Here is a 144,179-nt window from a genome sequence, read left to right as displayed (position 1 = left end):
GAAGAAGGAGGACATGTCAGAGGAGCTGTTTTTGAAGGTAGCGTCATCAGAACAGATGCGACGGAGGCGAAGGAACTGAGAGAATGGGATGGAGTCTTTACAGGAAGCGGGGTGTGAGGAGCTGTAGTCGAGGTAGCTGTGGGAGTCGGTAGGCTTGTAATGGATATTGGTGGACAGTCTATCATCAGAAATTGAGACAGAGAGGTCAAGGAAGGGAAGAGAAGTGTCAGAGATGGACCATGTGAAGATGATGGAGGGGTGGAGATTGGAAGCAAAATTAATAAATTTTTCCAGGTCCCGACGAGAGCATGAAGCAGCACCGAAGTAATCATCGATGTACCGGAGAAAGAGTTGTGGGAGGGGGCCGGAGTAGGACTGGAACAAGGAATGTTCCACATACCCCATAAAGAGACAGGCATAGCTGGGGCCCATGCGGGTACCCATAGCCACACCTTTTATTTGGAGGAAGTGAGAGGAGTTGGCTATGGGTACCCGCATGGGCCCCAGCTATGCCTGTCTCTTTATGGGGTATGTGGAACATTCCTTGTTCCAGTCCTACTCCGGCCCCCTCCCACAACTCTTTCTCCGGTACATCGATGATTACTTCGGTGCTGCTTCATGCTCTCGTCGGGACCTGGAAAAATTTATTAATTTTGCTTCCAATCTCCACCCCTCCATCATCTTCACATGGTCCATCTCTGACACTTCTCTTCCCTTCCTTGACCTCTCTGTCTCAATTTCTGATGATAGACTGTCCACCAATATCCATTACAAGCCTACCGACTCCCACAGCTACCTCGACTACAGCTCCTCACACCCCGCTTCCTGTAAAGACTCCATCCCATTCTCTCAGTTCCTTCGCCTCCGTCGCATCTGTTCTGATGACGCTACCTTCAAAAACAGCTCCTCTGACATGTCCTCCTTCTTCCTTAACCGAGGTTTTCCATCCACGGTCGTTGACAGGGCCCTCAACCGTGTCCGGCCCATATCCCGCGCATCCTCCCTCACGCCTTCTCCTCCTTCCCAGAAACATGATAGGGTCCCCCTTGTCCTCACTTATCACCCCACCAGCCTCCGCATTCAAAGGATCATCCTCCGCCATTTCCGCCAACTCCAGCATGATGCCACCACCAAACACATCTTCCCTTCACCCCCCTTGACGGCATTCCGTAGGGATCGTTCCCTCCGGGACACCCTGGTCCACTCCTCCATCACCCCCTACTCCTCAACCCCCACTTATGGCACCTCCCCATGCCCACGCAGAAGATGCAACACCTGCCCCTTCACTTCCTCTCTCCTCACCGTCCAAGGGCCCAAACACTCCTTTCAAGTGAAGCAGCATTTCACTTGCATTTCCCCTAACTTAGTCTACTGCATTCGTTGCTCCCAATGCGGTCTCCTCTACATTGGAGAGACCAAACGCAAACTGGGCGACCGTTTTGCGGAACACCTGCGGTCTGTCCGCAAAAAAGACCCAAACCTCCCTGTCGCTTGCCATTTTAACACTCCACCCTGTTCTCTTGCCCACATGTCTGTCCTTGGCTTGCTGCATTGTTCCAGTGAAGCCCAACGCAAACTGGAGGAACAGCACCTCATCTTCCGACTAGGCACTTTACAGCCTTCTGGGCTGAATATTGAATTCAACAACTTTAGATCTTAAACCCCCCTCCCCCCATCCCCACCCCGTTTCTTTTTCCCCCCCCACCCGCCTTTTTTTTCAATAATTTATATAGATTCTTCTTTCCCCACCTATTTCCATTATTTTTAAATCTAAAACTAAAACCTTTAGTCTTTCCACCCCACCCCCACTAGAGCTGTACTTTGAATATCCTGTCTTGCATTCTTAATTAGCACTTTTCTCAGACAAAGACCGCCACCTTCAACACCTCTTTGACCCTTTTGTCTCTGACATCTTTTGATTATCTGCTCACACCACACCCTCAATGTGTCTCTTCCCCCCCACCCACCTTAAACCAATTTATATTTCTCCCTTGTTGAAACTATGCTTCAGTTCTGCTGAAGGGCCATGAGGGCTCGAAACGTTGACTGATTTCTTCTCCGCCGATGCTGCCAGACTTGCTGAGTTTTTCCAGGTAATTCTGTTTTTATTTTGTTTTGGATTTCCAGCATCCGCAGTAGCTTTTAGCTTTTTGTTTTTATCTTTGTGTTATCTGTGTGTGTGTATGTACAAATACTTGCATTATCTACACTGTCAAGGCTGAACTCTGGGCAGCACAGGCTGTTCATCATTCTTTCAGGAAAGTAGGTATGGCCAGCAGTTGATTCTGATCAGGAAAACAAAGTGTTGACAGCCATTATCTCTCTAGGGGCCACGTTCACTTAGCAGCGTAACTCTAAAAACATTCAGTATTCTGTTTTATTTTCGAAATAAATTAACATTACATTTCTAAATACTTCTCCTTTCAAAATATCTGACAGCCACAAAGAATTTTAACATAAAGGCCCCAGATTTTCTGTGCCCGCTGGCGTCGGGCGTGTTCGGTGGTGTGAGCGGACAATATGACGTGATCGATTTCACGACAGCGTGAAACCAGCTCGTGATCGTCTGCTCAGCCCACCGACAACGGGCCGCGTTCTCCACCATCGGACGTTGGGAACCACATTGTAATACATCAGCAAATCATTATAAGGCCAGCGCGCCGGACGCATCCCTCCTCGTTGAATCATCTGACCACGTCGGCGGCAAAGCACTCCGACATGTTTCACAACAGCACATAAGCGACATGCACCTGGTGAGCTGCACTTCACTCAGGACTTCGAGGTTCGTTTGCCTACCTTGCTTCGGGCAGCACTCGCAGTCATCAGTGCCAGGCTTCACAGGCAGCACCACATCACTTTTAGGGGGTACTCACAGGTAGATTTCTACCCACCAGATCTGCCATAAGTGGGAGGCTTTTCAAAGGCTACAGGGCTCGGTCTCGCTTGGGGAAGGGGGAGAAGTGGCCTCAGGCAAGGGAAGAGACTGCAGGGTGAGGGCTGTACTGGGGAAGGGGGGTATCCCAGGGTGTGTGTGGGGGCAAATGTTGATTTGTGCAAGTGGCCTCAAGAGGGTGAGGGTTGAGGAGGCAGTCTCCAGAGGAGATGAGGCCAGATGGAGATGTGAGGGTGTGTTTGAGAGAGTGAGTGGTGATGTCCCTTGAGCTGGCAGTGAGTGAGTGAGATGCCAGTGAATGTGTGATGGCCTTGTGTGTGTGTGAGTTTAGAGCGATGAGATGGTTGCCTTACCCTGGCTGCACGGATGAGATCATTCACCCTCTTTCTGCACTGGATGGCCAACCTCTTCTGTGCAGCTTTGGCACTGACCACCACTGCCATCGCTAACAAGCCGGAGCGGTAATGTTGCTACCCCTCCTGCAGCCAGAGCGGGGGTAGGGGACGTCACAGCAGGCCTCCACGGTGTCCAAAAGGCTGCATTGTTCTTGCCTTTCGGGGTCATCCTGTCTTCTGTGCAGCAGTCGTGGGCTGGAAGCACTGAGATGTGTGCTTACCGCTGGACTTTAAATTTGGCGCCTGGCGTGATGAAGCGACGAGGTGATGATGGGTGGGCGAATGAGGGCCTGCCCACCATAGAAGCAGTGTGTCTCCTGGGAATGCATCAATAATGTGGCAGGTTTGGGATGATACGGCGTGAGAAGCCGCCATTGCGGCTGGCGGGTAGAAGGTTGTTTTTCCCGCCCGCTACCGCACTTAGTGCGAATCTGGGACGATTCCGCCCAAAGTGTCATTTAGCAATAGGGAGTATGTTCAATACTTAGTCAGGAAGGTGGCACAATTTACAACTAATATTATTGAAAGTATGGATGGCTCTGCTGTGTCTTCCACTCTGCCAGTTCCTTCCGCGTTCCTTTCTTACACTCCCCTCTCTGAGGTGGTGATATCAGCAACAGCTACTCGGCAACAACTGGTTGCCTGAAGGAAGATGTAGAACTGTCATGCTCTTCATTTCATCTTTGCCTGAGAGTAGTCTCCCACTCAAAGACGTAGAACAGGACTTTTCTTGTTAAAACCTCCTTTTTGGGATGTGGGCATCTCTGGCACTTATTGCCCACCTCCAGTTACCGCCATTTTGAGTTCTTTGCCAGGCCACGTTAGTGGTGTGGCCACTTTGATGTGGGGATTGGAGTCACATATCGGCCAGACAGGGAAAGGAGGGCAGGTTTCCTTCCCTAAAGGGCATTCATGAACCATTTTAATGACAATCCAGCAGCTTCTTGTTCACTTTTACTGTCACCAACATTTTATTTGCTTAGTTTTAAAATAAAGTTCACTTTAAATTCTCAACTTCGTTCTCTGGGCTATTAACCCAGGCCTCTACCTAATTGTTGCATGGGTAAATCATTCACAAATGACAAAATAATGCTTGTTCTATTTTACATTAATTTAACCTTTTGGTGATCAAAGGGAACATGCAAATGTCATTAATCATGCCAGCCATTGCTTGAATATTCTACTTAATTTCATTGTAACATCTCTAGTCAGACACCCCTGTTCCAGTTCATTCGCAAAATACTAGGCTTTACCCCACAGAGGAACATTATTTACATAAATGAATTTGGTTGTTTGATCTCAAAGCTTTGGTCAGTACATTTCCCAAAACATTTTTAAACATTTGGTCTTGGGATCTGAGCATCGCTGGCTAGGTCAGCATTTATTGCCCATCACTAATTGTCATTGAGAAGATGGTGGTGAGCCACCTTCTTGAAACGCTGCAGTCCAAATGGTGTAGGTACACCCACAGTGCTGTTAGGGAGGGAGTTCCATGTTTTTGGCCCAGTGACAGTGGAGGAACGGCGATATATTTCCAAGTCAGGATGGTGAGTAACTTGGAGGGGAATTTGCGGTTGGTAGTTTTCCCATGTACCTGCTGCTCTTGTCCTTCAAGGTAGTAGAGGTTGTGGGTTTGGAAGGTGCTGTTGAAGTAACCTTGGCGAGTTGCTGCAGTGCATCTTATGTGCATCGGTGGTGGAGGGAGTGAATGTTCAAGGTGGTGGATGAGGTGCAATGCAGGCTGCTTTGTCTTGGATGGTGTTGAGTTTTATCAGTATTGTTAGATCTGCACTAATTTGGGCAAGTGGAGAGTATTCCATCACACTCCTGACTTGTGCCTTGTAGATGATGGACAGGCTTTGGGGAGTCAGAAGGTGAGTTACTCTCTGCAGAATTCCCAGGGTCTGACCTACCCTTGTAGCCACAGTATTTATATGGTTGGTCCAGTTAAGATTCTAGTCAATAATGTTGTTAGCTGAATTTCCTGTGGCTGGAAACTCCTTATTTGAAAAACAAACCCCAACTTAATCAAGCGAATGGATGAGAAAACAAAAACTGGTCTTGAATCATTTTACCACTCTACTGGCTGATTCAATCTACCATTTCTTGGGTGTCAAATGAATTATTCCACAAACATGGTCATTAACAATATCTGAAGTAATTAATTGTTTCAGCAATGCTGTGATCATAAAAGGAGAAATCTATCTCATTGAGATTGTGATAAACAAGCTATATTGAGAACAAGCTACGCTTATAGTCAAATTAAAATGCCTTAGGAGCCAAAACTAATGAGAATGTGAACGATACAAGGAGGCTAACTATGAAAATGCAATCAGCCCTTGTTTGTGAGCGTCATGGAGGCAATCGGTAAAGCACATTTCTAATAGATGCCAGCTTTGAAGGAGGTTAAAAAAAGTTTTAAAAGGCCGGAGGATGCAGACTTTGGTAAACTGTGTTATCCAAATCTTCCAGGAGAATGCTTTAGTGCGTGACATCATATGTTCAAGAAAAAGCAAATTGGGTACAAAAGGCTTTACAAAGAAAAATGTGTATGTCACACGCAAGATGCATGAGAACTTGAGGGTTGGCAGTATCCATTCTTTCAGTCAACACTGTGCAACACTGTGTTTAGTGTAAAATCCTTGGCTGCTCAGGGGAAAAGAAAATCACACTCTAAATCTGGCTTGGGCAGAATAGGGTCCTTTATTCATCCAAGTATATCCTTTCATTCCCCTGCACAACCTGGGAAGAAGGCAGCCTGAACTGGTCAAATCCAGCCTCCGAGCTAGACAACAGAACAGCAAGTCTGAGGTAGCTACAACGGTCTTGTCAAATGTGTACCTTCTATTAATCTCAGGTACAAGGTTAGAATCAATCTTAAAAAACCAAATCATAACGGATTGATAGGTTATAAAGATGTTAATGAGCCAAATGTTGCTCAGTGCAGCAAACAAATGGTGTCAGACATTCATTAAGATTTGCACTTGCCCCTTAGACTTCCTGCAGACTTTTGCATGGCAAGTTGCTGTCAGCCAACCATCCCAAAAAGCACAATTCCCTTAACAGGTCATCTGAAACCTGGGTCAACAGGGAAAGCAACTGTGCATCTCCTCAGCCATCGGATTGAAGAATGCTTAATTAGCAACCCAGAGACTCAACCAGGAAGTGCCAGTTGGAATAGTGCAGGAAGGAAAATCGAGATCGGGAAAGAAAGATTTGATTAAGAGAAGGGTCAAAGAGGCAGAAAGAAAAAGCAAAAGAACTAACATTGTGTATCCATAGATATTAAAAAATCTCCAACAATAATTAAAACCTGAATGAATGAAACACCACATTTGAATAAGTTAATTTTCAGTGCCAGAGAGGTTGTTTGACATCATTAAGACTTACCATGCTGTTAAAAGTGGTGCTTAGATTGGAATGGACAGTGCCTAACTTTTTTTTTTGGTGGGTTTATATCTATGAGGTAATATGTCATTGAATGTAATTGAATAGTAAGTCAGTTAGCAAGATGCTATTCTCAAGCCTCTTTTGGAGGAGCAGGGCATCTTGGACAGCAACATCTAGATTTTTTCATTTAACTGCATATTCGCACTCACTAGAGGTGGCTGTCCAATGTGCACATGAATAAAGTGAGTGCTGTTAGCCTCAATGTTATTTTTACAGTACCATCCAGCCCATTATTTCGAAATTGGTGTTGTAAATGTGTACCACACAAATTACATGATTTAAAAAAAATGATTAATTGACTGTCCTGTGCTACTGTGCAAGTGCTAAGGCAAAACAACACTTGTATTCTAGTTAAGTGCCTGGAACTGTACCCGAATATAGTGAAACGTGTGTTTGTCTGAGGCTGCTTGTGACTTTTCAAGGGATGATATTGAATTGGTTGTATTGCATTGACCACTTAGCCATTTTTACTTTATAATAATTAATAAATATTTGAACAGGTACCTTTATTCATAAATAACATTTAAATGCCATCAATAAGCTGAACAAAGTTCATGCATAATGAGACAATATAGCTGTGGAGGCATAATGAATGACAATGGGCTGCATATTACAGGGGTGGGGGTGGGTGTCGGCGGACAACTTGCCCCCAGCCAACCCCCCAAGAAGCAAAGTGTCCACACCAGCCCGGCCTGCAGCCGCAGCATGCTACAGATGGGCTAAACAGGCTGCCATTGGGAATTCAGCCCCTCAATGGGGAGGAAGCACCACCTTCTGGCGCTGGCAGCCAATCACTGCCGGGGCTGTGATGAAGAAGAAGTCCCATGGATCCCAGAGCCAGGTAAGCTCAGCGTATTGGGCGGGGAGGATTTGGACAGGTTAGGGAGGAGGGGTGGCGGCAAAAGGGGGTCATGGGTTTTGGCAAGCAGGGAGGTAGGAAGAAAGGGGGGGGCTACTATCTTAAGGGGGGGATGAACCCCAAAGCGCAAAGGACAACCCCCACCGAAGATAGTATCCCCTGCCTTCCCACCCATTTAAAGTGTTTTTTAAAAATGCTACTTGCCCCACTCCCACACCCCCTCCCGCACCCCCCCCCCCACCCCCACCCCCGCCAAATGCCCACGCCAACAGCGTAACGGTCAGTTGGCTTGTTAACAAACTCAATTAACCCTTGACTATTTATTTAAATGTGGCGGGTGGGCTGCCGATTTCGTTGCCCACCCACCTACTGCGTTATGGGGCTGAGCTCGGGGGTAGTCGGGAATGTGGTGTGGTTGGCACCCACCCTATTTTATGTGTCCCCCTGCCAAAAACACACCTGGCAGTGACATGTAAAATCGAGCCCAATATCAAGGATGTCTAATTCTCAACAAAATATTGTTGCTTCCCTTACCTTTCCCCCCCCATGTGTAAAATATAAGATTTTTCCGACGTGTATCCTTGTGTTTTGCCCGTATGGTTTATGGGGGATGCGGACAGGAAAACGGGGGTGAGGCCACAGTCAGATCAGCTATGATCTTATAGAATGGAAGACCAGGCTCAAGGGGCTGAATGGCCCACTCCTGCTCCTAATTCTTGTGTTCTTGTGCCCTTCTTCAAGAAGAGAGAGAAGAAAGCTTTTCCATCTATCTCAATGTAGGCTGCCAGCGTCCCCTGTTAGTTAATTAGAAACAGAAAATGACATTGTCCATTTTGTTATTGCAAATTACTGACAGGGCACTATCTTGAGGTGTCCTCTCTCACTGTCTTACCTGAACTGCAGACCCCTGTTCCTTCTGAACTGGCGAGCCTCCTATTGACCCTCCAGTTTTGAGAGACCTCCCGCCATCCTTAATCGGATGGTGAGCCTGCCCTCTGGCCACTAATTGGCCACTGAGGAGAAAATCACTATCAGGTGACTATTTCCCACATGGCATGGGTTTGTGACCCCCTATTTGACCCCAACCCCTGAAACAAAACCCAAATCCTATCCAAGGTCTTTGAACAGGAATTCTTGGCTCTATGCGAGATTTTTGAATATAAAACAAAATATCTATGTAAAATATTTGTTTATCACGAGGCAAAATTTTTCATCTTTGGAACATTGCAGAGCAAGTGTGCCACAAATGCCAGAAATGTATTTTTGAAATATATGTGACTTACATTAATGCTTATGTTTGCGTAGGTTAAGAAAGGACACTCAGATTCACATATGTGCCCATTCTACCAAACATAAATCATTTGGAGTGTTGTTTGTGGAAATGTGCAAGGCTGCTTTTTTTAATGTAATTATAACAATATTTAGTCCACAAATCTTATATAACATGCTTGCATTTTCAGTATAAGATACCCGCAAACTGCTCCCACCCAAGTTACCCCTATACAACCACAGAATCACAGAATTGTTACAACTGTTGGGCTCTCCAAATGAACAATTCACCTAGGGCTATTCCCTTGCCTTCTCCTCGTAACCTTTTCGGTTAATTATCCAATTCCCTCTTGAATGCCTCAATTGAGCCTACCACCACCACAATCTCAGGCAGTGCATTCCAGTTCTTAACCACTCAACGTGTGAAAAGATTTCTCCTCATGTCTCCATTGCTTCTTTTGCCAATTACCTTAAGTCTGTGAGTGCCCTCTCATTCTCAATCCTTGCACCAGTGGGAACAGTTTTGCCCCCATCAACTCTGTCCAGACCCCTCATGATTTTGAACACCTCTATCAAATTTCCTCTCAACCTTCTCTTCTCCAAGGAAAACAAAACCCAACTTTTCCAATCTATCTACATAACTGAAGTTCCTCATCCCTGGAACCATTCTTGTGAATCTTATCTGCACTCTCTCGAATGCCTTCACATCTTGCCTAGAATGTGGCACCCAGAACTGAATGCAATTCTCCAGCTGAGGCCCAATCAGTGTTTTATACAAGTTTAAAATAACCTCCTTAACCAGATCACTTCAGGACATGAACAAAGGTGTGACTTATATATAGAAGACATCTTTTTGAAATGCGGTATGTAAAGAGCAGAAACTATGCACAGCATACAGGACAGTAACACTATTTTAAATAATTGTACTATTTATACATAGTAATTACTGACACAAATAGTCGTTTGGTAGTACAGAACTTGAGTATTGCTGAGAAAAGAGACAAGCTGTCCAAGTTTTTTGTCTTGATGTCTTCAGGATAGCTCGCAAGAATTTTCCAACCATAACAACAATTTATACCGCATGATAAGAGAGTTTTGCTATCAATACCTTGACCAATCAAGAGTCGACCTGCCCGGTTTGAATGCGAACAAAGCTGGGAGGTTAACTGTTCCATGCTGCATTCTCTATGGCAATGCCTCCCCCAATCAGAGTCCACTTGGCAGCCAATCAGCACTCTCTTCTCGTGCCTTATAAATTGTTGTTCCCTTGTTATGGTTGGAAAATTCCTGATGAGTGCAAGGTGAAAAGCTTGACAGCATGTCTCTTTTTTCAAAAATTACTGATACAGTTGAGAAAAGAAGAACTCATATTTATACTGTGTCTTTCAGACCATCCCAAAGCATTTGGCAGCCAATAAATTATTTTTAAAGAGTATCTACTATTGTAATGTAGGAAATAGCTGATTTTTGGCCAGGTCTTTTGAACAGCAATGAGGTAATGATCTGTTTTAGTTAAGTCGTTTTTGGGATAAATATTGGCACTGAGAAAGCTCCCCTGTTCTTCTTCAAGTTGGGTTGCTGTTGAATCTTTTACATACACATTAAAGGGCAGTCAGAGCCTCAGTCTGAAGTCTCATCTGGAAGATGGCACCTCCAATACTGCAGCTTTCTCAGGACTGCACTGAAGTGTCGGCTTAGATTAATGTGCTCAAGATGAAGCCTTCTAAGCTCAGGGACAAGAGTGCTACCATTGAGGCAAGGCTGACACCTTGAGGATACACTGGAAACCTGCTATCTATACCTTTGTGAGAATATTTGATTTCAAAGAAAGAGTACTGGCACACGTAATTTCAATTTCAACATGTGGACTGTTGTAAGGGACACTAAGATTGATCAGCAAGGGACACTAAGATTGATCAGCATGTGGTGAAAGTCAAAATGTACCACAGGAACTATTTTGCATATAGCCCTGTGAAAGCATTGATATTCCAAAATTAATGTAACGTTGAATGAATGTTGGCCTTTATTTCAAAAGGAATGGACCATTAAAATAGGGAAATCTTGCTAAAACTATACAAGGCACTAGTTAGACCACACCTAGAATACCGTGAACAGTTTTGGTCCCCTTATCTAAGGAAAGATATACTGGCATTGGAGGCAGTCCAGAGAAGGTTCACTAGGTTAATCCTGGGTATGGATGAGGAGAGGTTGATCAGGTTGGGCCTGTACTCATTGGAGTTTAGAAGAATGAGAGGCGACCTTATTGAAACATATAAGATTCTTAAGGGGCTTGACAGGGTAGATGCTGAGAGGTTGTTTCCCCTTGTGGGAGAGTCTAGGGCCAAAGGGCATAATCTCAGTGTAAGGGGTCACCCACTTCAGACAGAGATGAGGAGGAATTTCTTCTCTCAGAGAGCAGTGGATCTGTGGAATTCTTTATCTCAGAGGGCTGTAGAGGCTGGGCCATTGAGTATATTTAAGGCTGAGATAGACAGGTTTTTAATCAGTAAGGGAATGAAGGGTTATGGGGAAAAGGCAGGAAAGTGGAGTTGAGGATTGTCAGGTCAGCCATGATCTCATTGAATGGCAGAGCAGACTCGATGGGCCGAATGGCCTACTTCTGCTCCTATGTCTTATGGTCTAATGGTCCCAAGCTATGGAAAAGCTACTTTTCTTGAGTGTTAAGTAAATGAGAAAAGACCAGAGAGATGAGACAGGAATCCATGACTTATAAAAGCATGTATCAGGTATATTTTGTGTATTTTGTTCTGTGATGCTATTGAAGTCACACTAGATCCTTGTAAACAGTTTCTGCCATGCCTTAATGTTGCCACTTTTGGATGTGCTGGTACAGAATTAGTCCCACAGAACACAACATAAAGATGGCGCCTAATATTTTGTACATTAAAAGGGGAGAATGTTTTATTTTTTTAAATCGACCCTGCAACTTTAGTATATCTGATCCATTGTTTATGTACATGTTATAGTATGTAAACATTTAAGTAGCTGTTTTAATTTCTTAGAAATAAAAAGAAATTGAACGTTACTTAATTCCTCCACAAAGCACTGAGTGGCTTTGATTTTTTAAAAGTGTGCTATATGTTGACACCTGGGTGTCAGATTAAACATGCATTGTCTTCACTAAATAAGATTTTTAAAATGAAGGGACAGAAAATCGTAAGATTAGGCAGGCATCATTTTATCACGTGGATATCACTTAAGTATGCCTTTTGGGTTTCAAAGCAATGAAAAAATATATTTCTATTTTTAAAATTGCAAACTTTTCCATGAAGTTAGTACCTCTTTAAAATTGTCTCACCCCCAACCTCCAATGTGACACAGATAAAGTAAATCTGCATTAGGCAGGCGGACTAAGATCATTTGTTTGTATCTATGTCAAATAGGACAACACTGCAAAATGTGTGACAAACATAATTTACCATAGCAGAGTCGAATCAGATTTGGCTCCTGTCGTTTAACAGATTCTAAATTGCAATCCAAGGGAGAGGGTTGCAAATTCCCAGTGCCTGCTTCAGCATTGAGAGGGAATTGTTTTATTAAAGGAATCTAAGCGCACAACGGATTGAAAAGAAAAGCTGAGTTATTACCTAAAATATTGGTATGGCTTATGAAAAAAAAGGCTCTTTGTAAATGTAATTAGGCTCAACAGAGCAGATTTACAAGAACCTGTAAATCTTGTAGGGCTTGAAAATTGGAGCTATGAAGAAAGATTGGATAGGCTGGGGTTGTTTTCCTTAGACTAGAGGAGGCTGAGGGGTGACTTGATTGAGGTGTACAAGATTATAAGGGGCCTGGATAGAGAAGACGGGGTTGCTCTAGCAGAGAGGTCAATTACCAGGGGCCAAGATTTAAGGTGATTGGTAGCAGGATTAGAGGGGACATGAGGGAAAACTTCTTCACCCAGAGGGTGGTGGGTGTTTGAAATTCACTGCCCTGTTTGGTGGTGGAGGTAGAAACCCTCAGCTCATTTAAAAGGCACCTGGATCTGCACCTGAGGTGCTGTAACCTGCAAGGCTATGGACCAAGTGCTGGAAGGTGGGATTAAAATGGGCGGCAAGTTTTTTTTATTTTTTCTTTCTCGGCTGGTGCAGACAAGATGAGCTGAATGGCCTCTTTCTGAGCTGTAACTTTCCTATGGTTCTTCTATGGTTCATAACAAAGGTCTTATACTGCCACCATGTGGTTACAGGCTCAATAGCAACCGTATCATTCGTCATTACCCAGAATATTGTGAATATTCACCCTGAAGTCCTTAGGCTACAATGGGTGTTGCAGGGTTGGTAATGACTTTGCCACCTGAATCAGCAAGATGCCGGTATGGCGTTGGTCCTCTGCAAGACTGTGGCTGAAGCAGTACCGTAATAGTCACTGGTGTGTCAAAGCTGTAACTCCTATTTTATATCAATAAAATATAAACGCTTTACTTCATAAAATACCTTTTTAGGGCAAAATTTCTTAGGATTCATACAATTTGTGGAAGTTGGAGCTGATAATTATGATTACAAAGCTGGCTGACTATAAAGTAATTTGACTGCTTACAGTATTCTGGGATTGGCTCATTTGTTATTAGGGATGGGCAATAAAAATGCCGGCCTAGCCAGTGAAGCCCATGTCCTGTGAAAAGAGTAGGAAAATAATTTACATTATTAATCACAGTTCTTTAGGAAGCATCGATTTTGGATAGGGAGTGTGGCTAATTGGGGTGGAGGAATGCAAAGTTATATTTCAGCTGACATTTAAAGGGATTTTTTGTTTTTATCTCTGTGTTTAATTGACTGCCACTCCTCTTCAAGAAATGCCTACCTTGAAGAAGTATTGCTCTACACTCCGACAGGATTTTCGTATCTCTCTTCTGCCTTGTTCACTTTCATTGCTTTCCATTTCTCTCCTGGTGTTTGACAAGGTGTTGACTAAAACCCAATTTCATAGCCATATTTCCTTTCTCAGTGACTGTCTCCGTCTCCGACTTACCCCACGGGGATTTCAACTGAAATTCTATCCCTCTTGTTTCAAACCCACCCAGGATTACAGGTATCTCCGGAACATAAAACGTTTCTCGGACTGCTGTTCCCGTCGCATTCTGAGATCCACACTCAGTGCCATGCGCCGCCATATGAACACACTCGACCTCTCCCTCCAGCAGCACCGCCGCACCCTTTTTCAAAGCTGCGCGTGCCCCCAGTTTCATTTTATTCTTCGTCTCATCCGACGCCTCAACAAGAAACTTTTTCTCTTTCTCTCAAGTGCTAAGGAACGCAAGCTCCAACAACTCATCGACACCAACACCCATCTAGGACCCTCCTGCTTGTCCCTCCGTCCCCACCCCATCTTCCAATCCCAGCCCTGGCCGTGTATTCACTATACACCCTGACCTTCCCCTCTCCGATGCTGAATGTTCAGTGCTCAGCAAAGGACTTAGCTTCATACCCTTACTCCCTCATCTCAATGAATTTCGGGCTCGGCACGATGCTGAACTCTTCTTCTGCCGTCTTTGTCTCCATGCTCACTTCTTTGGGCAGGAGTCCTCTCCCCGTTCAACGGATCCTTTTACCCACCTCCAATATTCTCCCTCCACCTGGACCCCTCCCTCTGGATTCTTACCTTCTCTTGATCTTTTCATTGAGAACTGTCGGCGTGACATTAGTCGTCTCAATTTCTCTGCTCCTCTCACCCACTCTAACCTGTCTCTCTCTGAACTTACTGCACTCCGTTCTCTCAGGTCCAACCCCAACATTGTCATCAAACCCGCTGACAAGGGTGGTACTGTTGTTGTCTGGCGCACTGACATCTACCTCACGGAGGGTGAGCGTCAACTCGCAGACACTTCCTCCTACCTCACCCTGGACCATGACCCCACCACTGAACATCAAGCCATTGTTTCCAGGACTGTCACTGACCTCATCTCCTCTGGAGATCTTCCTCCCACAACTTCCAACCTGATAGTCGCCCAACCTCGGACGGCCCGCTTCTACCTCCTACCCAAAATCCACAAACAGACCTGTCCCGGCAGACCAATCGTGTCAGCCTGTTCCTGCCCCACGGAACTCATTTCTCGTTATCTTGACTCCCTTCTCTCTCCCCTTGTCCAGTCCCTTCCCACCTATATCCATGATTCCTCTGACACCTTACGTCACATCAACAATTTCCAGTTCCCTGGCCCCAACCACTTCCTCTTCACCATGGACGTCCAATCCCTCAACACCTCCATCCCCCACCAGGATGGTCTGAGGGCCCTTAGCTTCTTCCTTGAACAGAGGACTGAACAATCCCCATCCACCACTACTCTCCTCCGTCTGGCTGCACTTGTTCTCACACTGAACAATTTCTCCTTTTACTCCTCTCACTTCCTCCAAATAAAAGGTGTGGCTATGGGTACCCACATGGGCCCCAGCTATGCCTGTCTCTTTATGGGGTATGTGGAACATTCCTTGTTCCAGTCCTACTCCGGCCCCGTCCCACAACTCTTTTTCCGGTACATCGATGATTACTTCGGTGCTGCTTCATGCTCTCGTCGGGACCTGGAAAAATTTATTAATTTTGCTTCCAATCTCCACCCCTCCATCATTTTCACATGGTCCATCTCTGACACTTCCCTTCCCTTCCTTGACCTCTCTGTCTCAATTTCTGGTGATAGACTGTCCACCAATATCCATTACAAGCCTACCGACTCCCACAGCTACCTCGACTACAGCTCCTCACACCCCGCTTCCTGTAAGGATTCCATCCCATTCTCTCAGTTCCTTCGCCTCCGTTGCATCTGTTCTGATGATGCTACCTTCAAAAACAGTTCCTCTGACATGTCCTCCTTCTTCCTTAACCGAGGTTTTCCACCCATTGTCGTTGACAGGGCCCTCAACTGTGTCCGGCCCATCTCCCGCACATCCGCCCTCATGCCTTCTCCTCCCTCCCAGAGACATGATAGGGTCCCCCTTGTCCTCATTTATCACCCCACCAGCCTCCGCATTCAAAGGATCATCCTCCGCCATTTCCGCCAACTCCAGCATGATGCCACCACCAAACACATCTTCCCTTCACTCTCCCTGGCGGCATTCCGTAGGGATCGTTCCCTCCGGGACACCCTGGTCCACTCCTCCATCACCCCCTACTCCTCAACCCCCACCTATGGCACCTCCCCATGCCCTCGCAGAAGATGCAACACCTGCCCCTTCATTTCCTCTTTCCTCACTGTCCAAGGGCACAAACACTCCTTTCAAGTGAAGCAGCATTTCACTTGCATTTCCCCTAACTTAGTCTACTGCATTCATTGCTCCCAATGCGGTCGCCTCTACATTGGAGAGACCAAATGTAAACTGGGCGACCGCTTTGCAGAACACCTGCAGTCTGTCTGCAAGAAAGACCCAAACCTCCCTGTCGCTTGCCATTTTAACACTCCACCCTGCTCTCTTGCCCACATGTCTGTCCTTGGCTTGCTGCATTGTTCCAGTGAAGCCCAACGCAAACTGGAGGAACAGCACCTCATCTTCCAACTAGGCATTTTACAGCCTTCCGGACTGAATATTGAATTCAACAACTTTAGATCTTGAACTCCCTCCTCCATCCCCACCCCCTTTCCGTTTCTTCCCCCTCCCTTTTGTTTTTTCCAATAATTTATATAGATTTTTCTTTTCCCACCTATTTCCATTATTTTTAAATCTATACCTGTAATGCCCTGTCAGTCTTTCCACCCCACCCCCACTAGAGCTGTACCTTGAGTGTCCTGCCATCCATTCTTAATTAGCATATTCTCTTAGATAATATCACCACCTTTAACACCCCTTTGTTCCTTTGTCTGTGACATCTTTTGTTTATCTGCTCCTATCACTGCTTGCTTGTCCCTACAACCACCTCCCCCCCCCAACCTCTCTCCCCACCCACCCTCCCCCCCACCTTAAACCAGCTTATATTTTACCCCTCTCCTAACTTTACTCAGTTCTGCTGAAGGGTCATGAGGACTGGAAACGTCGACTCTTTTCTTCTCCACCGATGCTGCCAAACCTGCTGAGTTTTTCCAGGTAATTCTGTTTTTATTTTAAAGGGATTGGATCACTTCAGGGTGAGTTGTAATATTGAGAGGTGGGGTGGGTGGCTGGGATGGAGAGGAGAAACACTCTTCGAAGCTTTGAGGAAGACCCCAGCCTCACTTTTCAGGCTTTAGGAAGGATGAAGAGTGGAGAAAGACGTGCCAAGTGAAAATGAAGTGAGAGGATCCCCAATGTGGGGGCGTGAAATGGAGTGAATCTATGGGCGATTGCTCACATTGCAGCATCTAGCCACTAGTTCCATGGTTAGCAAAGTGGGCAGGCTGGTGAGTGAGGGATGGGTTGACCTGCTTGACATTTCAGGGTATCATAAGGCATGGCAATGCAGCATGCCTGACAGGAGATGGTGGGCAGATTCAATGCTGTGTGGACTACCTGCAAGATCCACAAGTAGACTAAAGCAAAGATGTCACCCTTTGAAGAATCAGGCAAGGTAAGACTATGGAACATTACCATGTATTTCTATTTAACGTTCTGCACGCCAACCTGATTCACCTTCGTTCGTCCTCCAGCTAAAGACAAGTTACAGCTCTTTGCCATACCTTGTGCACACCAAACCATATGAGGGCACACATTCGAGATGTAGCATGCAATTGAAAGCTTTGCAGCACTTACATCTGTTGCAGGAGAATACAATGAATACAAATGTTTGGATAAGGATTAAGTACTTGAGGGGATGAAAAGTTTTGAATGGGCTTTCATGAATGAGAATGTTTTTTTAACACAGTGAAGCCTGTAATAGGTATGTAGAACTTTGTTTTATTTCATCTCAGGATGTGTCCTGAGGTCTGCTCATGGTGGATACTGGGTGAGTTGGCCTGAAGGGTGTAAGGGAAAATGGTGGTGAGTAGGGGACATGGGTTGGCATGCATTGGCACTTAGTTGGCATAGGAACCATAAGGAGCCATGGGAGTAGTGGGGGCATGTGTTGGCATGTATGAACATGGGAAGTGGATGGGGATGGGTGAGGGGTGAGGCCTAGGGGACCTAATATTTAAAAAAACAACTAGCACAAAGTCCCAGGGAACCAAGGAAGGCCCTTTAACCGCCTGCCTTGGCATTTTCTGCCCCTCTGGCTGCCTCCAATCTACATCTGGGGAGTGGCGGACCCAAATCTATCCCACACCCACAACCTTGGAACAATGATCCCACTATTTGAGCGCTTTTTCCCAGGGAAAGTTGACAATAACCCGAAAGCCTCATTAATGTTCAACATTCCAAGTTATTGAACTTTTTCCTGTATTCACCACACCCGAAATATCTCAGGTTGTACTCACACAGTAAAACCTGGCAGCTCACCGCCACCTTCTCAAGGCCAGTTAGGCCTGGGCAGTAAATGCCGGCCTTGACATCGACATCCTGTCAATGAAAATATAGTAAATATGCTTCAGATCTCAGGAGGTTTGCTCTAAAGGGAAGGATGTTTGATTAGCTTTGTACTCACATGCAGCACTGAGGATTATTTTGCAGCAACTGAAACAGATGGAAGGACCATAGTGAAGTCCAATGTCATACCTCAGTGCCAACTGGCAAAAAAAGCATTTGACACATTTCAGCATTAACCCTCTCTCTCTCTCTCTGGTAGTTGCTCAAAGAGAGGAGGACAGCCCATAGCAAGCACCGTTTAATATGGGGAGACTGTTGCGCTGCAGATGTCACACAGTTCCGGCTGACCGGGAGACTCTTGGGAATTAACTGAGCTGGTGTTGACCCCTGAGACATCTGCACCCACGTCCACCACTCTGACGGGGGAGACCTCCTGACCAGGCATTGCGGATGCTTCGACTATTAACCTTCAGGCTTTTGGGGAGCGTTTGGAGAGAGAGTTGGAAAGCGGCTCCTGAGAACGTCAAAGGTAACACTTTCGGGGCATGCTGGATCAGACGGATAGTGTCATGCCTACCCTCCAGCTATTCAGTGGGCACTCAGATCCCAGGACACAGTACAAGCAACATGTTAGAAATCTGCCTTCACGAGGACATCCTCTTTCCTGGTGGCAGCGCGTTTAACCCGTCAGTCCCCTCAGCTACCTGCTCATGCAGAGGTCAAGGGACGTGCTCATGTGAGAGGTGACAGCACCTGCTAAGAGTCTTCCCAGATTCAAGGGCTTTGCAGGACTACCTCGTCTTCAAGTGGGTAATGATGCCACACGGTAATAGAGCATCTCTGGCTGTTAGGTTTTCATCACAGCACAATCCCTGGAGAGCTTTAAGAACAACACAGGGAGGCACCAGGGTAGGCATCCTGATGATAGGAAGCGCTCACTGGAAGGATATGATCGAGATGATAGCGTCGCTCTTCAGGCTCTTTTGGCCACCGGAGATGTCAAATTGCCATTGTGGAGCTTCAAGCAACACAATTGTGGACCTTCACAGATTCTGTGAACATTTTTCATTGTAGGTTTCTTCACCTTGACCACCGCGCGCGATTCTCTCCTGCTCAATCTTTCAAAGGTGCTTTTGAAAAAAGCCAATTTTCACTGTTTTGGGATATAGTAGACGGGGCCTCTAACCAGGCACCTCCTAATTAGCTCAATAGATAGATTTAAAAAGTCATGTTAGAAAAGTAAATGAGACTGACTTGATTATTGCTCGTAGCAGTTTAGCCTTTAAAAAAAATATATATTGTCAGCGTGATGGTAGAGTTTCTAGCAGCATCGATGTGTGCTTGTGGCGTGGGGCTAAGAGACAGCTTAGCTCAGGCACTTTGTTAAGTTCCAGGGGCAGAATTTTCAGCCTGTCGGGCGGGCGGAGCGGGAGTGGGAGCGGGTGCAGACCCGATTGCTGCCCGCGATCGAATCCACGCCGCCATTTTACGCTGACGGGACAATTAAGGCCCTCCGAGTGTGAATCGCGGCTCCCGAGGACAGCGGGAGTGGGCGGGCGGTGGTGGTACTGCAGTGACCACTGGGTCCAATGGTGACCCGGCCGCCTGTTTAAAAAGCTGCTGCAGCCTTTCCAAGGCTGTGAATCCCGGTCAGTGGAAGCCCAGGGCGCGGGGGGCAGGAGGTGGGGGGGGCAGGAGGCGGGGGCAGGGGGACAGGAGGGTGGGGCAGGGGGCAGGAGGGTGGGGCAAGGGGGCAGGAGGGTGGGGCAGGGGGGGCAGGCCAGGCAGGAGGGTGGGGCAGGGGAGCAGGAGGGGGGGGCAGGGGAGCAGGAGGGGGGGGCAGGGGAGCAGGAAGGGGGGGCAGGGGGGCAGGAGGGGGGTGCAGGGGGGCAGGAGGGTGGGGCAGGGGGGCAGGAGGGGGGGGGCAGGGGGCAGGAGGGGGGGAAGGGGGGGCAGGAGGGGGGGCAGGGGGGGCAGGAGTGTGGGGCAGGGGGGGCAGGGGGGCAGGAGGGTGGGGGCAGGCCAGGCAGGAGGGGGGGGCGGGGGTGCAGGAGGGGGGGGCAGGGGGCAGGAGGGTGGGGCAGGGGGCAGGAGGGTGGGGCAGGGGGAGGACTGTGCCCCTTGTTTTTCTGAGGATTGCCTTGCTGCCCTCGAGGAGGTGGCAGCACGGGGTGAGGTGTTGGTTCCCCAGGACGGGAGGAAGAGGCCCCTCCACATGACCAAACCTGCCTGGGAGGAGGTGGTGGGGGTGGTGAGCTCCCGCGATGTGGTGCGATGCACCTGGATCCAGTGTCGCAAGCGCTTCAATGACCTGTTGCACTCGGGAAGGGTGAGGACCATGTTGGCATTGGACATTTAACCCAGCAGGTCGGTTTTCCCCCCTGGTGCCCCCCACCCCCCCCAAGTCTGAGTGTAGTGACTGCATTGGATCATTGACGGGATGTGTCCTTTGCTGGGTGGGCCAGCAGATATTGCCCATGCCGAGGTCACCCTGAGAGGGTGGTGAAGAGATGGGTTCTGCCCCCACAGCATGTGGTACACTGAGACCCACATGACTGTTTTTGGGGGTAACCTGGAGGAGCTGCCCCCAGGCGCAGAGCTGGAACTCCAGGACATGTCAAAGTCAGGGCGATGAGATGCTGGGAGGGGAGCTTCAAGGTGGCGTTGGCACCGATCGATCTGCTGCCCTCTGCGCTCCACGTGCTTGTGCCTCCTGGCTATGGAATGTTAGACCGTGTGGTGCCTAATGTGATGTAGGCAGCATTTGGCCAAGGGGGTGGGGGTGGTGGTGGAGACAGGCCTGGCATCTTTGTGTGAGTGTTGGGCAGCAGCGGGGTGAGGAGGCACTGGAGCCCTGCAATGTCCCACTCTGGTTGGGCTGGGCCGTCCATGAAGAGAGTCCAGGTACAAGTTGCACTAATCAATGCTCTTCTCTCCTTTCCAGGAGAAGAATGCCCATAATGCCGCCGAGCGGGTGAGGACTGGCAGAGGGCCGGCACAGTTGGCGATTCTCAGCCGCTTCTGAAATAACAACAAAAAATGTTGGAAAAACTCAGCAGGTCTGGCAGCATCTGTGGAAAGAGAGACTCTGAAGAGGAGTCACACGGACTCGAAACTTTAACTCTGTTTCTCTCTCCAAAGATGCTGCCAGACCTGCTGAGTTGCTCCAGCATTTTCTGTGGATCTGCAGCACTTGGTTAATATACAAGTATATTTTTTCCCTTTACTAATGTCCTTTAGATAAGGAAATCTGCCATCCTTACCCAGACTGGCCTGTGACTTCAGACCCACAGCACTGTGGTTGACTCTTAAATACCCCCTGAACAAGGATAAATAGGGATGGGCAGCAAATCGCTGGTCTAGCCAGCGACGCCCACGCCCCATGAATGAGTGAAAAAAAATTACTTCAAAATCAAAATATTGCAGATGCTGGAAATCAGAAATAAAAAGCAGAAAATGCTGGAAATACTGAGCGGGTCAGGCATTATCTGTGAGGAGAGAAACAAGGGTTGATTTTCAGGTCTGTGACCCTTCATCTAGAACTGGGGGAGTTTAGAAATTGAACAGCCTTTAAGCAAGTGCATGCAGGTCAATTTTGTCAAGACAGCACTGTTTCTGTGTACACGTCACACACAAATTCACTCCCGTTTTAGCAGCAGTAATACTGACCACACAGTTTTAGAAACATTAGTCTTTAATTGAAAAATCATTACGCGTACGCCACAATATTTAATTGGATAAGATGGAATTTGCCTTCACCATCCATGACTTCATGTTGATCTGTTTATTGACATCCTGGGACTCATTAAAATCTGCCTCATGACAGGTGATTGCTTTCACACTACCAAAGCCACCGCACAGTTTGCATCTTCCACCAGACAGCCGCTTAAAAGGCCACAGCTGCCAGCGAGGTTCTCATCGTCGTGAAGTTAAGATAATATTGGTGATGTGAAGCACTAAAAATTCCTCATAGGCCTATCTGGTACAAACTGAACTGTTGCTATGTTTGATTTCAAATGTGGGGTTTGCAAAGGCTGGGTGTGGCAACACGGTACAATGAGGTGATTCTTTCTGCTGTCTGCCGGCACAATTGTGTTCAGAGAGCTGCAGAGATGTGATAGTGAAGGGGGGAGGGGTGAGGCAGGGGATAAGAAGACACAGAGAGCGGATATTTGTAGTTGCAATCTACTATTGACAGATGCGTCACTGCCTCACATCCGCACTGCACCTTTTACATTCTGGTGTCTTTCTAGCATTTATTCTCCCTCTTTCCCCAGCTTTCTTGACTCTCTATCTTTGGTGATTTGATATTTTCTCCTGATCCACCTCTCGTCTCTCTTGTCCCACTCCTTTGGCGCAAGGAACCTGGGGGAAGTCCTGTGTGTCACTTGTCATGAAGCCATGAACACATTTTATAAAAAGCTCAATTGCTTTTTCTTCTTCTTGTAGTCCCTCAAAGCGAGGAGGATGCTTGTCACAGAGTGCGGCCTGTGGCAAAAACAAGCACATGGGATCTTTTAAAGGCCTATCCTGTTCCTAATTCATATGTTTGTACCAAGGGTGTCAAAGGTTATCAGTAGGTGGGAATGTGGAGTTGAGGCTAATGAATGGCAAGCAGGCCCAAGGGGCTGAATGGCCTACTCCTAGCCCTGATTTGTATGTGTGGAGGCTGTTGTGCTACAGCTACCACAAGGTTCCTACTGACTCTCTCTCTTAATGCCTGCCATGGGAGCATTAGAAGAATTTACAGGTTGATAATCAACCTATTTGGCCATGCAATGAGTGCACCTTCTGTGGCCATAAAGTCCCAGAGTGGGACTTGAACCCAGAGCATCTGGATCAGATGTAGGGATACTACCCACTGTGCCATAAGACCTCTCTCAAACTCAATTGTGATTGTGCAAACAAATAAGTGAAGAGTGTAAAAATTTCACCTCCTCCTCCCCCGGAGAGGCATGAGGGCTGAGAAACACAATGAAATCTCGGTGGAGAATAGCCCCTGCTACATATGTTGGAAGGAGGAAACACTTTTTCATATGGGCCATTGTGAATAACTGAGACACTGAAGTGGTGCCATAGTGGTATCATCACTGGATTAGTATTCCAGAGACCCAGTGTAATGCTCTGGGGACCAGGGTTCAAATCCCACCATGGCAGGTGGTGAAATTTGAATTCAATAAAAATCTGGAATTAAAAGTCTTAAAATTAATTAATGAGCTTCCAAGTGTGAAATTGGGTGTGATCACTCTGCTTAGTGGCAAATGCTCTGCAAAACCCACCTGCCACTGCACTTAGTCTCTGGGAATGGAAAATTCTGCCCCCCTGGCACCTCTTCATCGAGCAAGATGATAAAACACTGGCAATTTTACCACCACCCCACACCCCCAAAAAAAAAGTTCATCTAAAAATAAATTTAATCTAGTTGCAGGGTATATATTAATCAGGCGGCATTTAAAAAATATATATATATATTTTTGATTTGCTGTGGTGCAGCAGAATGGACATGAACCTGGGATGTCATCCAGCCAAGCTGGTGCTGGAGACTGGGGGGAGGGGCCTGGCTGGGTGCGAGTGGCCCTCTGGGACTTGTAGTCTTTCCGCCGGGCCGCCGGACGCCGGAAGCGCTGGAGGCGGAAGGGGAGAGGGGACTACAAAGACCGGCAGGCTCTGCGCGGACGGTCGGGACAGGGGCACCGATCAGCTGGCGGACTGAGCTTCGCTGCGCTTTGACTTGGTGCGAGGCGCTGCGCTGCGGGGCGGATTAAAGAGGCTTCAGATCCTTCCCTGTGCAAAAATCCTTCCCTGTGCAAAAATCCTTCCCTGTGCAAAATCCTTGCCCTGTGCAAATCTGGGGACGGGAGGAGGAGGAGGAGGGGTGGGGGTTTCGGGGGAGGGGGGTGAAATCGAGCTTGTCCATCTGCGAAGCCAGGGTGTTGGTGGTGGGATTAGGCGAAGGGTGTCAGTAATAAATTGCATGTGGTGTTGAAAGAAGCGGAGGTGGAGGAGGAGGGGGGGTTAAAGAGTGAGAGAAAAAAATACCCCAGACGAAACGCAAGCAATAACAACATGGATAATTCCGGCAAAGAGAAAGAAGCCATGCAACTGATGGCTGATGCTGAGAAGAAGGTGAAATCATCGCATTCCTTCCTGGGAGGTTTATTCGGGTAAGAGCCACAGCAGCATCGCTGTTTCTGTCTTCTGTGCTTGTGTTGTTGGGCAGCCCTTCGGCTTTGGTGCCCCCCTTTTTTTTGTTGTTGTTGCAAAATTGCCTCTTGTCAAATAATGCTCGCAATTTTTCTTTTTTTTTATAGCTTACCGGATTGCAATTCAGGATTTATTTTGTCTCTCCCCCCTCTGGGGTTGCATTATCCTGCAGAATTCACTGAAAATGCTGCAGTGTTTGCTGGCTGCCATCTTTCTACCTTGGGTGCACTGGAGGTTGGGTGGGATGGGGTTGGAATAATTTCAAATGCATGTTTCCCCCCCCCACCCCTGCTTGGGAATAAAAAAGGGTTTGGGAAGAATTTATGAGGATTTTTGGCCTTACCTGCAGTGCAAGTATTGAGGCTGGCATGGGGGTGCGGTGCGGGTATGACATGAAGTAATAATCTCCCATGCATTTGGGAAATAATCTGTTCGATGTTGGGGTTTTTTTTTTAATGATTTCAATCCTGTCTGCTAAGGTTTTTTACAAAGGCAGGGTTGCAATTCAAGGTTACTGGAGCTGTCCAGTCACTGGTGCTGGTTCTTGACGAGCCTTTCTGACATTATTAGTGCGGATGTGTGGCCTCAGTGCACAAGATTAGACTTTAGCCACTCATTACAGCCCTGAATTTGAGATTATGGCTGCAAGTAGTCGCACAGATATAAATTGGTTCCTGAAATGTTCCCAAGTGGTTGTGATTTGAAGACAATTTGCGGCTCAGTAGATTTGTGTCTACTTCGACTGGGGATCATTAATTTAAATGTAAATACATGACATCAACATTTTTAAGACTTGACATTTTTTTGGAGGCTAGGGGACGTGATGCCACACAAAAATGGTATTGCTAAAGTTCCGTGTTATTTATCTATATTGATAATCTATTGGAAATATGCACGGTGTAACACTTAAGCCCATTCATGCATTCAAGACAAATTGGCTAAAAAGCCAATTTTCTCTCCTTCTCTCCTCCTCCTTACAGCAATATAACTGTATGCCCAGCAGGTACTAATACCTCATCTAAGTGATCATTGTCATTATTTTATGTGAGCCTTGTAGGTGAGCACCAACAGGCTATTTGACCTGTGGGGCCATCACAGTCCATCCCAGTTCTGTATCTGCCGAATATCTCCACCTGCTCACATTCCAGTGTGTGGGGGTCACTGGATAATGATCAGGAGCAGGAAAGCTGATGAGCTGTTCCCTCCTTAACTTAGCTTTAGTGCCCCTATGTCTGCCTCAGTAGACACCATTAATTCACCAAGAACTGAACTTTGGACCTTCCTGTCTGTGGATCTCAGCTACTTATTAGCTTAACTTGCTGAGACATTGGGAAATTAGCAGAGAGGGTTAAATTGCTGTTACAAACGTGAGACATATTACCATATTTTACTTGGCGCTTAATTTCAGCAACTAAATAATTGCTTGCAAGTTTATTATTTTCAATACTCAAAGCAACAATAAAACTGAAGAATTAATTATACAATAGCAATTAGATATATAAAGTGAGGTCAGGCATAATAAGACATTGGCAGCACAAGGAGATGATTCTCTTCATTAATCACTGTTTCAAGATACATTTTCTTTTAGCCACATTTTCAGTTATTTTTATTGTGATAGGATGCTGATCTATGTATTTGGTTTCATCAGGAGATATGATTTATTTTTATAAAACATTCTTTGTCTCTATCATAATGGATAAAAGACAGAGGCCGACAGATTTCTAGATACTAATGGCACCAGGGATATGGGATAGCATGCGAAAATGGAGCTGAGTTAGACAATCAGCTATGACCTAGCTGAATTGTAGTGCAAGTTCGAGGGACTGAATGGCCTACTCCGGCTCCTATACCATTATAATATGGAACATTTGCAGAAGCAGGCCATATAGCCCCTCAAGCCTGCTCTGCTATTCAGTTAGATCATGGCTGATCTTTGACCTTCACTCCACTTTCCTGCTCGATCCCATATCCTTTGATTTTCTTTTGAGTCCAAAACCTGTCAATCTCAGCCATGAATGTACTGAGTGGCTGAGCATCCACAGCTCTCTAGGATAGAGATTTCCAGAGAAGAAATTTCTCCTCGTCTCAGACCTAGATGGTCAACCCCTTTAACTGGGACAGTGCTCCCTCCTTCTGGACCCTGGCAAAGGAAACTGCCTCTCAGTTCTCGTCAGAATGAGATCATCTCTCGTTCTCCTGCACTCCAGAGAACGTTGGTCCATTCTACTCAATCTCTTCTCATAGGGCAACTGTCTCAGCCAAGGAATCAATCCTGTGAACCTTCACTGCACCCACCATCAGGCAATTATACCCTTCCTTAGGTGTGTCGAACCTGTACAGAGAGAACTGTACCTTTGATCCAGGAATGCCCAAGTTTGTTATTTCTGTGTGCCACCTGGATGCATGTTGAGGAGCCTTGCAGTCACATACAATGTTTAAATCAATGTTTCCATTAATTTGCACCTATCTTAATCTCTTGATGCTAATAAATCTTGATGTTCTAATTTAGGTTTTTATGACACCGATGTGACAATAATGAAATCTCCAATCTCCTGTAATTCAAACAGGGCAAACCAGCGATGAACAGCTAAGTGTAAATAGAATTGAGTTCCTGCATTTTGTGAGCTGCAGTTTGAACAGCCCTGCCCCTAATCTGTACTATACATCCAGAGCCTTGTCGTACCAGGAATACGAGTACCATAAATTGGAACTTAAAATGCCTCTACTGGTGTGGAGCTGAAGTGCAATTTACCAGTGCATCAGATTCCATCCCTGACTTTGCTTGGATTTTTGTTCTTTGTTCACAATGTCAGTAAAAATGGACACTAATGGAGAAATGGCAGAGGAAAAGCAAAGACCAATCTGCAGGCCATATGTTGCGTGACACACCGATTTTGAATGTTGAGCTCATCCAGACAACTGTATTGTGAATGCAGTTAGATCTACTGCGTCTATTTTCATCGAGTACTATGTGAGATTGGGAGGAGGTGTACTTCGTGGAAGGAGCACTGGGCAACATTCCTAAAGCTGAGTTTGTCTCTGTTCAATTTCATCTCCAATGCTGGTTGAGATGATATTAGGGAAGCCTGGGGAGAAGGCTCAACATTACAGGAAATAAAATAAACAAAGCAATAAATTATTCACAGTTAGTTATATCTTTAATGTTGTATTTCATAACAGAGGCAACACAAGAGTAGAAGAGGCATGTGAAATGTTTGCCAGAGCTGCAAACATGTTCAAGATGGCTAAAAACTGGAGCGGTGAGTTACATATTTAAAGCTGGGTTACAGTTTACAGGGTGAATGCTATCTCAATGTTGCTGCTGTTAAAAGTAAAGGTGATAATTGTACTTAAAACATTCATCCCAGCTTTTGTTGGGCTATGGGAATGGTTTGCTGTTGATTCAATATGAACTATACGGCTCCATAATCTATAGGTGGAATTATCATTAACAATATTGTTACATTTAAGATCAGCCCTTACATAAATGACCAAAGTGCGCTTGTGTATACCTGCATTCTGATTCTGAGGCTTCCCCATATTTCCTGTCGACAGAGATCACCAAACAAACCTTTGTGTGATCTGAACTGTGCTTTCAATGATAAAAACCCTTAGCATGTGGTGAGGCTGCAATTCATAGATCCAATGTAACACAGAAGCAAGATTTGAATATGTGGAATTAACATACAGCAAATCATATTTCAAAGGACGTGTTTGTGTAATTGATTTCAGTGTAGCAGTTGACAGAGGTGGAGGTGCGGTCTTCCTATGATTTAGATTACAGTACCACTGTCTTCCTGTGAAACTGAGTCATGCTGCAGTCAAGCATGTGTGACTACTGTCTGCTTAGTCTCTGCAGATCCAGAATGTTGGTCCTGGTGCCGCTTGCCAATAACAGCAATCAGAGTGTGCCTTTGAGTGGATTTTTTTTTTGTTTGTTTTGTGAGTTGCTTATTTTTTGTAATTAATATTGATTTCAGTGCATGCGGACAGGAATCTTTGAATCTGCAATAAACCCCACCTACAGCCATCAGCCATTTTACAAGCTAAATTTAACCTTGAACAATCATGCACAGTACTTGAGATCTTATAGATGGATGAAAGAATAGGTTTTAAAAAAAGACAAATCTACTTAGGAGGTAAGCAAAAATAAACCTTCAGTTGGAAGGATGTAAAAACACTTCAAAAATGGATGAAAGGAGATTAGGGGATTAACTGCGACATTCGGAGGTAATCACATACCAATGGATGGCTGAAGCTTTTTGAGAGTTTCGATGGCAATTCCAATTTTACCTTGCAATGTTCAATTATTCACATGTAGCTTGCCTTTTAAATTTCATCTAATTGCATTTAAAGATGATTTGACCAGACATAGACTGGGTTTAAATGTCATCATGTTCCAAACCAGTCAAGCTGTTCTTGAATATAAAGTAGATTTAGTGTGTAGATATTAAATAGATGTCATATTAAATAGATAGAGCTTAGAAACAAAACCACGTTGGGATTTTCTGTAAAAACACGATTCAAAATAAAATCTTCCATCAAATGTCAGCGAGTGTGATATGAAGTTTGACTTGAAGGCAAAATTATCCCTTGGATGTTGACGCCCATTGGCAAAATCCAATGTTAAGGTTTAGCAAGTGGTCTATTAAAAATAATTGTTACTCCATCGCTAATTTCTTAATATCATCTTGCTGCATGTGCACAGATTGGCATTATGTTTGTAGCTATCCACATAGTTCCACTTGTAACTTGAAACAAAATTTGCAATTTGTTTGGTTTACCATGTAACATGGCAATAGTATTATGACATTCCAAAAACAAGCATAAGTTTCTCAGTTTGGTTCCAGCATTTTACTTGAGAGTTTCGATGGCAGTTCCAGTTTTAACTTGCAATGTTCAATTATTCACATCTAGCTTGTTTTAAATTTCAGTTTACAAGGCTATGGGCCTGGTGCTGCAAAATGGGATTAGAATAGTTAGGCGCTTGTCTGCGCCGGTCAAACTCATTGGGCCGAAGGCCCTTTTTCTGTGCTGTAGACCTCTATGACTTTCTTTACATTTCCCCCTTTTCCTGCAATTTTGGTTCCCACACCCCTGCCCAAATAACTTGTAAATGCTAAACACAAAATACTGCAGATACTGCAAGTCTGAAAGAAAAACAGAGAATGCCAGCAACGCTCAACAGGTTTGACGGTACCTGTCAGGGGAGAGAGAGAAATAGAGTTAACATTTCAAGTCAATGACCCGTCAGCAGGATTGTTGATGAAAGGTCATCGACCTTAAACTTTAAAGCTGCTTGCAGGCTGGACACAGCGGAGCGACATCATTGGATTTCCGTGCATCCATGGACCAGTGCACGTGATATCAGCAGCCATCTTGCGTTGGTATTAGAGAAGAGTGTAAATCTAAATGTCCTTTCTTTTCTCCTATTTGGAATTGATTAGATGGCATCCTCAGGAGAAACTGCCTCTTCTTGATATCTCCCAACAGCTCTGCCAAGATGCGTATATTGAATAGGGATACGAAATGACACATACTGAAAAGAAGTCCAGTATCTACCTTGCTCTCAAGAAAATGGATGGATAGTTTCTTTCTGTAATACGAGCACGTAACAAACCCTGCTGGACCTGGCTTGGGTTTTATTTGGAGTTGAGTTTTTGGTGCTATAATTCATTGCAGCGAGATTTCTGGCAGGGCCAATGACTCCCACTTACAAAACGTCTGGGTGTTCAGATGAGATGTTGGCTTTTAAGAAAGTGGCCCTCAGCTTTTTAGTTTATTTTTCCAACACATACTGCTGTTTTATTTAATCACAGGCTTTAAAAATGTAGGTTCTGAAACACCCGCTAGCAAGAATCTCAATGCTGAGTTAACCAATGGAATAGTTGACCAGATCACTGGTTTACTTTATAGGGCCTTTAATAGATTCTGATCCATTCTGCCTTTTAAAATTTCATACCAATAATAAAATTTTCCAGATTGATGCCAATGGTTTGAGTCTTTTGCATTCTGTTCTTATAACTCATCAAAATGAATCAACAGCAAGGTGTTTCTGTGGAAACCTGCCATTTCAAGGGTCAATGTAAAGTACCGTGTTAAAATGAATTATAGATAATCTTTGTACAGTGGATTTTATTCAGTTACAGTATAGTACAGTAAAGCGCAGTGCATTTGTTGCAAGTACAGGGTATCTCTGTCCCTGCAGAAGTGCATTAGAAAATCCAGGTACAAGAAGAGTCAATTTGGGCCATCAATGTTCATTTCAATACTCTAACTCTCCTTTAGCATCCAATTCTGTTTTTGAATGTCTGTTCTTATACTAACATGCCTAACAAATTATTTCAACCATTTGAGGCTAATTCAATATAAAGGTTTTTCATAATATATCTTTTAAATGGCTTTTCACCAATTTCCTCCTCTACTTGTAAAGATAGTTTTGAAGTAGTATTTTGGATTCACTGTGTTTATATTAATATTTTATATACTTTCATGACCCCACTGCCCCTTAGTTACCTTCCTCCTAGACAGCAAGCCTGAACATTCTCTATTCTTTCCTCAATGGCCATACCCTTCCCACTTCATATCGGTTTTACTGTTTTATTAACCTTTCCAATGTATATATAGCAGGTAAGGTAAGAGTGACTGCCCTTGGTATCAAGGCAGCATTTAACTGAGTGTGGCATCAAGGAGGCCTGGCAAAATTGAAGTCAATGGGAATCAGGGGGAAAATTCCCCACTGGTTGGAGTCACATCTAGCACAAAGGAAGAGTTGTGGTTGTTGGAGGCCAATCATCTCAGCCCCAGGGACATTTCAGGAGTTCCTCAGGGTAGTGTCCTAGGCCCAACTGTCTTCAGCTGCTTCATCAATTACCTTTTTTCCATCATAAGGTCAGAGGTGGGGATGTTTGCTGATGCTTGCAAATGGTACTGAACACTATGCAACTCCCCAGATACTGAAGCAATCTGACTTCAAAAGCAGCAAGACCTGGAGAACATTCAGGCTTGGGCTGATAAGTGGCAAGTAATGTTTGTGCCACACAAGTGCCCGGCAATGACCATCTCCAACACGAGAGAATCTAACCGTCTCCCCTTGACATTCAATGGCATTACCATCACTGAATTCCCACCATCAACAGCTCAGGGGTTACCATTGAGCAGAAACTTAACTGGACCAGCTATATGAATACTGTGGCTACAAGAACAGGTCAGAGGCTGCTGAATTTGGAGAATTCTGCAGCAAGTGACTCACTCTTGAATTCCCAAAACCTATCCACCATCTACAAAGCACAAGTGAGGAGTGTGATGGAATATTCTCCACTTGCTTGGGTTAAGATTTCCATAGAGACTGACAATTTTTTTAAAGAGAAATTTGAACTTCCAGTGAATGGCCAAAAAGATTACACTATAAGATTTCAAGTTTTAAGATATTTACTATAGCACACAAACTAAAAGCAACATTAACTAAGCACTATTTCAGTAGACAACTTACACTCTAAACTACAGGAAAGATGCCACATTTAACATTTATAATGACTGAAAATCTCCCTCTACAGTCATACTTTACCCTGTCTCATATGTAGCCGTTTCATTCTCCAGGAATCAGTCCAAAATGATTCTTAGCTCCTTTTTCCTTTTCCAGATGGGTAACTCCAAATCCCTGAACTGTGTCTCATCATGTGGGCTACATTGGAGATTCCTGCTTCGAGCCAAAGCTAGGTGAATCTTCCAGCCTCATTTACACCCTCAACTGTGGTCTTTTCAATCCGAGCGCCAGCTCCCAGCCGCATTTTGCATGGCTGCCCTTATCTCACTGCTCTCTCTCTTGGACTTTTGCAAACTAATCCTATCTGTGAGGTTCAGATATTTTTAGGAAACTTGTAATCAGATTTTACAATGACTCCCTATGAACTGTTCCCATTTCCATGGAAATGTGAATCGCATGGGCCTTGTATCCAGGTAGAAATGCTAATTAGCTATCCTTCAGAACCCCCCCCACTACTACCCTGCAACTCCATTCTATCTTAGAATTAAATAGACAGATTATATCCATTTACAAAACCTGACAGTCCTAACACCTCCCTGGGACTTGGAGCCTAAAAGTCTATCCACCATCAGCACAGTTGTTTTAGTTATTGCTTACAGGCATGGACAACATGCACTTTATTCTCAGTAAAACAACCTAGGCCCCCTTTAACAACAAAAAAGCTACACAGGTTTATTATCAGCAGAATTCAGAGCAAGACACATGACCCCCTTCATTCCTGTACCCTACCCTAAATTAAGGACTATCCCAGAACATAACAATTTTATAAAACTTCACATTTGTAACATTTGGATGAGTTCAGCTCCAACAGCACTCAATAAGCTCAACAGCATTCAAGACAAAGGAGCCCCTGATTGGCACTCCCTCCACTACCGACACACAGTGGCAACATGTACCATCCAAAACATCCACCATCTAAACCATGCACTGCAGCAACTCACCGAGGCTCCTTCGACAGCACCTTCCAAACCTGCATCCTCTGCCACCTAGAAGGAAAGGGCAGCAGATGAATGGGAACACCACCAGAAAGTTCCCCTCCAAGGCACACACCATCCTGATTTGGAACTATATCGTCGTTCCATCACTGCCGCTGGGTCAAATTCCTGGAACTCCCTTCCTAACAGCACTGGGGGTATACCTACACCACCAGCTTAAGAGCATTGGGAGATGGGCAATAAATGCTGGCCTTGCCAGAAATGCTTACATTTTAAGAATGAATTTTTAAAAATACATATATTTTTGTTGTGGCACAGTGCTCAAAGGTGAAGACAATATTTGTAATTATCTTCTGACTAGTGCATTGTAAAGTCTTATCCTTAGCATGACTTCAGTAAGTCTATATTCTATATTTCTGGTTTTACAAGCTAGCTTTTCAACTTCGGAGAGCCAAATGGTGAAGTAGGAAACCGAATGCCAATCTGTTACCTGAATACTAAATGTATTTACTGAATGCAACATTACAAATGTCTGCCTCCTCCCTAACCAACACCCAGTGTCTCAGAAATCTCTTTATATGTGCCCAGTGTCCCAGAAGTCTCTCTTTATATGTGCCCAAGGTACTTAATCAATCAATGCCCTCCACCTGTATAACCTCAACCGTAATAGTATAATTAACATACCATTAACACCTGCATCTATTGGTATCTAATTGGCACATGGACTGTACATTGAGAGTGACATGCTTTCTATTACTCTCAGGTTCCTCCTAAATTTTCCTGGCCCAATTTGTTCCATTCATTGGTCAAAAGCTGCGGATCATAAGTATACATTTGTACATTACTTTATATTTTACAGTGCTAAATTTCATCTGCCAATTGTCTATCCAATTGCACAATCGAACTAATTTATTTTGCTTCTTTCTTTAGCTCCCTCTTTAGCACTGAAGAAGAGTCATACGGACTCGAAACATTAACCCTGTTTCTCTCTCCACAGATGCTGCCATATCTACTGAGTTTTACCAGTATTTTCTGTTTTTATTTCAGATTTTCAGCATCTGCAGTATTTTGCTTTTAATTTATCTTGCAAATCTTTAATTACATTCCCTGTCCTGCTGTTTTCCTGAGTTGAATAGCCTCGTTACCCTCTGTGTATTTCTGATGCATTTGTTGTAATTCTGAAAACACCAGTTTTGTACAAAATATGGGGGATTACAGTAGATTCACACAGATTTTATAACATTATTACAATCATGGGCCTGTAACTTCTGAGCTCCAGGGCAGTGTATCTGGTGGGGGGGTACCCCAGAGATGTGCTGGGGATCCTCTCCGCCTCGGAAGTTCTGAGGTAAGGATTGAATGAATTGCCCACGAAGTTCAAACATCCGATGGACAATTGCCCTGGGATCTATCCGATACCCTGATTTGAATCGCAAACTTTGGATGGCTCCAACTGTCATACATCATTAGTTACCTAGAACAAGCTGTAACAATTAAAACAACATCTAGCTTCTGGGTAACTATAACAGTGACCCCTCCCCCACCACAACCCCCCCCTCCCCCACCAAATAGGCCATGGGACTACCCGAGTACCAGACTGCCACCCTTAACACCCCACACCGCAAACACCCACGGGACCCACCAACCCTCAATGGGACCCATTGACTAGCCCCCCAACTGCCCACGAAAGCTCCCAGTCCCCCCCCACAGAAGCCCTCTGACTGTGCTCCCCACCCCTGGCTACCCACACCTCCCTGGCTGCTCCTCCAGCCCCCCAACTGCCCTCCCGCCTCCCCGACTATCCACCTACCACCTGACTGTCCTCCCATCCCCTGACTACACCCCGTCCCCCCCCCTTCACAAATACGCACTTCACGACCCATCCTACCTGCACCCTCCCTCGCCACCACCCTTCCCCCAAACCGCCCCCAATCCTGCCCACTTAACTTATAAACTTACCTTCCAGTTTGATATGTCATCTTGATATTTGCACTGATATGAAGTTATGGTGCTGTTTAGAATTGTACAGGACAGAAAGAGGCAGCTCGAGCTTTTATTTGTACTGCACCTGTGCCAGCTCTTTGAAAGAACTGTCTTAGTTAGTCCCACGTGCCAACTTTACCCCCATAACCCTGCAAATTCTAGTACGTTGTCCGATTGCTGTTTTGGAACTTCCTACAAAACCCGATTTCACTACCCTTTCAGGTAGTACACTTACAATCTTAACAACTCTCTCTACGGGGTGGGGTGGGCTGGGGGCGTTGGGGAGAGAAAATCCTCATTTCCTCTCTCATTCTTTTGCAAATTATTTTAAACCTGTGATCTTTGGTTGCTGACCCACTTTGCCAGAGGAAGCACTTACTTCCAGCTGGCTGGCAAAAAGCCATCAACTTTTGATGGGTCTCCCCTTAACCTTCTCTGGAGTCGGAAGTAATTTTTCAGTTACTCTGTTTGGGAACTGTGTCCTCTTTCAGCTGCCAACAGTGAGAAACCATAACTTCACCCTGATCTTTAGCCTGACGTGCTGTACTTGGATTTCCGGAAGGCATTTGATAAAGTGCCACATCAAAGGTGATTGCGGAAAATAAAAGCTCATGGTGTAGGGGGTAACGTATTAGAACATAAGAACTAGGAGCAGGAGTGGGCAATTCAGCCCCTCGAGCCTGCCCCGCCATTCATTACGATCATGGCTGATCTCATTTTGGCCTCAACTCCAATTTCCTGCCCTCTCCCCATAACCTTTCAACCCATTACTAATTAAATATCTGTCTATCTCCTCCTTAAATTTATTCAGCGTCCCGGCATCCACTGCACTCTGAGGTAGTGAATTCCACAGATTCACGACCCTTTGAGAAAAGTAATTCCTCCTTATCTCTGATTTAAATCTACCACCCCTTAGCCTAAAACTATGGCCTCTTGTTCTAGAATGCCCCACAAGGGGAAACATCTGCTCCACGTCTACTTTGTCTATCCCCTTTAGCATCTTATATACCTCAATTAAATCTCCTCTCATCCTTCTAAGCTCTAGCGAGTATAGTCCTAAACTGCTCAATCTCTCCTCATAAGACAAGCCCCGCATCCCTGGAATCAATCTAGTGAACCTCCTCTGAACCGTCTCCAGTGCAACTACATCCTTCCTCAAATAAGGGGACCAAAACTGTGGACATTACTCCAGGTGCGGTCTCACCAATGCCTTGTACAGTTGCAACAACACTTCCCTATTTTTATACTCTATTCCTTTAGCAATAAATGCCAAAATTCCATTTGCCTTTCTTATTACCTGCTGTACCTGCATACTAGCTTTCAGCGATTCATGCATGAGGACACCCAGATCCCTCTGCACTGAAGCATTCTGAAGTTTCTCTCCATTTAAATAATAAGTCGCCTTTTTATTCTTCTGACCAAAATGGATAACCTCACACTTATCCACGTTAAACTCCATCTGCCAAATTTTGGCCCATTCACCTAACCTGTCCATATCCATCTGTAAATTTCTTATTTCTTCGTTGCAACTTACTTCCCCACCTATTTTGGTGTCATCTGCAAATTTAGCTATAGTACCTTCTATCCCTGAATCCAAGTCATTAATATAGATTGTAAATAGTTGGGGCCCAAGGACCGAACCCTGTGGCACCCCACTAGTTACAGCTTGCCATCCAGAAAAAGACCCATTTACCCCGACTGTCTGCTTTCTGTTGGTTAGCCAATCCTCTATCCAAGCTAATATATTACCCCTAACTCCGTATGATCTTATCTTGTATATTAATCTTTTGTGCGGCATCTTATCAAAGGCCTTCTGGAAGTCCAGATATACTACATCTACAGGATCCCCATTATCCACTTTGCTTGTCACATCTTCAAAGAATTCTAGCAAATTAGTCAAACATGATTTACTCTTCATAAAACCATGCTGACTCTGATGGATTGCATTTTGACTTTCCAAATGCCCCATTACTACTTCCTTAATAATGGATTCCAACAATTTCCTAACGACAGACGTTAAACTAACTGGTCTATAGTTTCCTACTTTCTGCCTCCTCCCCCTTTTTGAATAAGGGCGTTATATTAGCATTTTTCCAATCCACTGGAACCTTTCCAGAATCCAGGGAATTTTGGAATATTATAGCCAATGCATCACTATGTCCACTGCTACTTCCTTTAAGACCCTGGGATGTAGGCCATCGGGTCCTGGGGACTTTTCACTCTTTAATCCCAATAGTTTGCTCAGTACTTTTTCTCTAGTGATGGTGATTTTTCTAAGTTCCTCCTCTATACCATCTGCACTACCTGTTACTATTGCGGTGGTACTAGTGTCCTCCACCGTGAAAACTGAGGCAAAATATTGATTAAGCGTCTCTGCCATTTCTGCATTCCCCACTATTAACTCCCCAGTCTCATCCTCCAAGGGACCAACATTCACTTTAGCTACTCTCTTTCCTTTTATATACTTGTAGAAGCTTTTGCTATCAGTTTTTACATTTTGCGCTAGTTTTCTTTCATAATTTACCTTTGCTCTTTTTATTAATTTTTTTAGTAACCCTTTGTTGATCTTTAAAAGTTTCCCAATCTTCCAGCCTGCCACTGACCTTTGCAATTTGGTATGCCTTAGTTTTTGCCTTTAAGTTATCTTTAACTTCCTTGCTTAGCCATGGATGCTTTTTCCCCCTCTTACCATCTTTCTTCCTCATTGGGATATATTTTTCTTGGGAAGAAATGAATCTCCTTATTAGCCTGGATAGAAGATTGGCTGACTGGCAGAAAACAGAGTATGCATAAATGGGTCTTTTTCTGGTTGGCAGGATGTGATGAGTGGAGTCCTGCAGGGGCCTGTGCTGGGGCCTGTGCTGGGGCCTCAACTTTTTACCATTTATATCAATTACTTAGATGAGAGGAGCAAAGGCATGGTAGCTAAATTTGCAGATGACACAAAGATAGGTAGGAAAGTATGTTGCGAGTATGTTGTATGTTGAGGAGGTTACGGACGGATATAGATAGGTTGAGTGAGTGGGCAGAGGTCTGGCAAATGGTGTATAATGTGGGAAAATGTGAAGTTGTTCACCCTGGCAGGAAGAATTAAAAAGCAGGGTATTACTTAAACGGAGAACGATGCAGGTGCAGAGGGATCTAGGCGTTCTAGTGCATAAGTTGCATAAAATTTATATGCAGGTACAGCAAATTATTAAGAAGGGTAATGATATCCTTTATTATGAGAGGAATTGAACATAAAAGTAAGGATGCTATACTTCAGTCATACAGGGCATTGGTGAGACCACATCTCAAATACGTGTGCAGTTTAGGCCTCCTTATTTAAGGAAGGATGTAAATGCATTGGAGGCGGTTCAAAGGAGGTTTACTAGATTGATACCTGGAATGAGTGGGTTGTCTTATGAGGAAAGGTTGGACAGACTGGGCTTGTTTCCACTGGAGTTTAGAAGAGTGAGGGGTGACTTGGTTGAAGTATGTAAGATCCTGAATGGTCTTAACAAGGTGAACGTGGAAAGGATGTTTCCTCTTGTGGGTGAATCCAGGACTAGGGGGAACTGTTTTAAAATTAGGGGCCATCTTTTTAGGACAGAGATGAGGAGAAGTTTTTTCTCTGAGGGTTGTGTGACTTTGGAACTCTCTGCCTCAGAAGGCGATGGAGGTGGGGTCATTGAATATTTTTAAGGCAGAGGTAAATAGATTCTTGTTAGGCAAGGGAATCAAAGGTTATCTGGGTAGATGGGAATGTGGAATTCGAAACACAAACAGATCAGCCATGATCTTATTGAATGGTGGAGCTGGCTAGAGGGGCTGAATGGACTCCTTCTGCTCCTATTATGCATGTTTTTATGTTCACCAGATCTAATGTTCATCAGATCTAAACCTTCCAGCACCCGGTCTGTGGCCTTGCAGGTTACAGCACTTTTGATGCAGATCCAGGTACCTTTTAAATGAGTTGAGGGTTTCTGCCTAAACCACCAAACCAGGCAGTGAATTCCAGACACCCACCACCCTCTGAGTAGAAAAGATTTTTCCTAATATCCCATCTAATCCTTCTACCAATCACCTTAAATCTGTGCCCCCAGGTAATTGACCTCTCCGCTAGGGGAAATAAGTCTTCTCTGTCTACTCTGTCCAGGCACCTCATAATTTTATACACCTCCATCAAGTCACCCCTCAGCCTCCCTGTTCTAAGGAAATCAACCCCAGCCTACTTAATCTTTCCTTATAGCTGCAGTTTTCCAGCCCTGGCAACATTCTTGTAAATTTCTCCTGCACTCTCTCCGAAGCAATTATGTCCTTCCTGTAATGTGGTGACCAGAACTGTACGCAGAACTCCGGCTGTGGCCTAATGCAGTGTTTTATACAGTTCCAGCATTACATCTCAGCTTTTGTATTCTATACCTCATCCAATAAAGGAAAGCATTCCATATGCCTTCTTTACCACCTTATCCACCTGTCCTGCCACCTTCAGGGACCTGTGGACATGTACTCCAAGGTCTCTCACTTCCTCAACCCCTCTTAATATCCTCCTATTTATTGAGTATTCCCTTTCTTTGCTTGCCCTCCCAAAATGCATAGCCTCACACTTTTCCGGATTGAATTCCATTTGCCACTCTTCTGTCAGCTTAACCAAACATTGATATCATACTGGAGACAGCAGCTACCCTCTTCACTATCAACTACATGGCCAATTTTCGTGTCATCTTCAAATTTCCCAATCATGCCTTCCACATTTAAATCCAAATCATTAATATATACCACAAACAGCAGGGGACCCAACACCGAGCCCTGTGGAATGCCACTGGAAGCCGCTTTCTAGTTGCTAAAACATCTGTTGATCATTACCCTTTGTTTCCTGTCACTGAGCCAATTTTGGATCCAACCTGCCACATTCCCCTGTACCCCATGGGCTTTTACTTTTCTGACCAGTCTGCCATGTGGGGCCTTGTCAAATGCCTGACTGAAATCCATGTAGACCACATCCACTGCACTACCCTCATCAATCCTCCTTGTTAGTTCCTCAAAAAATTATTTTAAGCTAGTAAGGCACAATTTTCCCTTAACAAAACCATGCTGACTATTCCTGATTAATCCTTGCCTTTCTAAGTGACAATTTATCCTGGTTCTCAGAATTTCACTGTCCATTTTCTACTCTTCCCCCCACCCCCCAACTTGCATCAAAAGGCTTTGGCTCATTCCTAGGGTTTGATTACAGGGCATCATTCCCCCTTGTGAGCTCGGGCAGTCAGTATTGGCACACAGTTTAGTTATGGGAAGGTATCAAAACTGGGCCTGTTCCTGTCCTCGCATGCTATGCTGCTATGCACATATACAAATGCCCAGCAGTGTTACTGAATATCAATCAGCAACAGGAACACTGGCTGATGGATTTTATTTTTAAACCGCTATCCCAGGAATGTTGAGGCCAATTGTAGAATCTCTAACAGGGACCTCCCTGCTTAATATGGCGAAACTGCTCATTACCTTAATAAGCTGAGTCATTGTAGAAACGTAATTGGTTTGTGCAGTCACTTGAGGAAAGAAACAGCAAAATAGAGAAAAAGTTTTTTTTAAAAAAAGTATTATTTCCAGGAAAGGAAATGCTCATAAATAGGAACTTAGTTGTCCTCCAGAACATGTTAAGATACCACTACCTCGGTGAACAGGCAACAGCCAGTCATGAAAGTAGGCGACCTCCCATGTCCCTTATGGTTACGATTCAGGCTTTTAGCTTCCAAAGTACCAGTTGATGAATACACTTTCAGTTTGGATGAAAATGAAGGTGTTTCTGATTCTTTTTGATGTACAGATTTTGAATGTTTGATTTTTAGCTAGTGTGACCACCATTCCAAGATGTCGAATCTACCTCTCAACCCCCAGTTCAGCCTTCGTAAACTACTTTGTTCCTATTTGTGAAGTTCACTACAGTTTGATGGTCAAGACAAAAGTCCTAAGGTTTCTGAACTGGTGTCCTTTACATGTTTAAAATCCTACATGGACATTTTTGAATCTTTGATAGCGTTGCCATGTAGCACACAATAGAACCTTTTTTTCTTATAACTGAATGTGAATGGAATAATCTCGTTAATATTGCAACAAAAATATTTACTTTCTGAATGACTTTTCTTAATGCCTTAATGAATAGTGCGGCAGAGAGGTTTACTTATTTTTATATAGCTTTCAAAATATAAATGAGTGGCATTTACCTTAATGTTTTGGCAGATAACCATTCACACATTAATACCAGTTCATTGCTGTGTTAAACTATATTAATTCACGAGAAACTGGAATGGAATAAATAATATAATTAGAGATACTGGAAGCTCTAAGCCATTTGTGTAGGCGCTTGAATAGCTATCTTATTGGTCGTTACAGACTAAAAATTACTATTTGTGAATGAACCATTCAAATTTTCAGATAACATTCTTCTTAATGCTATTTTAACTGAGCGTTAATCCAGACTATGTCAAATAGATATGTTTCAACCCACTAACATTGGCTACAGTAATTTCTAGCTTCATTTCTTTAGTACAATCTTATAAATGAATTTGTAGAATTCAAGAGTGGTTGCATCTGGAATTAGAATATTTTAAATTCATTCATGGGATGTGGGTGTCACTGGCTAGGCCAGCATTTATTTATTTAACTGCCTTGGTGGGATTTGAACCCATGTCCCCGATCATTAACCCTGGTCTACTGGAATTACTAGTGACATTACCACTGTGCCACTGTTAATGATAGCTGTTAAAGGATTAAAATACACGGCAAAACATGTCCATGTATCCTGTTTCCATGCCATGCTGCCAACCAGAACTTGTTCCTAGATTGGAGATGTTATAATTTGTAATGGTCCATGCGCTGTTTTAGATGCCCTGAATAGAGGGACTGTCTTGACAGGTTCCACGGGCAAAGTACCTGTTTTCCCATGTGTTAAGGTACAGTAGGTTTTACTGTTTTCTTTACATTGGACCAGCTGCGGGGAATGCATTTTGCCAAGCAGCCAAACTGCATCTACAGTTACAAAGCAAACATGATGCTGCCACCAGTTTTGTGGATGCTGGGAACGCATACAAGAAAGCGGATCCACAAGGTAGGAGTTTTTAAAACAGGCCGGATGCAGAATTCCTGCTTGGCTTTATTTATTCAGGCATTTTGTTCAAGTGACGCAGGAGCTTGGTAGTAACTGGGTGGTAGGTAGTAACTGGGTGGTGGGTGGGAGGGAGGAGGGAGGATGGGGAGGGAGGGAGGAGGAGGGGGGAAGGGGAGGGGGGTGGGTAAGGAACAGTCCTGTTATCTACTCTTTGTTAAGCGTGGCCTTCATTCAGCTCTCTATGTCCATTCACTCCCCAGCTTGTGCCTTAACATCAGCAGGGCTGACTCCTGTGGGGGAGGCGTCTGGCTTTGCCATCAGCCCATCCCTGATAGCTGAGAATGAGAAGTCGCAGCCATAAGGAGCGCACTTTGTCATTCTGTGGCTGAGTTGGCTAGAGCCCCAAGAATGTTGCATCAGCAGCCCTGCAATCTAGGATTGCACCATGAGTATCGGTTTTGCAAGAGTTGGGGGTGGGGGGAAATGGTTAGGACACCGGCCCACCTGCAGCAGAGGTTCAGCGGACCTGCTGTGCTGAATTTTGCAATGGAAGCCTCTGCCTTTTTAATTTGAATTGGCTCCTGGCATGTGGAAGGTCTTGGCGTTTGGGCTGGGCAATGTCAAGTTCGACGAGGCAGCAGCCTTCGAGGACTGCAGCTTGTCATTTGAACAAAGGAAGTTGTAACAGTGGTAGAACATAGCGAAACGTCTCAGAGGGGTTGTGTGGGCCGGACTGTTCCCTTTGAGGCGGGAGGGTTGTCAGTCCTGCTGTGGGTGATGCGCCAGAGGAGGGTGGCCCCATTTGCAGGAAGGCCACCTGGTACTGGCTGTGTGCAGGGACGTTCCTGACTGAATTACAGCGGTCACCCTCAGACCTGGCTACATTATGAGGGAGAAATGGGCTGGTATCAGGAGAAAGGCAAAAATAAGTGTCCCCTAATTTTTGTACACATTTTCTCTGGCTCACCAGCATGATACCCAGAAGGAAAAATACAGTTCGGACCAGTACTCTTATTTCCCAGTTTTACTCTTGTTCCATTTTAAGGCATACGAGACCAGGTCACACCGGTATTCTTATTTCCCAGTTTTTACTGTTTTTTCCCTTCTAGATAAGTTGGGAAACCCTGGTATCATCTGGTACCATTTAAAGAATTGCGCAGAGTTATTGCCCCTTTTGCACCCACACCTCTCTCTTGCCAAAGAAAGGTGCCATATGTGGAAATAGATGTATTGTTTTGTAGCCCAAGATTCTGATCTGCTGCTGCCGCTATTAGTGTTTCACCTCTTTCCAAAAATATATGGGCAGCTGTGGCAGCTGAGGCCCGGTGGAGCGACTAAAATCGGGGATGCTCAAGAGTCCAGAATCAGAGAGGCACAGATACCTCGGAGGGCTGTAAGGCTGGTGGATGGAGGGGGGGTGGGTAACAGCGTAAAGGAGGGGCTGAGACCACGGAGGGAACTGAAAACAAGGGTCACAATTTTAAAGTAGAAACATTGCTTAGTTGGGAGCCAGTGAGCACAGGGGTGACGGATGGTGTGAATTAGGACCACGGGCAGCAAAGTTTGGATGATGTCAAGTTTATGGTGTGTAGGATGTGAGAGGGCCAGCCAGAGAGTGCTCAGATCGAGAGGTAACAAAGGCATAGATGAATCCGGCCCATTACAAAACATTGGGTTTTTTTTAGTTAAGAAAGCTTAATTGTCTTGTTGGTGATAGAAAAACTATGTTGATCCTGTCGGCAATGATCTGTCAGATTTATCCACATAATTGCTAATTTTTGTAGATTATTTATTTGCATGCTAATTAACTTGCGCACACCCAAATCTGATTCGTCATTACCATTTTGGGGCTCCTTAGCAGGACCCCTCTGTGGGTTATTTTTTAATAAATTAAAATGACTGAGATATGCTCTCCAGATTGAACAGTGTAAAACTGGACATTGCTTTTCTGAACTAGCCTTTGTTGTTTTCCACCCCCCAGAGGCCATCAGCTGCTTAAATGCCGCCATTGACATATACACAGATATGGTAAGAAGCTTCATTACAATTGTGGTGATCTCAGGGACAGATTAATGTATCTGTACTGTGCAGAGTAACAGATCATAGAATTACATAATTGTTATGGTGCAGAATGAGGCCATTCGGCCCATCTGGCTCTCTAAATGAGCATCATGACTTTGTACCATTCCCCTGCCTTCTCCCTGTACCCTTGCACGTTGTTTCTATTCAAATAATCACTTATTGCCCTCTTGAACGCCTCAATTGAACCTGCCTCCACCAGACTTCTGGGCAGTGCATTCCAGACCCAAACCACTCGCTGTGTGAAGAAGTCTTTTCTCACATCATATTTGCTTCTTTTGAAAGTCAATTTAAATCTGTGCCCTCTTATTCTCGATCCCTCGACGAGAGGGAGCAGTTTCTCCTTATCTACTCTATCCAGCCCCCTCATGATTTTGAACTTAGCCTTCTCCTCTCCAAGGAGAACAGACCCAACCTATCTCCATAACACAAATTTCTCATCCCTGGGACTATTTTTGCAAACCTCTTCTGCACTCTTTCCAATGTGTTCCCATCCTCCCTATAGTGTGGCTCCCAGGACTGAGCACAATACTCCAGCTGAGATCTAACTAGTGTCTAATATAAGCTCAACATAACCTCCCTGCCCTTGAACTCTATGCCCCTATTAATAAAGCCCGGGATACTGTATGCTTTATTAACTGCTCTCTCCACCAGTCCTGCCACCTTCAATGATCTATCCACATGTACACTCAGGTCCCTCTGCTCCTGCACCCCCTTAAGAATTGTACCCCTTATTTTATATTGTCTGTCCATGTTCTCCCTATCAAAATGTATCACCTCACACTTCTCCACATTGAACTTCATCTGCCACCGATCTGCCCACTCCACCAACTTGTCATTGATGTTTACATAGTAAATTCTGACTGGATTCTTTGATTTTGTCCTACAGGGGAGATTTACAATTGCAGCAAAACACCACATTACTATTGCAGAAATTTATGAAGCTGAACTGGTAGACATTGAAAAGGTACTGTGTTCAACTGAATCTTCTTTACACACAATGTGCTCTTCAGTATAACATTTTTGAACTGTGAAAACATTTTGGTACCCATTTTGTATCATCGTAGTGATCACAGAGAGACACTGTTGTGATAACCCTCATGCTTTGGGAAAGGCATCTTTTCATGCGATGCCCTCTTTAAGACCAAAGTGAGTTGGGAGTATTCTGAAAGAGGGTTAATTGGTTTTCTGATTATGACATTATTAGGTTCCAAGAAATATCCATGTGACATGAGGTTGACATGGGGGTAAAAAGTTAAGAAACAATAAGTTAAGTAGAAGTGGTGGCTTTCCAGCCTGTCTGGTGACAGGTAGTTCAGAACATGCAGAATTGGTGTGAGTAGAAACAAGAAAGGCTATTCATGAATGGATCAGTTTTCTGTTTGGCAGTTCAAAACAGATCCTGGTGTTGAAGCAGGTCTCTGAGAATAAAACAGAGATTGTGTTAATGCGTGTGTTTTATAGCTGGAAAGGATAGAGAGCTGAAGACAGGAAGATCAGGGGATTGTAGATTGGGAAAGACCCACTGCTGCTGTTTCAGTGTTTCCAAGGCCAACCAGACCGTTTAAAGGGGTTGGAGAAGGGAAGCTTTTGGTATTCTATGCCATCAGGACTGTCATGACTCAGTGAGCCAGGGTTCATAGATGTTAGCCTGGTCAATGTTAACAGTGTCCGCGGACTGCAGATGGAATATGGTAGCTGGTGAATGCGACTCAATGGCTGAAACAATTGAGTGCGAAGTGAGAGATCCTACACAGAAGAGGCCAAGTTGGAAAAGCTGAGATTGCATTTGGTGTCACATTTGTAAAGATGTAATGCGAGCGTTTGTAACTACTTGAGGCGCATCTTTTTTGAATCGACTATTGAAAGTGAAACTTACCTTTTTATATGCAATATCCTTTGCCTGTTAATGAATGTTTGAATTCAGTTGATTTTAGTTGGTTTGTTACAGTAAAAGAAATCTTGTCTAACAGTTTTGTTTCCATTGGCATTGCGGGGATTCCTTTCTCTTTTAAAATTTATCTGTCTCTATGGGGGAATTGGAACACTCTGCATTATCGGTGTTCACCTGATTGAACTTAATTTCCCCATATCCTTTCATGGTTTTTCTCTGCTCTATTCTTATTCACTTTCCTTTCAAATGGATTTGTAATTGCACATTCTCATGAACCTCTGTGTGGGGCAAGGGGGAGAAAAAAGCTCTTCCAATCTCCGCCTTCATTCGTCTAGTGATTATTTTGAGTTGAAACCCCTTTGTTACTGATTGATCAAAGCCTAAACTACGCAACCTATCATTATAATTTAACTCTTTTAGCTGCAGTGGCAAATTGAGACTGCATCCCCTCCAAGACCAATATATCCTTCCCCAGGTGTGGAGCCCAGAATCTAGTGCGCTCCAGAAACTAACAGCCCTAAGGGCAGAATTTTTCGTTGGGCTTGCGGGCGTGTGCCCGACATGCCCGAACATAAAATAGCGCGTAATGACATCAGGCGAGCGTCCCAACGTCTTCTCGCCTTCCTGCGATATTTAAGGGGACTATTAAGGGGGCTATTAAGCCCATTAGCGGCACAACTCACTGGGATTTTTCACTGCCCGCCCAACGTTACGGTTGGCAGGCCGGTGAATCGGCCAGGCAGCCTTTGCATTTCCAGGAAACTTCATCCATGGGTGGAATGAGGTTTCCATCATTAAATTTTTTTAAAAAAATCAATACACAGAATTTTTATAATGCCTATGCTCTGGTGACTGCTTGCATTGCTTTACCTGATTTAAAAATCTTTATTTGATACTTTTACAGTCTTCATCTCCCTGAGGAAAGCACTCTGCCTTCAGGGAGATTCCTGTGAGTGCTCCCCAGCGCCTGTGCTGACTTCAGCACTCCGCCCACTTCCCGCCCCCAACCCACGCAGCGCTGATCACATCATAGCGGAGAACAGATCGCGGTTGGCAGCCCATTTCCATTTTTGTGCCTGCCCGCCAAGCTGAAAATTCAGGCCCAAGTGTGTGAAAAGAAATTCCCCCAGTTTTAGTTTAATTTTTACTTGTTCATGGGATGTGGGTGTCTCTGGCTAGGTCAGCGTTTATTGCCCATCCTTAATTGCCCTTGTTCAGAAGGCATTTTTAAGAGTCAACTGCATTGCTGTGGGTCTGGAGTCACATGTAGGCCAGACCAGTTGAGGACAGCAGATTCCCTTCCCTAAAGGACACTAGTGAACCAGATGGGTTTTTACGACAATCGACAATAGTTTCATGGTCATCATCAGACTTTTTAAAAAATATTAAATTCAAATTTCACCATCTGCCGTGGTGGGATTCAAACCTGGGTCCTCAGAGCATTACCCTGGGTCTCTGGAATACCAGGACAATAACAATACCACTATGCCACCTCCTCTCTCCCCCCACTTTCCTCTCTAGCCCCTTTGCCAATTGTTTTAAACCAATGACCCACTGGTTACTGACCCAGTTTCCAGCTTCTCCATACTTGCACTATCAAATTTTGAATATCTCTATAAGATTTCCCCTTAATCTTCGATCTAACGCGAACAATTTCAGCTTCTAGAATCTCTCCACACAACTGCCCCTTATCCCTGTTGTCATCCTGGTAAACCTTCTCCACACCCTCTCCAAGCGTTGACACCCTTCTTAAGGTGTTGTAGTGCCCAGAGTTTTACTCAGTACTCTAGCTGAGGCCGAGCCAGAGATTTATAAAGATTAAGCATGACTTTTGTATTCAGTGCCCCAACTTACAAAGCCAGGCATCCCATACACTTTCTTAACTGCTTTACCAACTTGCCCTGCCAGCTCCAGCCTCTTTAACTCTGAAGAAGAGTCATATGGACTCGAAATGTTAACTCTGTTTCTCTCTCTCCACAGATGCTGCTAGATCTGCTGAGTTTTTCCAGCATTTTCTGTTTTTATTTCAGATTTCCAGCATCGGCAGTATTTTGCTTTTGTCAAAGATTTGTGAATTACCCCTACTCCGTATCTCCTACCTCCTGACCAATTCCCTACCCACGTCAATAGATTCTCTCCAATTCCACATACTTCCATTTTTTCTAATAGCCTCTTATGTGGAATTTTATCACATGCCTTCTGGCAGTCCTTGTAAATAACATCCATAGACACTCCTTTATCTTTCACATTAGTGATGGTCTCAAAAAAGTTCAACTAGGCTAGTTATACGTGACTTATCGTTTACAAATCCATCCAAGTTCTCCCTGAACAGTTCATATTTGTCCAAGGACTCTTGTCGCTCCCTCCCTAGTAAAAGATTCTAATAACATCCCTCACCACAGATGTTAGACTAATAATTCTTACTTTTCCTCGTTTATCTCTCTTGAGTAATGGAGTGGCATTGGCATCTTCCAATCCAGGTTCCAATGTTGTCTGTTCTTATAGCTGTAACATTAACCTTTGCAACAACAAATTGGACTAAAAATTGGAAAATGTGTGACCGACAATTTATTGTGCTAACTTTTTTTGTCATACTTATTCATTAGGACCACTAATTATGTTGTCATGGTTATGTATAGTTTGACTAAATAAACCAATCCGTTACAGTGTAACACACTGGACCATGACCCCACCACGGAACATCAAGCCATTGTGTCCAGGACTGTCACTGACCTCATGTCCTCTGGAGATCTTCCCTCCACAGCTTCCAACCTCATAGTCTCCCAACCTCAGATGGCCCGCTTCTACCTCCTACCCAAAATCCACAAACAGGACTGTCCCGGCAGACCGATTGTGTCAGCTTGTTCCTGCCCCACGGAACTCATTTCTTGCTATCTTGACTCCATTCTCTCTCCCCTTGTCCAGTCTCTTCCCACCTACATCCGTGATTCCTCTGACACCTTACGTCACATCAACAATTTCCAGTTCCCTGGCCCCAACCGCTTCCTCTTCACCATGGATGTCGAATCGCTCTACACTCCATCCCCCACCGGGATGGTCTGGTGGCTCTCCGCTTCTTCTTCGAACAGAGGCCCTAACAATCCTCATCCACCACTACTCTCCTTCGTCTGGCTGAACTTGTTCTCACACTGAACAATTTCTCCTTAAACTCGTCTCACTTCCTCCAAATAAAAGGTGTGGCTATGGGTACCCGCATGGGCCCCAGTTATGCCTGTCTCTTTATGGGGTATGTGGAACATTCCTTGTTCCAGTCCTACTCAGGCCCCCTCCCATAACTCTTTCTCCGGTACATCGATGATTACTTCAGTGCTGTTTCATGTTCTCGTCGGGACCTGGAAAAATTTATTAATTTTGCTTCCAATTTCCACCCCTCCATCATTTTCACATGGTCCATCACTGACACTTCCCTCCCCTTCCTTGACCTCTCTGTCTCAATTTCTGGTGATAGACTGTCCACCAATATTCATTACAAGCCTACCGACTCCCACAGCTACCTCGACTACAGCTCCTCACACCCCGCTTCCTGTAAGGACTCTATCCCATTCTCTCAGTTCCTTCACCTCTGTCGCATCTGTTCTGATGATGCCACTTCCCAAAACAGTTCCTCTGACATGTCTTCCTTCTTCCTTAACCGAGGTTTTCCACCCACGGTAGTTGACAGGGCCCTCAACCGTATCCAGCCCATCTCCCGTGCATCCGCCCTCACACCTTCCTCTCTCTCCCAGAACCATGATAGGGCCCCCCTTGCCCTCACTTATCACCCCACCAGCCTCTGCATTCAAAAGATCATCCTCCGCCATTTCCGCCAACTCCAGCATGATGCCACCACCAAACATATCTTCCATTCACGCACCCTGTCGGCATTCCGTAGGGATTGTTCCCTCCGGGACACCCTGGTCCACTCCTCCATCACCCCCTACACCTCAACCCCCTCCCACGGCACCTTCCCATGCAACCACAGAAGGTGCAACACCTGCCCCTTTACTTCCCTCCTCCTCACTGTCCAAGGGCCCAAACACCCCTTTCAAGTGAAGCAGCATTTCACTTGCACTTCCCTCAATTTAGTCTACTGCACACGCTGCTCCCAATGCGGTTTCCTCTACGTTGGAGAGACCAAACGCAGACTGGGTGACCGCTTTGCGGAACATCTTCGGTCTGTCCGCAAACATGACCCAGACCTCCCTGTCACTTGCCATTTCAACACACCACCCTGCTCTCATGCCCACATGTCCGTCCTTGGCCTGCTGCATTGTTCCAGTGAAGCTCAACGCAAACTGGAGGAACAGCACCTCATCTTCCGACTAGGCACTTTACAGCCTTCCAGACTGAATATTGAGTTCAACAACTTCAGATCGTGAGCTCTCACCTCCATCCCCACCCCCTCTCTGAACCCACCTTTTTTCTAGTTATATATTTTTAAAATATATTTTTATTTTCCCACCTATTTCATTTCTTATTTTTAAATTTATTTCTATCCATTGTTTTATTTCCACCTTTTAGCCTATTTTGATCCCTTCCCCCCACCCCACCCCCACTAGGGCTATCTGTACCTTGCTCATCCTGCTTTCTACCCTTAATGTCACCATTAGCACGTTCCTTTAGCCAATATCACCACCATCAACACCCCTTTATCCTTTTGTCTATGACATCTTTGGCAATCTCTTCTTTGCCTCCACCTGTCACTGGCCCTCTATCCAGCTCTACCTGTCCCACCCCCCTGAAACTGCTTATATTTCACCACATTTCTATTTTTCTTTAGTCCTGATGAAGAGTGATACAGATTCAAAATGTTAACTGTGTTCCTCTCCGCAGATGCTGTCAGACCTGCTGAGTTTTTCCAGCTATTTTTGTTTTTGTTTCAGATTTCCAGCATCCGCAGTATTTTTTGCTTTTATTTCACACTCTCACATATACCTATATCCTCTGGGTTGGAGGGACCATAAGACCATAAGACATAGGAGAAGAAATTAGGCCATTCGGCCCATCGAGTCTGCTCCGCCATTCAATCATGGCTGATAAGTTTCTCAACCCCATTCTCCCGCCTTCTCCCCGTAACCTTTGATCCCCTTACCAATCAAGAACCTATCTATCTCGGTCTTAAATACACTCAATGACCTGGCCTCCACAGCACTCTGTGGCAATGAATTCCATTGATTCACCACTCTCTGGCTAAAGAAGTTTCTCCTCATCTCTGTTCTAAAAGGTCTTCCCTTTACTCTGAGGCTGTGCCCTCGGGTCCTAGTCTCTCCTACTAATGGAAACATCTTCCCCATGTCCACTCTATCCAGGCCTTTCAGTATTCTGTAAGTTTCAATCAGATCCCCCCTCATCCTTCTAAACTCCATCGAGTATAGACCCAGAGTCCTCAAACATTCTGACAGGGAGAACCTGTCAGACTGGTGAAAAGGAGAATAAAGTATTTTATGATAGTGTACAGGAGTTTCCTTTTGGCACAGAGGTTGACAGAATCTGGTAAGGATTGCAAAGAGTGGAACTGTGACATTTAAACATTTGTTATTTGTTTGTCTTAATTTCTCAGGCTATTGCTCACTATGAACAAGCTGCAGATTACTATAAAGGAGAAGAATCAAACAGGTATTTAACAGTATATAACAGCAAGGAATGTGTACAACGTATATCTATTAATGTTACTGGAAGCACGACTGATTTGGCTATTCTTGTTTCAGTTCCGCTAACAAGTGTCTGCTGAAAGTGGCAGCTTACGCAGCACAGCTAGAGCAGTATCAGAAGGCAATAGAAATCTATGAGCAGGTCAGTTACAATAAACAACTTGTTTTATTCCATGTTCGTCTGACCTCTTTTCCCCCCCATTTATATAATCCTGATATATTCTGTATCACTTCCTTCTATGTTGTTTGTAGGCCCATGTGGGAGGGGGCTTCATGGCCATACAGCAGACTTGCTGCATTTTTGGTCTTTCTAACCTTGTAACCCTGGATCATTTACATCCCCTTATCTTGGATCGCTCTCGTGGGTGTGTCCGCCCTTCAAACTTTTTGAGACTATTTTATCCTAGCCTTGAGACCTGGTTATGCTTTCGGTGTCCTGATACACACAACAAACTGTGATAATTGCTTTCAGATACCGCGCTTTGGAAGATTATTCTGTTTCTACAAGATCCTGACTCCAGATGTCGAACACAGCAGACCTGGTCCTCAATTGAATGAATGAATCAAATGAATTAATTAAGCAAACAAGTGAATCTAACATTTGATGTGATACAATTTTATATTGATATTGTCTTTTATCTAACGCAAAAGGAAAATCATGGGGTCAAATTTTCCTTATTGCTTTTAGTGTGTTAATGATGTAAATATTTCAGGGATTTTGTTTTTTGAACAATGGAAAATTGTATAAAACAGCTGCTGGCTCCCTATGTCCCAATTTCACTACTGGTCAAATTCAAGTTCCACCCCATTGTATCAGGATTGTGACTGCTACAAAACATAATATACAAGAACATAGTTTTTGTACTTATGGGGGTTATTTATTTGAGCTTGAATAAAACACAGACCTTAGAAGTCAAAGACCAGTTTCTGACCCTCTAATATTTAGTCCTTCTGAAGGAATACATTAAAGACACTAATTTAGAAATAGCCAAAGGGGTTCCCATTTAATGGAACCTCATTTTCACTCTCTCCCATCACCATGCAAATGAAGCTCTTGGGAACCATTTGCCCATGGAAGCAGCTGATGTGTGGCCTGTGCCTGATACTGCAAAACTGTCAGGTGGTTTGGATCCTCCCCCCCATCATGGAGTTGATACAATAAGTGCCCCCTCCTGCACACACCATAAATGTACCACAACAGAGAGAAGACGAGGAAATGGGAGTGCGCTACCCCTCATCCCTTGCACTACAAGGGACAATGACCAAACCTATCTATGGTCCTAGGCATGACGGGGAACTGCTGAGAGCGCTATCCAGCTACTCCCGCCACTCCAACCATGGTTATCATCAGAAAAACACTCTCAGCTTCAACTTTAACATAAAATCATGCCAAGACACCTGTAATATTATCCTGCAAACAGTTGGAACAGTATGTAGACTATTGTAAGAAATTCTGTGGTTTGGAAATCTTTAACTGCAATAAAATGCTTTGACTTAACTGCATTAGATTGACCTTGATGAAGTGTAACAAAAAAGGAAATGCCAATAACATAGCTTAAAGTATTAAAACAAAAAGCTAAAAGCTACTGCGGATGCTGGAAATCCAAAGTATTGCTGTTCCAGTTTATTTTAAACTTCTTGGTGCAGAATTTCTAACGTGGTTCTCCGGACTTTGGTTGTAGATCCATGTAAACTGCCATTTGCATTGTTTCTCCAGGATTTTGCCAAGTTCTGGTGGATGATTGGGAGAGACTCCACGGAAATTCCCATTGTTCTGTTATATGCTTATGTCTAGTCAAGTATATCGGGGTGCTTTTTGTTCTTCAGGTTGGAACCAATACCATGGACAACCCATTGCTGAAATATAGCGCAAAGGAATATTTCTTTAAAGCAGCGCTGTGCCATTTTATTGTGGATGAGCTGAACGCTAAGGTGGGTGTGAATTCATTCTTACACATCATTAATTGGGGGACTGGGTATACAGTGGAATTTGACTTAGAATCGAGCTCAGGGGTTGGTGAGTTGAAAGTTTATTTCTGCTGGTCTTAAGCCCCCCCAAATGAAATTAGTTCGAACAGCCTAAACCCAATTACTCTAGGGCCACAGATTTAAAAGCTCCACGAGTAGCACTCTCCCTGGGTGAGATGGCTTTTTCTATTATTTCCATTATACTAATGGAAATATCACGTTGGTGTAGGAAGTAGTGTAGTTCTGGGGATGAATGTCCAGCACAATTTTGGGGTGAAGTAAATTAGTTCCACGATTGCATGCCACTAATGACCCTCCTCTGTGTTGTGTACGAAAACCCACCAGAAAAATTTTAGGAAGATGGGGGTGGTGAGAGGAAAGAACACTTTTGCAGTGACAGCCATGTTTAGAAATATCAGCCTTGGTTTTCTAACTGGCATTAATTTGGATTAGTGCCAGCATCGAGATAACACTGTTTAGAAAATGTAGGTTATTGAACTGCCTTTCACACGAGGAGTTAATGAAAATACTGCAACTGGAGTTTTGTTTGGAGAGGTGGGTGACAGACTGGACTGATTCATTTACTTTTCAGTGATGTGGAGATATATCTTTGGCAGAGAACACGGATGGTTGTTGTTCTATAGAATGTGCAGAGTCCAAGTCTTCTTGGAACTGGGATGAGTTTGAAACTTGGGCCGAGTTTGTGCTGGGTGGGGCAGCCAACAATGATTTGTAATGGTGGAAAGAGGGAGATGTAAGCTATGCCAGAATAAAACTTGGAGTGGAGAATATCATTCTTCATTCATTTCCCCCCTTGCCAATGGTTACATCTTCTGGTGAGGCAGAGAGAGAGAGAGAGAGAGAGAGAGACAGCGTAATAGTCAGCATTTTGTTGTACAAATAATAGCAAGTCTGTCAGCACCCACCCTAATTACTTGTTAAAACTGGTAGGAACTCCTGGCGTACATGCGCACATGTGCAGTTAAGCATGGAAATCTGCCAGTGATGCCCTCCTTCTCCAGGGCATGCTGTTGTAGTCTTCACCAGTGAAATTTAAAAAAATTCTTTCATGGGATGTGGGCATCACTGGCAAGGACACAGCATTTTTGGCTCATCCCTAATTGCCCTTGAGAAGGTAGTGGTGACCTGCCATCTTGAACTGCTGCAGTCTATCTGCTGCAGGTACACTCAGTGCTGTTAGGGAGGGAATTCCATGATTTTGATCCAGCGACGGTGAAGGAACAGTGATATAGGTCCAAGTCAGGATGGTATGTGGCTTGGAGGGGAACTTGCAGGTTGTGGTGTTCCCGTGTTTCTGCTGCCTTTGTCCTTTTAGGTGGTAGAGGTCACAGGTTTGGTACACACTGTTGAAGGAGGCTTGGCAAGTTGCTGCCGTGCAGCTTGTATATGGTACACACGGCTGCCACTGTGCATCAAGGAGACCAATTTTGTGGCCTGGAATTGGACTAGTTACCACTATTCTTGTTCTGAAGACAGATAATAAAGTTCAAGCTTTTATAACCAGGAGTAAATGTGTTTTTAAGAGTGTAACAAGTGATATATATTGCTGGCCTTGAAAATTTGATTTTACAAATGTGGAGTCTCATTCCCTTAGAAAAAAATTAATGTCGAAGATTTTAATTTTTTTTAAGTCTTTCTATTTACTGTTTCTCCCTTAATCCCATTTGTGTCATGATATTTATTTTGCTTTCTGTGCAATGATTTAAATGTAATTTATATTCCCTAATTTTCTTCGACTTTTTGCTTTGCTGTCTGTGTGTCCCTGTGAGGATTCCTCAATCTGATTGAGAAGCCTCCCTGTTGCTTGCTCTGCTCACCAACACCACAGACCCCCTTTAGAGGCCACTGATTCCAAACAGATACTGGATGAGTGGAAGTCTCCGCTGACAAGCCTGCTAAAAGTCTGTGGTCAACTGCAAGAGAGGCGAACGGTGAAATTCGTTCCCTCACCCACTCTCTGCAAAATTCGGGCTAATATAACATCTGTTTCCATGCCTTTGTAAAAGGATGTAACTTATGGAAGTGTAATCAGATTGGAGGCACTAGATACTCATGATGTAAATGCTAGCATTACCACGGACAGGAATACATTACTAAACCAAATTGAAAATACTTGCACGAAAAAGAACCGATTTCATGTAAAAATAAGTTACATATTTTCTTTTATCCCTCCACTTTTATTTTGCATATTTAGTGTGTATGTAATGAAATTAAATTATTGTTTTATCGCAGCTTGCTCTGGAGAAGTATGAAGAGATGTTTCCAGCATTTTCAGATTCACGAGAATGCAAACTTTTGAAGGTAATGCTTGAGAATCAGTGCACTGCTGGTTTCTCGAAACAAAAGGTTTGCCATCTGGTAAGCTTGAAGTGGATTGTAACCCTTCTTCTTCTTAGGCTGTCCCCCGGAGTCGAGGGTGACTTCTCAGGTTCTCAGTTCTCAGGTGACTGAAGAGTCCAATGCACGACCCACGGTCTCTGTCACAAGTGGGGCAGACGGTGGTCGGGGGAACAGGCGGGTGGGGTGCCCGGGTTGCCACGCGCTCCTTTCGCGATCAACGCTTGGCTTCAGCCAGCCCTTGGCGATGAGATTCGAGGTGTTCAGCTCCTTCCCCGATGCTTTCCCTTCACTTCGGGCAGTCTTGGGCCAGGGGTTCCCAGATGTTGGTGGGGATGTTGCACTTTTTCACGGAGGTTTTGGGGGTGTCCTTGAAGCGTTTCCTCTGCCCTCCCGGGGCTCGCTCGCCGTGTCGAAGCTCCGAGCAGAGCGTTTGTTTCAGGGGTCTTGTATCAGGCACGTGGACGATGTGGCCTGGTTATAACCTTAACCCTTTTTTAGAGCCATCTCAGATGAGGAGCACTCCCTTAACAATCCTCTTCACTTGAGTTTAAAACAGCCACTTCTGCAGACACTTTTTTTGGGTCTAAGCAAGTGAACTACCTCTTCCCCCGAGAAAGATAACCATCAGGAGATATTCCTTCTTCCAGATAGCCTTTTTAATAATTATCAGCTAGGTTATAATTACCCGGATATTATAAGGTTCGCAGGTGGTGGGACTTCACTTCAAAAAATTGTATCTCCCCACTTTGGAGTATACAAGAGAGGGAGTTCTTAAAGTTGCATACAGAATACTACATGAGATGTCCTACTTAACTAACTTATTTACAAAGTATTCCAATACACTCTAAGTGGATAAGTACATCGCAATGTTAAAGACTGTAGAAAGATGGAAAATGTAATATAGAATCCAGTATTAGAAAAAGACTCCTATGTTGCAGGCTAAGATGTCTTAGAATATCCATTAAATATTTAAAGCAACGCGTTACCTTAAATCCCCGAGCGTTTTGGTTTTCTGATGAGTTGGACTCTCTGGAGCTGCAACTCATGTTTAAATGTCCAACTCTTCAGCAGCCTGAGAAGCGCTGGCCTGAAGGCTTCTGTTCAACACCTCTGTCTTACGTGACAAAGGTCTTCTATTTTATAGTCTATTGAATTGAATCGCATCATCCTGAACAGCTGTGGGGTTACCTCTTTGAGTAAACTCCTTTTTATAAGGCTATATAATACCTATTGTTGATAATTATTTAATTGTTGAGGATTGTTTTATTATGTGAACATTGTGAGTGCTTATCTGGTCAATAACTGTTTATAATATCTTCCAGTGCCAATGCCTAGAATGACTTTTACTTGTTTCTTATTTTCATAATTTGTATTTTATTTAAAGGGATTTAAACTTTAAACTTTACTGCATTGGTCAACTTAAGATTCCTTTGTCCGTGATGAGGTCATCAAAAGGTCAAAGCCTTTCTTTATTTTCAGTTCAAGCAAAAGATGAATCTTGTAAAAGTGATGTGCAATATTCCAATTAAGTTGATTAATGATTTTAAATTAATTTATAATGATTTAAGGAGGTGTTCTGTACCATCTAGAGCCAATGTGTAATGAATCCTCTTTTTAAGATAAAAGCCATCAGTGTGCCCTTTTGCAATAAAGTTGACCCCGATATATTATGATATCCTTTTAACATTTCTTTTCTTAAAAAATAGGTCATTCAGAATGTAGAATAGACAGAGCTTAAATATTCTGTTTTTCCTGGGATACTCTCGTGTTGTGGTACCCATGTCCTTTTGTGACCTTTTTAACAGCTTGTACCAGGATTTGGAAAAGTTCCATCTGGTGAAATATCCGTGTGCGTGTGCGCAAAGGCTTTAAGGTCTGTTGGCCTGTGAAAAGGTGACTTGACTGAATCCTTTAAGATCCTGAGTGGTCTTGACAGGATGGACGTGGAGAGGATGTTTCTGCTTGTGGGAGAATCTAGAACTAGGGGGTCACTGTTTAAAAATAAGGGGTCGCCCATTTAAGACAGAGATGAGGAGAATTTTTTTCTCTGAGGGTAGTGAGTTTTCGGAACTCTCCCCCCTTAAGAGCCTTTGAATATTTTTAAGGCAGAGGTAGATAGTTTCTTGAGAAACAAGGGGGTGAAAGGTTATTGGGGATAGGCGTGAGGTTACAGTCAGATCAGCCATGATCGTATTGAATGGTGGAGCAGACTTGAAGGGCCTGCTCCTGCTCCTAATTCCTATGTTCGTATATTCAGTGTCAATTAAGACCATGAGCACGAGTCTCCACAATACTCTTCTCGATTAAAAAGCTGAATTCCCACCCAAATTTAAAAGTGTAAAATTCCTTGTTATTCACCATCTCCTTAATCTTCAAATTTAGTTGCAGAAATATAAATATTTCAAGCTGCTAATCCTTGATACTGTATAAAAGCTTATTTTCATGACAAAACGCGTCATTATCATTTGCATGTGATTATAGAAATAGCTATATATCGCTTGCTGCTGACGGTCATTGTGTTTATTGCCGTCTGTTCCTCACGTATTTGAAGACAACAATCACAATTCTTTGCTAAAATAAGCTCTGAATTAAAAACCTTAACATTTTATAACTTGCATCCCATCCCATCCCAGTGTAATAGAGTAAATTGGACTATAGAGTAAAATAGACTGCCCAGCAGTGTGGGAACTTGAGTTCTGGTCCTGCACAGTGCCAAGCATACAGGGACCACTTGCATACTTGGATCAGAGTGCATATTGTTGCTATGTTCTCAGTGACAATAAATCTTGCAGTCCAGGGAAAATTCTCCAAGGTCTGTGGGGAGGATCTGTCCGAATAACTACTTTAAAAAAAAAGTTGCAAGAATAAATCAGAATAAATACTCATATCACCAACAGAAAGAGGCAGAATTAAAAATAACAGTTTTAAATTCATTGATCAGTTTCCTAATGTAAGATCCATCCTCAGAACATCGGCACAACTGCTGGGGGTACCGAGGGGATATAATATTTCCCCTCACTATAGTTGTTTTTTGGCATGGGGCATCTCTTACTCTCTAAAAGTACTTCATTAGCTGTAAAGAGCTTTGCAGAGTCTGGTGGTTGTCAAAGGCACTATATAAAGGCAAATCTTTCTAGTCTCTCTCTTTTCCAAATCCCAGATAATCCCCTCAGCTCGTTGTCGCACATTTGTCTCTACCCGTGTGGTCACTTCATTCATTGCGACAGGTGCGACTACAGGTGGATAGTAGACCTGTTGTGCCCTCGCATCTGCATTTGTGTTGACTTTTTTTTTTCTGTTGATAGAAATTGCTTGAAGCTCATGAAGAACAGAATGGTGACGCTTACACCGAAGCGGTAAGTACTGACAAATTGTGAAAGGTTCACACCCATCAATATTTCAGATTCTCAATAAGTATGTTTTAAATAAAATTTGTTTCATAAACATAGGTCTACATAAATCCATTGCGATTTAAGAGTTTAGATTTATTAATTGTTTCATTTATTGAAAGAGTTCAGGAATTGGTGATCTACTGCAAAATGTTAAGATCTCCATGGAGATGGATAACCTTTAAAAAAAATTCAAATTTCTAGTTAATAGCTGACGAGGCAAGATTTTATGTTTTATGAATTTTACTGTAACAAAAGACTTAAACCACTATGACTAAACACTATTTTTGTGGGTAACTAATACTTTAAACCACAAAACAGGACATTCCCCTTCCTTTAGCACAACAGAAAACACGCTTCACAGATATAATTTACACTGTCCTTTAAGTAGACATTCAATTCTCCCAGAACCAGCCTGAGGAGATCTGTAGCTCTCGAGGGTTTACTTCTGTCCCTTTCCTTCCTCAGCTTGGTAGCTTTTAATCTTAGAACAGTCTTTCACAGTGAGGCTTTCTCCCACAGGTTCTTCCTCTAGTGCAAGCTAGGCGAATCTTCTAGTCTTGTTTTAACTCCTCATGAATTTGGTCTTTTTTAGTCCGAGTGTGAACTCCCACCTGCATTCCCACGTGGTGAACCACAGTTCACAGAGCTGCCTATAGCTGCTCTCTCTCTCTGGGATCCTGCAGACTAAACTTGTCTGTGAGTTTTCAGGGATATCTCACACCCTTCCCCTCTCAAAGCCCATCTGCATGGCAGCGTGAATCACATGAGCCTTGTATCCAGGTAGAAATGCTGATTAGTTATCCTTGAGACCCCAACTCTGTCTCATTTTGGAAGTATATGAGCAACTTAAAGCACAACTGTTTACAATCAGACATTTTCAACACTTTTCTGGGACAATGGAGACTCCCAGTCTATCCTCTGTTAACACAGAGGCACCTGCCATTGCCTCCAAGTATAAACACCTTGCATCTTCTTCCCAGTCAAAGAATCTGGGCCCCCTTAAATCTCTAACAATCAAAGCACCCAGGCTTGCTATCAGGTAGATCTCAGACCAGTTCAAATGGCCAGCTTCATTTGACCTTAAATTACAGATACAGTCCCAAAACATTCCAATCTTTTAAACCTCATAATTGAAACAAAATACAGGATGGTGCATATTATTCATTTTTTGTTGTTATTGGTTCAATTTTCCTATTGAGAAACTTCAACTCCTGCAAAGCCATTTTGCAGGACAGAGGTGGCGGTAGACTTGTGGTAATGTTACTGGACTAGTACTCCAGTGGCAGAGACAGCTTTGTGGTAATGTTACTGGACTAGTACTCCAATGGCATGGACTAATGCTAATCCCACCATGACAGCCGGGGGAATTTAAATTCAGTTGATTAAAAAATGCTAGTCTCATTAATCATGGTCATGAAACTACCAGATTGCTGTGAATACCCGTATGATTCATTAATCTCCTTTGGAGAGGGAAACCTGTCCTTAACCAGCCTGGCCTACATGGGGTTCCAAACCCACAGCAATGTGGTTGACTCCTAATTGCCATCTGAAGGAGACTTGCAAGTTACCCAGTTGTATCAAACCATTGTAGAAAAGTCAAATAAGAATAAAATTGGGCAGTCCATGCAGTATCGATGCAGGTGCTGGAAACGACAAGTGCACACACTGGCCTAATCAACCCTGCAAAGTCCTCCTGACTAACACCTGGGAAATTGTGCCAAAATTGGGAGTGCTGTCCAACAGACTAGCCAAGTGGCAGCCTGACACAGTCATACTCACTGAATCATGCCTTGCAGCTGCACCTACACGCACTCTCCTCCACCACCATTGCCGGGAATGTCCTGAACCACAAAAGGTGATGGCACAGTGATGCACAGTAGGAGGGAGTGGCCCTGGGAGTCCTTAATGTTGAATCTGGACTGCATGAAGTCACATGGCATCAGGTCAAACATGGGCAAAGAAACCAACTGCAGATCACCACCTACCTACCACCTTCCCTAAGCTGACCATAAGTTCTGAATTAAAGGAAATTTTTTTGAAAGCCCAGTTGGTAGCTACCTAGGTATCTCTAGGTGTGATTTTTGTTTTAAGCAGGTGACATTTTCTCATGTATCAAATATTCCTGTCAGTTGAATGGACTTCATTTTTTCTGTTCCTGTAGGTGAAAGAATTTGATTCAATATCACGACTGGACCAGTGGCTGACGACAATGTTGTTGCGCATCAAAAAGTCTATTCATGGCGAAGGAGATCTCAAGTGAAAGCTTTGCATACATTGAGGCATCTTTCCAAAATTGTGACATGCTATTGTGTGTACTGGGTTGTGGCAAACATGGATATACCTGTTTCAATGTTAGTAGTTCAGTTTGTTTCCTTTGTGTAATATGCCAGATTAATGTATCATTCGACGATATTGTTTTTTGCCTATTTTATTGATTAATGTCCACTTTGGGAAATGATCCCAGCCATAAGCATCACAGCACTATGAAAAGTATGGTTAAGACACCTTAACATTCATTTTTGCTTGTAAACCATTCTGAATTCTAGTAAAATTTCCTGTTTTGTGCTAGTGAAAGTCTATCAAGCAGTAACTAAATTCTGCAGCAAAGGATTGCAAAGAAACTTGTGTTTGGGACTTATGTTCTGATGACTCTGAACAACCCTGAAATTCATAGCACTAGTTCATCCAGTGGCACTTCACTAACAAATAAAAACATTGACACTGTAGTGGTACAAAATGTTCCAGTTGGAAAACTTAATCTGCACTTTTGTCAGGAGTTGATTTTTATTTTATATGTAACCGGTTGCCAGGATTTATAGATGACTATAATGATAGAAAGGAAAAGTTCAATATGTCATTCATTTTTAATTTTGTATTTAAATGTTTTATGTTCGTCATACCAATTAAGGTTATGAATTGATTGGTCTGCAAACTGGGTATTCTATCTGGCATTTAGAGTTGTTCGAGAATGTATTCACATACAATTATTTCTAAGCTGTAAATATTCCTCTTAAGATGGCTGAAGTAGGTTTTTCTTTTAATTGGCATTCTTTTAACCACTTATTCTACTCCCTTATATATTTTTTAACCGTAGGATGCTCATGAACATGGTTGGACAGGTTTGTTTCAAACTGGTTATGTAATGTAGTGGCAGCCACCAGTTGTTTCTATTTACAATGCATAGTTGATAATGTGGAACCTTTTCCACATTATAAAATTTATAAAATATTTAAATGGGTTGTAACTACTAGATTGTTCTATGTAATGTTTTATATAAACGGAAGGTTGTTTTTGTAAATCCAGAACTGAATATTTTGAAAGGCTTCCACAAGTTTTTTCGCGTGTGTGTGTTTACATATGTATACATAACAAAGTTTATAACAGCCTAAAAGTGTATCTTGGGTCTAATGGTGTGCTGCTTTTTTGTTGTACATGGGTGCAAGTTCATCATCGACACAATATTAGCCTGGGCAGGTGTTCAGCTGTGAACTATTGTTGTTGGGAATGCTTTTGCAAAACTTCTTGTAAAGTGAAGATTCCTAGAACAAATGCTTCACTTGGTCCCTGTGTGAAACATCTAGCTATGTGAAAGGAAAGATGCTGTAATGATGTTGTTAGTTATTCCACTACAAGCAATTCATGTAACAGGTGATTCCACTGATCAAATATTACCTCCCACATATGTATTTAAGCAAGCAGTATTATCCTTAATGCTTTCAAGACTAAATAAATGCCATTCTACCATTGACGTGTAGAGTTAGTAAGTTGAATGGAGGACAAGAAATAGCACCTCAGGGCATGGAGAGAGGAGGAGGTACAGACAAATTGATTCAAATTGTCCAGCTCCATAAACTATACTTCATAAAATAAATACATTCCGTCCTCATTGCAATCTTTAAAAGCCAAGCAATCTATATACAAGCGGGCTCCCGTGGGTGGTTTGTAAAAATATCCTCAAGAAGCTGGCCAGTGTACTATGAGTTGTTTCTTGTGGTTGTGATGTACACATTTTGAACAAATAGATCACTGCATTTAATGTTTTCTGCGTTTGTGATACTGCGTCATCGGACTTGATCTTGAACTAAAGCCTTTAATCTGTTGACCTGCATTTATGGCTTCAAACTTGGTTCTTCGGTGACAACTTAAGACTTGACTCGTTGACTCGCGTTGCACAAATGGGTGTTTTATGTTTCAAAATATTATAATTTGTAAAATGCAAATACTGTGTACTGACAAATGAACTCAGTACAGGTATTGTGTATTTTCAGTTCTGAACAATTTCTCTATATTTCACTACTTTCAGAATGGAAATTGCAGGCCAATCTTACAGCAAGAGGTTTTAATGCCAACAGGGACTGATTGCCCTCCATGTTCACTAGTGCTTATCCAAATCTGTTTAGTTATATTTAGTGATTTGTTTTATGTTATTTTGTCTCAATGTTTTGTAAATTGATTTTTTAAAACTAAATCCTCAAGTGTTTAACCTAAAGAATATAGACTGAATTAGTTATTTATTTTTGACAAGTGGAAAGAAACTAAAAGCTATATGTTTAGTTAATTCGTATAACTTGTACCTGTAATTGGATTGTGCGAAAGCAAAAACATGAGTTACAATAGTGCTGTGAAAAATAACTTCTAGGCATTGGACTAAATTCTGGGTTCACTGTTCAAATTGTTGCAAAGGCTCAATTTTCATTGAAAGCAATTCTTCAAACATTTAATTACAAATGTAGATCAAACTTCCTTATTAGATATTCTATTAATGTGGATTTGATTCTTAACTTTAATTGCAGCTTTAATTTAATGCACAATTAACTTTTTATGCATAGGACAATAAATAAGAAAAATACATTACTTTGAGAATCTAATGGAGAAACCCTATTAAATGCTGCAAATGTCAATAGTATGTAATCCAGTGAGTTGCAACCTGTACACACAAATGTGGAATTCGGGATGAAGTAATTTACATAACTTCTCTTGCATTACTGAAGTATGTCTCTTCAGTACTATTGAAAAATGGCTGCCAATTTGTTTTATTGGAGGTTTTAGCAAATTACTTTCAAATTAGTAAAGCTCCAGCACTTGTTTTAAAGACGTTGTTTTAGAGATTGAGTTAGACTTTTTAATTCCTGAGTTGACCAGAAACATCATGACCCACAGTTGTCAGCAATATTTTTATCTCCCGCTTTTACAGTAGGAATTGAGAAATCCAGTCTCCTTCCCTACCCTTAAAATCTATATCTACAGTTTCTTAACAAATCTAAGTGGTATTTGGTCTGATGGTACAAAAAAATGTTGAGGCAGAGGCCAAGCAATTTATATAGTGTCTCTTCTAAACTCTGGCTCAGTAATTGGCAAAAACACAGTGGTGCAAGTGTAGCACTCATCAGTCTAAGTATGTAATATTGAATTTTTTTTTTTTACATACCCAGCTGTAAAATTGCAAATATATTCATAATGGATGACTTTAGAGTCAGAGTTAAACAGCACAGAAACAGGCCCTTGCCTGTGCTGGCTATCAAGCACCTATCTATTCTAATCCCATTTTCCAGCACTTGGCCTGTAGCCCTCTATGCTTCATTTTAACAAGTAGTGATCCACAGCTCTTATTCGATTTAGTTGAAAATTTTTGACAACTATGGGAAATGATAGCTTTAACTATGCCATAGAAAGCCATAGAGAGTTTAGATAGATAGGGGTGAAATTCCTTCTGTTAATGCCAGTAAAAAAGGTATTCCGACAGGGGAACTTTACCCCCTTAATGTTTTAAGGATTGGCTGTGGTATACTGGTGACAAGAAGCTAGCTAAGGTCATTTAATGTACTTCCCCCCTTCCATCACCCCGGTTTAAATTTAAAATAAAGTCCTTTGTATCTGCAAAGCTGTGTTTTTCCTTTTTGTTAGATGACCAGCGAGTATTTTGGCAGGAACTTCACTGACTTTTTCCCCAGTATTTTACCCAGCCTATTTGCAATAGCACTGAGCTGTTGTCACTGTGTTGTGCAGATTGTATGCCTGATGTTAGATGTTATGAAGTACTGTCTGTGTAATTATTCACATGTAGCATGTTATGTCTCCATAGGTGTTAACAAATCTGTGATTGTGTGCACTAGAAACGGTTTAATATTGAATGCATCAAGACAATCTAGTCTTTGTGGTGTTTTGTCAGATTTACAGAACTGTGAAGACCAATGATTCTGAACATTGGTCTGTTATTGAAACAAAAAAATTCCTCCATTAAAATAAAATATCCTATTATCAAAATTATGTGTCCCTTGACTTTTTCTCCTGTACCTCGAATAGACAATGGGTTCCACCCTCAATCCATCTTCACCTCCTCACTCACATTGTTCTTCTGGATAATAATATTGGGGCGGGTACAGAGTCTGCTTCCACGTTACCTGGTAACACCTAGCATTACTTCTTTAGCACCTTCTTTGATTCCAGTTTGTTGCTAGCCTACTTGTACAAACCAAAATTTCCTCTCACTCTAACGTCTGCAAAACTGCACAACCCTTCAGTTCCCACCAGCAAATAAATTCCTCTGACTTTGATTCTATTAGCTGGTCTGGCTACCATCTCCTGCTTAGTCCAGAGGCGCAAATTATTGGCGTACTCCTTGATCTTCAACTGCGTTTCCTGCCCCACATCTAGTATAATACTGTTTTCTTGAAAGATTACATCCCTGCACTCAAGCTACCATCAAAACTATAACCCATACTTTTATCACCTGCTGGGCCTAACAGCTCAAATGCTCTCCAAGCTGGCTTCTCGGCTCTGATTCTTCTTCTTCTTAGGCAGTCCTTCGGGACCGAGGATGATGTTCATCCACCTGGGGTTGTGGGTCCTCAGGTGACTAAAATGCTGGATCCACATGCTCTGTCACAGGTGGGGCAGGTAGTGTTTGATGAAGCAGGTGGATAGGATGCTAGGATTTTGGTCCATTCCTGCTGTTTGCACTTGGTCGCAGATGTTTGAAATGGTTGGCACCTTCGCGGATGTTTCTTCTCCGGTTTAGGTCTCGAGCAAGCGATTCCCACAGATCGGTGGGGACGTTGCAACAGATTACAGCTCATTGGAATGTCACAGCTGGTGCTCTCAAGGATCCACGGCTCCATCACCTCTGCTTCTTTAACATCAGTTTGATTACTGTTCCCTGCTCCCTCCACTCCGGCATCAGTGAATTCTTTCTCAAGAATTCTCACTAAATCATTCACCTCACCATTCCCTGCCCTGATTTCGAAAGCCTCATACAAACCATTTTCAGTCATATTTCTGTTTGCAGCTCCTAAGCTCCTTTGTTTTTCCATAGATCCACAGTATCACAGGTTGCTTATGGTTTCAGAGGATTAAGTAAACTTCATCTGATTGTACACCACAGCAAAGTTGCTTGCCATGAATAATAGAAATTTGAGAATGAGATACTGATCTGTGATTCCAGCGACATGACTGCTCTACCAATGAAAAACGACCAAGTCTGACAATTAAAAATAGAAGAACAATGTTATTTACACAGCTAAAAATTACTGGAAGCACAGAAAAGCCCAGCTGTCCATAAATATAGGAGAAAACACTAGGTATATTATTTTAATCTACCATTTCAAAGGAGAAGTTTATATTAAATTCCTTGCACTATTCTAACAATTAAGCTGCCTGGTTTAAATTTCAAATAATGCTTTGCAGTTAACTGTCAGTCACAATCACTGGTGCATTCTCCATGGCAACACCTCTACAGGAGTCCAATTGTCAACCAATCAGCACTTTCTTCACATACAGTATAAGCAGTTTTCTTCCCCTTATATTGGTATTCTTGCAAGTGTCCTGATGAGTGCAAGACAAAAAGTCTTTTTTCAGAAATCACAATGAATTAGTGACCATGTTAAAAAAGCACAGACTGCAATTTAACACAAATGCATTAATTTGGAAGATAAGGAAATTAAATCCACACAAGCAATACCACTGTTGACTAGGAAAGATGGTTGCCTACTTCTAGACCTCTGCTAATACTAACCTAAGTGACTTATTCTGTAATTTCCCCCCTCTCTGCCGCTTCACACCTTGGCCATCATGGAGCATTGCTAAGCTGTGAACCTTACACTTGAGGGGTAGCAGGAACGAATACTGCAGGTACAGTTTAAAACTATATGTTGCCATCATCCATATTCTATCCACTAAAAATTAGGTGCATTAGCGAGGCTTACCAGCTGCACAGAAATAATTTAAAACATACTTTATATATTTGATGTATTAGTTGAGCTAAATCTTACCTCAGTCAGAGGTTGTGGGCTCAAGGCCATTTTAGGACCTGACTACACAGTCTAGTCTGACACTTCCAAATTTGTAGCACCCTTGCAATACTGCATTGGAGTGTCACCATTTGGATTAGATATTGAATGGTGGTTTTGCCTACTTCTACAGGTGGCCACCAAGGATCCCATGGCACTATTCTCAGTTCTCCAGCTGCCCAGATCGACATTGCTTGCCTAAGCACCAGTTGTTGTTTGGGAGACCATGCTATGCAGATGTGATTACTACATTTTTCTAAAAACAGTGACCCATTTCCAAAGTCATTCGTTAGTTGAAAAGTACCTCGAAATATCTGGAGGACATCATACAATTACTCTAAAAATGCACTGTTCTTTCTTATATACGACTGAAAATTAACAAAATATTAGCAGCAAAAATGAGAGTGCACAGGGTTGGAGTTAGCCTTTGACTTGGGTTAGAATTTGGTAGGCAGGAAGAGTTCAGGGGTGGGGGTAAAGGGTATGCACTCTGATTGGCAGGGTGTCATAAAAGAGGTGTTCCCCAGGTGTCTGTTATGTGGATTCAACTTTTCACCTTATTTATTAATGACTTGGATTAAAGAAGAGTTGTATATCCAAATTTTTAGAAAACAATAAGAAGTGCAAATGGAAACAGTAAGTTGCAGAGGGGAAGGGCAAAACTGTGGAAAATGGAGTTTGACTTGGGCTATTGTGGGGTTCTCCAAAGACCTTGGACCCAAAGAAGATAATTCAAGCACATTTTCAAATTGGTGAGAATACAAAAGTTAGGCCATTTAGGAACAAAATCAGGAAGCAATTTCGCACACAACGGACAGTAGAAATCTGAAATCCTATCTGTGCCCCTGCCATCCCTAGCCCACCCCAAAGGCTGTGGATGACGGGGCAATTGGAGCCTTCAAGACAAAGATGGATAGATTTTTGTTAAGTAAGGGATATGGAGTTCAGGTGCACACCAGCCATAACCTAACTGAACGGTGGAGCATGTTCAAGGATCTGATTAGCCTACCCTGTTACTCATTTTCATTTGTGCCATGTTTACGGTTTTATAAGACCCATTAATTGAAATGAACTACTTGAATCATTTTACAGGCTGTTCAAGTACAAGTGCATGAAGAAAAGATAAAGGAAAACACAACATAAAAGAGGTCTGTTGTACATTTATATATTTACTACCTATATAAGCACTTTCATAGGAAAATAAGAAAATAAACATAGTACTTGATGTTTTCTAAGATAAATAACATCTTTGTTTGAAGCATTAGACTATCAATGCTAACAAATCATTAGAAATAATGACAACGTTCAACCTTGCTTCATTCAAAAGTGATTTCACATGATGAAAATGCACACCATATAACATATTTGAGGTATGAAAGTAAAATAAATAGGACGTTTTTGGGAGAACCATTCATGTTGAAAGTTTGACTATTGAGCTTTTAAATATCTAACGAATAAACTGTCGGGTAAAGTCATCTGTAATATAGCCTGAATTTAATGGATGCTTTGTTTGTGCATAAAAACATATTTCCTTATTTAGAAGATGTGCAACTTTTACTTTTCAGTTAATAAATTCCTTCCTTTCTTGCATCTGTTTTCAGCAAGATTTGTTATACAGAAGACATACGGGAATAGAATAACAGAGCAGTACAGCTATGCCAAATTGCATTTGAAATCTTTTTGGAGAAAGGGTGGGGAGTTGGGAAGTATAGAGAGAGAGAGAGAGGGGGGAGAGAGAGAGGGGGGAGAGAGAGAGGGGAAGAGAGAGAGAGAAAAAAGGAGAGAGGGGGGAAGAGAGAGAGGGGAGGAAAGTGAGAGAGAGAAAAAAGGAGAGAGGGAGAAAAAGAGAGAAAGAGAAAGAGAAAGGAGAGAGAGGTAGGCAGGGATGTCACAGGACAAGAGAGTACAAAAGGCTGGCATTTTGGGAAATATATGGCCAGGTCTGTTTCATAGCACCAAAAGCTACTGGAAGCTTTGCTCATCAGAACTTTCCAAATGATTCTGAAGAAACAAGTCATCACTTCTTGGATCACGTGTAGTTGTAACAAAAATTACCAAGCAAACATTAATGAATTTATTGCATATGGAGCTTTTAAATTCTACTTTAATAGACATTGCGACTGCTTTGTTTAAAAATTCAGTTCATATTTCAAACTATTAATATATTTGATCACAGAAAAGTTGCAAAATCTGAACACTTCATCACGCCAACTTAAAACAGGAGAAAGATAAAAATTTACAAAGAATTAAGATACTGTTCTCAAATTCAAAAACGCAGTTCAAAAGTCATGAGGAGGTTTCAAAGATGAAAAGCCTTCTGTACGCTTAAGTTACGCTAAAAAATATACACATTCATCCCATTTTCTATACATATTTGCCCCAGGCTACATTTTTGTTAGAGGAAACCAATGAGTTAAGCAACATCGGTAGCATTGGAAGCATCAGGGCTCCCCCACTGGGGAGGTTTCATCTGGTGTTTGCAGGTGCTGGTGATTTTGAAAAAAAGATGCCACGAGTAGTTAGTTTTGTGTCCACTACCTTGGATGTGGGCACAGGCAGCCTGAATGCGCTTGTGCAGTTCACCAGAGCATTTTTGTCATTTCTGTCCTGTACAGAGCTTTCCCCAGCATTACCAATTTGAAAGTGTTACTCTGCACAATTATCAATTGTTGCTCAACCTGCTCGTGACCCAGTGGAAATCTGTTCCGCAGCGAAAATGGGGTATATGACTGAGACTTAGATTGAAACTATTTAATTCCTGCAGAGCAGAAATTCATTTTATTCGCATATGAAAGTGATACCCTTGTTTTTTTTTCACATATGTTTTCTATGGAAGGCACTTTCCACTACATTATCCTCAAGATGGGAGAGGGGTAATCTAGGCCAAGGATTCAAACTAGTGCAATTATTTTGTTTCATAATCAACCTTAATGACTGAGGTGGAACAAGGTAACATTACCAATCCCTGCTTCAAATTGAAACATTGACTAAACTTAACAATGGTGGATTAGGCCATCCAATATCTAGAAGGATAAACAGAACATCTAAAATGGATCCTGCACCAAAGAAGGAAAGAAAGGGACTACAAGGTGTAGAAATATAAAACCACTGGTGCAGAAGGGGCAAAGGATAATAAAACCTTAAATTAGAAAATTGGTGAACAGAATATAAGTCAATGTTCAAAAATAACAGTGGCAGAATGAGTGGTATATGTATGAAAGTAAAAAATATTCAAAACAAAAAAGTGAAGAGTTAGAAACCATCTAGTGGTTGCACTGCAACAACTCGCCAAGGCTTCTTCAACTGCACACATCAAACTTGCGACATGGGAAAACAAGAGCAGCAGGTATATGGGGACACCACCACCTGCAAATTTCTCTTCCAAATCACACACCATCCGGGCTTGAAGCATGGTGCTGTTCCTTCACTGTTGCTGGGTTAAAATCTTGGAACTCCATTCCTAAAAGCACTGTGCACCTTTAACATGCAGACTGCAGCTGTTCAAGGCGGTGGCTCACCACCACCTTCTCAAGGTAAATTAGGGATGGACACTAAATGCTGGCCTTGCCAGAGATGCTCACATTTCGTTAGTGAATAAAAAAGGAACAATGAGGGATGTGATACTGAAGCTATGACAGAGGTGTAGCTTCATTTGCGACAGCAATAAAATCATATTTCTAGCTGTACAATTTCCTGGATAAGTAAAATTTGGCAAGGATGTAGTTTAAGTTCACCGGACAGAAATTTTAGCAAGCATGCCAATGGACCAGCAGCAGGAAATATAAACAGCAAAATGGGTAGAAAGCAAACTAAATATATTTTTATGGGAGAGCATTAAAAAAAAATGGAGCTCCATGGATAAATACTGAGATTAAAACTAAAATGAAGCTTAAAAGGGAACATATGATAAAATTAATCTTGAGGTGAAAGGGGAGATTAGAAAGGTTAAAAGGGCATATGAAAAATTGACATGCAGGTGATGGAGAAGGAAAAGAATAAAGGCTTTCATAAGCATATCAAAAGTAAGAAAGGTAAAGAGGGAGAATAAGCACTCAAGGATGAAGCATGTTTAGCTGTGGAGGATTGAGGTTCAAAGATTAAATATTTAGTGTTTTTTTTAAATGAATTGCAGTGGAAGTGAAAATTTAGGTATAACCAGACGATATGGGACAACTGTTGGAGATAGCTATAGAAAGAGAGTTGGTTCTGAAAAAACTCAGAGCTCTGAATAGATAGGTCACCAGACCCTTATGACACACACCTTTGCTGGTTGGAGGGGTGGCAGAGGCTTTGACCAGGGCTTTTCAATCTTGCTTAAATATGCTAATTCTGGTGGTGGAGAGAAGCTGATGTAAAACTGCTTTTCCCTCCCAGAGGGAAGTGGAAGATAAAACACGTTGCCAGTGGGCCTCCCACAGCATTGCTCATGGTGGGTCATATTCTACAGTTTTAAAATAACCCGAGCTTATGCCAAATGCACAATGTAATGAGCCCTAGCTCTTTAAGACCGCAAGGTTCAATTGCTGTAAGCAAGCACAGCCTGAGGTCGAGCAGACTTTATCTGCTGTTTGGTGAGGGAAGTGGGCAAATTGAAAGATGACTGCAACTTTCCAACATTGGATCAAAGGGAAAAAAAGAAACCTTTCTACTTCCGAAGTATGGTACACTCGTTCAAAGCTTTTAAATAAAATAGGTAAATAGATTAAAGGACACAGTGTTTATCGAGATATTGAATTAGATTGATAAACTTCTAAAGTTTTTTTTCCCCCAAAAAGACCAGATGCTGAGTTGGTAAGTGGAAATGAAATAAGGTTGAAGGAAGTCTGGACAAATTGATGAGGAGTTTGTCCATTATTGATAGGACATATTGGTGTTTACAAACTCCGTCAGAGGCCCCATCACATTCATTTTCAAAAGAGTGCTCACAATCTGACAAATAAAAAGTCAATCAGAAAAATTGATAAACTTCCAAAAAGCATTTTTGAAGCTGTTGAGATAATAAGTTAGCGCACACAGATACAAGGAGAACTCCATGTCATTCTGACTTGACAAGACATCCTCTACAATCGCATTTGTGAGATTTGCAAAAATCAAAAATTATATCAAAGTTAAATACAGGTTTACAAGATGTCCACGAAACCCTAATATCACATTCAGTGATATAGTGAAGCAAATTTCTCCTACTACAAATATTCTCTATATGCCTAATACACTCTAAATTACCACTTTACACATTTTATAGGTTTAATTATCATTCTGACTGAAGATTCGCAATAGCTTCAAGACTTTGGTGGAAATTTGTGATCTTAAAACGAGTCTTAAGATGTTCGATTCATACATTTGTGTTTGGTTTTATGACATCCAAAAAAAATTACGTGAACTCAAATAGCAATGTTTCCCTCAAGCTAGTCATCTACTTACACAATATTAAAAGGCACGTGCATTACCATGGGGGATACTGGGATGTAAATACTGTTACCCACATTGTAAGGCTATAAGCCCGAAATGCTATGGGTGTCCCAAAAAACTAAAAAATTTGCCCATTGTCAACCAATCAGATTTTTTTGACAAAAACTTAAATGTGCAGTTCAGGTTATCAAAGAATTATGTGCCATATAATATGCCACAATGAATGTCATATTTAAAAATGATTAATTATTCCGTGTAACAACAGAACAACTAAACACTTAGCATCACGGGATTTGTTCTAGAGAACAGGTCAAATCATATTAGATTAAAAGATCTTCTGACGCTTCAACATCCAACAGTCAAAGCTTGACTGGTTACTAAAACTTACTTGCTTTAAGAAAATATATTTCACGGAAAGCTCAGCACAAAAGGTATCGGAAAAAATTGGAAGCACAAAAAGAAACTAAATTGCAGCTTTATGAGGTTCAAAAGGAGTTATGGGAATAAATCAGTGCTCTTGATGCTCCAGATTATTCGGCTGCAGCCCAGTGAGTAAAAATTGCAAGTATTTCACAGATAACCAAAGGACGACAAAATGTGACTTATAATTTATTCCTTTTTCCCTGCCAAAATCTAGATTTAGATCAATTAAAGTTATTTCATAAGTCTAGGGGATAGTGGAAACAATACAGCTGATTAATACTAGTTTACATTTGAATATTCTGCATATTGGTCACTCCATTTACTGTACTCTGCAATGTTGGCAGATTATCAGTCTGCATAACAGTTAGCTGTGAAGAACCTGTTGATATGGTGACAGGTGGTCCACTCTGCATTTGCCCAACCCCAGCTGCATGTGTTAACATGTTACTGATGTGACTAGTCATGGCTAGGCATGCAGGTACAGAAATTGTAGTCACAATGCTTGTGCTAGGGGTCCCATTTTTTTCCAATGCATTGCTGTCAAGCACTAAAGCTTGTGTACTTGCAGCACCTAGCTGTTCAACATTAGCCAAGGTATGCAAATGAGGCTGCACTGAATCTGCTGGTGCATGGAGTACAGCAAGGTCATTAAAAGTGGCTGTCATGGAGGCTGCTTGAGTTACCATAGTGATGGAAGGCAAACCAGCTGACCTCCAATCTGAAGTACCAGATGTATGCTGTTCATGTAAAGAGATGTTTCCATGGAGCATTACTGTATTTTGGTCACTGATTATTTCTGGACAAGATGCTGATTCTTCTTGTGCTTCTGAAGGAGCAACTTGCTCGCAATCAACAAATGGGTGGAGGTCTGTTCTTTGAATATGGCCCTTTTTAGAGCCCTCATCCAAAATGACGAGGAAGGATTGCCATGGTGCATTCTTGTTATGAACCTGTTAACAATGTAAAAAAAAATGGTGACGGTCGTTAAAAGGTGATTTTAATAGTTTAGAACAGCACAACTCAAATGCACACAGGTTTAAAATATTTCACGATGTACAAAGCACAATGCATCTGAGCTGGAAGCATGCTGAATGTCTTCATTTTGCAATGCTGTATGTCATTTTCATGACTATTATAGATTGAAAGAGAAAATAGACCAGGAACAGCATAAATGGCAGAATATGGAGTTGAGGCCATAATCAGATCAGCCATGATCTTACTGAATTGCAGAGCAGACTCAAAAGGCTGAATGGGCTACTCCTGCTCCTAATTTGTATGTTCATAATTAAATTTAGGAAAGTTAAGCAGAATAACAAGTGATACCAATGGCTCTAACTATTAGGAGGGACTGAACAAACTGGGATACATTTCTCTACTGAACAGAAACTGTAGCACCATTGTAATGCTAGGAAAGGTTGCTATAACAACCAGTAATGTCTACAACTAAAGGTTTTTGAATAATATCTAAAGCATAAATTCCATAAGGATTTAATTTTACACGAGAAATAATTGACCATTCATAAAAACAAATGAATACAATTCTTGCTTCTTACTATGCATGAATGTACTTCTCCTATATTCATTCCTTATTTTCCCCTCATTTTCTTCTTAGTTTCCTGACAATTTCCGCAACACAAATAATTAATACTAGTTGATTACCTATGGCATTGCATCTTGGGGTAGAAGGGGGGGGGGTTTAAAAAGGTAAATACAATTGAATCTGCCCAACAATGGCAGTACAAATAATCATTATGAGTATATATGTGATGAGGAGTCCCACGCTGGATGGTGGAAAAACCATGTGTGAGAAAGGCAAACTTCGCATACGTGGGTATTAAAATAGTAGCACCGAAAGGGACAGATACAATCTGCTGTAAAGGCTAAAGAGAAAGGCAGTATCCTGGGAAATGGAGCAACAGATAAGCTTACATGGACAATTTCCATTATAAACATGGATATACGAACTTATAGTGGAAAAGTTCTTAGGAAATGCACACAGAAACTGGTGCATTTGTGATGAAGTCAATCTGTTAGGTTTATGTATTTGCCAACGTTTGCAGTCTGACTGTGTTAAGACTGCTCTTTTTAGGCAAAAAACAACGTGATGAGATAGCAGATATGATTGCAATTCCTTTAGGAAATGAAAGCACCCAACTGCAGGGAAGCTAGAATCCACATTGTTTCACAAAGTCACTTGGAAACCAGGTTACTCTGGAAAAAGGAAAGGATTTGTCTGAAAATTATAGTTTTTTTTAAGAATCACAGAATGGTTACACCACAGGAGGCCATTTGGTCTGTCATGTCTATCTCAGCTTTCTGTAAGGGCAATTCAGCTAGTTCCACTACCCTGCCTTTTCCTCAATAGCCCTGCATTTTTTTTTCTTCAGATAATTATACAATTCCCTTTGAAAGCGTGGTTGAATGTGCCTCCACAACACTCTGGCAGTGCTTTCCAGATCCTTACCACCCACTATGTAAAACATTTTTCCTCATGTTGCCTCTTGTTCTTAAATTGGTGTCCTCTACTTTGCCACCCTTCCACCAATGGGGACGGTTTCTCTCTATCTACTCAGTCCAGACTCTTTAACATATTTTGAAGACCTCTATCAAATCTCCTCTCAACCTTCTCTTTTCTAAGGAGAACACCAGTTTCTCCAATCTATCCCCATAACTAAAGTCCCTCATTCCCGCAATCATTCTCATAAATCTTATCTGCATCTTCTTCAAAGACTTCACATCCTTTCTAAAATGTGATGCCCAGATTCTGACACAATACTCCAACTGAGGCAGAAACTAAACAAGGTATTTCAGAGGAAACAGGTTTATTAGGTGGAATCATTCAGATACTTACTGAAGCATGTCTTCTGAGTGTAGATTTATCAGTAAAGGTCCTCCCACATGCACTGCACATAAAAGGCTTCTCTCCTGAATGTATACGATAGTGGCGTTGTAGAGCATTCAGCTGCGTGAACTTTTTGCCACATTGGTCACAGCAGTAGGGCCTCTCACCTGACAAAGACAAATTACTGGAGGCTAAAACACAACATTACTTGCCGCAGCATTTCGAAGCTTCAAACATTTCATTCAGGGGCCTTTAGCAATATGCATTATAATATGCAAATAAAAATTTCAAATTATGCACCTAGGTACTGCTGTTTAATATCTTTACACTCTTCCTTTAGAAAGTAGTGTCAAGGAGTGGAAGGAATCGCAAGCTGATTCAGCCTGACAGGATGTGACATGAACACTCCTTCCATGGCCAATGCACTCACATGACGGTCACCTATAACATTTTTTTTCTCCTTTTTTAGGGTGTTGACCACTCACCCCAAGAGCCCTTTGCTAACTCATCCAAATGGCTACTTTCCATGTTTGGAGTCGAGTGGGTGGCATAAAAGGACATTACAGCTGTGAGAGATCTGTTATAAGCTGACATACACACTTTCCAGCAGAAATTATAAAAGCAAAGGCTCTTGATACACACTTTGCAGCCTGGGAAATTAATTTAAACTTCAATTTAGTAAATTATTATAAAGATGTTTAATACCTATAACAAAATCACATGTGAAGACCAAGAACAATGCATGCCCCTTAATGAAGTTAGCCATTTCCTTCTCCCAAACTTGGTAAAGCTTTGAGTCTTTGATTTGTAATGTCATGCGTTTTAATACAGCTGCGTCAGATGACTGCTAAATTTACAACGAGACATGGTTTTTGGTCTACTCGGATTTCATAAGGAATGAAAGTTTGAACAAATCATATCACACCTGTGTGAACTCTAAGGTGTTGGTGAAGAGAATTTCTTTGTGCGAAAGCTCGGTAGCAGATCTCACATACAAATGGCTTTGACCCAGTATGGATTCTATTATGATGTTTCAGATACTCTTTTGAAGCAAAGCTCTTGCCACATGTTTCACACATAAAGGGTCTTTCACCTGTAAGATAAAACAATCAAATTAATACAACTGCATAATCTTGAAAATTTGAGTGTCAGTGATCAGAAACTGTGGTGGCTATTACATAGTAACGAGAGGAGGTCATTTAGCCCCGTGAGCGTGTTCCACCATTCAATGAGGTCATGGCTGATCTGTATCCTAACTTCACCCACCTGCCCTGGTTCCATATTCCTTAAAGCCTTTGGCTAGCAAAAATGTACTGATCTCAAATTTAAGCTTGCTAATTGATAAAAGAGCTGGCATCTACTGTTTTTTGAAAGAGAAAGTTCCACACTTCTTTCGCTCTTTACATGAACAAGATTTTCTTAATTCTCTCCAAATGGCCTGGCTCCGACTTTAAGGTTAAGGTTATGTCCCTTTGTCCTAGACAACCCCACCAGCGGAGAAAGTTTCTTTCTTCCCTATTGATTCCTTTCAAAATCCTAAATACTTTAATCAAATCACCCCTTAACCTTCTATATTTCAGGGAATACATTTATGTAAACTCTCCTCATAATCTAACCCTTGGAGTATTGATAATATTCTGGTGTCTCTACACTGGACTCCTTCGAAAGCAAATATACCCTTAGGTACACTGTCCGGAACTGTGCACAGTTTACCAGGTGTAGTCTAAATCTGGGCTTTTATAACTGTGGCAACAGCTCCTCCCTTTCATATTTACCCTCAAAGAAAAATTATAATTGCTGGAATTCAAAAAAAACCCCAGAAAATGCTGGAAATATAGGTAGATCAGTCAGCATCTGAAAGAAAGGTTAACTTAATCAGTGATGGTATAAACTGTTGTAGCTGCTCTACACACGTGGATCAATAGAACCAAAAATGGGAGAACAAAATATGATCATGGGTTCCAGTCTAAAGAGCAGTTAAATGAATTGATAGCTGAGCATACAAAGGATATGTCTACATAGAGCTGACGTTTGCAATGTTAAGACTGTTGTGAAGAAAGTGTTCAGCTTATTCTTTTTTTCCTATTCTACCAAAGCTGCTTTTGGAATGGGCAATGCAAATATTGCTTAAATTCTACAAATTTGCAGAAAGATTTTCTTCCATTAGATCCAAACGTTGAAATAAGGTGAAATATGAGCACTGAGAAGCTCCAGATAAAGATGAGCAATACAATCAAAATGCTCTTAGGAAACAGACTAGCCCTGGCTATGCCGTATATTTGGTTACTGTAAATGCCGGGTTTGAGGGTTCAGTGATCCCAATTCAAGATTATGCTTCTGCCCACGTGTGGTTTTCAAACATCCAATGTTCCAGTGGTATGGATGGTTTGTACATGCTGCAGTTTGGAAGCTGATGCACAAAAAAACCTCAACTTTCAGAGCTTGAATTCAGCCACTCCATGAAAGGGGTCACAAAATCATACTAAAGGAAATCAAATGGATTATTATGGTCACATTCCAGTTATAAATATTACATTGCATGCCATGTAAAAGTCCATAAGAGCAGTTACTTTAACATTATGCATTTCTATAGCACCCTTCATGAAGTGCAACATCCACGGAAATTCAACAATAAGGAAAAAGACAGGGAGAAATTAAGCAGGAACTGGGAGCGTGGTTGAAATGATAGGCTTAAGAGGTTTTGAAAGTGGCATAGTTAAATTGTTTAGGAAAAAGAGCTCTAGAGGTTGGGGGTGTAGTGACTGAAGGATTAACTGCTAATGGCTGAACGGACAAACAGTACATAAAAACTGAACGAGCAAAGGGTATGCTGAAGACTGTTCAAGGTCGCTCAGCGAGACACCATGCTGATATGCAAGATTAAAAACGAGGAGGGTGAAATCATTACACTGTGGGGGAACAAAGCCAGTGGAGTTCAGGAGTGACAGGAATATTTAGGGCAAGTCATCCAGTGCACAGAGGACATGGGTTATAGAATTTTGGATGAATTGAATCTGATAGATGGAGAAGAGGAGGCTTGTATTTGAGAATTTTGGAAATTAATCCTTGATGAAGACACTAGTGCAAGAGGTGAGGCAATGGCATCAGGTATTTGGTGATGGTTTTGTTCATCATCCCAATGTTGTGTGCCTCTAAGTGTCTCCTATCTTAAGCCATCTCTGCAACACCACTATTTCCAGCCTACCTTCGTTTCTCAAACATTTGCTTATGTTCACCCTAACCTCAAGAAAGGTTATCGCTCTGGTTCTTCCAACTAGCACCTTCTGGTGATACAGGGCTACATTCTAAAGCTATGGAAATTGCTGTTAACTTTCAAATTATCCATTGCCTTTAAAGCTCTAGTCTGACTGGTGATCACCAGCATGAATTTCAACAAAGTAATTTCACTGTTCATCCTGTTGCGTTTTATGATCTTTGAAACTTAGCGATGAATTGGATAGTTCTTTCAATGAGCTGGAACAGGCAAAATGGGCCAAATGGTGGCCTTCAATGCTCCACACTTTGATAATGACTCTATTAAAGCTATGTTTATGGCTATCCAGTTTCCTCCAAAACCATTCCTGTGCTACTTTTGTTGACTCCTCCCTGCCATATTTTCTATTCATGGTGGTTTACAGGGCTTTATTCTCTTTTCAACTCCGGTTCATCTTCACATCAGTGACCTGGGAAAAGGTCCTGTTATGTGAAGTTAAAAGAGTGAGGGGCAGAGAGAAAAGCTCCAAGCTTCAGATTTAAAGAGACAAAAGCTGCAGAAAGCAGATTTAAAGTGAGAACAGCTTGCAAGAAGCAAGAAGGTTCAAAGAGACAAGGAGGTCTGTAATTCTTTGCTATGGGCATGTGAAGCAGTGGTGTACTGTTAAGGCTGAGTTGGTGAGACTGTGTGCATGGAAGACAGCTTGAATGCATGTGGCGACCCAGGGAAGAGGAACACCAGAAGCAGAGTTCGAAACCCTGGAGGTGAACCCTTGTGGAAGGTATCTGAGGAAAAACGTCAGTTTGGGAGAAGATTCCAAGGCGAGGTTTTGAAGAGTGGAGATTGTAAACCCTTATGTGAAGGACGGAATTCAGTGAGGCTATTTGGCTCATGGTGTGACAAGCGTCTGGGGAGAGTTGAGGAGAGATCCATAGTACCTGGTTGAGGTGACATCTGTTACTTGGTTTCAGAGTGTGGTGCGTCTGACCAATGGGTGCCATAGATATACATGGACTGTGTATTTACTGTGAACATTAAAGTATGAGATAGCTTTTATGACTTGTTATCCTTACAAATCTGTATATATCTTTAAAGGTTTAGTTGTGGGCGGAGTATTGTAACATAGTTAATCTTTTCTTGTTGAATAAATGTTTTATTGTTTTGTAAAAAGTTCATCAGCTGACTGCTGTGACTTTGTTCAGTAGCTACTCACCACATATCTACACAAACAAATAAAAGTTAGGATCTATCAAGCTGGGTTCCACTCTGGGATCAGGCTTGTCCAAGGGTAACCTCAACTGGGATCATAACACTTGGAAAAGCCAAACTTAAAAGTTTGCTGCAATTCAGTTGAAGTTATGATTTAAATTTAATTTTTTAATGGAGGTTGTCCCCATTTGGTTGGGGAATTTACAAAAATAAATCACAGACCTTGGACAGATATCGTAGTGAAAACATGGCCAATAAAAGAGGGAAAAAGGCAGTAAACCTAAATCCGAGTTAGTCAGTTTTCAATAATGCTCCTACTGTATTTCCCAATAACCAGAACCTATTTTTGTCCTTCTCATTACCAAGCTGAAAACAGAAGCAGTAAACAGGAGATTCTACCAGAGGCTATCAAGATTGGTGAAAATGGGATTTTAAGACACATTTGAGTTAAACAAACAGAGCAAACATGCAGGAGATTAAAGGATAGTTAACAAGACCTTCAGAGGCAGAAGGAAGAACAGTTAATTTACGGAAGCATTAATTTTACCAGCAGCGTAACTGCAATCCAGTCTGTGGATCAGCTAGAGTGATTGTCAATAATGTTGTCACTAAAGTGGATCAAGCACTAAAGAAATGAAGAAATTCCAGAATTGAAAATGCTAGGAAACAGGCCAATAGTTCTTTAACTGCAATCCAATGTTCAGTACATTAAAATTTTAAGCAGGAAAATACAAAATATACTAAGCCTAATATATAGTGAAACCATTGGCAGTTGAAAGAAGTCAAACAAATAATCAGAATGCTAATTTAAGTCTATTAAGAAAATTTCAGTGACATCTTAGCTAAGCTTTACTCAGATCACCATGTACCATATTATGGAAGCATTTATACATTATACCCTGTTTCTTAGATGCTCACAAGTAGTTCCTGAAGTTTGACTGATGTAACTATTTGAAATACATGCAAATAATGAGATAATCAACAATGGTCATATCACGATCCTTTTCAGAATCCTACATATACCACTGGCAGTAAAATGAAATCATATATGACTGAAAGATGAAATAAAAACTAGCAACTTTAAAAATGCACAGCAGGTTCATCAGCTCCTGGAAGAGCACGCTAATGTTTCTGAGGCAAGAACTGAATCCAAAACGCTCATCCATCCTTTTATTTGGATGCCTTTCAACCAGCTGTGCTGTTCCATCATTTCATGTTTTCACATGTCTGGATCCTACAATCAGCTGCTTTCTTTTCAGATATGTAGCAGCTACATCCATCTATATTTCTTCTCCAAATGGTTGGCTGGGACTTGCATCAGTTTGTTTTCTTAAATTCAATGAACAAACTTGCTTTCATATCGTACCTTAGTACATCTCTTAGGAATATCCCAAAGTATGGTACATTTAAAGAATTTCATTATAATGATTTATGCTATGCAGGTAAATATGGAAAAACTCTGCATTTCAAGCTGAGTCATGGAGCTTCAATGTTCACCTAAATAGACAGTACAATGCCCAGCACAGTTCAGCAGTTCTTCAAAGCTGCAATGATTAAAGTGCGTGCACTAGCCCTGGAGTGGGTCTTGAACTGTCAACCTTTCGGTGAGTTTATCAACTGGGTCAAACTGATATATATAATTACATTGCATGAAACAGAATAGATCAGAAAACATGTGAGCTCCGAGTTGTTGATATTAGCCAGGGCAATAGCTGGAGCAACAGAATTACCCCAGGGTCCCTGATCATGAAAAATTAGCCAAGGTTCCTAGCTGTTCAAGAATCCCTGTTGCAAAGTACATGTGTACAAATGTCAGCTGAGGATAGAATCAGACTTGACTCTGTCAGGAAAATATTATAATTTTCATAATGTTATTGGAATTTATTATGGAGTAATAGTGGGGTCTGTGTGTGTGGGGCTTAATTGAAGTAAAGGCAGCTGGTTTGAAGGCTTTGATGTATAAGATAAGCTAGGTTTGAAATGTTAAGTAGGTAAACGTGGGTGAAGTTTTAGAATGTGAGATGTAAAGGGAACATCTGCATTTTTAAATAAACTAGACTAGCTTGAATTCAAGAGGGGAGGTGAAATATTTCACCTAGCCAGGAGAAGTTAAGAAACAGTGTGTTCATTTTTTCCAAAGATTATTGGTAAAATTGGTACTATGATAGATTTTTATTATTAGAGGTAAAGTCCAAAGACATAGTGAAACAATGGGAATTTGTATCCAAAGAGGAAATCTGTACAAAGGAGATGAGGTTGTGTGTAGGAAAGAAGGAATTCTAAGATCTAACAAGTGTGAAAAGCCTCCAGCATCTAAGCCACAAGCTGTTGTCTACAAGGTACCAAAGCTGAGAAAACTCACTTTGAATTCAACTGTCCAGGGTGTGTGCTTTGCATGGGTCTGTTTAAAACTGTGTTTTATTGTTGCCTTAACGGAGGTGTAACTGGAAGTGAGATTAATTAGGAGAGCTAGGAGTTATCATAGTAGTAATTTGCAAACCTGTGTATGTGCTTAAAATCATTTTTTTTAATTAATAAAGGTTTAGTTTTGGAAAAAATCTATAAGGCTCAGTGGTCTTATTACTACTGAATTCAAGGCATGCATCTCGAAATATATACAAATTGCAAAACAGCTGTGGCAGTTGTTTCAAGTTTCCCTTTGGGATTTGAGCAGCTCAGCATTTACCATTAGCTGTGCCATAACAATTCTAATGGCCTCTATAGTAAATCTCTTTAGCCATGCTCTCACCACTAAACTGTACCCCAACCAAAAAAAAAGCCTTCAGGAAGACAGGGAAAACCTAGAGCGAATAAAAAAGCATTTCAGTTACAAACAAATTTTAGAATTTTAGCCGTAAGAATACAATAAGAAAATTTCAATCATGGAAGTTAATTGAGAAGATTTTTCTGTAAAACCTACATTATCTTTTTGCAGAATAACATGGAAACATGAGTGATTCTGTATTCCAAGCAGTGAAGGGCCCACATAATGCTTGACATCTTTTAATATTTTGCCAATGTGTTGATGTATTCCATGGGTTGGAGTATATTACTGTCTGTATATTTCCTTTTTGGCACGTCACTGGCGCAAGCCAATTCGATTCATTCACGTATAATTTTATGACCTCTTCAATGAAGTGGTCACAATCAAACACTTTAATAACCAGTTTAATCTTGGTCCTTCTGCAACCATTTCCAAGTCATTAGATGTACAAACTATGCATACCATGCCACTGAACACTGGGCATTGACATGTGGGGAAAATAAAGTATAATTCACAGTCACTAAAACTTTGAACTCAGTGCCAACATTGATCAACTAGCTGCACATTAATCCCATCAACAGATCAAATTAATTCCCCAGAAAATCCTGGCTCTAGAGTTTCTCCAGGTATTTAAGCATGCACAAACACTCAAACTTTAGTGGAAAACTAGCAGTTCCTAAATTTCTTCACATACTGGAGCTACCCAGAAAGTAGCAGTTACAATTATTTTCAATAGTTTGTTATTTACACACAAACACCCTTGTTCCTTTTGCAAACTCTTTAAAAAATATTGAAAAGGTCTCTTCAGGGCTGCCTCTGGGGCTCAACAAGTTTATCCTATGAGTAACTAAGCTATACATGATGAGGAAAGTCCCAACTTCAATCTCTAGGCAGCAATGGCTTTCTTGATCTGTCAGCACAGCAGCAGAATGAGGTAAGGCGTGGAAAACTGGCCACAGTTGTGTTCCTGACTGCTATCCAGTGACCTTCTACTGGAATTGAGAATGTGTATACATTAGATAAGGTTAGGCTTAGCTCCAATGCACTCCTGAGGTAAAAAAGCTTGTGAGCATTGACTATTAAGACATCCACATGAATAATGACTGTTATAAGTATGAGGGCCCAATGACTATGGAATCATAGCTCAGCAAGAAAGGAGAGCTGAGAAGAAAATTAATGAGAAAATAAATGGCTACATCTGTGCAAATGTAATTTAAGAACCAGCTTACCTATACTTTTTGTTGAAAAATTAAAGCTTGTTCCTTGTGACATTTAGTTTTACATTAACTAAAGTTTTTCAACATCTGTACAAGATTGTCAAAACAATGAACAAAACTTTTCCACAGCCTGATTTGATATTGTAAAAAGCAACAATGTATAGCAGCCCTTTCGCAAGGCTACATTTTCAGTTAATTTCCACCAATATTGCCATACTCCTGACTGAGAAATTTACTCTATCTCTAGTGTCTGGGGACTTCCCCTTGCAGAGGCCAATGTGCTACTGGTGGGTTACTGATGCTGATTCAATGCCCTACTAACCATCGTTGGTCAGGTTAATACCATTCTAGAGACAGGTCAAAAGTCTCATATTGTCAGTATCTTATCTGCACATGCCTATGATGCTTGTTATTATTCATTTTCACTACATTTTTTTGCATGTGCTGTTTGCTGTGCCACAATTCCAGGGGTACCAGCTATTTTAATCAGTGTAGCTAATTTCAAATACTTGATAAGCTAAAAGACATGGCTGAATCACAACTCTTGACTTACACTGTATATCTTGCTTCAGGCTGTACCAACTAAAATGCTTGAAGCAGTTATACAAATAGAGTTCAGAAAAAAATGTAAAACAAGTTACCTGTATGAGATCTCTTGTGATATATCAACATATGATTCTGTGTAAACCTGGCACCACATTCATCACAGGCAAATGGCTTTTCACCTGTATGGACCCTTGAGAGTGCAGGCAAGAGAGAGAAGAAGAGTCTTGGTATACCATTATTTAATATATCAAACTACAAATACTGCACATTAGATTCTAAAAGAACTATATTGAATTCTCAAGCAGGAAAAGCTTTTCCAGTGCAGTTACAACTTCAAAACATCCAGTGTCAGTTAGCTGTTTACTTTTCTACTACATACTGAAATTAAGTGGTGCATTCGTAAATCTTTCTGACAAAACCTCAATTTTCAAATGGGATCCATAGCTGTTTTCTCCTTTTATTAGAAAATGATAAATCAGATGTTAATTATGATGACACTTTCACAACATTCTTCCAAAAAAAAACTAGATGACAAAACACACGTGAAACATGTCTTTCCCTCATTTCTTCACCAAATTAATTACCGAAACAGAAATGGACAGATAAGAAAGCAGCATGCTCCTACACCACTATCTGCTGAAATTCACTACTGAAACAACTTTGTCTTGCTACTTTACTCTCCACTTTCAAAAGTCTCCTTAAGCTCATAGTCTACGATATGCTTTGGGATATCTCCCCCCTCTAATTTTCCATCTTTTCCTGCTTAGTATGCCTTTGGAACTCAGTCCTTTGCCTTTGCTTTTGACATTATCGTCTGGGAGAAACATTATATAAATGCAAGTCACCACTGGTTGCGTGGGTGGGTGGCCACAAAGCAACTGGGAATGCGTCATGTGGGGGCAAACAGGTTGCACACAAACAATGGTCCCTTTAAGACATACATGTGCACGGGCGATTGGCAATCTTAAAGGGACCATGCAGTGCAACAAACAGATTTCATACAGCCAAGAGAGAAGAGTGGGAAAGTTGGGTTGCCATAATTGTTGGTTTCTAACCAGGTGCTAGGTTTCAAAAAGTAACCAGGATCTACTCGCCTTTCAATTTTTGGTTCTTCCCTGTGGAAAAATTGGATGCACATTGCAAAAACCTCATCAATTCCCTCAGGGAATTGGCTAAGTGGAACCATGGGCTTGAGGTTATCTCATCATGAGCCCCCTCCATTTTATTTTGGTGAGCTAATCACTTTTTTTGGTCTGAGATACAGCTTGAGATGAGAATTCAATGAAACATATGCATTTAAAAGAACAAAAAGCATAGTTTTCTGTACAAATTGTATGATCAAGAATTCTGTTCTTCTAGCTTTTATGCTATTTATTACTCCTTCAAGGTAATATTTTAGTTTTGTAACTATTGGAAAGTTAGATTAAACTGCTGTAACAAGAGGAAGGCTGATAGGACAACTTCCATACTATTGCAAATCCTGGTATTAAAATAACATATCTGAGTTGATAAAAGTGCATACTATAAAGTTATGCTGTAAATTTGTACCTTAAGTGCACCTTCAGTGCAGACGGCTGAGAAAACTTTGCATGGCATTCAGTGCACTCATAAGGTTTATCTCCAGTGTGTGTCCTTTCGTGGAGTCTCAAGGCAGTTTTGGAACTGAGTCCTTTACCACATTGCAAGCATAAATGGCGCTCTCCACCACCCTCATGAACCTGAAGGTTATGCCGTTTCACGTCTTTTTTCCTTTTAAATTTTTTACCACAAAGTGAGCATGGGAAGCGACGTTCTTCAACATGGACATGCCTTTGGTGGCTTTTTAAGTTGCACCGATTAGCAAATGTCTGGTTGCAAGTCTCACACCGGTAAATGATTTCAGGTGTAACACCATGATTCTGCTCTATGTGTTTCAAGTAGCTTTTCTCATACTGAAAATCTTTTTCACATTTGTCACACTTGAAGTTTCCACCTCTTCTCTTCTTCTCAATCTCATCAGGTGTCTTTTTTGTTTCCTCATCCAATTCAAAATCACTATCATCACTCTCGGCTTCTTCCTCATCCTCATCATCATCCCCCTCCATCATCTCATCTTCATCATCTGGCTCTTCAACAATTTCTGTCATTGTTTCCTTTTTAACTTGGTCTTCAATCTCTTGGTTGTTATCATCTACACAGGTCAGTTTTCCAGATTCCTCTTCCAACTTTTGATCAACCTTCTCTTGCTCGCGAAGCTTACGTGTATATTTCTTTTTGGGGATTTCCAAAAAGACCTTCCGCCCTGCCAGCCTTCCACTGGCTCGTTTCGCTTTTACACTGAAAGATTTTCCCATTTTTTTCTCCTTTTCTGACTTTTCCCATCCTTTGGTTCTACTGGTTGCTAGCAATGGCTTACAATCTTGCTTATGAGATTTCTCTTCATCTGAAACATCTCGGGCAGTGGATACTTGACGATTGTGTTCTGAAGGAATTGCTGATGTGTTCTGAGAAGAAACAGAGACAGAATCACTGTCCTGTTTATTGCCTTTAATTCCCTCTACTCCCTGGGAATCAGCCAAATTGCCCAAGTCCATCAAAGCTGACTCAAGTATCTGTGTTTTTACTTGACTGCAGACTTCTGCCAGTTCCCTGCACTTCAATTTCTCCGCAATCTCCTGTAATCTTTGTACCCTCTCGGCCTCAACCTCCACTTTTGCAGTATATACAAAATCCAAGAAAGAGGCAAAGTCTGCTGTGTAAATGTCTTGCAAAGTAACAATAGTAATCTTAGTGTTCACCATTTCATTAAGGAATAGCTCCTTAAAGTAACTGCTGGCAGCTGCCAACACAGCTTTGTGAGCAACAAATTCCTCTTTGCTGCCCTGGTGCTCTATCTGCACTGTCACATCACAGAAGTAGCATAAGATCCGGAGTTTGTGCATCTCTTCCAACAAGTTTTTAGGGGCTGTCCTTGACTCCAGTACAACTTGATTGCTGACCATCTTCCTCTATTTTGTCAACCCCTGCAACATAAAAAAATTTACACAGTGAAACTCAACAAATTATATTCATGGCTTGCATTCTAAATTCCGAACTTGGATGGCATATGATCGATATTGTGAAAAATGGATCTAATAAGTACTTTTTTTTTGGTTTAAAAAATTAACTTGCGTATAGTGTGAAAACTTTTCATTTTTGTAGATGTTATATACGAGTTATCTCACAGTGCACAAAGTTTAGTACAAGGCCATACTATGAACAGTTAAGTATCCTAAAAAAGTGCACAATAATAATTAAAACATTTTCTTCAGATTTTTTAAATTTCATTTAGCAGCCAAGTTTTTAGAAAAAAATCTGATCTGACATACTACCTTAATATTTAGATCAATGCATTCATTGGTTATGACATAATGAAAACATCTCTTAAAGCAGCCTTCTTATATAAAATTAGCTACCTAAGTAGGAATTACTTCATTTGTGACATATCTTTTCTAACTGTAATAGATCAGGATACCCTTACTGTGAGCTCTGAATAAATACATCCAAAACAAAAAATAAATCTATACATTTTCCCTTCCCAGCCAAAACGTTTTGGACATTCAAGCAACGAAGTGCATTACTGATGGACATGATAATCTATCTGTCCAACAAGAGGAGATTAATTTAAAAACTAGATTGATTAACAATAGACTACATTAATATCTTGGGTGCACATTATCATATTGCTCCTATGACTTAAATTATTCATTCCTATGGAAAATGTAAGATAATAGTTACAAGGTAGAAATTCAATCAAGGAGTTCAAAAGCTATCAGACACCAATAGGGTGAAGCACAATATTATCCTATAAAAATCAGCAAACATTGACATTCAATTTTGAATGTGGAATCAGTTTCTACATGCATTTCTCCACCACCTGATTTGACCACACTGTTGCCTCTCCATTGTTAGATTGCTTTGTCTGACATTCAGCCTCAAGTGAGCTACAATTTCCTCCAGTTAAACACTGGGAATACTGAAGCAATCATAATCAATCCCTCCCTCAAGACACCATACTCTTGACCACTCATTTGATCATCCTCCCCAGCCACTGTCTCAGGTTGAACCAGATTGCTTGCAATATTCATCTCTGATTCAACACCAATTTTAGCTTGTGACCCCATATCTATTCTGTAACAAAGAGTGCCTGCTTCCTGCTCCATAACTTGGCCCACCTCAGTCAAAATGCTATTAAACATTTATCCATGTCAGACTTGACTATTCCAACGCTGTTCCTGGCCACCCATCCTGCATAAGTTTCAGCTCATTCAAATCTCTTCTACTTGTAATCTTATCCGACAATAAATAATACTTACCCATTACCCTTGTCCTTGCTGACCTACATTGGTTCCAGTCTTCAAATGCCTTCAATTTTTAATTTTCATCCGTGTTTCAATCCCTTCATGGCCTGACTCTGTCCCATGTACGTAACTTCCTCCAAGTGGCCCTCCCTCTAACCAATGCCTATGCCTCCAAAACTCTGTTATTCTGACTTTGGCTTCTTTTGCAACTTTCCCTCCATTTGCTCCATCAGTGTATGCCTTCAACCACCTAAAACTTTGCACTTGATTTTCCTCCTTTAAGATCCAACTTAAAATCGACGGCTTTTACTAAGGTTTTGTTAGCCCTCCTAATAGCTCCTTCTTAGGTATAGCATTCATTCCAATTAAACCTCTACGTAGGTCCTTGGGATATTTTTCTACGTTAAAGGCACTAGGTAAACACAATTTGTTGTTGTTGATACAATTGGCATTACATTAGAGATTGTAGGCCTTAAAGCCCAATAATACAATTCAGTTTCTTTGAAGAGCAAAAAACAAAATGATGTACACTTACTTGTGAGGTTTAGTATGCCAGAGTCAATTTTGTCATGAATATCAAGATGATCGCCATTCTGTATTTGAAGTTTAAATGCAAATCAAGTGTAGATCAAATTCTGGTGATGGTTTCAACCTTAATAAAAAGTGATTGCTAACATAAGAACAATGAGTAAAAGCCACATTCATCCAAATCTGATCTTAAGAACAATTGTGTCATTTAAGTGCTGACATTAAGGAAGCTATACAGTTTTTGCAGGGAGGGTATGCACCCCTTTTATATGAAGACTATTTTGTTTTCTCTCCACTCTGTAGGCGAGTGGACTGGGAGGCAGTTTGTAATCAAGATCTCAGCTAGCTGCTAGAATTATGATTCAATGAACAACATCTCATTCAATTTACCCACCCTGTCCCAGCTGAAATTAATTCAACAATAAATTGCTGTTTATTCGATACATTTAAGTGCCCAATCTCGCATAGGAGTTCATAAAGTACAGTCGTAAAGAGTTGCAATCTGTGACTGTTGATAACTCGAAAGAGTAATAAGGAATGGTGAACCTTTGCAAAAGTTGATGTCTGAATACCACTAGTTGAGAAATACATTGCGTATTACAAAAAAGGTGCATTATTCCAAACAAGGAACCTAGAGAATGTTGCTCAAACTAATATGAATTTTTATGCAACATAAATTGCTTATGACTGATAAAACAGAACATTGCTGCTGAGGTAAGGCCTCAACAATCTTCCACAGTGTCGATTTTCCAATTCAAATTCTTGCTGTAAACAGTAATCTATAATTGAGGCTTGATTGGCAAACAGTGCAGACTCACGTTTTTGTGACTGTGGATGTGCTTGGTTAATGTGGCTGCCTGACTGAATTGGAATGGTATCCAATAGAAAGCTGGCACTTACCAGGAATTAGCAGCAATATTAGTTCAGCACTTCTACGTGTGACAAGAGAGAGCGGCGAGAATGTTGAACTCGCTGCTACGTGGGAATGAATGAAGCAGAAAGCATTGCTGTATTTAAGGGAAGGCTTGGTGCATATGAGAGAAGGGAAAAGGAGATATGGGGGAAGGCTGGAAAGATGTCACGTGGAGAATAAATATCTGCATACATCACGTGGACCAAACAACCTGTTTCTATGCATGTTATAAATATCATCCTGGTGGTGGCTTTAACACAGTCACAATCATCATTTTCATATTCAGCAGTTAATAAATCAAAATAAGCAAAAGTTCCGAGGAACTTCTAAGTAGCTTATATGAAAATTCCTTTTCCAACTCAACAATAATGTTGTGCTATTAAAAAATGATGGTATTTTCATCAGGAAAGCTGTGCTGGTGCTTTCTTTTGCAACTTTATTGCTGGACGCATCATAAATTCTTAGTGATGAAAACTTGATGGCTTTAGAATATACTGATTTAAATCTAAGGTAATTTATTACCATCTTCTAAAACTTCTAGAATTTTAGAGCACCTCCACCAGAAACAAGCTGTAAAACAGTCCAGAAAAATTCTACACCTGCAATATAACAATGATGATTAATGAATTAGCAATATAACTTCATAAGATACATTTTTTTCCTTAAAGAACTTCATTGGTAGCTGCTACAAAAGCATTTTTTGTAGTACATTATGAAGTGAAATATGAAACTAGATGACTTTGAGATACATGTACACTGAAATAAATATTCCAAAACCATGGTGGTTGTTGTATTTCTCGAGTGAGTGTTATTGATTGAGGACAGCAGAGCTTTGCTTAATAGTACAGATGTGGGAATAAATTAACTATTCTGAAGTTTTGCCCGATTACCTTTGGAGAACTGGGAGTATTTATACAGAACATACCACTTGGGAATACAGTGGAACATCTATTATTCTCCAAATGGAGGGGGCCCAGATATGAATAATGGAATTTGATGAAGAGTTCCAAATTTTGGTCTTGCACGCATGGAACAGCAATTCCCCAGACACTGGAATGGAAACAAGTTCAAACTGAATTTAATTTATCCTAGAGAGATGATTTACATTAGACAAGAGGAGACTGGTCTAACAGGCTTGCAATGTTTCACACAAGACTTTGTCTCTTTAGAATTCCAGTGCTTAATCAGGAAGATAAGTAACTAGAGCTCCAAAAAATATATGTTTCCATTGTGAGTGGAAAAGATTCCACTGCAGGCTAGATCATGAGGCATCTGTGGAAGGAGCAGTGTCCTATTCCATAATTTATTGCCTCGGTAACCTAGAATGGGTAGAAATCAAGTTGTCCTCAATACAGCTAGAAAGTAATTATGGCCTCAATTTGCACAATGCTTTAACAGCAGCATTCAACAATGTCTTGTTACAGAAGCAGAGGCACATTGTTCAGTTTGGTCTGGTCCAGACACTCCTGTATTGAGAATTATTGATTGACGAAACAAGGCATTAGTTGCACAAATATAATTGCTTGTTTTCAGAAGAAGTAAACTTACCAAAATAATTGTACTGTGGAAGGCTTTTGACAGCCCTGGTATCTCAATATTTTGGAAGTGGAGGTTCCTAAGATGGTAAACATAAAACCATGGATAAGTTAAAAGAATCACCTTGCAAAAAGATCAGATGAAAATGTGAAATAATAAATCAAAAGAAAACTGGTGGATGTGGAGAATGGTCTTGCAATACATGAACTGCCTAGTTGCTTACTGAAGATTTTGAGAAACAGCTCTGTAATGAACACAAAGTGATAATGGCAAATTTGGTGAAACTATTATCCCATTCCCTAAAAAAAATTCTAATTTGCTTACTGTTTTCTCTGGGTAAACTCTACAATTATGCCACAAAGTACAGCAATGAAAAATGAAATGAATCACTTTGTGTTGCAATTCACTGAAAACATACCAAGGACTATAAAGGCCATGTTTTAATCAAATTCCAAGGGTCGCTTACAACAGCTGTCCTTTAAGGAGAAATTGAGCAGAATGGGTCTATATTCTCTGGAGCTTAAGAAAGTGAGAGGTGATCTCATTGAAATATACAAGATTCTGAGAGGGTTTGGCAGCATTAAGGTTGAGAGGCTGTTTCCCCTGGCTGGAGAGTCTAGAACTAGGTGGCATAGTCTCCGGATAAGAGGACAGCCATTTCAGACTGAGGTGAGAAATTTCTTCACTTAGTGGTGAATCTTTGGATTCTCTACCCCAGAGGGCTATGGATGATCAGTCGAATAGTCCATTCAAGGATAAGACCGATAGATTTTTGGACTATAAGGGAATAAAGGGATGTGGACATAAGGCAGGAAAATGGAAGGGGGTCAAAGAGGAATTTTCACCTGCCACTTTCGGATGAGCCAGGAAGCCTGGTCTCTCAATTAATGGAATGGGATGGGATTGGGGGGGGGAGGCACCGGAGTAATAATACTGTGGATGCTGGAGATCTGATATAGAAACAGAAAGTGCTGGGGAAAAAAAACACTAATTGGACCAGAGGCTCTTTCCCTGCTCTGTGGCTGTTTACATGCAGAATTGAGATGCATTGGTATCCAAACAGCTGGCGGGGGGGGGGGGTTACCCCCAATTCTCCAGGTTGCAGGCCCTGGAGATGCAGTTCTGCAAAAAGAGGCTCTGGCCATTCTCTGCACTCAACCACCCAACCCCATCCCCAGGGCTGCTCCCTCCACCTGTCCAGCAGACAAAGTCCCTCTCCCACCTCCCCCAGCGGCTGTCAGTCTCCCCTCCACCCCCGGGCCGGGCTGCTCAGTCTCTCCCTCCAGCCCAGCCAGGATCCAGGGGCTGTGGGGAGGGGTGGGGGGGAGAGACTGGGGGCTGAGCCCCGGCCTTAACGCGGTCCCTCCTCCTCCCCCCCCGGCTCGAAAACAAACGACTTTCCTTCCCCGCGAACTGACCTGCTCTCCGGGACTCGGCCTGTACAGGGAGAGATGGAGGATGGGGGGGGGTTTATGCGCGATGAGGGAGGGATGTGTTTTGGGTGGGGGAAGTCGGGGGGGGGTGGTGGGGAGAGGGGGTTGGTTTCCGGACCCCCGGGCAGCGGGCTCTAGGTCGCCATCGGGCAGCTCCGGGCCCTGACTCGGCGCACGCGCACTCAAACACCAAGGCCGCGCCTCGCGCACCCGGCACCTGCGCGCGCCGGTGGTGGGCGGGTGAGTCACAGCGCGCAGGCACCCAGAATCTAACCCCGCCCCCACCCCCACCCCCGCCCCCGCCGGATGACACGCATGCGCGATTGGTCACCTCCCGTTCCGACTCTCCCAGCGCAGACAGGGGCTGGATCGGGGAAAGGACGACTTGAGAGAGATTCAAACAACGTTTGTCTGTGTCTTTCTCAAGATAAAAAGACACTAACAGTGCCCCACAAAACGCTTACCTCCTGCACGAGAAAAGAGTGCTGCTTGGTTGGCAAGTCGACTCTGCCATGGAGAATGCATCAGGGAACTTTTGTCCCCACACTTTAGTTTAATTCAAAATAGGTGCAATGAATGGACATGTTTCTTTTGCTTGCAGAGGACAGGTCCCATAAGTATGTATATATGTGGCTTCTAGCGAACGTAAGTGAGTCACATTGTGAGCCGGGCTGATAATCTGAAATTGGTTGTTAGTGTAATTCTTAGCGCGCACAGTATTCTTCAGCAAGTGCTGTCCAATCATGGAATCACATCTAACATTAGACATTATGTTCTGAGTTTTACAAGCAGTTTACTGTTTCATAGGATCAGGCAGTCATTGGGACAGACAGCCTATGTACCTGACATCGCACCGGCACAGAAATTCAATACTCATTTGTGTGGTAGGCAGAACGTCTTTATGGCAGCATCCTGGAAGTCAAAAATATTACTCGTGTTGCTACTGCATAGTAGCAGCGTGAAACGGCTAGCTTCACCTCTTGCTCAAATTTTTGAGATACTTTAAACGTCCGGGGTAATACGAAGTAGACTGGGCACTTTTCAAGTTCTAAAGTGACAGCCTTAGGCCCAATTGTGAATATGCACGACACACATCATTAATTTTTCCAAAAAATGTTTGTTATGATCAGGAGCCCAGCTTTCCTGCCCAATAATTAGTTACATGATAGTGTTTTCTCATTTTAATCGAGGAGGATGTTCTAATCTCACACATGTTCTCACATTTTTACCGTCTATCTTCTAAAGAATACAAATCAACCAACCAACTGGTTTATTGAGTACACTAAGAGAAAAAAATTGTAGCAACCTCAACGCACTTTAACATAATACTGCATCATTACATGCGACAAAGGAAACAAATTGTCACTCTGCCTGTTATGCTAGTTCTTTGAATCTGACTGGCTCTATCTCAATATGATTGATATTTCTCCCAGAAGATTGCCTCGATTGCTGCACTGATCATGTATCTGTGTCCTTTTGTTGGACAAGAAGTGAAAGGAGTAATGTCCAAATCTTCTTCTGTCTAGGAATTGGTCAGCCAGTAAAAAGTGGCAAAAAACATGGGAAAATCTGACAGTGAGGCCTTCTGCTATAATGCTGCCATGACTGCTACTCTCTTTTCCCAGCCCAATCACGATGGCTACTGGTTATCCCTTCCCTGCCCATTGGATCTCGGTGACAATGGAGAGTTGGAGCCAGGCTAGCTGCCCAATATACTACCTTTTGTCCATGCCTGAAGCCACTAGGGGATGGGTGGCAGCATACTCTGCAGTTGTGGTGTAAGTCTTGCTGATGTACATTTTTGAGGGAGCGGGTTGGAATTGGGGACCTTTCCCTCTTTTGCTTTTGTTAGGCCTTGTTTCAGTCGGAAGCTGACGGCTTCACTGTTATTTTTACTGTGAAATCCAGGCCATAGTTTTTTCTTAATTTGCAAAAATGCAGAATTTTTCATCAATTCTAAAACATTACTGCTATTAAAACCATGAGAATCTCTGGAAATAAATTGTGAAAATAGGTATTAAAAAATCTAATTTTCACATACTGTTGCTTTTATAAAATACAAAAATGAAAAACACAATGATTTTTAAAGGTTTGTTTGAAATAAAACACATTTTAATGCTTCTTGATTTCATACTGCTGCTGCAATAGATAAACAATCATATGTTTTGCAATAATTATTGCACTAAAATTTCCGATGTGACATCTCTATTAACAATTCAAAGTCAAATGCATTAAAATATACCATTATGGTATATTTGAAAGACTAGGATTAATGAATGCATCTTTAAATTACAATTAATGTCTCTTAAAAGTAACAAGCTTTGTACCACAGCAGATGCTCACTCCACATGACCATACAAGAAAATAAATGGAGCACAATACACAAAAGGTCAGTAACATGACATCATATAGTTGTAATCCTTAATACAGGACATTACAATGCAGTGACATGGTTTTATTGGCAAACAAGATATTGTAGTCCCTTTAGATGCTGAGCAAACATATGTCAAATATTGAGTTCTCATTGCACACTAGAAAATTACAACTAGTCCTAGCAGGATAAGGGTGTAGTATGTTCCAACATATACAATGCTACCTAGATTTGATCAATGGAGGGAAAAAACATTCATTTTTTAGATATCTATCACAATGTTGAAAAATGATCAACAGTAGGTCTGCAACAAGTACCAAAATTGGACACCTTGTGAAGGTCTATTCTGATCAAATAACAATGCTTCTTTATGGCTTTTTGCTTCTCTACTTACAAACCATTCATCTTCCACAATATTACCCTGCATGTTCAATTCTAAACATAACATGGCAGTACTGAAAAAATTTCCATGGCAATTTATGTCATTAACCAAATTCTTCTAAACTTCCTGAGTTCAGGATTATTTAACGTTTAAGGAGTTACACTATCGTATTTAAATACTTTAAAAGAGATTTAAAATTAATCTAGGGATACAAGCAGAGATGCAAACAGCCATCTTCACAGAAAACGTTACTAATTATACTTCTCTAGTATTACAAGAAATAGAAATACATTTTAAGGTAAGATCAGGTTATTTCTAAGATGTCAAACAAATATAGTTACATTTTAGAATCTTACTGAAGTGATTTATTAAAACAATTCAGCTGCATAGATTTAACCTGCAGGTGCACTTTTATTCATTGTACCAATGAAGCAAAATTTCTTCACCCGCCACGCTTACTGACAATTGTTTTAATATATAGAAGAAAACAATGATTTTGAGGGAAACAGTAATACTAGACAATGCCATGGTGATATGCTGATCTCCAACAGCAAAGTACAAAAAAATTACTTTCACTGTAGGAAATAAGCAGATTAGTCTGACACTGATTACCTATTATGCCTCACTATTATCAAATTAATACAATAGACTTAGATATTTCAGGTTTGTGTTAATGGACTGACTACAGAAGCCTGATGCACAATGAAAGATCTAAAAATGACAATGTGGCAGATCACTCTATTTGACGAACTGAGTGTATGTTTGTGATGTATAGGATTAAACTATTGCTAGCTTTTTACACAAACAGTTCATTAGAAATAAAAATATACCCTATTTTTCATTGTAAATTTGAAGACAATACATACTGTGTGTTGTGTCCACCTGTTTTAGTAACATTGGTCAATGAATTGGTTGCATTCCTTCCGCTGGTCGTTCATTCCGAATATTCATCCAGCTAACTGGTACAGGGTCATCAGACAAGCACACATCTGCTAAAGTTTCAATTTTTGACCAATTATGATCTTTCTTTGAGGTAAGATCTATCAAGTAGGAGCGCCAATGGGCATTTCGGTCATGGACCTAAAAGCAAACAGAATGTGAACAAAAAATTGAATTTACACCTGTTAAATGAATTACCAGCGAATGTTTTAGCACCAATTCATTAAACTGCAACTTTTTTTTAAACGAGAGGTTTTTGAGTAGGAACGAGACAACATGCATTGTATATGTACATGATAAGAAAGGATTCCATATACATCAAGTGGATTGTATTAGCTCTCTTGATGGCCAAATGGGTAAAGCGTTGTCTGGTGACAGAAAAAGCTAGACAAGAAGGTCCCAAGTTCAACTCTTGGTCTGCATTGAATTAACTGAACAAGAGGTATAACACAGTTTGACTGCACAATGATCCTCCCTGGGTGAGGAAGAAAATGTCAGCAGGGTTCCTGCTCCTGATTGCTATTAGCTGCAGAGCGCTTCAAGTATGAACAAGATTCAGTTGATCTGATGCCCACAAGGAGGAATAGCCAACCAGCACTTACCTACTAGGTCCACACATGAATGCTGGCCAGTTGGATGAGGTGCAGAGCAAATCCCAATGAGTATGCCATGTATAGTGAAAGGATTTTTTGACTGCATTAGGTACGAAAGGAAAAGTCATTTAGGGTTACCTCTCCTGAAAGTTATTCAGTGACACCAGATGAATGTGCGCATGTGTGGATGCCAAGAGAGGACAGGACTAATTCAGGGAATTCATTATCCTTTTGTGAAAGAAACTGATCCTGGGATTTCTGCCATCTCAATTTTTTTGACAGTTGGAGCCAGGGACCACATTGGAGATGCAGCAGGGCACATTTCCCCACCGCCCCCCTTGTGGCTGTCCATTAGCTGGTCCTTCAAGACAAAAACATGGATACCCACGTATAAGTAGGTGCATGGTAAATTGCCTATACTGTGTTTCCCGTCTGCTCCAACTTAGAATTTTGGATGGAGGACACATCGATTGAGCCCTGGTTTACAGTGTCCAGAGATATTCTGAAGATGTCCTGGGACAGAGTTATGAGCAAAAACCTCTGAAGCTCACACTCTAGGTCATCATCAGAACTCACAAGGAATATTAAAGATAATATCCTAAATGTTGTTCTTATTTTCCCATATAGCTGACACATAAAATGCCCTGAAATTATGGAGAGCCACATGTCACAGAACTTAAAAATCAACTCCTAAAACAATGACGACAACTTATAGTTGTATAGTTATTTTCGTATAACGTCCCAAGGCACAGGAGCATTATAATATAAAATATGACACAGCTGCATAAGGAACATAAGACCATAAGGTGTAGGAGCAGAAGTAGACCATTTGGCCCATCGAGTCTGCTCCGACATTCAATGAGATCACGGCTGATCTGATAATCCTCAACTTCACTTTACCGCCTTTTCCCCGTAACCCTTGATTCCCTTACTGATTAAAAATCTATCTCCTCTGCCTTGAACATACTTAACGACCCAGCTTCTACAGCCCTCTGCAGTAATGAATTCCACAGATTAACTACCCTCAGAGAAGAAATTCCTCATCTCTGTTTTAAATGGGCGACCCCTTACTCTGAGATTATGCCCTCTGGTCCTGGACTCACCTCTCAGCATCTACCCTGTCAAGCCCCTTAAGAATCTTATATGTTTCAATAAGGTGGCCTCTCATTCTTCTAAACTCCAATAAGTACAGGCCCAACCTACTCAACCTCTCCTCATAAGAAAATCCCTCCATACCCGGAATCAATCGAGTGAACCTTCTCTGGACTGCCTCCAATGCCAGTATATTTTTCCTTAGATAAGGGGACCAAAACTGTTCACAGTAATCTAGGTGTGGTCTAACTATGCCTTGTATAGTTTTAGCAAGACTTCTGTATTTTTATACTCCGTTCCCTTTGAAATAAAGGCCAACATTCCATTTGCCTTCCCTATTACCTTTTGGACGATTTGGGATTCCCACAAGGACTCCCAAATCCCTCTGTGCTGCAGCCTTCTGCAGTCTTTCTCCATTTAAATAATCAGCTCCTCTATTCTTCCTGCCACATTTTCCCACATTATATTCCATCTGCCACTTTTTTGCCTACTCACTTAACCTGTCTATATCCCCCTGTCGACTCCTTGTGTCATCCTCACCACTTGCCTTCTTAACTAATTTTGTATCATCCACAAATTTGACGATGGTGCATTCACTTCCCTCATCTAAATCATCGATATTATTGAGGCCCCAGCACTGTGGCACTCCACTAGTTACAGGTTGCCATCCTGAAAATCTCTCCCTTATCCCAACTCACTGTCTTCTATTAGTTAACCAATCCTCTTATCCATGCTAATATACTACCCCCAACACCATGGGCACTTATTAAGTAGCCTTAAGTGCGGTACCTTATCGAATGCCGTTTGGAAATCCAAACATATTATATCTACTGGTTCCCCTTTATCTATCCTGCTTGTTACCTCCTCAAAGAATTCTAATAAATTTGTCAGGTATGATTTCCCATTTATCAAGCCATGACGACTCTGCTTGATTAGTTTATATAATTCTAAATGCTCTGCTATTACATTCTTTATAATAGACTAACATTTCCCAATGATAGATGTTAAGCTAACTGACCTATAGTTACCTGTTTTTCATCTCCCTTTTTGAATAAGGGTGTTACATTGGCAGTTTTCCAATCCTCTGGGACTTATCCAGAATCTAAGCATTCTTAGAAGATTACTACCAGTGCATCCACTAACCTTTAATATCCTACGGGACTTATCGGCCTTTAGACCCATTAGTTTCCCTAGTAATTTTTCTCTAGTGATAGTTATTGTATTTATTTCCTCCCCCTCTTTTGCCCCTTGATTACATAGTGTTTGAATGCTATTAGTGTCTTCTACCGTGAAGTCTGAAGCAAAGTATTTATTCAACTCCTCTGCCATTTCCTGGTTCCCCATTATTATTTCCCCAACCTCATTCTGTAAGGGGCCTATGTTCACTTAGGTCTCTCTCTTACTTTTTATGTATTTAAAGAAGCTCTTACTGTCCGTTTTTATATTAATTGCTAGTTTACCCGCAAAGTTTATTTTCTTCCTCTTTATTTTTTTGGTCATCTTTTGTTGGTTTTTAAAACTTTCCCAATCCTCTGGCTTACCATTAACCTTTTCCACATTGTATATATTTTCTTTTAATTTTATACTATCCTTAACGTCCTTGGTTAACCATGGTTGGTTTAACCCCTTCCTTGAATCTTTCTTCCTCACTGGGATATATCTTTGTCGTGAGTCATGAACTATTTTCTTAAACGTCTGCCATTGTTCATCAACTGTTTTTTCTGCTAAAATCCTATCCCAGTCCACTCCAGCCAACTCTGCCCTCATTCCTTTCTAATTACTCTTATTTAAGTTTAGCACAGTTGTTTCTGACCCAAGTTTCTCACTCTCAAACTGAATGCTAAATTCTACCCATATTATGGTCATTGTTTCCTAGGGTATCTTTTACTCTGAGATCATTTATTAAACCTGCCTCATTACACATGATCCCTGATTGGATCCACAACATCTTGTTCTAGGAAACTGTGCCGAGTACACTCTTATGATTCTTGCTCGTGGCTACCTCTGCCAATTTGATTTTCCCAATCTACATGAAGATTAAAGTCACCCATGATTAATGTACTGCCTTTTTTACATGCCCTCATTATCTCCTGATTTATTCTCTGTCCTACAGTATATCTACTGTTCAGGGGCCTATAGGCTTCTCCCACCAGTTTCTTCTTCCCCTTGTTATTTCTTACCTCCACCCATATGGATTCTACATCTTCCAATCCAAGATCCTTTCTTGCTATCGTACTTATTCCATCTCGTACTAACAAAGCTACTACACGACCCTTTCCTTCCTGGCTGTCCTTTCGTAAAGTCACATACCCCTGAATATTTCATTCCCAGCTTTGATTTCCTTGTAACCACGTATCCGTAATGGCTATATCATCATACCCATTAACCTCTATTTGTGCTATTAATTCATTTATTTTGTTCCGAATACTACATGCATTTAAGTAAAGAGCCATTAATTTAGCCTTTTTTACCATTTTTTTCCCCAGTTGACCCTATTTGCTGCAGTTTTTTTATGTTTATACACTCTGGCACCATTATCTAAATAGATGCCCTGCAAGGCTGCCATTTCCTTTTGCTTTGTAAGCCTTTGTAAGCCTTTCCAGAACCCTATTAGGTCAGATGACCAAAATTTTGGTCAAAGAGTCGGGTTCTAAGGAATGTATAAAGGAAGAAAGCAAGGTAGAGAGGCAGAGAGGTAATTCCAGAGCTGAGGGTCTAGGCAAGTAAAGGCACGGCCACCAGTGTTGTAGTAATAAAAACGGGAATGTTCAAGAGGGCAGAATTACATGAGTGCAGGTATCTTGAAGGGCTGTGGGATTGGAGGAGATTACAGAGATAGGGAGGGGCGAGGCCACAGAGAGATTTAAAAACAAGGATTAGAATTTTAAAATCAAGACGTGGCTTGACTGGGGACCAGTGAAAGACATTGAATACAATGGGGACTGTTGAATGGAACTTGGGCAGCAGAGTTTTGGATAACCTCAAGTTTACAGAGGGTAGAATGTGGAAGGTTAGCCAGGATTGAGTTGGATAATCATGTCTCGACGTACAAAGGCATGAATGAGTGTTTCAGCAGCAGGTGAGCTGAGACAGGGATAAAGTCGGGTGGTGCTACATAGGTGGAAACAGGCAGTCTTAGTGATGACATGATTATGTGCTTGGAAGCTCATCTCCGAGATCAAATATAATACCAATATTGCGAACAGATTGGTTAGTCTTAGAATGTCGCCAGGGAGAGAGTAGCTAGGGAATAGAGTTTAGAGTGAGGTCTGAAAACAATGGTTTCAGTCTTCCTAATATTTAATGGAAAAAAAAAATTCTGCTCCTCCAGTACTGGATGTTTGATAAGCAGTGTAATAATTTAGCAACAGCAGAGAAATTGATAGAGGTAGTGAGGAGGTAAGGCTGGGTGTCAGTGTGTTGCTGAGGGGCAGCATGTAGATGAGAAATAGGAACATGCCAAGGATGGATCCTTGAGGGACACCAGAGGCAATGGTGCAGGAGTGGGAAGAGAAGCAATTGCAAGTGATACTCTGGCTACAATGGGTAGATAAGAATATAACCAAATGAGAGCAGTCATTCGCAGTTGGTGGAGAGGGGTTGGAAAAGGATGGTGTGGTCTCCTGTGCCAAAGCCTGCAGATAAGTTGAGAAGGATGAGGAAGTATAGTTTACCTTTGTTATAGTCACATAGGATGTCATTTGTGCTTTGGTAAGAGCTGTTTTGATATGATGGTAGAGGCGGAAACCTGATTGAATGGTTCAAATATGGAATTCCCAGCATGTGACATGTGCAATGGCTTTGGAGACGAAAGGGAGTTTTCAAGTAGGCTGGAGCCAAGGATTGGCTTTTGAAGAGAGGGGTGATGACAGAAGATTTAAAGGAGAAAGGGACAACACCTGAAGAGAGAATCATTTACAATATTGACTAACATGGGGACCAGGAGGGGAAGTTGGGTGGCCAGCAGTTTAGTGGGAATATGGTCAAGGGAGCGGGAGGTGTATCTCATGGACAAGATGAGCTTAGAGGGATAGGAGAGAAAGAGAGAAATATGCAAGTTCAAGGCTAGGGCAACAGGGAACTTTAGAGGAAGGTTTACCCGTGGGGTAGTGAAAGTGGGGAAATGGCAGAGGCAGTTGATCGGATGTTCTCGACCTTAGCAGCAAACAAGTCCATGAGCTCTTTGCACTTATTGGAGGTGAGGATGGAGGAGAAAGGGATGAGGGAAATGGAAAGGGTTTAAGATGGTTTGTAGTAGAGAAAAGAAGCGGGGGTTATCTTCGTATTCTAGGAAGATCCTGGAATAGCGGGCAGTTTTAGAAGATGAGAGCAGGATCTGATAGTGCTTTCTGTGGTCCAGCCACATCTGGTGGTAGACGGCTAAACCAACTGTTCTCCATATCCTTTCAAGTCTGCATCCCTTGGGCTTACGGAAATAGTGATGAGCACCATACAAATGGAAATGGCAAGGTGAGAAAGAACAATGGTTTTCTTGAGGACTAGAACATCAAAAGTGGAGGTTAGGGGGCAGATGAACAAGTCAATAGCTGGGGAAATGTTGTGGCGTCCTCAAAGAACCAACTCCCACCATGTGGTAAAGTTGGATGTTCATATAGGAGTGTGCTGCCGCCCTTAAAAATTAAAAAAAAGACAACATTTGATCAATTAAATAATTGCACAAATGCCCAACTTGTAATAATTAGGTGGAGGCAGTGGCATAGTGGTAATGTCACTGGACTAGTAATCCAGAGGCCCAGGCTAATGTTCTGGTAACAGAGGTTCAAATCTCATCATGGCAGCTGGTGGAATGTGAATTCAATTAATAAGTATGGAATTAAAAGCTAATCTCAGTAATGGTGGCCAAGAAAGCATTGCTGAGTGTCGTAAAAACCCACCTGGTTCACTTATGCCAATTAGGGAAGGAAATCTGCTGTCCTAACCTGGTCTGCCTGCATGTGACTCCAAACCCACAGCTATGTGGTTGACTCTTAAATGCCCTTTGAAATGGCCTAGCAAAGCCACTCAGTTGGATCAAACCACTACAGAAAAAGTCAATAAGGAATGAAACCAGATGGACCACCCAGCATCGACCTAGGACCTGATTTGGAACTATATCACCATTCCTTCACTGTCACTGGGTGAAAATTCTGGAACTCCTTTCCTAACAGGACTGTGTGTGTACTTGCAGTGGTTCAAGAAAGTCACTCGCCACCATCTTCTCAAGGGCAATTAGGGATGGGCAATAAATTTTGGCCTAATCTGTGACGCCCACACCCTGTGAAAGAACAAAATAAAAGATGTAGGAGAGAAGTATCAATCCACCACATGGTACAGACGTATGCTACCTAATATAATTATACACTTCAAATAATTATACACTTCAAGAATACATTCTTGTTTGTGGGGATGAGAGGTTTTAAATGGTGATAATCATTGACAATATGTGATTTCCAGGATATATTTTCAATAAGAAAAAAGTATGTATTGTCTCAAAATGCAAAGTCAGGGAGCACTTACAGACACGTGTCTTCTCAAAGTGGACATATCTGTGAAAGTTCGCTCACAGGCCTTGCATTTATAAGGCTTCTCCCCTGTGTGAATTCGTTGGTGACGTCGAAGTGCTCCCTGTTGAGTAAAAGCCTTTCCACACTGTTCACAAAAATATGGACGTGTTTCTGTGGAAAATTACAAGATTCAAGGAAAACTACCACAAGATACAGAGGGGCAATAAAACATTGCCTTGTTCATTCATACGAACTATGCCTGAACATTTGATTTTACGATCATAAATGTAAGTCAATCCAGTCCTTTGGAGCCAGGGAATGTAATTCAGGCCCTAAACTCTGTATTAGGTCATCCTGTAGTGGGTTTTTTTTAAACTATGTATACTTTGGGCACAAATTTTGAACTTGATCAATATACTCACTTGGTGCACATGGAAAATTTGTTCATGAACATCTAAAAATTGTCTGTTCCATATTTTCAAAACTTATTGTTTACATCTATTCACTCCACTGTTACTTTATTAGAGTTTATTACAAATCACTGACCAGTTGAGGTCATTTTTACATTTTACCGTTTTTGCAAAAATTTTCCTATAAGGGGCTTCAGTATCTGGTTGCTGTTAATCAAACACTTCGTTGAGTTGAAGGAAGATTGTTGTTTAGGAAGTCTCTCATTCCCCAAGACAAAAGATCTAAACAGGACTAAGCAATAGTGGTGTGAAGAAAGACTTCTTCACACAGCGAGTGGTTAGGGTCTGGGATGCTTTGCCTGAGAGTTTGGTGGAGGCAGGTTCAATTGAAGCATTCAAATGGGAATTAGACTGTCATCCGAAAAGGAATGATGTGCAGGGTTATTGGGAGATAGCAGGAGAATGGAACTAGGTGAGTTGTTCATTCAGCGAGCGGTGCAGACATGTAGGCCGAACAACCTCCTTCTGCACTGTAACAATTCTATGATTCTGCGACTGATGCTATCATAATGAAAATTTATATCAATTAGTTGCAAAGCTTAATAAAAACTTCTATGTCTCAGTATCCAATTAATTCAATAGACGTAGCATAGTTTCAAATAATTTGATAGAATCACTTTGTGCGCCTCAGGAAGCAAAATATATGGTATTTTGATATTTGATAGTATCAATTGGTTGTTCTCAGTCATATGTCTAACATAGTTAAAAATAACCATAAAGCTTAAAATTATATGTCAAATAAACATCAATATTGATAGGAACAGTTGCTGATTCCTATTGGGGTCAGAGCTCAAAAATGGAGAGAGATGGTTAAGGAGAGATTTAATAGATGTGTTCAAAATCATTAAGGGTTTTGATGAAGTAAGGAGAAACTTCTTCCAGTGGCCATAGGGTCAACAACCAGAAGGCACAGAATTAAGGTAATTGGCAAAAGAATCAGAGGCAAGATGATGAGAATTGTTTTTGCAACATGTTGTCATCATATGGAATACACTGCCTGAAAGGGTGGTGAAAGCAGATTCAATAATAACTTGCAGAAGAAAACTGAGCAATTGGATAAATGCTGGAGGGTTATGGGGAAAGGGCAAGAGTATAGGAGTAATTGAATGATTGGCACAGACACAGTGGGACAAAACAGCCTTCTTCTGTGCTGTATCATTTAATGATTCTCTCCCTGATGAGATTAGCTAGTTCAGTAGAGACTAGGGATTAATTATGGAACCTTCCTGGTTTCGATGGTTCAGCCACTGAGATTTAGCAGGTTACGCTCTACTCAAGATATAACAAGTTTGGTTCTTAAAAAATTAATGCTACAAGAGCCAGCTATTTACCTGTATTTTATGCCACAACATTGCTTAACTTGGGCAATATGATCATAGTGCTTAGCTTAACATCAACAATATAAATAATGTCATAGACTTTTCAACCTTAAACATCACTGCTCAATATCAGAGGTGTTGACAAATACTGACAATTACACTATCTATATTTTGTAGAAGTACCACCGTGAACATCTATCAATAGTTCAAACAGGCTCTTTTCTAACATGACCATTTTAGTTGGCTCTGTAACAATGTTTTACCTCTTTAGAGAGAAGTAAATGTAAGCAATGTCTTTTTGATACCTTGAATCATTTTTGAGTAAAATTGTTTTCTACATCAGAATGTCAACCCTATTATAACCTATGTAGAGATTTCAAATAGAGATTAATGCCCTTTAACAGAATTGCTACACACCTGCATGTATATTGCTGTGCTGGGCCAAGGAGGCTCTCAACCCAAAGGTTTTCCCACATACATCACACTTATAAGGTTTGGCACCCATGTGACATCGCTTGTGACACTTCAAATACTCATTGGTGGCAAAATGTTTCCCACATACATCACACCCAAAAAGGCGCTCCCCTGCAAGATAAATCATTAATTTTGTTAGTTACTGGTCAAATTAACCTCTTAAATCAAGATGCAAAGGACCCAATAAAGTATATGGTTAGGTCTAATCAAAGTTTCATTGACCAGAAATACATTCACAAAACAAAAGATCTCAAGTTTCTTCTGTTTTTATACCAAACTTCTCCCCAACTCCTCTCCTGAAGTTGACTCTTTGCTGGGTAAATTACCAAAACATTGGTTGCCCCACAGCCCGCTCCAACACCAAAACAGCACCTTAAATAAGTGACAATTCTTAATGCACGTGCCTAAGGATAGTGTTGCTGAGTCCATCTTGTTCCCTCACCCAATATTCACATAATTGGACTTCCGCCAGGGATCACAAGATAGCAATTACAAGTGGGAATCGGGCTCCTTTTGTCCCTTGCCAGAAGTGCTAAAATCAGCAATCTCGGGTTGCTCAGAGAATCAGGCCTGGCTTCCCTCCAGTCTGTATGACTCACTGAGTTAATCAGCTAAGCCATTTGAGCAGCATGAACAGAGGAGCTTTGACAAGTTCTTCAAGTATTATTTCTAAGAAGCAAAATGCAATTTACTTGTATACAGTAGTTTTGAAGTGCACACTTTAGAAATTTTGAACAGTTGTGCAAAGCAGGAGAGATAACTATTCCTGCACAGTTCTGGAATATAGGTGGGGATTTTATAAATGATGATTCTACAAGTGGTTCTTCTTAAAACAAAAAGATCATTGTTTGGAAATAAGTATGGGACAGATGCTGCCTCCCAATCTGTTGAGTAATTTTTCTTCTTGACTGTATGAGTCCAGTTTATGAGAAAAGGCCACTGTTCTAGATTGATGCTGCCACAGCAATCATTGTATACCCAGAATTGTACAGGGTTGAGCTAGAGCTGTAACCTAAAAATTGTACTGTTTCAGACACCAAATGTGATACATACTTCATTAAGGCAGCAATTGTGGTCACTTCATAAATCTTAACATAATTCTCAAAGTTTCAAATAATAGCATTATTGAACAGGTATTCAGTACAGTTTCCAGAAAATTAACAGCTTCTAGGAACTGGGCAATCCAAAATCCCAAAGCCTACAACAAATAGTTCAGTTTTAGTTTAATACTATTTACAAATGCCACAACTAAATTTAGATACATAATACATCTTCCACAGCATATGTGCTGGAGATGAAAGATAACTATTCTAGAAATTGATATTATTGTAGAGAACATGCACCTGGAAAATAATATATGGGATTGTCAGATCGCCAGTCCAACAGCAACAATGAATTACAATATTGTAATTATAAAAATTATTACAAATTACAAAAGTTTTGTGCTAGCAGTGTCTATCTGGAGAGACTGGAGGGCCTTAGTTCTCAGTATTTCTGTAATGGACAATATCGACAAAGTTTAAAATTTTTTATTTCATCACTGCTGGTGTGACATCAGGAAATTCTCTGCCTTCCTGGCCATGATTATTCTACCAATAATTTTAGCAGATACCCAGAACATTTTTGTACCTGTGTGTGTTCTCTTATGACCATTTAATTTAGCCTTATCAGTGAAACAGGCTCCGCAGTCCTCACAAATATAGGGTCTCTCTCCAGTGTGTGACCTGAAATTTGTATAAAACAATATGAAGTTTTAAAACTATTTGTGAATCAAAGTAATTACTTTCATGAAAGTTTAAAAAATAAATTATGTTACAGACACTATGTAGATAAATACATTCATCACCACATAATCTGGCAATTTTAATATAATTAGTTAACATATATGTTTTTAAATTAAAACTATTATTATGCAACAGTTAATCTGTCACTTTAAAAGTTTATAACAACATTCTGAAAAACATTTAGGGATAAGTCTAATATTGTAGAGATTAAGCCACTTGCTCCACAAGTCCCAGAATTGTCCGAGACATGACAGCACCAGCCAACGATTGTGATGAGCCTTCTTAGTTCTTGCACAGGTTGTTGAATAGCAAAAACATTCAAATAGGCAACATTGCTGTAGCAAGTTATCTAATTTTAACTCATGTTGGTGCAAATGTGGAGAAGATAGCCGCCTGTCTGCTCACCTACCCATCTAACCAGCACAGCAGACTTAGTGAAGTAAAAGCTTGCTTGTCCACACTACTAGGAGAAACTCTGTAGAGAGGAAAGCCTGCTTGCCCTTTTTCTCAGAAAGGGATGTCTTGTACAGATGGACGTCTGCAAGGTAGAAAAAAAAATGGTGGATAAATGGAAACTAAATATAAGGACGTGACCTTGTGTGAATTTTCAGCTGTGATGGTTGGGCAAATCGAGAATGGCAAATGGAGCATTCATAAGGCTTCTCTCCAGTGTGTGTCCGCATGTGGAATACCAGTGCTGTTCGTGAGCTCAGAATTTTCCCACAAACAGAGCACAGCGGACGTTTAATACGCCCTTCATGCTTCCGAGCATAGTGAGTCCGTACATCTCTTTTTCTCTTAAAGGTTGCATTGCATAGAGTGCAAGCAAAGTGCCTTTCATCGCTGTGAACACAAGCACAATGCTCTTTCCAACTGTTGTGGGTTGCAAAAGCCTTCCCACATATCTCACAGTGATAGACTTTCCCTGGTAATGATTGGTGAACATCCTTGCAGTGAACCACATATTCCTTTCTGGAATCAAATTCATCATCACATTTGTCACATTTAATGATGTGATTTGATTTTCGTGATCTTCCCCTCTTGCTGCCTTTCTTTACATCAAAGTCCTCGTCAGAATCGTTTGGTTCAGGATCACGCTCACTTGGATAGTCTTCGTCTTTATCATTATCTTCATCGTCTGTGCTATTTTCTTCATCTGCCTCTGCCTCACACTCTGTGTCACCATCGTTGTCATCATCATCATCATTTTCCAAGTCTTCAGTTTCATCCTCTCCAGTATCGTCTTCATTCTTCACATGAGCTTCTTTGTTATTTAGCGGATTACTTTGTGTATTCCTGGTACCTTCACCTTTCTCTTCCATTTCATTGCTATTATTACATCCAATTTTTGCGTTGAATGTGCTCTGTTGCTCTTTTTCATGACATGTTTCCTTGTTATTACTAACATCCATGACCAAGTCATTATCTTCCGATCTATTCCATCTGTCCCTGTTACTACTGATGTCCATGACAAAACCAGCCACGTTATCTGACGTATCAACTTGTGGCACTACTTTCCAGTAAACAAATGGTAGTTTCTTCTCTTGACCAGATTCATGTATCTTTCTGTAAAGAAAAATACCTCATTTAATTTTAAACGCAGTTTTCAATGTTCAAAAAGTACAATGGCTTCACTACATAAATTATCTTATGAATTATTTTCTCCTGTTCACATCAACCTAATTCCTTGCAACATACAGAAATCACGGCTCAGCTTCAAGTCTGAAAAACCTAACCTAGTGAACAAATGAAAGATAACAAATGACCAGAAATTGATTCAGGAATTTGGTTTCTCATCGCATATACTTTTAGATAAACAATATTGAAATCATCCTCTAAAGTTCATAATTTATGACAACTTTGGAAACAATCAGGTGTGCTGCTGTTAATGTAGTAAAACCAAGGTGAAGGCACAACTGTTAATGGTTGGGCCAAGCAGGAAATGCGCAAGCAGCTGTAATCAGAGGAACAGAAAGTTCTGGGGTGGGGGGGAAAGACAGTTGCCACACTACAGAAGGTTAGAGTTAGATATGGAGTCCTATATCAAGTTTGAATATTGTGACCAGTTTGTCTATAGCCTTGTTCATACTGATACAGTGGCCAGGGAGAAGATAGTCAGTGGCAAGGGTACGGAGTTTGTGGCAATGGTGAAAGATGACAAGTTTGCTTTTCCCAGTGCTTATTTGGAGGAAATGGTGGGCCATGGTCTTTACTAAGGAAGATGTTACTCAGACCATGGTAAAAGAAAGGTATTTCAGACACTAGAAGGGTTTAAAATTGAAAAGGGGGAGGTATTGGATAGGTTACCTGTCCTTCAAGTTGATAAGGCATTGGACCGGATGAGATACACCCAAGGCTACTGTGAGAAATGAGAGTGGAAACTGCAGAGGCACTGGCCATAATTTTTCAATCTCTGTTATGCTCATGGGTGGTGCCAGAGGACTGGAGATTTGCAAATATTACACTCTTGTTCAAAAAAGGATGTAAGGATAAGCAAAGCAACTACAGGCCAGTCAGTTTAACTTTGGTGGTGGGGAAACTTCTAGAAACAATAATTTGGGATAAAGTTAATAGTCACATGGACAAATGTGGGTTAATTAAGGAAAGCCAGCATGGATTTCTTCAGGGAAAATCATGTTTAACTAACTTGCTGGAGTTTTTTTGAAGAGGTACAGAGAGAGTTGATAAGGACAATGCTGTTATGTGGTGTACATGGACTTTCAAATGGCTTTTGATACAGTGTCACACAACAGACTTGTGGGCAAAGTTTTAGCTCATGGAATAAAAGGGACAGCGGCAACATGGATATGGAATCGGTTGAATGGCAGGAAACAGAGGGTAGTCATTAATGGATGTTTTTCAGGCTGGAGGAAGATTTGCAGTGGAGTTCCTCAGGGGTCAGTATTGGAACCCTTGCTTTTCCTGATATATATTAATGACCTAGATCTTGGTGTACAGGGCACAATCTCAAAGTTTGCGGATGATACAAAACTCGGAAGCATTGTGAACTATGAGGGGGATCACGTAGAACTTCAAAAGGAAATAGACAAGTTGATGGAATGGGTGGACAGGTGGCAGATGAAGTTCAATGCGAAATGATTCATTTTGGTAGAAAGAGCATGGAGAGACAGTATAAAATAGGGGCTACAACTCTAAAGGGAGTGCAGGAGCAGAGGGACCTGGGTGTATATGTGCATAAGTCACTAAAGGTGGCAGGATAGGTTGAGAGAGCAGTTAATAAAACATGCAGTATCCTAGGTTTTATTAATAGGGATAATGAGTAAAAGAAGCAATAGTGATATGAGGAAAAACTTTTTCATACAGCAAATAGTTAGGGTCTGGAATGCTCTGCCTGAGAATGTGGTGGAGGCAGGTTCAATTGAAGCATTCAAAAGGGAATTAGACTGTTATCTGAAAAGGAAGACTGTGGAAGGAAGGGTTATGGGTAGAAAGCTGGAGAATGGAACTAAGTGAGTTGCTCATCTGGAGAGCCAATATAGAAATGATGGGCCAAATGGCCTCCTTCTGCACCATACCAATTCTGTGATTAAGGACTAGATGTCAGGTGAGTAGTCAGATGATGGAGAGATACAGAAAGGCTAAAAAGAGGTGAAGAGAGAGAGCTAAATGCCATCAGCACACATGTGGAAGCTGATCTCATGTCTGTGGATGATATCACCAAAGGACAATGTGTAGCAATGGAAGAGGAGGGGACCAAGGATGGATTCTTAAGGAATTCCTGAGGTATCGGATGAAGGGTCTTTGGCAGAGATACTCTGGCTATGCTTGGATAGATAAGAGTGGAAACAATTGAGGGTAGTCTAACCAAGCTGGTCTAAAAAGGAAGTGTTATATGGTATGAGTGGCTGTGTTAAAGATTGCAGACAGTTTAAGAAAGGATAATGCAACATAGAGAAGGTTTTTTGTAACTTCAGTTAGGGTTGCTTCATTGCTGTGTGTTGGGTAGAAACCTGTTTGGAGGGATGTGAATAGAAAATTAGAGTGAAATGGACACAGATCTGGGAGCTGAAATGTTCCAAGAATTTGGAGAGGAAAGGAAGATTGGAGATGGTGCAGTAGTTAGGGAGAATAAAGGGCTCAAGAGTAGATTGGCTGAAATGGAGGGTCATGATGGTGGTTTTGAAGGGCTTCAGGGAAGGGAACTATAATTGTGGGTCAAGAAAGGAAGTGGGGTGGTTAGCAGTTTAGTGGGAATAGGACTGAGGCAAGAAAAGGCAGATGTCATGGATGAAAAGAATTTGGAGAGGGTATAGAGGTGGAAGTGAGGGTGCGGTGGGAAATGAGTCAGAAAAAATGAGATATTTTCCACTGCCTGCTAAGGTTACAGGGTGTTTTTTATACTTAAATAATTTATATTTACTTTAACATTTTAAGATAATGCCTAATATTTTATGTGATATAATGCCTTATATCACATAACTACTATTCTTGATTCACTAAGAATTTACTTATACAGGGAGCATAGATTTTAAATACTATATTTTCCTATGCATTAAAGCAAACATATCATTGGAATAATAATTTTAATAATAAACAACAATGTGAAGACTTTAGAGATGGTGCAAAAGAATTTGGGGTTGTTGTCCTCGAAGAGAAGGTTGAGACGAGATTTGATGGACATGTTCAAAATTATGAGGGGTCAAGACAGACTACGTTGAGAGAAACTGTTCCCATTAAGGGCAGAGTTGAGCATCAGAGGAGAGAGATTTAAAGTAATTGGCAAAAGAACCAAAAGTGACATGAGGAAAATTTTTTTTTTACGCAGTGTGTGGTTACGATCTGGAATGCACTGTCTAAAAGATAGTGGAGGCAGATTAAATTATGGCTTTCAAAGGGCAATTGGATAAGCATCTGAAAGGGAAAAAATTACAAAGCTATAGGGATATGGAGGGAGTGGGGAATGGGTCTAGTTAAATTGCTCTTGCAGTGGCACAGGCTCAGTGGGTCAACTGGACTCCTGTGCCGAAACCATTCTATGAAGTTATATTTATACAATCACAGCGTTTGCTGAAAAATAATCAAAGAAAGAAACAGAATCCTATTGTGGAAAAACCTCAGGCGGTCAGTAAAGCCTAACAATATTTGTTGGAATACATATTTTTTGTCTGTAAAAGTGATTTTCTTCAAAATATATTTCAATTATTTGAGCTCCTAGATTCATTGGGCCAGGTTTGGCGATAAAAATAATGTTGAAGCTACCAATGCTCACCGTTATAACGGGGCAAAATGGACAGCAAATTCTGGCATCCGTGCATCTGCAGTTAAACATGCAAATCTGGAAGCTGCAGTCATAGGTACTCTGCTCCTCCACAGGGTGCGATGTTGCAGTACTGGCTGATAGACTCAACCATGTGAATTTAGGGTACCTGCCTTCTAGTTCCCCACAAAGATGGCTGAAAGAAATTAGGGCAATGCATTCAGAGTGAGTTTTTAACGGTGTGATAAGTAATGATTACTGATGAACAATGTCTTTAGCCCTGAAAAATTAATCGTGTGTGTGTGGAGTTTCATTCCTTCAGAAGATAGTTAGTGTTGAAGAATATTTTTATTACCTTTTTCTCTGTCTCTTTTTATCTCTCTCTCTTAATCCCATTGTATTTCTCAATTTTTATTTCACTTCTTATGCAAGATTTAAATCTAATTTATATTTGCTGCTTTATACTTCTTGATTTTGACTGTGTCTTAGTGAGGATTCTTCAATCTGATTGGTTGAAGAGCCACATTGTGTCTTTTTCTGCTCACACACTCCATAGATCTCCTGCAGAGGACACCAGGATGGATCAGAGGCGAGATCTGGGTAAGTCTGCACTGCAAAGCCTACAGAAACCTTGTGGACAGCTGTCAGTGAAGTGAACGGCGAGCACTACTCCTTTACCGCTGACTGCAAAATCCAGGCCATTGTTTCCAAGGACAATGATACACAGAGTTGGCATATCCTTGGTAATTCATACTTAATACATTTAGTGTGAAACAATTTCCTTGGCAGTGACGCTTTACAATGGTATATTTGCTGAAACAATAATATGCTGTGTAATAAAATTCAAATAATTTCAAAGCTGCGTTTTCCAGTTTAATTTCAGTTTCAAAGTATTCAATAAAATTAGCTCTGGGGGATTAATTGATCTTGTCGCAGAGATACTTGAATCAGAAAATAGATAAAGAGACAGCTTAGGAGAAAGGATGTTTGCAGTCTGCAATTACTAAGAAAACAACGTTTGTTTTTATTTCTAGTGCATTGTCTTAAATGTTTGCAATACAAAAGTCTGGGTTATTTAAATAAAAAGTGCGCAGGCATTTTTTTTTGTCGGGCACAAGATATGAAATTGTTTCTGCTGATAAGCAGTCACCAGATATTACAGGGAGGAGATAAGATAAATCATGTGTTGGCACTACATCACAGAACGGTAGAATTTGGACGTACTTCCCATGTAGCGACCTCAAGCTCAAAACACAAATGAAGACTTTGACAGAGTAGGAAAAAAGACTGAAAAAAATGTGATAATGCAGTGCCTTACCATATCATTCAGACGTCCCAAAGTGCCTTATGACTAATATATTTCTTTTGTAGTACTGTCGCAGTTATGTGGGAGATGTGACAGACAATTTTTCACATGGAAAGCAAATTAATGAATGATCAGTTAACATTTTCATGGTGGTGCTGTTTGAAGGGTGAATATTGGCCTCAAAACATGAACAATCCTTTACTGTCAGGCTCACCATACTATGCTGTTTCTTTATTTTGTTATTTTTCAGCAAGTACTCTGATTGTATAGCTATCACTTCAGCAGGCAGCTAGGGCCTCAGTTTAACACATCATCCGAAAAGATGGCACCTCCAACAACACATTACTGCACTGACATGTCAACCCATAGGTCATGTGTTCAAGTACTGAATCCACAACATCCTAACATGGGTCAATATTGTTACCAACTGTGCCAAGTTAACACTTAGTTACAAGGGGGATGGAAATTATGAGAACTGGTCATCCCATGGTAATTCTCATACACCTTCAGCTGCAGAATGGCATTGGAGGAGGCCTAGAAGTTGGTTGCTAAACTGTCCTATTAATCCTAAAATGTTCTGTGGCAACTGGAAACTATGGGATAAGAAAATAGATAAGAAATGTAAAGTAGTTAATTTTTAAAACAGCCAGGGGAAAGAATATGTCATTATTCGGAAGATAGGGCTGATAAAAACAATCACAGGATCACAGTGCAGAAGAGGCCCTTCAGCCCATCGAGTCTGCACCGACACATGAGAAACACCTGACCTACCTACCTAATCCCATTTACCAGCACTTGGCCCATAGCCTTGAATGTTATGACGTGCCAAGTGCTCATCCAGGTACTTTTTAAAGGATGTGAGGCTACCTGCCTCCACCACCCTCCCAGGCAGTGCATTCCAGACTGTCACCACCCTCTGGGTAAATAAGTTTTTCCTCACATCCCCCCTAAACCTCCTGCCCCTCACCTTGAACTTATGCCCCCTTGTGACTGACCCTTCAACTAAGGGGAACAGATGCTCCCTATCCACCCTGTCCATGCTCCTCATAATCTTGTACACCTCGATCAGGTCGCCCCTCAGTCTTCTCCGCTCCAACGAAAACAACCCAAGTCTATCCAACCTCTCTTCATAACTTAAATGTTTCATCCCAGGCAACATCCTGGTGAATCTCCTCTGCACCCCCTCCAGTGCAATCACATCCTTCCTATAATGTGGCGACCAGAACTGCACACAGTATTCCAGCTGTGGCCTCACCAAGGTTCGATACAACTTCAACATGACGTCCCTACTTTTGTAATCTGTGCCTCGATTGATAAAGGCAAGTGTCCCATATGCCTCTTTCACTACCCCACTAACATGCCCCTCTGCCTTCAGAGATCTATGGACGCCAAGATCCCTTCGTTCCTCAGAACTTCCTAGTGCCATGCCGTTCATTGAATATTTCCGTGTCAAATTACTTCTTCCAAAGTGTATCACCTCACACATTTCAGGGTTAAATTCTATCTGCCACTTATCTGCCCATTTGACCATCCTGTCTATATCTTCCTGTAGCCCAAGACACTCAACCTCACTGTTAACCACCCGGCCAATCTTTGTGTCATCCGCGAACTTACTAATCCTACCCCCCACATAATCATCTATGTCGTTTATATATATGACAAATAATAGGGGACCTAGCACAGATCCCTGTGGCACGCCACTGGACACTGACTTCCAGTCGCTAAAGCATCCTTCTGTCATCACCCTCTGCCTCCTACAACTAAGCCAATTTTGAATCCACCTTATCAAATTACCCTGTATCCCATGCACCTTTGCCTTCTTTATAAGTCTCCCATGTGGGACCTTGTCAAAGGCTTTGCTGAAATCCATATAAACTACATCAACTGCACTACCCTCATCTACACACCTGGTCACCTCCTCAAAATGCCATAGCATGAATAAATTGTTTCTAAGTAATATCTAGTTGATGCCTTTTCTGATTTAGAATTCATAACTTAGGTTAAAGTGGCAAATGGAAGTCAGGTTTCAGAGGCGTTCAATCTTTGGTTGTTCCCATAAATGGAACTTAGGTTAGTAAACTGTATTAGTTTATGAAGTCACTATACTGCAATTTCTCTGTAAAGTTACAATGTCCTGAATAAATCTAGTATCAAATAAATCTAACACTTTAATCAATATTAAATGTTGTTTCATCTGTAATATTGGAATTTCCAAAAGTAATTTTATAACTGAAGGCTTTTCGAGCTCACTGTTTCTGCTTGATGTTAGATTTTAAAGGAGATTTATGAACATTTTATTTTAATAAAACACTTTTTCAGTTTAAATTATGGCAGATTGTAGCATTGTTGATTTACACTTAATTTTTCCTACTGTGATATCCTTACTTAATCTCCTTTCCTCTTTGATCCAATGTAAAGCTATATTCCTACCTTATCTCTTTTTCAACCCCCTCACCTGTTACAGAAAGATCTCAAAAAATAGTTGCAACCTTGGAGGTTTCGATATTGAAATTGAGCTAAGTAACCTTGCTTTGTCTTGGCTGCAAAGGGCTCATGGATCAGACATATGGCCACAGAGTTTTAATGAGACAAACTCTCTGCTGGAAACTGCTTCCTTAGCAATTATTCTGCAACACATTCTGAACGCACTCAGTCTCCTCTGGTATCCATCTATATCAGTCATTGATTTAGGTGTCCAATGCAGCTGTGATTAATCATCCCAAAATAAAATGTAATTCTCATTATAGGATAAATAATGAACATATATTTTGATAAATAGACCATCATCCTGCTATCCTATCATTGCTACTGATATTAAAGTCCCTGCGGAATATAGCCAAGTCCAATTATATGGCAAATATTGGCAAAGATACCTGAAGAACATTTTGCTTTTCCCCAAATAATGATCCTTTACTGATAGAAACCGCATCCTATGGTGAACCTTTCTTTGATTATTTTTCAGCAAGTACTCTGGTTGTATAGCTAACACTTGAGCAGGGTCAAAATCCTGGAACTCCCTTCCTAACAGCACTGTAGGTGTACCTATACCACATGGACTGCAGCGGTCCAAGAAGGCAGCTCACCACCACCTTCTCAAGGGCAACTAGGGTTGGGCAATAAATATTGGCCCAACCAGTGAAGCCCACATACTGTGAATGAATTTTTAAAAAGGGTTTTTTTATAGAAAAAAAAAAGCCTCAGTTTCCTGATATGGTCAGCATAATACTTGTTAATAGCTTTACATGTTAAATTAGGCAAATTTGTTTACAAGTTGTTTGTTTACAATTTTCTAAAATTAATTTTTATTTGTGTATTTCTTTATTTTAATATGATTATTTATCAGCTTTTATGTAAAGTGTTGCAGACAGACTCTATTGATAAAATAATATGCATGATGAATAACCTGTTTATGTATATTACCAGCTTCTCAAATTTATAAAGTTAGACAAAATTTAACATTTTTACAGATTACTGGCAATATAAAGCTTGATTAGGTCATTATTTTATTTCAGAAAACAAGAGTCTACAATGTCTGAATTTTAAAAAATAAATAAAGCTTGACATATATATGTCAAGTCAGATATTGAAACCTGACACTGTAATGCACGTGACTGATTAACATTGAATGGGGAATGACAGTTAGGTAACCTTGAGACAACCTCCTGTCTTAAGAGGTGTGAAGGACAACTTTATGTAGAAACCCAGTTATTTCCTGATTCTTTTTTCTGAAGAAGTCATATTCGGCTCAAAACATTAACTCTGTTTTCTCTTTCCACAGATGCTGCCAGGCCATCTGAGTTTTTCCAGGACTTTTTGTTTTTATTTCCTGATAAATTTCTGCATTTGAGATAATCTGAAGAGAAGGTTCAGATAACAAGGAGGATTAAAGGCTTTAATCAAACAAGATAAAACCTCCAATAACAGTATTTGATCTCAGTATGCATTTTGTCCATTTCTTCACAGGAAACAGCACATCAGTAGCTTTAGACTGGCCAGTTCCTATGTCAGATAGGCATTATAACCGTGCTGCAGATCCCAGACCAACCTTAAGTAACTCAACTGGAGAGCTGCTAGGGAGCTAAATTTTCCAGAGCAAAAGTAAAATACAATAGATCAGTGATAATGATTTTCACCATCATCTAGCTGGTTACAAAATATCAAGAGTATGATTTACACATGTTACCTCTCCTTTTTGTGACATACAGTTGGCAGGAACAAATGCTTGCTTCTACCGGTGGCATTTTACTTGATTTCAATTTCTCAGTCTGGCTTCACTGTTTATTAATACATCACTTTGGACGCCTAAATTAAGCCCTATTACTTAACTTGAAAACAACCAAAAATGACTGATTCTTTTTCTTCTTCACTGGATTAAGTCTGTGAACTACTTTGCCTAAGGCATCTATTCTGCAATCAATGAAGCAATCTATGTTCAGTAACTTCATAATCTAGGATCAGTTTGAGGTTTTTCAATCCATTTAATCTCACATTCCAGGACACCATTACAGCATCGAGGACAGATTGTTGCCCGAAATGACTGTCTGTGGATGAGATCAGGTTGGGTACTAATCAATGAACAAAACTTTAAAAAGTTTCTGTATAGGTTAAATCAATAGGTAGAGAGACAGCAGATGGAGTTCAACACAGATAAGTGTGCACTCAAGATTAGGTAAAAGAGGTAATTTGTGAGCTACATATTAATTGGATAAGTATTTTGAGATAACAGAACAAGAAAGAGTGCTGGAAATTTAAATGGATGATTATTAAAGCTTGGTATGATGCTCACAGGCAGTCAAGTAAGCAAAAAAATGTTAGTGTTTAGCTAAACATTCCTATTAGTTAACTGAATTCAGCATTATTGATTCTAAAGTTACAGTATGGAAACGAAGAATAGGCTCAATAGACATGGTCCCATCCTGTCCAAAACATGACCATGTTACTATTAGCCCTTGGTAAGGCAATATTCCTAAAGTGGCAGTATCAGATCTGATAGATAAACAAATGACAGGACATCTTCAATGCTTGCTGACAGATTTTAAGGTATTTTTACACTATTATAATGCCACCCGTTCATAACACAGGCCCAGTGCAGTCAACAGCACCATGCAAAGTAAATCTAACTGCCTTCACTCAATTGACAGTAGTGGAAGACTTCCATTTTTGTGTCTCCATATATGAAGCCACCATTACAGCCTCCATCTTTGCCTTCTAAACATGCTTAGCTAATTCAGCATGTTTAGGTCATGATGTAAAATCATATCATGCTACTGATAACTATGATGCACCTTAGTAGCTTACTGTCTCTTCCCAGTCTGATTTTCTTTTAAACAGTAGAAGCAAAATATGCCTCCACACTCCTGTGGGACAATTGGAGGGGACAGATTCAGAGAACTGCCAGGTCTCTATTTTGGAAATTATGCTAAAGGAGAGCTGAGCTACATTAATGTTTACAGATGTAGGCAGCTGTTGAATAATGGAAGGTGTAGCGTTGCTCTTCCAAAACCCAAGGTAAGCGTAACACACTTTCACACAATGGGCTGAGTGTTGCTAAAAATAATGCTGTGTTAACAATCCACAGTATTATTAATGTGCAAATCAGACAGCAAATCCATGGGATTAAGAGACACAGAGTTGCATTTCTCTAGAACTTTCTGGTCCACACTGCTCTGTCATTTAATTTGCACAAACAGCATCTTAACCTCAGCCTCGCTGTTATTTTTAAGAACTTCCTGGATTTACATATTATTTGGCCATTAACTCAGCACAGAAAGCTAAATTAGGTAATTAAGAACACAAGTACCTTTATAATGGCATGACAATCGTTAATGCAAATTCAGTGAACTTCTCTGGCCCAGGAAGAAACACTTTAAAGTGCTCAATTTCATTCCTTGCTTGAGATTTTAAAAATGTTATTTTTTTTAAACTTATTTTTCCATTCTGTCTCTTTTTTCTAGCTCTCTCTAAATCCAATCTTTCCTCCCCTTTATTTAATTTTTTGTACCTGATTTGATTCTAATTTACCCTCCTTCTCTGTTGTTCCTGATTCTCTCTCAATCCTTAAATCTCTTGGTTAAGGAGATAATCCGTTGGTCTCACAAATAACCAAGATCCCTGATGTCCCAGTGACCTCACTGTGGCATTACCAGTTCGCATTTCCAGCAAGCTACGGTGCAAAAACTTTGAACTGAGGGGTATGGGAGAAAGTCTGACAAATTTGCATGTTGCAAGATGCCCTGCCCTGCAGGATCTGGTCCAATGTGTTTTGACACTCTTGCCACTAAAAACTTGAAACACTTTGCATTGTTTACTTAGTCAGAGCACTCATTTCAATCCCCCAATCAGTATTCAGAGAGTCAAACAACATTGCTTTGTTTATTGGCACTAGAATGAAGATTTAACCGACAACTCTGGAAACTCAATTGAAGTCTGAGCAAAATTGTGGCAAGAGAGCTCTTTTCTTGGTATAGTAATAGATATTCTGGCTGCTTTCTTATAAATTATTGTAATGAGATTTTCTTTCTGCTATCATAATAAAATGTGTGCAAGAGCAGCCTCAACGATGATGAGGTAATTTGTTTCCCGAGATAAAGAATCATATGGCTACATTTCCTCAAAGGTGAAGAACATTCATGAGTTGGGCATGCTCTCACCGTCTAGAATGTGTTGGCAAATATGCTAGGTTTAAAATGATATCAGTGCAATTTTAAACCCTACTATCAATCAAACACTAACTGATGGATCCCACTGGAAGGATAGCTATACAGATTGTCAATTGTACAGGTTTCAGGAGAATTTTGAATTTTTAAGCGTGGACTTGGAGATATTGGTTTATTATTAGCTGCTGTATATTCCTACAAGAGCAACGTATACTGGGACTTGGAAATCTGGAACAAAAGCAGAAAATGCTGGAAATACTCAGCATGGATTTGACGAAAGGTCATCGACTTGAAACATTAACTCTGTTTCTCGTTTCATAGATACTGCTTGACCTGCTGAGTATTTCCAGCATTTTCTGTTTAATTCACGCTATATATTTTTTCTGGTACTAATGGAACACTATTTAATACTAGTCTTGATTTCAGCTTCCTTTAAAAAAAATCCAGTAAATGTATAAGTTAAAAAAACAAATCAGTTTTGAAAGTCGAACAGTAATATATACAGAAATTGGTAATACCTTACATGAGTGTTGTAGGCAGATCTCTGAGCAAAGCTTGCTGGACAAAACTGGCATTTATATGGCTTTTCCCCTGTATGTGTTCTGATGTGAACTGTCAGTCCACATTTTGAACTAATAATTTTGTCACAATAAGGACATGTCTGTGGAGTCCTTCTCTTCTCATGTACTCTCCTAACATGGTCATTGATGTCCTTTTGGCGTTTAAATCGCTTGTCACACGATGAACATGCAAAGGGGCGCTCATTATTGTGAACAGTCAGTCTGTGCTGCCTTAGGTTCTGATGATTGCAAAAAAGCTGAGAACACATACTGCAGCTGTACTTTACCACAATGGTAATACCATGCTCAGCACTCATGTGAGTTTGATATGGTTTCAAGAATTGAAAAATCTGGTGACATTTGTCACATGTATAACTCTGAGGCATGCGCTTGGATGCGCTCCTAGTCACTTTTTTCAGCTCATTACTCTCTGAGCCTTCAGGCTCATCATACATTCCATCCTCATCTTCCAGACAGTGCAATTTCTTGATCACAATTCGTGTTTCAGGGGAATCTGCACGAGTTATTGGATCAGTTTTACAATCACCTTTTTGACTAAGATCACCAGCAGCTTCAACATCTTCCTCATTCACCTCTTCTGTGGTATAGGTAGTCGATTTAACCATTCCTGTGCTAGGATCAATGACAGTGATTGACTCAGTGACTTCTTTTACATTTCCCCGTTGTGTGCAGTGTTCTACCTGTGGCTGACCGGTTTCAAAGGTTTTCTTTTTTGATATTTTGTCCCAAAGTCTGTTTTTCATTGGTGCAGCTACAATCCTGGATGAACTCTCCATCTCCTGGCTATCCAGATGCTCTGAGTCCATTGTATTCCAAGCACTTTCAGATCTACCAGCAAGCTGATACTCTTGGCAAACTTGCCCCTTCACATCTGGACTTTGCCTCGATAGCTCAACCTTTAGATGCTCACAGGCTTCCACAAGATCCTTACATTCTAATCTTTCAGCAACGTCCTGCATTCGATATACTTTCTGAGGCTCAATCTCTATTTTTGCTGTGTATACAAACTCTAAAAAGGAAGTAAAATCCTCAGTGTAAATATCTTGCAAGGTGACTGTAGTTTCCTTTTTCTCAGACAGCTCCTCCCTGAGGAATATTTCTCTGAAGTAATTGCTAGATGCAGCCAGCACCGCTCTGTGAGCAGCAAACTCTTCTTGAACCCCAAGGTGCTCTGTATGGACAGTCACATCACATAGATGGCCAAATTGATAGAAAGAATGCAGTGCACTCAGGAGGTTTGAAGCAGCAGCCTTTGATTCCATGGTAACTCTGTATGGATCCATCCTTTTGGAATAGGAACAGGAAAATATAAAAATGAAATAAAACATAGGACATTTTAAAATGTTACTTTCACATCCTATCAATGACTTACTGTTAAACAAAGGGGTAAATAACAATCATTTTTGAGTCAATTCTTTATTCAAGGGACAATAATTCCACTTCCAAATCCAGAACTTAGTGCTCTTAGTGAACTTAGATCTGAGAAAAAAATCTGACAAATTTTCTCCATTCTTTCCTCCTGTGATCTTCATAGATTGCTTAGATGATAAACTATCTGGTGACCTGCTCCCAGTTTCCATTCATAATGTTCTATAACCAGTCAATATGAACTTCACTATAGAGTTCAAGTGACAGGCCCTATGATCATCCCATCATTACTCCCTTTGGGACCAAAAGATAACTTTTTACTTCATAAAAAAATGCAAAGCAATACAGTAACAGGTCCAAGACAAGAATTTCTTTCGGAATCCATAAGATCCTTTTGTGAATTCCTTTGAATTTAGAGATCCCAATCTGGAAATGTCTATGTTGAATTAGGTGATCTCAAACAGGGCAATGATTAACAATCAATTATAAATATCATAGCACAGTGATACTTCCTGTGCATGTTTTAATCTGTTATTTTCATCATTCAAGGGAGGCAAGGCTACCATGTTCAATTAGCCTTAATTTTCCTATGTTAGAAAAGAAAAATGAAACAGCTAGGGTCCCAGAACCTAATCACTATCCAATCATTGCTTCTGCAAACTAGGCGTATATGATCATCAAGTTGGGCTGGTACTTGCTGTCCATACTCACATGAAGAACAATCACTTGGTTGATGCACGCGGAGCTTTAGATTTTTGTTATATTTCAGAAAAAAAGAGGGACAAAATTTTGGAGGCATGAAAGTGCTCACCAGGATAAGGGTAATGATAGAATTGAAAAATTGCAATTCTGGAATGTAAATACCGGATTGCAATCTGATGTCAATCAGAGGTTTACACTGCAGGCTTTTCTTCCACCCAGAAGACACAGCAGCCACTCTTGCTTCCCATGAATGATGAAATCATCTGATTAAAACATGCACAAAAAGTTATGACTTTTTGTCATGATATTTATGTCATGATATTTATAATCCATTGTTGTGAGAACCAGGTAGATGCAAGATCCAATGGCCAAGTTGCTTTTTCACCTTCGAGCACAGACATGCAGCGTTTGACAAGTGGCACAAGATCATCACTACCTACAAGCTCATGAGATCAGTGTGTATTTCTTTAAAATATAAAAGACCTACGCAGCACAAAATGCCATTCTTCACATAAAAGGAATGTTTTAGGTTGCTTTACAAGGAGAGAGATTAACAACGATCTGCTAAAAGGGAGGAACTTTGGCATAATGAGATAAAAAAACTGAAGGCATAAAGAAAGACTTGCATGTCCATTGACCACTTCACAACCTCCAGACATCCCAAAATGCTTCACAGCCAATGAAATGCAGGAAATGTAAAAGCTAATTCATGCAAAATAAGGTCCCACATTAATGTGATGGCCAAACAATGAGAGATGTTGGTGGAGTGTCCTGCTCGATCTCAAAATATTGTCATGGGACCTTTTACATCCACCTGAGGGGCAAAATGGTCTCATCTGAAAGACACCAGATCTCTCAGTGCAGGCGTTCCTCAGCACGACACTGAAGTATCAGCCTAGATTTTGTTCTCAAGACTGGAGCGGGACCTGAACCCTCAGCCTTCTGATTCAGAGGATGCAAGCACTATCACGGAGCCAGGGATGACACACAATTGTTGAGATGTCTTCTTTGAAGCTTTTGAGAGGTTGCAAGGTGAAGTAGTTTTGGGAAAAAGTTGCAAGTAGTGTATATATTAGAGAGAGTACATGAGTACATACAGAAAGGCATATACAAGATGAGAGGTTTATGTGCACATCCACAGGGGTAGACAAATTCCTGCTCTTCATGTCTCCACAGATATTAAACTATTGAAAAGGTTTCTTACTTTTTTGAATGACCACCAGTGGCCTGCAGTATTTTTGTGGAGGAGGAGCAGCTTCTGCTTATTAGCTGCTTAAGGTCTGAGACTACTGAACAGAACATCTGAAATAAAGACAGAAAATCCTGGAAAAACTCAACAGATCCGGCAACAGCTGTGGGGAGGGAAACAAGTTAATGTTTTGTGTCTGAATGACTCTTCCTCAAAACTCTGTTTCTCTCTCCCCACAGATGCTGCCAGACATGGAGTTTTTCCAGCATTTTCTGCTACTTCGGATTTCCAGCATCCACAGTATTTTGCTTTTATTTTATTATATAAGCAGAGCATGTGGCTGGAAGCTTCGCCGACTTGACCAATTTCAAGTGGGTCCTACAAAAGGTGTTAAGACCTTGATTTACATTGCAAGGTGCATATTACTGTTTCAGGCACGCAGCCTACACACTTAATTTGACAGCCACTGCACTTCTGGGGCAATCAGGCACAGGGGGCTGTGTCTAAAATTCATCCCAACATTGAACTTTATGCTCAAAAATATATGTGTATAATATTGAATGTGTCCCACAGGGCTTACAGAAGTTAATGCCTAGTGATTTTGCAGGTGTTCAGGATATGAGACAAGAGCATTTATATTAAAAATCAGTTTAACAGTAAAGTTCTAGTTAAAAAATGAATGTACAATTGTAGGAAAAGGTATAAAAAGAGCATTGCGCTTTCATTATATTTTTCATTAAGATTATGCAAATATGGCAGTGTAAGTTAAAGCCTCCTGTGATCAACATTTACTTGGATATCTCCCAGTAAACAGAAGACTTTCCAAATTATTGCAGTAGTTCTTCAATAATGAACTTCAAAAGTCTTAATTTTGAACAGATTAAAGACCTAATGAGGGTACATTTTTTCTGGAACCAAGACGCCAGCATAACTATTCCAATGTTAAAACTTCAACCATGAACGTTTCAAATCAATAGAATTGTTTGACTAATGACACAAAGTGGCAATTTTTCTGTGCCTCTGCACACAAATTGAAAGACATGCAATGGTACCTCTACTTACATCTATTCACTTTAGTATGTCTCCTAAATTCTCTTTGTGACATTTCATTTTGTCTCTATGTCATTTTCCCTTTCTGAATATTTGGTCCATTTCATGCACTTTCTAGTATACAACATACAATCCCTGTCCACAAATCCAAATTCTTGCATCACATTTTTGAGACATGCCATTTAAGATCAACATTCAACACTGAAAATCATTATGTAAACATAAATGATGGGAACGCTTCTCATAAAAGACTTGCATTTATATTACGCATTTCACAAGCACTGGACATCCTGAAGCACTTTACAGCCAATGGAGTTCTTTTGAAGTGTAGTCACTGTTGTAACTTAGGAAATGCAGCAGCTAATTCCCACAAACAACAAAGGGATAATGACCAGATAATGTTTTTTGTGATGTTGATTGAGGAATAAATATTGGTCAGGACACCAAGGATAACATTCCTACTCCTCTTTGAAAAAGTACCATGTGATCTTTTATATCCACATGGGACAGATGGGGCCTTGATTTAATGCCTCATCCAAAAGAATGCACCTCTGATGATGCAGTACTCCCTCAGTACTGCAGCCTAGATTTCTGGGCTCTCTGGAGCAGGACTTGAAGCCACAATCTTGTGACTCAGAGGTGAGAGTACTATCAAGTGAGCCATGGCTGACATATGTACCCAATCCCTGTATAAACATTTTGCCATATTTTGATGAACCAATAGAAATCTCACATTTTTCAAAACAAATTAATTCTCCATCTTATTTCAGTAACAGAAATGTATAATGTCTAGAATAAAGTTTTAAACTAAATAAAAATATATTTCATAATAACAATTGCAATCACCCACTGATCATGTGGCTTTTATTACCTTCATTAAAGCTTTTACTTCAAGGTTTCAGTCTCTAACAGCTGAACATCGCTGGATATTTTTTAAGCTCACTGCAGCTGAACAAAATTTCAAACACGTCTGTGCATGCTGAGTACATGCTCTTTGCAGAATTTGCCTGCAAATAATAAGTATCAGCACGAGATGATGCCGTGTGTGTGGAATTGAGTTTCTTAATGTTCCCAAAAGCTTTCCAAACAAGCTGAATTTTGAAAAAAAAAAATTATTTCAGGCAAATGCACACACCAATAGCATTTATTAACAATTGGATTTTTGTATTGAGTCCCACAGGTAGACACTGCCTAAACGAGGAAGAATTCAAAATTCAACATATTTATTTTAACAATCTTAAAGACTGAGGAAAGATACTGCCTTTCTAGCAAAAGATCAATGACCTGTAACTTTAATTGTTCCTCTCCCCACAGATGCTGACAGAGAATATAAACGTTACAATTATTGATCTCCCCTTCCCAACTCCAGCAATCCTCCCCTCAAGTTTTCCTTGTCCCCCAATCTCCAGATTTCCTCCAGTGTTCCCTCTAACTACTCTTAGCCCACTTCCACAGAGACTTGAATTTTCCAGCCTGACTCCTGGCCTTCCCCACACCTGCAAAATAAAATGTTTTCTGAAGCATATGAGGTTTAAATTTCTCATCATATGGAAAGCTGGAAATTGCAAATTATGAACTTGAGTGTTTTATCGGATCAATTTTATTCATATACATTTATATTCATTAAAGACTTTACAAGCCAGCCAATTCACCATTAGTGCATTATTTGGTAAATTGTCCACTACTGTTGGATGTTAGGTATTGAAGGCTAAGCTCAGGTTTGATATTTTTAAGTGCTGACACTATCAAGCTGAAAATAGATCATGTAGACTGAACATGTATTGTGTGCACTATGTCCCAAGGTGCACTTACTAGGCTAAATTATAGCCTAATAAGTAATTCAATGTTCTTGCAGTTTCTAACAGAAACAATTTGGTTATTTTTGAAAAATAATTTAAGGAAAGCTTGAGGACAAATTTCAAAGCATTGCTGTCAGATAAAATTTAGGCTGACTTCTTTTAAACCAGTGAGAGTTTGTCTGTGTTGCGCATAGGTTTGAGAGTAAATGCAAGCAAAAGTGACGCTGTTCTGATTAAAATTGCAGCAGATATATGACTTCCAGAAAGCTCATGAACCAAGACACACAAAGTGATAGGCACTAATAAAAGTAGAAGCAGCTGAAAACGCTCAGCTGATGTTTTTAGAGGCAAACAAATGATCTGGAGTGTGGGAAGTCTGCATCAGGTGCTTATCAGGTGATGCAGGTGAGAAATCTAGAAATACCAGTGCGATTGCAGTTTATTCTAGGAGAACTTTTAAGGTGGCTCTAATTTTATTTTGCAGCTGTCGGGGAGGCCGGGGTATCAGGCTGAAGAAATAAAGTCTGTGTTGAAATGAGCTGAGAAAAGTTAGAGAGAACACTGGAGGAAATCTGGAGATTGGGGGACGAGAACAACTGAGGGAAGGATTGCTGGAGTTGGGAAGGGGAGATCAATAATTGCAATGTTTATATTCTCTGACGGATGCCAATGGGAGATGATCAATACATTATATGCTATGTCCCTTTCATAAATTAGCATTTTCCTTCAGCACATGAGCACTAACACAAATGAGTCAATTGTTTATTTAAATACAACACTAACATAAAACCGTCACCATAAATGTTTAATAGTATTTCTAGTCGAATGATATAAATTACAAAATTAACAATTTATTTTGTTTTATATTTCTACTTTCATGTCTAAGTTGCAAAAGGTTTAAAACATGGACCTAGAAGACAAGAGACTATGTTGCAGTACAATATGTACAGAGGTGGTTGGTAGGAAAGTATGATTGGAAGAGAGAGGCATTCCTCATGTATTTTAATTAACTATCTACATATGAGGAAAAAGCAAACTGGAGAAGCATTGGAATGATGAACTTCAGTGGTTTATTCTGCAAAATCATCAAAAGTTAATGAAACAATTACTTGTAACTCAGCAAATGTAAAATTCAAAACAACTCACATGGTTACATGAAAGGAGGAAGGAAATGGAATTCTTATTATGTCAGGACATCCCAAAATGCTTTACAACCAATTGACCTTTTTTTTGAGGAAAATGCAGCAGCCAACTTGCATTAAGCAAGGCCCTATGGATGGTAAAAGAATGAAAAAGTAATCTATTTTTGATCTATTGGTTTGAGGGAGGAAGTCAATCGGGGCAATGTGGCATGGGAACTTTTACATCCAGCTCAGCAGGCACAGTAGACTAGGTTTGCAGTTCTCCCTCAGCAGAGCACTAAAATGTCAGCCTAATTACCCACTCAGATCTGTAATTGGGCTTGAATCCATAAACCTTTTTAATTTAAGTGTGCTAATAACTGAGCTAAATTGGCAATAGTAAATCACACACGACTTCTTTTGTTACAATTTAAATTTTTTCTCTGTATGGCCTGAATGTCCACAGGCTCTGCTTCAAGATTAAAATGATATTATCACTTATAGTGGTGCTCTCGGCTATTTGACAAATTTGGTCATCACCTTGCATGGCACTGAAGGGCATAGGTGGTCATACACATGCAGAGTCAACAGACTGACTGCAAAGTAAATCTGTATGGTTTGGGTACTGGATCATCTTTGCAATGCACTGGAATTTGGTTTCAATCAGCTGCATAAAGTAGCATTCAGAATGCTACCTATGTAACGACGTCCCGAGTCTCAATACGCTCCAGGATCTGGCTGTGGATCAGCATTGTTGGATCGACTTTAACACTGACCCCCATGGCTGATACATCATCCTCATTTGGAGGTGACTGTAGAAATTCTTGCCTTGGAGAGGTCTTCCGCCCAATGTACTGAATGTTAACTCCTCCAAAGATGTTAATTGTTTTGCACTTTAGATTTGCCGTTGGCCCCTTTTCTTCTTCGCACAGGCAAGTTTTCTCACCAGATTGTAATGTGAAATCAATCTGTGAAGATATGAAAGCTGAAATACTGAATTTATGCTGATCAAAAGATCGGTGAACCTTTCTGATCTGAATAATAACCTATGAATAAAAAATTTCTTATGTAAGTTTACAATGAACATTAAAACTTCAGATTAACACTCTATAAAATGATAAGTAATTTAGATAAAATGATATGCCTTAGTTGCATTGATTAAAAAGTGTATAATGTATGCACTGGAAATCAACTTACCAGGTATAAATGAGTTATTTGAATCTTCTCCTCTAATAAAGCTGAAGCTTATCCTCCTTACAGCAGCTGGTAAGATTTTCCTAAGGGCATAGCAGTGGAGTCTTGTATCACTGTGTGCCACCTTCAATTCACTTTGATTCAGCAACCTTTTACAGGTTAAAATTCATAAAATTAAACAATTTTTTATTTTCTAAATTCCTGCCTTTAAGTCACATATTTTGTTGAACACTAGTATATTTTACCAAAGCCTCATCATGAAGAGGCAAGCAGTTACAACCAATTAAATTATTTCTTTATTTTTAATTGGGAATATATTGTCCTCCAGTGAGAACACAAACATTGCGCCCCTGAGCTGCACGCCTCCTATGGCCTACTTTCAGGACACGACAAGAACTCCCCGCTCCTCTTCAAAAAGTGCCACAGAATCATTTACATTCACCCAAGCTGGCAAAATGGATCTTGGTCAAATACTGCAATTTTGAACAATCTTTTAGCATCCTCTTTGAAAAAGGGCTATGAAAGAAAGAACATAAGCCAGGGCCAACTTGCTCCCATGTTCTCTGGGTTTATGCAAGTGGGATGTAGCCATGTAGGGAAACAAATTTCCCTCCAATTCCATATCATTCAAACAACAAATCTCTGAAGTTTGCTTTTGTTACTTATGTATACTGAAAACAGTGAGCAATTTGTGGCGAGTGCTGGATATTGCATCATTCAGCAGTGCTGAGATAACAAATCAGTGGTTAGAGAACACACAAGTACCAATCTAGTACCACACATATGCCACTTTTGACCTTCATTTTAAAAGTTAGAATTTGTTTAAAATGAAAGGAACTTCTCTTTGCAAGTTATTTTGGTTACCTTCATTGCGAATTGAAGCAACTTGTTAAGAAGTTTATTTCTAATTAAGCACAATTTAATTATGGACAGTTATTGCCAGCTATAAATTATAATGAAAGGAAAATATTATAGTTTTACCACATCAATATATGCTCAAAGTTGCTGCCAAAGGGGGCAACAGTTCCTTTGGAAGAAACTTCCCCCATTTTTTCAAACAAACAGATTAAATCAGAAGCAATCAGGGAGTAAATCAAAAGACTCTCCGAGACAAAATACACATTATCTTGTTAATACTCAGTGGGCCACGGTATTTCACAAAAGTATCAACATAATTGAAAACAGTGCATAAAGCATAGAACTCCCAAGTTATAATTTTTAAGCAATGGCTCTCAACAGACAAGACCAATCTGTTTTCTCTCACTCCGCCTTTTTAGTATTTAGAGACTAAATCATATCTGACCTAAAAAAAACTTCTAAAACCCATCACTAATTTAATCAAAAAACGATCTCTCCCCATCTGTTTTCTATTGATAATTTTCAGCACTTTGATGGTATAATTGTCTTTCAAGTATTCGGTGCCAATGCATACAAGTTTCAGTGCCAAATTGACATTGTTGGCACCAAGTCAAAGTGAGTGTACCAATTTACCTCAGTCAAAGAGCCAGTAGTGACTCGCTGAAATTCCAGACAGTAACTCAAAAAATAAGGTACACTAACAACGGAAATGTGCGTGGGGTGTGGTGAAAGGAGGGAGATTAAGCCAACAGGGACTAAACTGTAGCCTAAAAAAAGATGAAAACACAGTAACTGAGGCGTTCTTTCAGAGGTGCCAATGCCATCTCTGAACGGTTCTATTTCTGTGCTTTAAAAAGTTCTAAAATCATTACTTCATTTGTTCTCAGTATCAATGTTAATGAAAACTGACAAGAAGTTTAAAAAAAAGATTGAAACAGCTTGATTTTTATTTTCTGCCCTAGAAGTGCCTTCAACACTTCTGTCAATCACTGCCTTTTACGACTTTAAATTTTGGCATGATCCAGCTGCAGGTCTTGTCATTGCCTTTTACAATGTTTAAAAATGTAGTGTCAAAAACTGGCAATGTATCATAAACATAACTTTGCTGATCGTTACCGTCCATCTGTCCTGTAATTGGTAGCATGTTCCAAGACTAATTTTCCATTAACTCAGAAATTTCCCAGGCCTCTCCTCTTCCATTCTGTTTCTTCTCCATACAAATGGCCTCCTAAATTTAGCATCTGACCTTATAAATTATTTTGCTGATCATCAACTTACTTCATATTACAAGTCCTAACTGCACACAACCTACTCTCCTCTTGCAGTGTAATAGCTGAATCACTGCATAGAACCACAGAGGTTTACAATGGAGCAGGCTGTCATTTGGCCCATTGTGCCTGTGCTGGATCTATGCTAGAGCAATCTGAAAGTAACCCCCACTTCCTAGTCATCCCCCATAAATCTGTGGCTTTATCAACTTCAAATGTTTATCTATTCTACCCTTAAAAGATCAATGCCCTTTGGCCCTGGTCAAAAATATCTTTCCAGGTTTTTCAAAAAGGTACCTTCTGATGTCACTCTACCCATTGCTGCTACATTTAATAGCTATAACCTTACTTTTTCTTCTCTTATCAGCAACTCTTGCCTCAGACTTCAAATGGAACTCAAATTTCCTTGGTTTCACATCAATAACTAAATTCAGTCTATTTAATTCCTAAATTCAATATATCTCCATATTGGGGAGACTCTATTACGTCACACACTACAGGACAGAAACGAGAAAAGGCTTCTGCCTGAAAGATGACTCCCTCTTTATCTCTAGCCTCCAACATTACTTTTCTCTTCTCTACAAGTTTTTTTCCTATTTCACTGAAATCACTATGATTAGATTCCTTGGAAGTTTCCTTCTAGGTTGTAAATGTGTCGTTCCATATGCTCCTCTTTATCCCTACACTGTGTTGAAATCAATGCTTATCTCGCACTCTTCTACCGTAATGCATTCATTCCTTGGTTTCACAACTCTGAAACCTGTCTCCCTTCATCAGTCTTTCCTTTTGCGATTTAGAAGTTTTTAAAGCTCAAAAAAATGGAGAAAGTGCGTGAAAAAGGTCAGTCAGCATCTGTAAAGAGAGGTCCAGATGTTTTCAGCCTGTGCTGATACACACTTTGAACATTATCATCTCTTTTCTCTTTAAAGGAGCTAACTAAAATGTTTCTCCAACATTTTTAATTTATTTTCAAATTTGCAGTTTTTATTTTTGTTTGTACTTCTAAAACTTCAGTTTGGTTAACTTAAATATCACTTCTAATTTACCTCATCTCTTTTTCTCTGTCCTGCACTTTAGTTACTTTTTAGTAAGAATAAGTTAATAAAACAAAAACCTGGTTGACTCATTCGTCAGATTAAAAAAAAATGTTAAAAGATAAAACAATACTGTGTTTTTAAGTCTGAATGTACTTTTACTGTGGATGGAGTCAGTTTAACAGGTAGAAAAGCAAAATGTCAAAATAATTAACATACTTCTATATTCAGTGATCTGTGCTCAAAATTGATTTATCCAAAAATTTGAATTAAGCACTATAAATAAGAACATTTAATGCTAAAAATGAAATCAGATAATTTTATAAACTAACCATTGGTAAAGAGTTTTGATTTTATAGGCAAGATTTTACAAATTAATTACCATAATTATTTGGATCTAGTTTGCATCTTTCTGTTTATTGAACTCACAGGTGCTACTGGGAGCTGAGTGATGGCAGTCAAAACAATACAGCAAAAATGTGACTGGGTTTTTAGGACTAACACTCCAATATTTAAAGTAACTTTGGTCTCTGCAAAGGAACACGCTTCAGCTTATGAACATGGACATTAGAATGAAAAACTTGCAAAACTAAAGATCAGCAAATCCCTCATCACCTACACAAATTTCTGAAAAAAACAACTGCTGCTAGGGATGCATGGCAATTTTGTCTTCCTGCTAACAGTTATTTTTAATAAAAACAGAAATTCATGGAAATATACAGCAAATCCACTAGTAACTAGAACTAGGGGGCAGTGTAAAAATAAGGAGTCACCCATTTAAGACGGAGATGACAAGAATTTTTTCTCTCTCAGAGGGTTGTTAATCTTTGGAATTCTCTTCCCCAGAGTGCGGTGGAGGCAGGATCAATGAGTATTTTTAAGGCAGAGGTAGATAGATTCTCGACTAACAAGGGAATCAAAGGTTAGGTAGGAGGAACGTGGAGTTGAGGCCACAACCAGATCAGCCATGATCTTACTGAATGGCAGAGCAGGCTCGAGAGGGCAAATGGCCTACTCCTGCTCCTAATTCATATGTAAGTCAGTCAGTTTCTATGACAGAGGTACAATAGTGCAATACTTGTTATTGAACCAGATATCAGAGGCCTCTTCAGATCCCATCATGACAATTTGAGAATTTGAATTCAGTTAACAAATTCAGTTAAAAATGACTGCCAGATTGTCATTTAAAGAAAAAACAAATGGTTCACTAAATGTCCATTAGGAAAAGAAACCTTCTGTCATTACTTGGTCTGGCCTATATGTAATCCACACGAACATGGTGATGCTTAACAGCGTTGTGCTCTAGCAAGGTACTCACTTATATCAACTGCAACTACAAAAGCAATAACAAACTGAAAATGCTAAAAATACTCACCGGGTCAGGCAACATCTATGAAGTGAGAAAGTGTGTTCATGTTTTAGGTCCATTCAGATGAAAGGTCACATCCCAAAACGTTAACATTATTTCTCTCTCCACAGATGCCACAGTTGTATCAACCCACTACAAAGCATGATGCAAGTGGTTTTAAGGGGGAAACACACAGGGGAACAAGGAATAGACAGTAAGTACAAGCCTACCAGCAACACCCAAAAGAATGATTCTTAACAAAAATCAAGAGATCACTTTCGACAGTGCTATTATAACAGAGTGACTAACCCCAGGCATTACTGACCTGTCCTTCCCAGGCTAGGTGCTGACATTCCAACATCTTATGACTTTTAATCTCAAGTATTTTCTCCTAATCGTATGATGGGAATTTATTTTTTTTAATGCATTTATGGGATGTGGGCATCGCTGGCTAGGCCAGCATATATTGCCCATCCCTAATTGCCCTTGAGGTGGTGGTGAGCTGCCTTCTTGAACCACTGCAGTTTCTGTGGTGTAGGTACACCCACAGTGCTGTTAGGGAGGGAGTTCCAGGATTTTGACCCAGCGATAGTGAAGGAACGGCGATATATTTTCAAGTCAGGACGGTGAATGGCTTGGAGAGGAACTTACAGATGCTGGTGTCCCCATCTATCTGCTACTCTTGTCCTTCTAGATGGTGACAGTCATGGGTTGATGCCGGCTGAAAAGTTTAGCCCCAGCTCCATTTCTCTAAAAGATGCAGTCCAGCCTCACCAACTGGCCCATATAAGGATTGTCCCTTATTTTGACTGCTTGCCCCATGTTTCTTAATGGGATTTTGTCCCGTATCTCTAGGAGAGTCTGTGGGGGACTTATCCTTGGAGTCGCCAGGGCAGGTTTGAGTGATTGCAGCGGGACTGCACACAAGTGTGCTGGTCAGCAGAGAGATGATAATGTCACGACTCAACAAGATAAGTTGTAAGGTTTAGTCGACTTTAACCTCCCCCACCTGCTGGCTATTATGGCATCAAATAGGGTGACCAACTCCCAGTACAAAATTTAAGGGACAATTGGGCAAAGCTGTAAGGGGTGGGGGGGGAGGTGGAAGAGGTGATGCCAGAGCTGTAAGACTGAAGCGGGGCTGGAATGGGGTTCTGCCACACATCCCAAACTCAAACCTGTGTCTACTGGGTCTGATACGTCCACACGATTGTCAAAACAATCTGCCTGGCCCGAGGTGCGCGCAGAGACACAGCAGAAGGAAGTGCCGGCTCCGACACACGAACGGAACAGGGGAAAGAACGCTCGGGGCTCGACGCGTGCGCAGGAACGCGTTGAAGCAGAGATCCGGGACAGAACGCGTCCCGGGCAGAACGCGGGACAGAAGCTCCGGACTCCGCGGCGATGCCGGAAAATCCGGGACGGGTGGTCACCCTAGTCTCAAGATACTCGCCCCTCCCCCCACCCTTTCACAGTGACCAGCACCTCCACACCCCAGTTGTAAGGGTTGGTCATCCTGACACAGGTGGATCCTTAGTTGCACCTGGACTGGGGGACACTCCTTGCTATACCTATGCTGACTGAAGATCACCAAGGTGATGTCTCCATTAACAAAAGGAAAATGTATTCACTGCTGCGGGTGTTGCTGGCATTTTGCTGCCTATTCCTTGGAGCTTTGCCTCTTAAATCAGTTAAAAACCTGGTCCACGAATGGACAGAGCCGGCTCCTCTCCACCTCCCACTCCCCCAGCGGCTGTCAGTCTCCCCTCCACCCCCGGGCCGGGCTGCTCAGTCTCTCCCTCCAGCCCAGCCAGGATCCAGGGGCTGTGGGGAGGGGTAGGGAGAGACTGGGGGCTGAGCCCCGGCCTTAACGCGGTCCCTCCTCCTCCCCCCCCCCGGCTCGAAAACAAACGACTTTCCTTCCCCGCGAACTGACCTGCTCTCCGGGACTCGGCCTGTACAGGGAGAAATGGAGGGAGAGGGGTTGGGGGTTTATGCGCAATGAGGGAGGGAGGGATGTGTGGATCCGGGTTGGGGGTGGGGGGGCGGGTGTTTTGTTTCCGAAGCCCCCGGGCAGCGGGCTCTAGATCGCCATCGGCCGGCTCCGGGCCCTGACTCGGCGCACGCGCACTCGGGCCCCGCCCCCTCCACCCCCCTCAAACGGCTGCGCCTCGCGCTCCTGGCACCTGCGCGCACCGGTGAGGGTTGTAGGGTAGGGCGAGAGCGGCACTGCGCGCAGGCGCAGGGCTTGCCAGAGGGTTGCCTCTGCAACGGTTCCGTCGAAGCCAGCGTGAGCGCGCGTCCCTGCTGTGGGCGGGGCCAGCGTTGTCACCCCTGGGGGCAGCACGTATTGCGGGGGTGCTTGTCACGTGGTCGAGCACCGCGCCCCGCCCTCGCCGCACACGCTCTCCCACCATTGGTCGCCAAACATGTCCATTACTCCTCTCCGCTTATAGACTCTCACCATTGGCCGAAGCAACGTCCATCATCACGGCGCTCCCCTCACACACTCCGTCACGATTGGTCAGCAAATACGTCCATCATCCTCGCCCGCCCCCTCCTCACACTCTCCTACCATTGGTCGCCCAAAAGGCCTATAATTCCCGCCCTCCCAGTCCAAGACCATAGATTGTCCATTACCCAAATTGTTGACTTAGCTAATTTTGCCCCCATCTCCAATATTTTTCCAACTGTTTGAACTGAACCAAGAAATTGAAATAACAATTATTTGACTGCTGACAGCCTGGAGATTAATTTTCAACTCCTGGAGACTCCAGGCCAATGCTGCATAAACAATTTTTTTATGCTGGTAGCACAAGCTGACAAAGTGGAAGTGGCAGCCTTGCTGATGGAGAAGACATAGGGTCGGAAGCTCAGTCGGGCTTTATTAGGAAGGCTTCAGACAGAGGCCATGGAAAGGGATGGAGCCCGTGGCTCAGCCATGGAGTTTTTGGTGTGGACCAAAGACAATGGCCAAACCTTCCGGTCTTCGGATCGTCAGAGACTGGACATACGATTGAAGATGCACGCCGGGACCTTGTGGAAGTCCTGATGTGCCTACCTACGTGAGAATTGCCCTGGAAGTTGACATTTCCAATGGCTGTGGAAGCTCAATCATCGAGATAAAAACAAAAAGCTAAAAGCTACTGCGGATGCTGGAAATCCAAAACAAAAACAGAATTACCTGGAAAACCTCAGCAGGTCTGGCAGCATCGGTGGAGAAGAAATCAGTTAACGTTTCGAGTCTTCATGACCCTTCGGCAGAACTGAGTATAGTTAGGAGAAAGGTGAAATATAAGCTGGTCTAAGGTGGGGGGGGGGGCGGGGGGAGAGAGAAGTTGAGGGTGTGGTGATTGTGGAGATAAGCAAGCAGTGATAGGAGCAGATAATCAAAAGATGTCACAGACAAAAGGATCAAAGAGGTGTTGAAGGTGGTGATATTGTCTAAGAAAAGTGCTAATTAAGAATGGAAGACAGGATACTCAAGGTACAGCTCTGGTGGGGGTGGGGTGGAAAGACTAACAAAGTTTTAGTTTTAGATTTAAAAATAATGGAAATAGGTGGGAAAAGAAGAATCTATATAAATTATTGAAAAAAAAGGGGAGGGGGGAGAAACGGGGTGGGGATGGGGGGAGGGGGAGTTTAAGATCTAAAGTTGTTGAATTCAATATTCAGCCCGGAAGGCTGTAAAGTGCCTAGTCGGAAGATGAGGTGCTGTTCCTCCAGTTTGCGTTGGGCTTCACTGGAACAATGCAGCAAGCCAAGGACAGACATGTGGGCAAGAGAACAGGGTGGAGTGTTAAAATGGCAAGCGACAGGGAGGTTTGGGTCTTTCTTGCGGACAGACCGCAGGTGTTCTGCAAAGCGGTCGCCCAGTTTGCGTTTGGTCTCTCCAATGTAGAGGAGACCGCATTGGGAGCAACGAATGCAGTAGACTAAGTTTGGGGAAATGCAAGTGAAATGCTGCTTCACTTGAAAGGAGTGTTTGGGCCCTTGGACGGTGAGGAGAGAGGAAGTGAAGGGGCAGGAGTTGCATCTTCTGCGTGGGCATGGGGAGGTGCCATAGGTGGGGGTTGAGGAGTAGGGGGTGATGGAGGAGTGGACCAGGGTGTCCCGGAGGGAACGATCCCTACGGAATGCCATCAGGGGGGGTGAAGGGAAGATGTGTTTGGTGGTGGCATCATGCTGGAGTTGGCGGAAATGGCGGAGGATGATCCTTTGAATGCGGAGGCTGGTGGGGTGATAAGTGAGGACAAGGGGGACCCTATCATGTTTCTGGGAAGGAGGAGAAGGCGTGAGGGAGGATGCGCGGGATATGGGCCGGACACAGTTGAGGGCCCTGTCAACGATCGTGGGTGGAAAACCTCGGTTAAGGAAGAAGGAGGACATGTCAGAGGAACTGTTTTTGAAGGTAGCGTCATCAGAACAGATGCGACGGAGGCGAAGGAACTGAGAGAATGGGATGGAATCCTTACAGGAAGCGGGGTGTGAGGAGCTGTAGTCGAGGTAGCTGTGGGAGTCGGTAGGCTTGTAATGGATATTGGTGGACAGTCTATCATCAGAAATTGAGACAGAGAGGTCAAGGAAGGGAAGAGAAGTGTCAGAGATGGATCATGTGAAAATGATGGAGGGGTAGAGATTGGAAGCAAAATTAATAAATTTTTCCAGGTCCCGACGAGAGCATGAAGCAGCACCGAAGTAATCATCGATGTAGCGGAGAAAGAGTTGTGGGAGGGGGCCGGAGTAGGACTGGAACAAGGAATGTTCCACATACCCCATAAAGAGACAGGCATAGCTGGGGCCCATGCGGGTACCCATAGCCACACCTTTTATTTGGAGGAAGTGAGAGGAGTTAAAGGAGAAATTGTTCAGTGTGAGAACAAGTTCAGCCAGACGGAGGAGAGTAGTGGTGGATGGGGATTGTTCGGGCCTCTGTTCATTGAGCATGTTCAAGACGGAAATCGATAGGTTTCTAGGGACCAATGACATCAAGGGATGTGGAGATAGCGCAGGAAAGTGGCGTTGAGGTAGATGATCAGCTGTGATCTAATTGAATTGTGGTGCAGGATCAATGGGCTGAATGGCCTACTCCTGTTCCTATGATCTTATCTCTCCGATTCTGGGTTAGAGAGTAGGAGACTTCAGACAGTTCTGTGGTTCTTAATAGTTACCCAAGGAATGTTAGACAGATTAAAAGCTAGTCTAACACCTGGGTATCTACACAACTGACCCCTGCCAATCACCCCCTGACCTCACAACTACCACCCAACAACCCCCAACCCGACCCGACTCCCCCAGACCAATCGAATAGCCTCCTGACTACCCAACTAACCCCCAACCTGACCTGACTACCACCTGATTATCTCCTGACCAGCCCCCTTCCCCGAATATCTGACAACACCCTCTGACCATCTGGCTACCCCCTTAACAACCAGATTAACCCCCAACCTGATCCAACTATCCCAGGCCACCTGACTACCTCCTGATCGCACCTGACTACAACCGACCAACCAAATTCCCACTCATCCACCCAGACCCAAAAGTCCCTCAACCAGATCTGACTACACACCACCCCCTCACGCACCCCCCCTCCCCCCCACCACCGGCCCCTGACTTGACCACCCACCCCGACCACCCAACTACCACTCCTCCTCTAACCAGATCTGACTACCCCCCCAAACCTGAGTAACCCTCCCAACCACCCGACTGACTATCCGACTACCCTCCTGACTCGACTAACCACCTGACCTGACCTGATTTTCTCCACGACCCGACTAGCCATTCATCCACCTGCTGACCTACCCCCCTCACCCACCCACTCACCCTACACACCTACCCACTCACTCACCCATTCATCTGCTCATCCATTCACTAACATTCAAAGACTGGACCCTTAAAAACTTACCCTGCAGCAGCTAGTGCCGTTAAAAAAGAGGGCGCGAACTGCCTTCCCCAACTCTACTCCTTTCTACTTTATTTCAGATTTCCAGCATCCACAGTATTTTGCTTTTATCTACTCCTTTCCAAATGGGTTCCCCGAGGGACTGTGCATTTCTGTGAAAGTCTGGAATGGAAGACCCCGGAAGAAATGCACAGCAGCGCTGAATCGGAGGAATTTTTGAGCATAGCAATAATCCACTCATCATTGCCACTGCTTGGAAGATTCGGGCCCATGGTTTCAGTCCTGTCAGTTTAAGAAAACCTTTCTAAAAACTTTTCTAAAATTATATACATAATACATATAAAATATAAGAATGCTGCTGTTATAGCCTGGAGACTAGGTAAAGTAAAACAATTGAAATTTATTTATATTAGAACGATAAATATTGAAATGAGCTCTTTATAATTCGATAAAAGCAAAATACTGCGGATGCTGGAAATCTAGAACAAAAACAAAAATACCTGGAAAAACTCAGCAGGTCTGGCAGCATCTGCGGAGAGGAACACAGTTGTCGTTTCGAGTCCGTATGACCCTTCATCGCACCCTTCATTTTCTCTATTTCCTTAGTTCTGATGAAGGGTCATACGGACTTGAAACGTCAACTGTATTCCTCTTTATAATTCGAGTTTTTTTACAAACGGACACACTATCCACTAGAGGTCAGAGTGCTGCTGTAAAATGAAGCTTATAGAACTGTTTGCCATTTCATTGTCAAGGATAATTTGCAGGTAACATTGCCAATCTAGATGTACTGTTGCTATTGAATGAATACGAAATATTGGTGGAGCCTTGTCCTAAATGAGAAGTTATGTTATGTTTCGTATAACAGCATTACTGGCTAAAACTTTCTGTTCACTGACTCGTGTTTGATATGGTCCCCAACTCGCCCCTCCCCACCGATTGACCATCCCTCTTCCCGATTGACCACAATCCACCTGATTGACTCCCCCACCCCCTCCGTGGCTGGCAATATTACCCTTCAATTATACCTGCCCCATCAATCACCCCCTCCCCCCCATCAATCACCCCTTCTCCCCATCAATCACCCCCCATCTCCCCATCAATCACCCCCCCTTCCCCCATCAATCACCCCCTTCCCCCATCAATCACCCCCCTCTCCCCATAAATCAACCCCCTCTCCCCATCAATCACCCCCCCATCAATCACCCCCTCTCCCCATCAATCACCCCCCTTCCCCCATCAATCACCCCCCTCTCCCCATCAATCACCCCCTCCCCCATCAATCACTCCCCTCTCCCCATCAATCACCCCCTCCCCCCATCAATCGCCCCCCTCTCCCCATCAATCACCCCCCTCCCCCATCAATCACCCCCTCTCCCCATCAATCACCCCCCTCTCCCCATCAATCACCCCCTCCCCCATCAATCACTCCCCTCTCCCCATCAATCACCTCCCTCCCCCATCAATCACCCCCCTCTCCCCATCAATTACCCCCCTTTCCCCATCAATCACCCTCCCTTCCCCCATCAATCACCCCCCTTCCCCCATCAATCACCCCCCTCTCCCAATCAATCACCTCCCTCTCCCCATCAATCACCCCCCTCTCCCCATCAATCACCCCCTTCCCCTATCAATCATCCCCCTCTCCCCATCAATCACCCCCTCTCCCCATCAATCACCCCCCTCTCCCCATCAATCACCCCCCTTTCCCCATCAATCACCCCCCCCATCAATCACCCCCCTCCTGAATGAACCCCAGGCCCCTCCTTCAGCAACAGCAACTTGGATTTACATCACACCTTTAATGAAATAACACTCCCCACGTGCTTCACAGGAGCATTCAAGAGGGGCAGATTTCTACATTGAACTATGCATGGGTTGCCGCCAGAAGTTGCTGTACTATTTACTCCAAAATAACAGGAGCTTTGATGGCTTCACCATTATTCTTAACACAAAATCCAAGTTGATAAGTTGCAGCTTGTGGAAGAGCAAAGCCAGGAAGAATCAGAGGTCAGCAGCTGTGCATTGCGCAGCGGCACCACCGGAGAGGCGATGGCTGCTGCCAGTAATGCACCCACCCGAGGCCTAGGGTCGCCATGGTGAGTGATGATGAGAGGGGGCGGTCACGTTGAAGGGGGGCAGGGGGTGGGCAGTGGTCGGCAGCTAGAGGAGGTGGATCTCGGTGATCCCACCCCCCCTTCCCCACCTTCCTGATGTCAAGTCCCTCAATCAGCGCCTAACAATGAGGGACACCCCTCCCTCTCTCCCTTCCCCCCCACAGAAGCCCACAAGCAAAATGCCAGGGCTTCCCGCCACTGGGTGAATGCCTATGATGGTGGGATGAGGCCCTTAAGTGCGCATCACTTAAGGGCTTCAAATTGGTGGTGGGGTCCATTGGCACCATGGACAATTGGGACAGAGGTGGGCCTCCTGCATGATTAAATGCACCCCCTGCCACCAAACCCGCCAAAGGGAGGGCATTAATTCTGCCCCATGATCTCATGATACAATTGACGTAATGTGCAGCCTCTGTCCTCAGAAACTATAACTCATGGGAGACCTGTTGTTCTATATAGCTCTAGACCTCCAACTGGTACACTCAGCTGCAGGATGTGCCATGGCTGTCATTCATGTTGATCTCTGTCCCGTTGTTGTGCATTG

The 144,179-nt window shown here is 41.7% G+C and overlaps 3 protein-coding genes across 14 annotated transcripts; 1 reads left to right on the top strand and 2 right to left on the bottom strand.

Annotated features, from left to right (window-relative positions):
* The first annotated feature begins 24,010 nt into the window (after positions 1–24,010).
* On the top strand, positions 24,011–64,190 carry LOC144689361 (beta-soluble NSF attachment protein). Its single transcript, XM_078556410.1, has 11 exons — positions 24,011–24,416; positions 27,637–27,716; positions 41,897–42,013; positions 43,995–44,041; positions 44,982–45,059; positions 51,547–51,602; positions 51,695–51,779; positions 53,465–53,569; positions 55,859–55,927; positions 59,272–59,322; positions 61,520–64,190. Exons 1-11 carry the CDS (start codon positions 24,319–24,321, stop codon positions 61,616–61,618), a joined length of 885 nt encoding a protein of 294 aa, XP_078412536.1. The 5' UTR covers positions 24,011–24,318; the 3' UTR covers positions 61,619–64,190.
* Positions 64,191–69,184: 4,994 nt separating this feature from the next.
* On the bottom strand, positions 69,185–94,215 carry gzf1 (GDNF-inducible zinc finger protein 1). 2 transcript variants are annotated; one of them, XM_078556408.1, is made up of 8 exons: positions 93,982–94,215; positions 92,576–92,642; positions 90,122–90,238; positions 86,816–88,269; positions 85,363–85,457; positions 77,243–77,410; positions 76,327–76,484; positions 69,185–74,425 (listed from the first exon to the last, which is right to left on the bottom strand). In XM_078556408.1, the coding sequence occupies exons 4-8, from the start codon at positions 88,246–88,248 to the stop codon at positions 73,760–73,762; spliced, it is 2,520 nt and encodes an 839-aa protein (XP_078412534.1). In that variant the 5' UTR covers positions 88,249–88,269; positions 90,122–90,238; positions 92,576–92,642; positions 93,982–94,215; the 3' UTR covers positions 69,185–73,759. The 2 variants fall into 2 exon arrangements, with proteins under 2 accessions (XP_078412534.1, XP_078412535.1); XM_078556409.1 differs by lacking the exon at positions 93,982–94,215 and adding an exon at positions 93,030–93,327.
* Positions 94,216–96,086: 1,871 nt separating this feature from the next.
* Positions 96,087–137,742, bottom strand: LOC144689358 (uncharacterized). Of its 11 annotated transcripts, XM_078556401.1 has the most exons (10): positions 137,553–137,623; positions 131,112–131,257; positions 130,455–130,960; positions 127,866–128,085; positions 122,623–123,969; positions 109,519–110,490; positions 108,770–108,864; positions 107,084–107,251; positions 104,891–105,048; positions 96,087–97,829 (listed from the first exon to the last, which is right to left on the bottom strand). In XM_078556401.1, the coding sequence occupies exons 5-10, from the start codon at positions 123,966–123,968 to the stop codon at positions 97,650–97,652; spliced, it is 2,919 nt and encodes a 972-aa protein (XP_078412527.1). In that variant the 5' UTR covers position 123,969; positions 127,866–128,085; positions 130,455–130,960; positions 131,112–131,257; positions 137,553–137,623; the 3' UTR covers positions 96,087–97,649. The 11 variants fall into 11 exon arrangements, with proteins under 11 accessions (XP_078412527.1, XP_078412529.1, XP_078412522.1 ...); XM_078556403.1 differs by lacking the exon at positions 130,455–130,960 and having other exon boundaries at positions 137,553–137,732; XM_078556396.1 differs by lacking the exon at positions 127,866–128,085.
* Positions 137,743–144,179: the final 6,437 nt, after the last annotated feature.

The sequence above is a fragment of the Cetorhinus maximus genome, chromosome 14, assembly GCF_964194155.1.
Source record: "Cetorhinus maximus chromosome 14, sCetMax3.hap1.1, whole genome shotgun sequence".
Taxonomy (NCBI): domain Eukaryota; kingdom Metazoa; phylum Chordata; class Chondrichthyes; order Lamniformes; family Cetorhinidae; genus Cetorhinus; species Cetorhinus maximus.
The sequence above is the reverse complement of the archived record's forward strand: the minus strand, read 5'-3'. Positions and strand labels throughout refer to the sequence as shown.

What these genes read in the sequence shown, in the direction of transcription:
- LOC144689361 (XM_078556410.1), top strand. Translation starts at nt 24,319, where the DNA reads ATGGATAATTCCGGCAAAGAGAAAGAAGCCATGCAACTGATGGCTGAT. An exon ending in AAAGGAGAAGAATCAAACAG is followed by an intron (nt 51,603 to 51,694) that starts GTATTTAACAGT and finishes TTCTTGTTTCAG; the next exon opens with TTCCGCTAACAAGTGTCTGC. An exon ending in CAATAGAAATCTATGAGCAG is followed by an intron (nt 51,780 to 53,464) that starts GTCAGTTACAAT and finishes TTTGTTCTTCAG; the next exon opens with GTTGGAACCAATACCATGGA.
- gzf1 (XM_078556408.1), bottom strand. Translation starts at nt 88,248, where the DNA reads ATGGTCAGCAATCAAGTTGTACTGGAGTCAAGGACAGCCCCTAAAAAC. An exon ending in GCACTGAAGGTGCACTTAAG is followed by an intron (nt 85,458 to 86,815) that starts GTACAAATTTAC and finishes TGCACTCTCAAG; the next exon opens with GGTCCATACAGGTGAAAAGC. An exon ending in CACTCAGAAGACATGCTTCA is followed by an intron (nt 74,426 to 76,326) that starts GTAAGTATCTGA and finishes CATTGTTAACAG; the next exon opens with GTTCATAACAAGAATGCACC.
- LOC144689358 (XM_078556396.1), bottom strand. Translation starts at nt 130,492, where the DNA reads ATGTGTATGACCACCTATGCCCTTCAGTGCCATGCAAG. An exon ending in GCCTACAACACTCATGTAAG is followed by an intron (nt 110,491 to 122,622) that starts GTATTACCAATT and finishes TTTTCTTTACAG; the next exon opens with AAAGATACATGAATCTGGTC. An exon ending in TCATAAGAGAACACACACAG is followed by an intron (nt 107,252 to 108,769) that starts GTACAAAAATGT and finishes TTTATCTTGCAG; the next exon opens with GGGAGCGCCTTTTTGGGTGT.